The 114,738-nt window shown below is 55.0% G+C and overlaps 2 protein-coding genes across 8 annotated transcripts; both read right to left on the bottom strand.

Annotated features, from left to right (window-relative positions):
- Positions 1 to 16,651: 16,651 nt before the first annotated feature.
- On the bottom strand, positions 16,652 to 25,003 carry LOC140918370 (myeloid-associated differentiation marker). Of its 3 annotated transcripts, none has more exons than XR_012161168.1 (2): positions 18,930 to 25,003; positions 16,652 to 18,048 (listed from the first exon to the last, which is right to left on the bottom strand). XR_012161168.1 is itself a non-coding variant. In XM_073362599.1 (2 exons), exon 1 carries the CDS (start codon positions 20,444 to 20,446, stop codon positions 19,571 to 19,573), a length of 876 nt encoding a protein of 291 aa, XP_073218700.1. In that variant the 5' UTR covers positions 20,447 to 25,003; the 3' UTR covers positions 16,653 to 17,546; positions 19,539 to 19,570. The 3 variants fall into 3 exon arrangements, 1 of the variants encoding a protein (XP_073218700.1); XR_012161169.1 differs by having other exon boundaries at positions 16,652 to 17,546; XM_073362599.1 differs by having other exon boundaries at positions 16,653 to 17,546; positions 19,539 to 25,003.
- Positions 25,004 to 25,094: 91 nt separating this feature from the next.
- SEPTIN12 (septin 12) lies at positions 25,095 to 107,997 on the bottom strand. Of its 5 annotated transcripts, none has more exons than XM_073362595.2 (11): positions 107,967 to 107,997; positions 78,071 to 79,417; positions 48,719 to 48,913; positions 33,158 to 33,286; positions 32,219 to 32,300; positions 31,539 to 31,676; positions 30,837 to 30,954; positions 30,076 to 30,171; positions 29,737 to 29,833; positions 26,933 to 26,984; positions 25,095 to 26,513 (listed from the first exon to the last, which is right to left on the bottom strand). In XM_073362595.2, exons 2-11 carry the CDS (start codon positions 79,395 to 79,397, stop codon positions 26,369 to 26,371), a joined length of 2,379 nt encoding a protein of 792 aa, XP_073218696.2. In that variant the 5' UTR covers positions 79,398 to 79,417; positions 107,967 to 107,997; the 3' UTR covers positions 25,095 to 26,368. The 5 variants fall into 5 exon arrangements, with proteins under 5 accessions (XP_073218696.2, XP_073218695.2, XP_073218699.1 ...); XM_073362594.2 differs by lacking the exon at positions 107,967 to 107,997 and adding an exon at positions 93,285 to 93,554; XM_073362598.2 differs by lacking the exons at positions 78,071 to 79,417; positions 107,967 to 107,997 and adding an exon at positions 63,725 to 63,793.
- Between the last annotated feature and the right edge of the window lie 6,741 nt (positions 107,998 to 114,738).

The following is a 114,738-nucleotide window of genomic DNA, read 5'->3' as shown; positions in this document are numbered from 1 at the left end:
GTAAGGCCTTGCAGGATCTGGGCCTGGCAGCTGGGTTACCAACACTATTATAGATTAACCAATTTATCTGAGCATAAGCTTTCCTGAGCTACAGCTCACTTCATCGGATGCTGTAGCTCACGAAAGCTTATGCTCAAATAAATTGGTTAGTCTCTAAGTTGCCACAAGTACTCCTTTTCTTTTTGCGAATACAGACTAACATGGCTGTTACTCTGAAACCTATTATAGATTAGTCAGTCTGAAATCCTGCCTTATACAGCTCCCCACCGCTGGAGCAAGGCTGCTGCTCCAAGAAGCATGCCCACTAGATAAGACCTAAACATGGCCCTTCTTGACAGAACAAGAAGCAATGGTCTCAAGTTGCAGTGGGGCAGGTCTAGATTGGATATTAGGAAACACTGTTTCACTAGGAGGGTGGTGAAGCACTGGAATGGGTTACCTAGGGAGGTGGTGGAATCTCCATCCTTAGAGGTTTTTAAGGCCCAGCTTGACAAAGCCCTGGCTGGGATGATTTAGTGGGTGTTGGTCCTGCTTTGAGTAGGGGATTGGACTAGATGACATCCTGAGGTCTCTTCCAACCCTAATCTTCCATTATTCTAAAGCACAAATGGACCAGGAAGTTTTACAAATGCAATTTACTTCCCCCTGCTCATGCTCACCTCATTTAAGACCCACTTAAAACTCTGACCCTTTGGAGTGGAATCTCACTAATACCCTAAACAACCCCGTCTCTGTTTGTCCTTGCATGTTTTTCCTTCCAAGTGTCTCTGGCCTATGGGTCCAGTTCTGCAGTCAGACCCAGGTATGCACATTCTAACACCCATGCAAAGTCCCACAGACTTCAGTGAAGCTGCTGGTACGGATCCAGTTACAGCATCAGGGTCTTAGATTGTAATGAACAGGGGCTGTCTTTATGTATGTTTTACACAGATTATCAGCACAAAGCAAGAATAATGATCATTAATAAACAAGTAAGATTTAATGTGCCTGTTTCCCCAATGCACTTTCAGGTCAACCTGGTCATTAAACATAGATCAGTTCCTTTTACTTTTTGTTTCCAGTTAGTTTTTGGTGAGTTTCACTTGAGGGCTTTCATGCACTAACATGCCCTTGAAATATTTAGCTTGCAAACACTTTTGTTCATTTGATTTCTTGTAACATTTATTTTTTTTAATAGAAACATCTGTAATAGTTTTAAGTTTTACACAGCATTAATGAACCCTCACTTTGGGGCCACATTTAACCCAACAGTCCATGCTCCTGCTGACCTCAAAAGGAGTTGAGAGCATTCACAACCTCACAGGATTGGGCCCAAGTTTTCCAAACAGTATAAAGTATAAGCCAGACCTTCCCTGGAGACAGCACATACCACAGTCTGTTTGCAAACACACAAGCGCTGCCTAGTATCACTCTCCCTCACCTGATTCTGACTGATCCCTTTGGAATAGGGTGCGTGCCAGGAGGGTGGAGGGTCTGGAATGGATGAACTCTAATGGAACTCAGCAGGAAAACCTACAAACAACCAGACCCAGGGAACAGTAACTCATGACCAGCTGCACCTGCAAGGGCAAACCTTCTGGCATCACCACGTGAAGCAAGAGCTGTGTTTGTTTTTGGAAACAGATGACTTGACAGTTCCAGGACCCCTCTAATGACACCCATGCTGAGACCAGATGAAAGACCAGGGCCACTAGAATGGCTCAGCATTGTCAATTCAAACCCTGCTTCACACAGGGGTGGACGTGGGGTGGCCTATGGGTTGAATGCCATCCCCCGGGTTCTAGAATGTAGCCTTCAGCTGACCTGGTCTTTAATACACAAAGCATGGCCCTTGAAACTTTACATGCAGTGCTCCATCTTGATGCATAAGAAAGGGTTGCTTAGATCAAAGTAGCACATTGCATGCCAGGATGTGTAGTCTCCAGGGATCACACGATTTTATACAAATTGATCCTTTGGGTTTCTGGAAGTTGCTAATGCGTGGCTCCCAGCTAGGCAAAGTTTGGGCATGTCCAACATGAGATGATGAGCTGGCTTCAGTCTCATGGGACAGAAAGTTTGTTTGTAGGAACCTTTCCAAGCCAGTTGGAAGAGGTGGCTGCTGGGACTTCTGTAAGGTTTCAGGAATGGCCTTTTCCTCTGTTGCTGTCATGACCTGACCCTATCTTGATGCATCCAGGCAGGGAGGAAGAAAGGAGAGTATTTAACCACAGGCCCTGATTTTTCTCTGTTAAAACAAGAAAACATCCATCTACTTTTGCCATGGAGAAAATTCAGCAGCAGACCTACACCACCTAGTGGTGATGGGAGCCGTTGAATGTGACATCCTTGGGAAAGGACTTTGTGCACCGTAGCATTCAGCCTAATATCCCAGATTTCTTTGGAAATCTGGGGCTAACAGCCATCCATTTCTGAACCTGCCACATAGGGAGGGGGGAAGATGGAAGCATCAGGCCTGTTATGGCCATGAGACAGACTGATGTCAATTCAGGGGAGTTCCTGTCAACACTCAGCATGGCATCGTTTATCTGCCTCTGAGGCATTTTTAGTGGGTCCATCACCATTGTGTCTTGGCACAGGCTTCACAAATTTTAAAGCATTAATGAAGTCAGGAAGAGCTGAGAACCCCATGGGCCCGACAGGTTGCGGTGTGAACTAGCCCAAATCCACAGAAGCCAATGAAGTTGTACCAGTTTGCACCAGCAGGGAATTTAGCCCCAGATCTGATTCACTCAAGATGCACTGATCAGAGTGATGAAGGGCATGTGGATCAGGCGGGTATGTGTTTTGTACACGTGGTGGTGTTTGCATCCTGGACTCTGTGTCCCCTAGGTAATAGGGCTGTGTGAGCGTTGGTCTACACTAGGTTAGATCGATCCAGTTACAGCTCTCAGGCGTGTGAAAAATCCATACCCCGAGCGATGTAGTTAAGCCAACCTAAGTCTCCCTGTAGACAATGCTAGGTCAACAGAAGAAATCTTCCCTCCTATTGGCATAGCTAACGTATATACTAGCTGTGCCACTGTAGCATTCAAGTGTAGCTAAGCCCTGAAGCTGGTCTGTGAACTGCCATCTGTGTAAGTGGATTTGGCCCCAGGCTTGTGTTTGTGGATGTTGGACATGCGAGATCCCCTGGACCACCAACGTCAGTGTGTGTGACCGGGCTGGGGTGGGGAGCATTTCTCTCGCCTCGCTTGGCTGATGAGGAGGGGGATAAATTTAGCCTTTGTCTTTCCAGGGAAGCAACACTGATGAATGGACAAGATGGATATCAGCTTTCCTTGCGGCAAACACATGCTGTTAAAAATAGTGCCAAGGACACCGGGAGCAGGCGCTGATGTAGCAAAACAGGCCTAGGAAGGTGAGAGCTCAGCATCACATTGGCCTGTCAGCTAGGGAGGAACTTGAGTAGCCCCTGGGGTGGTAGGGTGCCTGCCAGCGGAGGAAGAAGAGCTCAGCAATATCTTATGCTCAAGTCTGATTCTGCTCAGCAACCCTCCTCACAGCACACACACCTCATGCCAGCAAGCCAGTGCCCCCATCTCTCATGCAAACACTCCTATAATCCCCTCCCTGTGGCTGGAAACCCTTACCCCATTTCCCCACCCCGGTGCACAAACACTCCTATAATGCCCTCCCCTTGGCCCGAATGCCCCACCCCACAACCTGCTGAGCCCCAGTGCTAAATAAACACACCTGCACTTCCCTTTGTAGGAAAGTGGAGATTGAAGAGCAGATCAGACAAGTTATCGGCGCTCCACCCCCATTGATTCCAACTGGAGAAAAAGGACATTTAGTTGGCCACATGCAGAAGTCTCAGGATGACTGGAGAAGGGATGAATACTGACATTTCTCCTAAAATATTCCATGGAGATTTTCAGAGGCCGAAAGCACGTAAGTTCTCTGGCCTGTGCTATGCAGGACATCAGACCAGATGATCAGAACGATCCCTTCTGACCTGAAAAATCTCTGGGTGAAAACCTGGCCCCCTTTGAATCAATGGAAAAACTCCCATTGACTTCAACTGGGCCAGGATTTTACCGTAGGAATCCATGAAATAGCACTGACCCAGATGAACGGCACCAAGCAACATCTGTGTGGGAGTTGGTATTGGAACCAGTATTTAACAAGGAGCATAACATAATCACAGAGGCCAGGCTCTGTACCCCTCTAGCCCACCTTCCCGTTTTGGGGCTTCTCCAGCCCCTGTTCATCTTGATGGACATATTGGAGCACCACTGATGAAGACCCTACAATTGATCTACATTCGATGGAGTGGGGAATCCTCACTAGCCAAAGCCTCTCTGCACCAGGCCAGGGTAAATGGGGTGACTGCTCCTGCCATCCTCCGGGCAGAGCTTCTTCATTAACCCCATTCATTTTGTCCCACATACCGTGTGCCAGAACTTTATGTCCCCATACTGACCTTTACCTGCTACTGGGTCCCGTGTCTGGACTAGAGCCCCGGCCCAGAACCCAGCTGCGACAAGGGAAGCTGACATTTTCAGAGGGAGGTCACCAAACCAGACATGCTGACCCCAAGCTGCCCAGATGCAAGCGTCCCACTCCTCAGGGCAGGGAGTGATCTCTTTTCTCTCTGTACTATTACAGCAGTGTGGGCCAAGGGCAGTGTCAAGGTTCCTCCCCCACTCTGAACTCTAGGGTACAGATGTGGGGACCTGCATGAAAAACCTCCTAAGCTTATCTTTACCAGCTTAGGTCAAAACTTCCCCAAAGTACAAAATATTCCACCCGTTGTCCTTGGATTGGCCGCTACCACCACCAAACTAATACTGGTTACTGGGGAAGAGCTGTTTGGACAAGTCTTTCCCCCCAAAATACTTCCCAAAACCTTGCATCCCACTTCCTGGACAAGGTTTGGTAAAAAGCCTCACCAATTTGCTTAGGTGACTACAGACCCAAACCCTTGGATCTGAGAACAATGAAAAAGCATTCAGTTTTCTTACAAGAAGACTTTTAATAAAAATAGAAGTAAATAGAAATAAAGAAATCCCCCCTGTAAAATCAGGATGGTAGATATCTTACAGGGTAATTAGATTCAAAACCATAAAGAACCCCTCTAGGCAAAACCTTAAGTTACAAAAAAGATACACAGACAGAAATAGTTATTCTATTCAGCACAATTCTTTTCTCAGCCATTTAAAGAAATCATAATCTAACACATACCTAGCTAGATTACTTACTAAAAGTTCTAAGACTCCATTCCTGGTCTATCCCCTGCAGAAACCAGCATATAGACAGACACACAGACCCTTTGTTTCTCTCCCTCCTCCCAGCTTTTGAAAGTATCTTGTCTCTTCATTGGTCATTTTGGTCAGGTGCCAGCGAGGATACCTTTAGCTTCTTAACCCTTTACAGGTGAGAGGAGCTTTCCCCTGGCCAGGAGGGATTTCAAAGGGGTTTACCCTTCCCTTTATATTTATGACAGGCAGACGCGCAAGATTAATTTCAGCAGGGAGGGAAGCACTGTCCCTTAAAGTCATAGACCTGATTCAGCAAGGTACGTGAGCATATGAGCAGTCCCAGTGACTTCAGTAGGGTTACAGTCTGGGTGACAATGGGAGCACTCATGTGCTTAGCCACTTACATGCTTCCTGTGTTTGCACCAGAAGCAGCAAGTGCCTGGTGCAGGAAAGTGTTGAGTTTAAGATGAATATTCTCCAACCTCCCATAGAATGCCATGGACTGGGTTTGGGGAAGGAGCACAGAGGTTAGAAAACCCCAGGTGGGCTGCATGCCCCTTGAACTTAGCACTCAGTCCCCTACCCCAGTGGGTCCGAGCAATCAGGCACCCTCTTGATGCAGCCTCCGGTTCCGCACCAGGGAATAATTAGTCCCTAGGCAAAGGCTGCATGGAATGTGCATCCATACATTGCTATGGAGATGCAATGTGTAAGTCTCTTACGTTTCTGCAACACCTTCCTGAAATGCTCTGAAATCACACGTGTTAGCCCCTGATGCTAGTCGGAACTGACACCCCCTGTGACCATCAATCCATCCCAACGTGTCTCGTCTGCACTATCTGTGACCTTGCCTTTCAGCAGAGTACATGAGGCCGTGGTCTTTTCCCACCTCCCCAGCCACCTCTCCTGTAACACTCTGCACTCATTTCATGCTGGGTATTCCACTTAGGGCCTGATTTTCAGAGGCACTGAGCACCCACACCTGGTTGTCCCAAGCTGGGAACCCAAAAACGGCAGTGCCCAGAATCAGAGGACCTTTGTGAGAATTAGGCCTAAATCTCCCTGAGGCTAACTCCAGCTCCTCTCTCTCCTGCTGAACTCAGACCTGCCCTTGGCCCTCATTGTCTGACCCTGGCATCACACCCTAACCTTGAACCCTCCTTCTCCTCCCAATTCTCCACCTCCCTATCTCTACCACTGTCCCATTGCCCCAAAATGTAGGTTGCATTATTCTCTCCATTCCTTTCCCTCGAGTTAGGATTTAACTCCAGGGTTGGTTGTTGCATGGGAAGAACTAACCCCCGCTTTCCGCCCAAAGGTTGCCCTCTCTTCTCTATCACCACTGGCAATTCCACTACACCCTGTCCAGCAGACTCACAACCTTGGTGTCATTTTTGACTCATCTCCCCACTGCACTGATGTTTATCACTAAACCATGCTGCTGTTTCCTTTGTAACATCTGCCTGTTCCTCTCCATTCCCACTGCCAATAAACCCCCTCCGGCCTTGACTATTTCTCATCTCAACCCCTGCAGCTCCCTTCTCTGAGGTCTCCTGCACTCTCACCTCCATCCCCTCTTCAACCAGTCCAGAATGCTGCTGCAGAAGTTGTCCACTGGGCATGCTGCTCTGACTGTGTCCAGACCTTCTTTAGATCTTTTCATTGGCTTTGCCTTCCTGCCTGCATCAAACTGAATGTAAGGGGACTGTTGCCCCCTTACTAACATTCAGTGAGGGTGTTTTTGGTTGGCTAGCTCCCAGTACGAAAAAGGGGGAAGCGTCAATGGAGAATCAGGACCCTGAGACTGACAGCTCCCAGGTACAATGGGGAGAAGCCAATGCTCCAGGTCAACCTGAATGACAGGGCGGGCAGGCTAATCAGGGAGTCAGGAGGCCAGGGAGGCCCCATCCTCCGTGTGAGCTGGATTTGCCTGGGTCAGACAGAGTGGGGCCGAGCTAAGGAGAAAGCAGGGGCCCAAGCTAAGCTGGGAGCAGAACTGTGCCAGATCCAGAGGCACCAGAAAAGCAGCCCAGAGAGAGCAGACCCTGTCCTGGGAGCAGAGCTGCAGCCCCAAAGCCAGAGGCACAGCCCAGAGAGAGCAGACTTGCCCTGGGAGCAGAGCTGCAGCAACCAGAGCCAGAGGGGCCAGAAAAGCAGCCCACGAAGCAGGTCAGTGCTGGGAGCAGAGTCACAGAAGCAGCCTGCAGAGCAGACCTGTCCTGGGAGCAGAGCTGCAGCAGCCAGAGCCAGAGGGGCCAGAAAAGCAGCCCACGAAGCAGGTCAGTGCTGGGAGCAGAGTCACAGAAGCAGCCTGCAGAGCAGACCTGTCCTGGGAGCAGAGCTGCAGCAGCCAGAGCCAGAGGGGCCAAAGAAGCAGCCCAGGGAGCTGGAGGCAGAACAGCAGAGACAGAGGGATGGAGCTGGAGCAGTCCGGAGCTGGGTGCGGTGAGCAGCTGGGGAGAGCGAGGGGGACCCTGGGCAGTGGGCCCAGCACAGGGAGACGCCTCAGCCAAGAGGCTCTGCAGGCCAGGCTTGGATCCTAACCCCGACAGGGCGGGGGTGACACTGGGAAGAAGGGTCCTACCACCTAGAGCCTGAGAGCGTGAGGCCACCACCAGAGCAAGTGTCCAACCCACAGCATCCCTGCAGCACAGCCAGGGCCTGAGAAGAAGGCCTGGGACTTACAAGGAACAAACTGTGAACTGCCCTGATGTTCGAGAGACACTGTCTGTGATGTTCCCTGCCACAGAGCGGGGTGATGTGTTTCCTTTAACCTTTCCCATTTTTCCTTATTCTTTTTAAAATTAATTGTTGATTAAATAACTTGCATTTGCTTTAACTTGTATGTAATGGTCAGTGGGTCAGAGAAGTGCCCAGTGCAGAGAGAGTACCCTGGAGTGGGGACACCCTAGCCACTGACCTACGTGACCACAGCAGGGTTGGGGGGCGAGCCCCCCAGGAATCCTGGGCCCAGCCTTGTTGGGGTTACGAGGACTTGGCCAGTCCTCAAGGGAAGACAGGCCACTGGGTAAAGGAAGTGGGAGCGAGGACTCGGATCCTTTAGCTAGCCCACTTCACTGAGGTAGTGCAGAAGCCAGGAAAGTTCCCCACAAGAGCAGGACTATTCCCCCGCTTACATGAAGCTTCATGACTTCTAAACCTACCTTTTATCTGCTTTCTTCTTGACTCATCTCACCGACCAATCTATGGTCACCCCCCCACCCCCACACACACATCTTGGTCTGTGAGATGGTGGAAGGTTTCTATACTTGACTTCTGCTATAGCCCCAAGGTGCTAAAGAATCCCACAGAGCATTTCATTGGTGTGCTGCAGCCACTGGGATCTGCTCACTTCCTTGTGTGTGGCTCTCCCAATTCCCTTGGAAAACCTTCTCCACCTTGGCGTTTGCTGAACATCTGTGCCCTGTGGTCTCATTCCTCAGGTACGGTCTGTGCCCACCGATGTCAGTGAGTTGTGCCACCGACTCCCCTAGGAGCAGGGTCAGTTCCATGGAGCGCTGCCCTCCTCTCTGCTGCTTGGGAAGTCACCTCTGACCATTTCTATGCAGTTCTGCGAAGACACCTACAAACGCTATGATGCCATCCACTGAGCTGCCCCTTCCCCCACATAGCTCAGTGGCTGATTCCCACCCACTGAGCCCCCCATCCCTCAGGTCTCTCTATGCCTGAACCTGGCGATTCCTACCCAATGAGCCTCCTCTCTCCCTGCAGATTCGGACACAGAAAGGCAGAGCCTCACCCATGTTGGCATGGCATGGCACACACAGGGGGAGAATCGGACATTGGCCAAGAAACACACACACACACAGATGCCCCCTGGCACTGCGGTGCACTCACAACTCATGCCCAGTGAGCGGGATGGCAGAAGCTCACGGATCCACCTTTGCACTGGGACCCTACCCAAGCAGGGACTCACAGGCGAGACACACACAAAAGCAAAGTCACACGGAGATACAACACAAACTGAAGCAGAAAGTCACGTGCCCACCCACCCCCCTGGCCTCCCCCAGCAAAGCAGATTACACAGGCCGAGTGAGTCATATCACTGATGATTTAACTGGGAATTGGTCCTGCTTTGAGCAGGGGGTTGGACTAGATGACCTTCTGGGGTCCCTTCCAACCCTGATATTCTATGATTCTATGATATCCACACACCATCACACCGTCCCAGCTGAGCGGCACGGACACACTTGTGTGCTGACACACACATCCTGAAGCTCTGCTGGATGAAGAGTCTGTGAGCGTGCGACTTGGTAAACGGAGCCCAGAACAGAGCAAGCTGAAGGATTGCAGGTTGCTTTTTATAGCAACGTATCAATCCTGGGAGACAGAGGTTCTACGGAGCGCGGCTCCTCGTAGACACAATTAGAGCAGCTCACTGGTGCAGTGCTTGCGTCAAGGGCCGGCGTGCGTCCCCTGGAGGCATCCTCACGCCTGCGGCCTCGGCTCCATTCTTGGAGTCCCAGCCCCGCGCCGTCGCAGTGTGAAGGGCAGAGCCGAGCCCTGCATCTTTGAGTGTGCTGGGCTTTTCAGCCAGTCGCTTGGTCACGCCTCTACTTTGGGCTGGCTGGTGAACGAAAGGGCATCCCACCCTGCCAGGCTTGATGCAGGGCCTTGTGCAGGGAGGGGCGGGGGGGGGCATGACGACACCTCTTCATAGGTTTCTTAGCTAAGCATGTGAAATGCCTATAACAGGTGTAAACTGGCTCAGCCACCCCCAATCTACCTACCAGCTCCCTGGCCAGCAGCCAAAGCCTGTGCTGTGCCCATGCTGTGGTGACACTTAGGCGGGTCTCCTGTTAGCGCTGCCGGAGTGGTTCAAGGCGTGGTGCCAGGATCTGAAATCCAGGACGGAGCGATGCTCGGGCATGTCAGAAATAGAGCCCAGCGTGCGAGGCAGGAGTGGGGAGGGGCATGGGGCGGGGCCCACAGCAGTGTCCAAGCATGCCCTGTACGAGTCTCCCTACCCCCCCGTTTCCCCAGCCAAGAAGAGGCCAGGAACAGAGGGGCCTGCGCCAGAGGAGGAGGAGAGTGAGAGCTGCAGGGGCGCTGAGTGGCACCGGGGGTGGCACCTAGGCGGCCCCCAGCTGGACGCAGAGCAGGAGGCTGGTTCCCTGGAGGAGGAAAAGGCGGCAGTGGAGGCCATGATGCAGCAGGCGGGGGAGCCCAGGGGGCAGAGCCCCCACTGAGGTTCACAGCTTGTATCCAGACGGGTGCTGGCCTCCTGCGCTTCGTCCTGGTGGCCTGGCCTCCGAACAGGGCCCCCTCCAGCAGGATGTCTCCCACTTCCTGCAGCGGTGCCTGTCCTGCTGCTTTTTTGGCAGGGGCTGCCTGTGTGCCTGGCGGGAGGGGGAGTGGGGGCTGCCCTGCTGGACATGGGCGTGTTGTCCAGCTACATCCCTGTGCCTCCCAGTTTCCTTCCGCTGGCTGCAGGGGGCAGGATCCCCTTGGGATACAGATATGTCTCCCATCTCCCCACCTGGCCCGGGGCCGTGTACGTCCCTGCATGAAACTGCAGCTTTTGGTCCTCTCTGGTACCCCGCACGCGGGAGTCACTGTGTGCTGGTCCGGTACCAGGGTTCCTTTGGTGCACGCGCCCGACCCCTAGCTGTTAAGGTATTCAGAATCCCCTGCCTACGCCAGGAGATCTGTGGGCACGTGGCTGGCATTGCAGGCTGAGCCCCAGCTCGTGGGGGTGGTTGCTCCCTGTGGCCCATCCCTCCACCCCAGCTTGACTAGGCTACAAATGCAACCCCACTGGGGAACCAGCTCGAAGCAGTTCCAGTCTGGAGCAGGGATGCAGTCTCAGGCCAGATCCAGAACCAGCCTGGAGTCTTGCTCTGAGACACAGATACGTTCTGGATTGTGCTACAGGTGGGGCCAGGTTAGCCCACGGTGAGAGCAGGGTCCCTGCCAGGGCTGCATTTGTAGCGTGGGCACTGGGCGGATCCCTGGCAGAGGCCCTGTCTGTACTGCTGTCCCCACAAACGCTGGTACCTGACTTCCACTCGCCTGTGGCCACACAGGGCTCTAAGAGTGGAGCAGAGGGCGTGGCTGGGGCCTGCCAGAGGTTGTGACACCCAGAACACACCCAGCCAGCGCTCCCCGGGACAAATGTGGCGCTGCTCTGACAGGATTTACTCCTGTCCATTGGCCTGCCTTTGAGCTGATGTTTTCTGTCTGGATATCTGTGTACGTGCCTCTCACACAGTGTAGAAGAGGAACTCACCATGGGCGTGCACCTTCCTGGCTGAGTGTGGCGTAACAGGGTCTTCTCTATGGGTGCCCCCGGCCAATGGCTGCTCCAGCCCTGCAGTCATTCATTGCTTCTTACGACTTGGCCAGCGAGTCCCACCTTTCTGGGCGTAAACTGAGTCCATCTCAACAGCAGCCTCCTGGCTTCTTGCTGGGCCTTCAGCCTCACTTCAAAATTTATTGGCTCTCCAGCCCTTGTCACTGGGGACCTTCATGCTCCCATCCCCTGGGAGCCAACAGGGAACCCAGGACCCTGTAGCAAGCAGCTAAACTCTTGTCTATTCAGCCCCACTGCTGCCTCCCATGGCTACCTCCTAGCTCAGCCTGTCTCTAGGCCTCCCTCCCAGCCCCTTCCAATGCTCACTCCTCCACAGATCCCCAAAGGAGGGTGGATTAGTCACAGGGGACAAAGCCTATGCCAGGAGGCTCTGGCATCCAGCAGTCTCAGGCTTGCCCTGGGCTTTTCCTCTTTGAATTCCTCTCTCCAGACTTGGCACCACTCACAGGTGTAACGGGGCATGGCTGATTGAGCCCGCAAGCTCTCCCAAACCCCTTCCTGGTCAGAGGGGGGCTGCAGACGCCATCACACTGGGGGCTGTCTGGGGTTGGTCGGAGATGCATGATGGCCAGCAGGCAGCTTCCCCTTCATAGGCCTTAAGGGAAGTGCTGGGACGGTTAGAACATAAGAACATAAGAATGGCCATACTGGGTTAGACCAAAGGTCCATCCAGCCCAGTATCCTGTCTGCCAACAGTGGCCAATGCCAGGTGCCCCAGAGGGAGTGAACCTAACAGGTAATGATCAAGTGATCTCTCTCCTGCCATCCATCTTCACCCTCTGACAAACAGAGGCTAGGGATACCATTCCTTACCTGTCCCGGCTAAGAGCCATTCATGGACTTAACCTCCATGAATTTATCCAATGCTCTTTTAAACCCTGTTATAGTCCTAGCCTTCACAACCTCCTCAGGCAAGGAGTCCTGACACCTCTGGCTGGGTTGTCTGCGGAGTCCAAACCCCCATCGGCCCTGCAGGGTGACACGCAGGTGGTAGCAAAGGCTCCTGCTCTCAGAGGGTTGCCTGAGCCCCGTCGAGGGGCAGGGGGCCTGACCCCGGAGGGGTGCATTCCCAGGCTGGAGAGGGGCAGGGGGCCTGATGCAGGAGGAGTGAGTGCCCAAGCTGGAGAGGGGCAGGGGACCTGATGCCCAAGGGATGCTTCCCAGGCCGGTGAGGGGCAAGGGGCCTTACACCTGAGGGGTTCGTTCCCAGCCCGGTGAGGGGCAGGGGGCCTGACCCCCAAGGGCTGCATTTCCAGCCCAGAGAGGGGAAGGGGGCCTGACACTGGAGGGGTGCGTGCTCAGGCTGAAGAGGAGCAGAGGGCCTGATGCCCAAGGGGTGCATTCCCAGCCCAGAAAGGGGCAGGGGGCCTGACGCCTGAGGGGTGCATTCCCAAGCCGGAGAGGGGGAGGGGGCCTGACGCCAGAGGGGTGCGTGCCTAGGCCAGAGAGGGGCAGGGGGCCTGACGCCAGAGGGGTGCGTGCCCAGGCTGGAGAGGGGGAGGGGGCCTGATGCCTGAGGGGTGCGTTTGTGACCCAAACACCTTCAGGGTGTGGTGTTCTGTCCCATCTCGTGGCACCGAGACCACTTAGAGAGAGAGATTAATGAGTCTGCTCTACAGCCTTAGCTAACAGGCTTTTAATTCTTGCGGTAGAGGCTCATGCACCAAGCTCCAAAGACTCCAGGCTCCAGAGACTGCAGGTTCAATCCTGCCCACTGACAACTGGGGTCTGTTGCTGTTACAAACACGTTCCCAGCCCGGAGAGGGGCAGGGGGCCTGAGCCCGGAAAGGGGCCAAAGGGCCCTGTAACTCTGACAGAGCGGGGGCACTTGGGGCACCTGCATTTCTTCCCTATGGGAACCTGTGACCAGGAATACGGTGCTTTCTGCAAACAGCAGATTGTCTAACAGCAGGGACAAAGAGCTAGAGGGAGCAGGATTTTTGAACAACTAGTGTACGTGCACATGTCTGACCTAGAGCCCTACTGTAACTGTCCCCAGCAGGAGCTAGAGAGCCCAGCTTCTCCAGCCAGCCCTCCCCCAGGCTCCTGTGTCTGCATGTCTTTTCCATCTGCTTCCCCCTCCCACTGCGCTGTCCCGAGAGCAGCTTTTAAATCCTGCCCCGTTCTTTGTTAGTCTCAGCAGGCTTTGTCCTGCCTGGTCAAACCAGTTTTGTAGGCTCAGCAAGTGATGGAGCAAGAGTCCCCAGAACTAAGTGCTGGCAGCACTATCCCCATACCACCGCTTGAGCCACCTCCATCCTGCCCCACAGCTCCCCTAGGGAGAGGCACTGAGCTACAGAAAACACCAGGCCAACATATGGTGCAAACAGATTATCATCGAGCAGCTCTCTACTCCTCACGCTGGTCTTCCTTTTCCAGAGAACAGGGCCCAGGCAGGCCCCTCTGCCCAGAGAGGGGTTTCACCCCTTGTGCTGCTGAGAGGCACGGGGCACACAGCCCTGGAGAGCGAATCGCAGTGTTTATACACAGGACAGGCCCAGTGCAGGCAGGGCAGACTTCCCCACATGACCCTAGGGGAGCCCTCTGCAAACCCAACCAGGCCACGGATCAGCTGTGATTGGCCAGTGTGGACACTTCTGCATTAGGGACTGGGCTGACACCTCCCGGTACATAACACAACACACACACACACTTTCTACAGACCAGCTGGCAGGTCACAATGACCCACGTTGGATCTGATCTGGTGTTCACAATGTAAGTGCCCCCCCGTTCCATCTTCCATGCTGTACCACCACAACTCCCAGAACAGGCAGGGCTGGAACAGGCTGGCATTATAAATCAGACACTTGCAGGGTCAAGCCAGGACACATTTTTGGACTGGTCTGTACTGATATCCCCAAGTTTTACCACTAGATGGCAGCTCAAGAGCAATTATTTGTACTGTATTACTAGATGCCACCCATAAATCAGGACCCTGCTGTGCTAGGCGCTGTACGTACAGACTCCCTGCCCCAAAGCTCTTACCATTTAAGTCCAAATGAGGGGCTGGCCAAACTGCAGCTGACAGACTTCTGCAATGTATCCTGCAAGGGTGTGGAGCACATGTAGCATTGCATTCTGGGACTTGTAGTCTTCACAGGCTGCAGCTTCATTGTAAGGCTGATGCTCACACATCCTTAAACAACATCCTCTATTTCATGCGAACTAGGTGGGAACTTGGGAAGCTGCCAACGCACACGGTGACTCAGCATTCCCTTTCTCTCACACTGCAATGGAGAGATCTTCAAGACACTCCAGTCCTGACCCATTCCTGGCTCCTCCTTCCTTTGATCTGTACCTCTTTGCACTTTGCCACCTGCCGCCCTTCCAGTGCATTGGCAGCACTTTGCTTTGCTTCCCACACACTGATAAAGAAACTTCTGGAAAGCCTGCCTGGGGCTTTTATTACTGGTGTTTGTATCTATTGGCTAGAGCAGGGGTTCTCAGACTTCATTGCACCAAGACCTCCTTCTGATAACAATTACTAGAGGAGGGAGAGAGAAGCCTGAGCCACCTACTTAAACCCTGCTGCCCTGGGTGTGGGGGGGAGGGGGGAGCCTAAGCCCCACCACTCCGGGCAGGGGTGCCAAAGCTGAAGCCCAAGGGCTTCAGCCCTAGGCAGGGGGGCTGTAACTTGAATTCTGCCACCCAGGACTGAAGCCCTCGGGCTTGGGCCCCGAGCGGTGCAGCTTGGGCTTCAGCCCTGGGCCCCAGCAAGTCTAAGCCAGCCCTGGTGACCCCATTAAAATTGGGTCCTGACCCACAGTTTGAGAACCGCTGGGCTAAAGCAAGGACTGCTGAACTCTGATCCCAACTTTCCTACTAGCTCCCACCTTCAGCTTGGGCAGGTCATGTCATTCATCTGTGCCTCGGTTTTCCCATCTGATGAATGGGAATTATGCCTCATGAGGGTCTGAAAGTAAAGTGCAAAGCCAGATCGGTTAGTCCACTAAAAGCTGCCTACCATTTCAAGGGAACCATTATGGAGCCCCTGTGCCTTCCAGAGACACCTACCCGACCTACGCCCTGCTGGACTCTCCCAACCAGACCTCTAGGGAGCTCCCATTCCCAGCATACACAGTATCTCTCCATTAGCATGCCATGTGCTCTGGGGACCTGACAGTGTCTGCCGTGATCTGCAATTTGGAGCCTCTTCCTGGCCCATTGCTGCACCTCCCAATCCCAGCTGTCGCTGGAGAAGTCCCACTCCATACTACTCCCAAGGTCTTGCTCCACCCCCAGGACGTTCTGCTTCGCTGCCCCACACACAAGGGTTGGCTGGGGGCAGGTGACTCCTTGGGACTAGACTACCCTGGGCAGGCATTGCCCCACACTGGAGTCCAGGTCACGGGGTAATTCAAGGCAGAGCCCCAGTATCTCTCCTAATGGGAGAGCCAATGGATGAGTGACATCTCCCCTGAAGTGGTGAATGCAGGGTCCTCTCCGATTCTGGCCACTGAATTCCAACTCATAGTCATAAAGCATAAGGCCAGAAGGTACCCCCAGATCATCCCATGAGATCTATCACAGGCCACCAACACCCACCCACTAAACCCAGCAGCCGATGGGAAATGAGGGGAACTTGTGACAGCAGCGGCGGGGACAGGGTCTGCAGTTCGGCAGCAAGACCCGATGTCCCTGTTTCCCTGAATCAGTCTCCTTTGGGAACAAACACAGAAATCCCTGCATGCTGGGACTCATCGCCATAGATAATTTACAGTTCAGACATCACTAAACCCACCACTCTGCTCAGCCAGACTGAAATGGGAGAATGCCTGTTAGTTGTGATGGCATTAGAGAAACAGGAAGTTTCAGTCTTAGAGCCATTGTTCTGGACACACTAAGAAGGCAACAATTATAAATTGGCAGTAGCACCTGGAGGCCTCAGCCAAGAGCAGGATATCTTTGTGCTAAGCACTCTGTGTACTCATAGTGAAAGACAAACGCTGCCCCACAGACCTTACAATGGGAATAAATAGTCAAACAGAGGGTGGGAGAAATCTGGTATTATCCCCATTTTACAGCTGGTGAATTGAGGCACTGAGAGGTTAAATGACTTGCCCAACATCTTCCAGGACGTCTCTAGCAGAGCCAGGAATTGAACTCAGCCCACTTGAGTACCGTAAGCACAATGTCCTCTTTAAAGTGCTGTGGGCCCAGGGATTCCGTAACAGCTTGGGCTGAAACACATGCTCAGATAAAAAACAAAGCAAGACATTAAAACTGTCAGTCCGTGCTAGTAAACTTTATTTACAGTGTGCACCTGACCCCAGAAACAATCACCACACGCCTGTGATGTGCACGGTCTGGGCCGTAACCAGGGCGGGCCAAGTGGGGCAGCTGCCCAGGGTGCAAAGCCGGGGTGGGGGTGGAAAAATGTGTCAGAAAAATGACAAAACAAAACGATACAGGGCACAAATAGGCTTGCTCGTCCCAGGCCTAGTTACAGCTCCATACATGATAAGGATCCCACTGCGACTGAGCACTTCCTGCGTGCTGCCTGGGATTGCTGGCTTAGTCCAAGGTTCGGGACTGTGTTAGCACCTTGACAATGCTGTAGGCAGGGAAGGGTTTTCCATCCATGGGTTTGCAGTCTTCATGATCTCACTCCACTTGGCTTGGACAGAGTTTAATCAGTTTAATCACTAGAGGTGGGATACTCTTTCCTGGGGAAACTTCTGTAACCCTTTCCTCATCATGTTGACTCAGTTTTTCTTGGACGGGCTGATACTAGCCAAAGGAGAAACCATGAACTGAGCCTTCCCCAGCCTCTCTCCAGGTCACAGCCCAAAGGTGACCTGGCAAAGTGTACAATACATTAGCCTTGTGTTCTTTTACTGCTTCTTTATGATGGAGAAAGACGGTCTGAAAGGGTTTGTCATTGAAAAAAAAAATTCTGCTTTTCACAATTCAATTCAAGTCCTGTCTAGCTTGGAAAGATTCGATGGTGACAGGAGAACTTGCGAAATGATGAGATCGCAAAAGCCAAGAGAGCGAAAGCTGAGTACCTGAGTGGGTGAGACAAAGGAATGTCTAATCAGACTGTTTTGGGGGGTTTCGATGGGAGGATGGGGGTGGTTTTCAGGCATATTTAACTCCAATGACAAATTAACATTCTGAAGAAAGGCTGCCTTTGCCGCTAAAGATCAACACACCCAGCCCTTCGCTTCTGCTGTGAGAGCTCACACTATATATCCCTAAGGCCCCCCACACCCGTCAACAAAACCAGGGAGACCAGACATGACCGTCCTGAGATTTCTAAAGTACAAAACAAGCAGGAAAACTCGCTCTCCCTTTTTGCAATCATAAAGCAGCCAAAAAAGAGCAAAAGCTCCATTTAAAAAACTTCCTTTGCGCGTCATCTTTAAACTTCTGTCCTGGGGAACGAGGACAGCTCGCTCAGGTTTCAGGAAGACTATAAAGCTGGAACGTGAAGCTGCCCCTGGAGACAATGCACTGCTTTGGCAGGGGGCACTCACACTGCGTGCATGCTGATGCACTTTTTGCTGACTGAAAAAGAATGGGAAGAAACACGTGGGTGGATTCACAGATAGCTGTGCATAGACGTGCACACACAGAGCTTAAAGCCAGGCCCGGTGCCAGCCCCCCTGGTTTGACGGCAAGCCTTACAATGTTCTGTATACACATGTACGGGTTTGCACAAATTTTGTTTCATTTTTGCCTTCCAGTTTAGCCCTGTTCTAAATGGCGGCCATCTCTCATCACTGTCAGCAGGGCCAAAGCCACAGGCTGCCCTCAGCAAGGTGGCTGCCATGTCCCTTTGACACTGCAGGTGAACAAACACCTTCAGTTCCCCCAGCAGGAATGGCCACCACCTCCCATTGCTCCCAGCGGGGAAGAAGCCAAGCTGCCCGCAGGAGTGGGAGTGGCCATGTGAGGGTCAGGCTGGAGAATGTGGCAACCCGGGAATGGGGCTGCCAAAGGGGACAGGGAGGGAACGGTGCGGTGCCAGACTGAGGTGGGGTGTGGCTCAGGCGAATGTGGGGAAGTAGAGGGGAGCACGAATGCGGAAGCTGCCCATTAGGTAGGGAGGAGGATAGAATGGCAGCTCCCATGCCCCAGGGATCGGGAGGGGAAGTGGAGGCCCGGCTGAGCAGTGAGGGTGTCTTATGGGGTCATGTGTTGCAGGTTGGATTTTAGCCCTAATGGGGCCGGTGAGGGGGGAGCTTTCCCGGAAAGGTGAGACCCTCAGATAGTAGGTCTATGAACACTAGCCTGACTGATCATAAAATAGCTCCACACCCTTGGGGCTGGCCATGCCGGTGTCACCCCTCTGCAGTCAGCCATTCCTACCTGCCACACCCTGCTTGCTGCAGACCCTGACATGCTCCCCTCCCCAGCCCGGTGCCCAGCCCTCTAAGCACACACACCTCTGTTTGCATAGCCACAGCCTTTGAAAGTTCATTTCCTGGAGGGAGGGTGGGAGCCCTGGGCGCTGTTTACCTGCCTTCAGACCAGAGTTTGAGGCACAGGAAAGTTTCTCTGAGTCGCAGCATCATAACACACTAACTAGCCAGGACTCAGTAACCCAGCCTCAGCCCCAGCCCCCGATGCTCCTTGGGCTTCCAGGGCCCAATCCAACACAGGTTGAAATCAATGCAAAGTCTCCCATTCGCTTCAGTGGGCTTTGGATTGGGATCCCCCCATTCCTGACCTCCCCGCCCTTCTGCGGCTCACTCACAGGTTGCTGTACACCCGGGCAACAGGCAGCACCTTCTGTCCCTTCCCCTCCCGACATGTCCTGCAAGGAACGCCCTGATTCCCTGCAGCAGCACCTGGGCCCCAGCGGTAGCCACCTGCAGCTCCTGGAGCAGCAGCCAAATCAAATACACACAGAAGCCCCTGGTGCATGGACATGCCAAGAAGGCTAGGATGTGGGGGAAGAAATGCAAAACAGTTGAGGCCAAAGCAGTTCCCCCTGCGCGACGGGCAGCCCCGGTCCCTTCCCACTACTTCAGTGCTGATGGTTCCCACCGTACCCCCGAAGGTGCGCATGGCTGATAACGCTCTGTTAGGCCGTACTGGTCATGAAGACCATCTTGGAGGAGTACACCAGGTCGACAATGTAGGCGATGAGGTTGAAGAAGGTGAGGAAGGTCACGCCCAGCCGTCTGTTCCAAAAGTGAAGGCTGTCACCTGAACTGGGTCTGGGGTTCCCTCTGAAGTTGAAGACGGGCCAGATGATGGCAGCCGTCAGGTACAGGAGTACAGCCAAGGCGTTGTAACCCACCAGGACTTTCTCCAAAGGGAAGGGAATGTAGGTGAGACACCGGCCGATGGTGAGGATGATGATGAACAGCGTGACAATGAAGCAGATGCTGTAGACAGCTATGCACCATAGCTGGCCGGGTTCGGTTTTATATGTCGTGGGTTTACTCACCAAGGAGAAGATAAGACAAGCCACGTAGGCTTCAAACACCTTCAGGAGGCCAGGGACAGTGGTGAGGAAGCTGCTCCTGTCTCCAGGCCTGGCTCGGGTCAGTCCAACCTCGATGGTGTAGGCAATGAAACAGACGCAGGACATGGCTGTAGTTGCTGCCTGATAAGCACATTTGTTGTCAGAGCAAATGTCGGTGATGAAGGTGGAAGGGTATATGATGGAAGAGGTGAAGATCATGAGCACCGCCAGCATGGCGAAGGCGCTGGTGAAGTCATCCCAGGACAGCGGCAGCTTCTCAGAAAAGCCAAACAGCTCCAGCACCACGATCAGCATGGACACCAAGAAGCAGAAGCACCAGGTGAACATGCACCAGGTCCCATAGGTTCCTTGGAACTGGCCGGAAGCAGCCGCCAGACTGAAGGCCGTGCAGGACAGGAAGATCTCAAAGAACCGGACAATCCCCACAGGGATGATCAAGGAGCGAAAATTCAGCTCGACGACTGGCATGATGCTCTGGGCATGAGAGAACCCCAGCAACCTGTGCCAACTGCAGCAGCCTTTGCCTCTCAAACTGCAGAGCCAGGTGGGAAGGCAAGAAATTCAGGCACCCTCGCCCACAAAGCTTGGCCCAGGCTGGCATGCACTAGGCGTGAAGGGCTGGAGCAGGTCTGGAAGGCTGTATTGTTAGAACAGAGTGTGAAGTGCCAATCTTGGGCACAGCCTACCTGCCCAGCTTGCAGCACCGCCCAAGTGAAGCACCAGGGAGAGTGGATGCAATTGGAGTTTGCTCTTATCTGGGGAAAGGGGGTGGGACCCTGGTCCAGGGAGATGGAGCTAGGGAAGAAACACTTAATAAAATGGCCGATTATCTGACGCTCTGCCTGAGCCCAGCCTGGAGTGAGCAGGAGGGTCCCACTCACAGCACTGCTCCCCGGCTCTCTGCCTTGCACTGTGCTGGCTGGTGAAGGGCTTCTTCGGCATCGCGGGGAATGGCTGCCTGGCTTGCTCCTGGAGCTGAATTCCAGGAGGTGCCCCTGTGCTCCCTCTCGGCTCAGGGCAGGGCAGCAGCAGAGTAGATCATTCACAGGGGAGCTGGTTAAAGAGCAACTCGTGGTGTCGCTGCAGCTGACTGGTTCCTGGGAATTCTGTGTAGCTAGATCGCCTGCCCCCTCCACTCACACGGTCATGCTCCAAAGCTTCTGTCCACACAGACTCACACCTCCCTGAGCCTGCTGCCCCCCCCCAGCCCCATGGGGTCCTTCACACCTGGGCGAGGTGCGCGTGTATGTGTGCGGGGCTCACAGGGCTGATTCAGATTTCACCCACGCTGGTGTAAATGAGGAGGCACTGCAATGAAGTCAACAGGGCTACACCACTGCACAGCTAGGGCCAGGGAGAATCAGGCCCTAGTACCTGGTAGCAAGTGTCAGTGGTACAAGGTGCCATGCGTTCACAATGGCTGCTCACCTCAGTGCTTCCCCCGCAAGCCGGTTCCCCTGAGCTGGGCTAGCAGCTGGCAGCCCACGTGCTTACCTTCTCTCTGTAAAGCAAAGGGGGGGTGCATGCCAGGAGGTTCCCACCTGCGCTGAAGGGAGGTGGAGACAGCGTGAGGCTGCGTTAAAGCCTGTGGCCCTCCAGAGAACGGGAGGTGCCATCCAGGAATGTGAAGATAGCTGGTGTTCTTTGCAGCTGGATGTGCTTGAGGCTAGAGGTGCTATGAAGCCAGGTCCTGAGCCTGCAGCTGGCTCCATGTAGGTGCCAGGGGTTGTGGGTGCAGGAGCGAGGCCCTGGGGTGTGTGTGGCAGGAGGCTGGATGATGCAGTAGCTGTTCCAGGTGAGACTGAGGAGGTTTGGGTGGAGTAGTGGCCCCAGGGGATTCAGCCCTGGAGCGATCCAGGCTGAGTTGGTGCTGACTGGCCCCCCTTTATCACCCTTGGGAGATCTCCTTGGCTCTCTTCCTCCTGCACTTTCATTGTAGGGCTAGGCCTAGGGCTGCTGGGGTATTGCACATCAGGAACTATTAACCCCTTCTCCCCCACAACTTGTAATCCCATGTAGTAAGAACTAGCAGGATGAGGCCTATTGCCTCAGCTACTGGGCAGAGGCTGTGAGTTGGGCGAGGACCTCATTCATCCTTCAGCAACAGCTTTGGCAGGTGACGTGAAAGGAAACCTGGCCCGAGCTGAGCTGGTGGGAACGGCTCTTTGCATAACCTAGTGCTTCACGCTCCTTTGGACGCTGGCCTAAGAACCTGACACGCCAGCCCCTTGTGGGGGAAACAGCCTTTGCTGTAGGAGGCTGCCCTTTGGCACACTCTGTCTGTGGGTTTGGTTTGCTCTGTGCTACTTGATGAATTTTGTTCCTCACAGCAGAGCAGGGTCCTCCTGGCTACTCCCTGTGTCCCAGTGGAGAAGGGACTAGCTCTTGAGATTGAAGCACAAGCCTGGGTGCAGGACTCCTGGGTTCCACCTACCTGCCTGCCTGCCCTCCACCCATCCACATCCTGGGAGTTCCCAGCTGGTGCATTATAACATTGCTGGGCTCTGTCAAACACCTGTTGCATTCTACCCGCAGAGGTGGCGGCATTTCACTGCTGGATGACGGGATTCAGGTGGTGTTTGCACATGCCTTGGTAGGGGCAGGGCTCCAGAATGTGCGAGGTTATTGCATCTGGGTTCCTGAGGGGTGGAGGGTGGTGAAAGGAGGAGAGCAGCATGCTCCTGGCGCAGGCAGTTGCATGTAAAATGGCCCCGATCCTGGGAACTCAGTGCTTGGGTAACCAGCTTGGGCACCTGGGGCCTGATTTCCAGAGGCGGGGCCGTGTGGCTGTGGCTCACCTTGCTATCAAGCTGCAGGTAAGGTACTCAGCCCCACTGAAAACCAGGCACAGGGGGTCACAGGTTGGCCTCCCAAATCAGTGGCTGTAGCATTCCTGGGTGGGAGCTCTCTCTGGCTAGGGGAGATGGAGACACCCAGTGAGCGGAGGGGCCCACTGGCTCATAGAACCTCTCCTTGCCCGCAGAGCTAGGGCAGATGTGATAAGCAGTGCTCGTCCCCGCTGGCACACTGCTGGGAATGAGGAGCAAGCCAGGTGGAGGCGCAGGCTGGGGCAGGGCCAGACTCCTTCTCTGCTGTTTGCGAATAATTAACAGGGCCTGCCAGCGGCACAGTGCAGTGATTGGAGAGAAGAGGCCGGTGCTACCCCCAGAGCTGGGAATGTGGAGGAATGCAGCTCTGTAAAGGGCCGCACTGCTCTGGATGAAGGGAATGGCAGGACTAGGCCTGGCTTGTCCCTGTCCCCGTATTACCTCCCGCTTGCTAGTGGATTCAGCCTCTGGGAAGAGGTAGCCCCATTTTCCAGATAGACAACCTAGGTCCAAGGAGGGGACGAAGCCCCTTGGTAAGGTCGCCAAGCCAGGGACCGTTGCTTGGTGCCAGACCCCTGGGGTTTCCTCTCCGCAGTGAGCAAACAAGCTTTGCAGGGGCAGACTTCGCACTGTCCGCGCATTAACTGACCTACCAGAATTGCAGGCCAACCCCACGTTGGGACCCAGCCTAGAGCAGGGATTCACCCGAGAATAGTGGTGCAGAGTCTTACGCCCTCCTTCCTGGGGATCTCCTCTAGCCTGGAGGCCTAGCCTGTGCCCCAGGGCAGGCAGCGCAGTGGCTGGGGCTGGAGAGCCCCTAGCATGCTCCTGGTAACCCTGTGAAGCCCTTGTACTCCGGGGGAGCGGCAGGGGCTGGGCTGGTGGGAGCTGGTGTTTTTATGCCCTGGCGACCAGTCTGCAGTATTTTATACTCTCTTTAGCAACCAGTGATGGGCAGTGAAATGGGCCTGCAGCACGCTGGCAAAGGAGTGGTGGGACCATTTGGGGAGCTCCCAGCAGCACCATTCAGCCCCAGCTCCTGGCCAGCCCTAAATGGGCAGGGGGGTTGGGGTTGGAGGCAGGCTCTGCAGAGCCCCATGGGAGCGTATTAAGAGCTGCCAGGCAATGCAGGGAGCTGCCCTCCTTCCCACTCCTAGACAAACAGGTCCTGCATGGAGCTCTGCATTGGTGGCTTGCACATATAGCTGGGGCCAGCCGTGCCAGCTGGACAGTACCCACCACAAGGGCTCTGCTCTCAGCTGGGGACTCTAGGGCAATTATCCCAGACCCAATACTTTCGGCCAGCTGCCCTTACAGGTGCATTGGCCCCTGCTGGCAAGAGGTGGGGAGCAGAGCCTTGCAGCCCGAGGGGCCAGCCTGCAAGGGCTGGGTTTGGATTGGGTCTGCTCACTCCTCCTGCCCAGGGGGTCAGGGAGGCAGCAGCCGTGTGTCCCGTTCCTGCCAGCTGCCACCAACTCACTGTGCCGATGCCATGCGGAGTGAGTGTGCTGAGGAGCCCACAGCACCCACAGTGCAGCGGGGGGGTTGGGGCTGGCAGGAATGGGGCATGCAGCAGCCTGCTGTGTTGACCCCACGGGCAAGGCAGCTGGAGACGGTTCATGGGTATGCGGTGTGGGGAGCCCCCTCAGGTCTGAGCCCCAAGGACAAGGGGGCAGGGACAGGGGCAGGGGTGAAAAGGACTCGACTCACTCTTGGGCTGGGTGGGGTCAGCTGTGCCCGAGCAGACCTCTAGGAAGGTGGGGCTAGGGAGCAGGGTGGGGGAATGGCCCAGGGGAGCTGGCTGGAGGGCCCTGTGGAGAAGGCGTCTGGCAGCGTGGGCCGCTCCAGGCTGGCCAGGGCATAGCCCCAGCTGACCACTGCTGATTCCTCTCTTCCTGTGAGGGGCTGGCTGCAGCCTTCCCTGTCGGGCTCGAGGCACTTGGCCTGTTGGGGACCTTAGTCTGGCTGATGCCCCAGGCAGAGCACAGCTGGGTCGGGATGGGGGGAGAGGGGACTCTCTGACTGGAAGGAGTCTCAAGAGCCCCACTGCTCATTCCCTCTCAGTGGCAACGGCTCAGGGCCCCCAGGCCTTTTTAGCCTCTAGCTCCCCTCTGGGGAAAGGCCAAGGGTCCCTGCGGAGAAGGGGGTCCAAACAGAGATGGGTTAGGCATAGACGCACAGGCGGCAGGAAGGGAACCCTGGCTGAAGCACTGTACATGGGGCCGGGGTGGGAACAACTCTGCATGGCTCCCTTCCCTGTGGGGGGATGAACAGGGGGGACACCAGGCCAAGGTTGCAGGGGGATCTTTAATGTGTGACCAGAGACTGCAGCGAGAGAACGAGCCCCAGCCCCAGCCCCAGCTTTTCAGAGGAGAGTAAATGGCCAAGCACCGCCCGCCCTGCGGGCTGGGGGGATTCCCCTGTGATACCCCTCGCTCCTTCTGCTGCCTGGAGCTCAGCCCCAGCCCTGGCCCTCCCACCAGTACCTCTCCCCCTGGCTGGGACAGCCTGCATCCATCTCCCCACCCCCCCGGGCTTTTCCCAGCCCATGTGTGTTTTGAACACACAGTGCTGGTGACTCTGCCCAATGGGCAGTCGGTTGGGCCTCCGTCCCTCTCTGCTATTCCCCAAACCTTAGCACTGCCCACCCCACCTTTTCCCTAACCCTGTGGGGCAGCTACAGGCTCTAGCCCTCTGTAGGATGGGTCATTCCACGAGGATTGAGAATCCGAGAGCGATTCCACGAGGCTGTCCCCTAAGGGCATAGGAGAGGCTGGCTGGCTGGGTACCTCCATCTCCCAGAGCTTTGCTCGCCCCCAGCAGGAAGGGCTGGCTCTGCCTCCCCAGCCCCAGAGCTCCCTCTACCCCACAGCAGGAAGGACTAGCTCTGCCCCTCTCACCCCAGGCCCCCTCTGCCCCACAGCATGCGGGGCAGTGTTCTACTCCAGTCCCCCCTCGTTGGGGGATGCAGGCACAGGGACTCCCAAAGGAGCTGGAGGCTCAGGGCAGCAGCCGACGTGGGGAAGACCAGGAGGGGAGGCTGTTCTCAGCAGCGCAGGCCTGAGGCTGCCCCAGTCCTGGGGACAACGGCATGAGGTGGGAAAGGCCCTGTGCCAACACACCTTCCTGTGGGTGCGTCGCGGGGGGTCAGGCCCACTGGCTCCAGACTGTGCCTCTTTGGTAGGGCAGGGCTCCCTCCAGAACTGGGGCATGCTTGTCGGGGCAGAGGTGCACGGGGTGCATGTGCCAGGAACCTACGAGCTCCATGCAAAGTCGCCAAGGGGGACGGGCGTCGGGGAAGCAGGAGGAACGGATGGGGAGCAGTGGGGCCCTTGAGGCCGCGCCTGGCACGGCCCCCCAGGAGTCACTCCTTGCTTAAGGCTGTTGCATGGCTGGAAGGTGTTGGTGCATCGGCAGAGTCAGTGTCTGGCCCAGCACTAGGGCACTTGGGCAGGGCAGTGAGAACAGAGGAGCTCTGTCCACGGGGTGGGGATCTCAGCTCCTCCCCCCTTCAGCCAGTCTGTGGGCGCTGTCTGGGAGGAGGACGCCCTGCTCTCACTGCTCAGAGGTTGCTCTCCACCTCGTCCTTCCCCAGCAGCCTGTTGACGGGGCTCAGCGCCAGCTGGTTGCTCTCGTTGAGCCGCTGCACGCGGTAGCTCTCATAATGCACATTGTGGGTGATGTCCTTGAGATCCTGCAGGTGGGAACTGGGGCGGGTGGAAAGTGAGAGTTAGGAGGGTAAAGGGGCAGGAAGAACAGCTCCAGCCAGGCCCTAGGCCCTGCAGCCAGAGGCCCCCAAATAGGCTAAGCTTGTGCTTTAAAAGCCATCCCACTATGAGGGGCTCCAGCCCCCTCCCTCTCCCTCCAGTAGCACCACCCCCTCTGCCAGTCCCCCAAGGGCTGCCCTCACTGTCCCATGGCTTCCCCTCCAGGACCCCAGCCCAATCCTGCACTCCCTGCTGAGTGACCCAACCCCAACAGCTTTCCCTGGCAGTGGAGGGTGCTGAGCCCCGCACAGGGATGGGCTCCCAGCTGGGGCCAGGCCCTCCCCAACCCTACCCTGCGTGCCTGGGGCTGTACCCCTCTCCCTGTGCGTTAGGGGGGTGGGCCGAGCCGGGCATCTCACCGGATGAGCAGGTCTCGGAGCAGGGGGAATTCACAGTGCGCTGGGTTCTCCACTGAAAAACAAGACACAGACTAGTTGTAGACCCTACCACCCTGGTGGAGAACGGGAGTGACTCAGATGCCCAAGGAATGCATTCAAAGCCACCCTGGTCAGAGCAGCACCCCATGTCCTGCCACCATCCCATCCCCCGCCTTGTCTTTTAGCTGCATCTTGTCCACTCTGTCCCTTACTGGGAGACTAGATCCTGCCCTCAGAGGAACCTTGGAGCCCTTCACTCCTGCTGGGGAACTGCAAGGAGGCAGGTGGTCACTAGGGGGCAGCAGGCTCCTATGTATGTGCACTGGGTAAATGGCAAGGGGTCGGGGAGGGCGGGAAGGCAGGGGCGACATCCAGGCAGCTGCAATCTCAACAGAACAGCGGCATCCCTGTGTTCAAAAGAGCAGCCCAACTCCAGGGTGCTACGTCTAGGCAGCAGCCAAAGCATGGTGCTCCATGAGGCCTGCCCGGATGGACTGGGCACAGCAACGGGACCCCAACAAGCACTGCAGGGGGACCCAGGAACAGCCCCGGTTTGCACGTCTCTGTTGGGGATCTAGTCATGTCTGAGGGTTGCACGTGTGTTCGTACGTGGAGGCGTGTGTCTGTGGGGCTGCTCCTGGGGGTAGCTATGCGTCCAGTGGTGTTCAGAGACTTTGCATGTGCAGTGAGAGTCTGGGTATGTGAGTGACAGGGAGCACTCACCGTGCGTGCACGTACAGGGGTTGTGAACAGGGGGGGAGGTGGGGAAGCCCTGCGATAATACAAATAAATACACAGTAGCACACGTATGATGGCTACACATGGGTATACCCGCTGACAAACACCTGTCGGGGAGGGTCTAGGTTTCCTTGGTCCTGCCTCAGCGCAGGGGGCTGGACTAATCGGCCGCTCGAGGTCCCTTCCAGCCCATGTCTTTCATATTACGTGTGTCCCCCGGCACAGTTCCACACACACAGCGCGTGCTTAGGGGCTCATGTGTGTCAGCCTGGCTTTGCATGGGTGTGGGAGCGCCAGGCCAGCTCCCCCCTGCAGCCGTGCCAGTCCCCTCCACGCACGGCGAGACGCTGGCGAGCTCTCCCTCTGGCACGGAGCAGCAGCTGGGAGCCTTCAGCCAGCGTTCTGACGGGTTACCTGGCAGCGCCGTGGCCGCACGGTTCCAGCTGTCTTTGATAAATGAAGAGGCCCTTGGTAACGCGCTCCAGAGAAGCTCTTCCCAGGCCCCAGCTGACCCCCAGCACCAGCCAGGCGCAGGTGCAAGGGCTCACAAGGGGAAAGGGCTTGAGGCTACAGCAACTGCTTGGGATGAGGGGGGAGGACGGGTGGTTCCGTTGCTCAGACTGCAGGAGCGCAGGCATGGCAGAGCACCACAGCGTCCCTGCCTGCGGATGAGGCCCATGGAGCCCAGCACACCCTACACACACGGTGCTGGAGGGTGGCGGAAAGCTCAGGGCCGTCTGGCAGATATAACGGGCCACGTTCCCGCTGGCGTCATTGTGACCAGCTCAGCAGGCTGCCCCCAGGGTGACCCGAGGGCAGCGTATGTCCTGTCTGTGCTGGCTGCGAGGGATGGGCTCGGTGCTGCACACGCTTCACCCCAGCTCTGCCAACAGGCTCTCAGCAGAGACTGCGGATCCCTGGCGCCAGGGAGCAGCACAGCTCCAGAGTGGAGTGGGCAGGGCCCAGACAGGCTCCAGCTGCCCCAGCTCCCCACTGGGCCCCTCTGCACCCCATGGGTCTCTTGGGGCGGAGCTCCCCGCTGCATGGGCTGCATCAGTGCTCAGGAGGATACCTGCTTGCTGCACTTCCCTGGGTGCGGGCAGAGGCCCTGCGTGTCAGGTTTATTGCAGCCCAGGTGTGATGCTGGGAGGGGCGCTTGCTGCAGGTGCCAGGTATCACAGCAGCCTGGCAGATCGCTGGGAGCGAGAGGTGAAGGCAGTGGTGTGATCACAGCTGCATCCCACAGATGCTGGGCAGCGTTACAGGAGCGGAAGGGGGCTCAGCACAGGAGAGTTCCTAGAGCAAGCGCGGCGTGTCGGAGCTCTGGGGAGGGTCCCAGCTGCTTGGCAGTCTGCCCACTGCCCCAACACTCACGCACACAGGCCCCAGGACGGGGGCTGAAGGGCCTGACTAGGGATGTACGGGCAGGATGGGCCAGTCCGAAACTTTGCCTCACTCTAAGAAGTTTGGGCCCCTTTCCTTAACCCTCATCCACTCCTTCCGCCCCAATGCCAGCCCCGGGGGTCAGGGCAGGACCAGAAACCCTCAATACCAAGAGCCAGGCTTGTTGCTGCTGAGTGCCCTCTACCTGAGCCCTTGCTCACTGCTGGGTCACAGCCTACTCTCAGGGCCAAAGGAAACCTTCTGGCCTGGAGGAGGAGCTGGCCTGGAAAGGCGGCCCATTCAGTGGGCCCGGGAAGGAGCTGGGAGGACAGCTGGAGCTGGCTTTGGACACAAGGGCACCATTGGGCACAGGGCTCCAGAAGCCTGCCGAAAACAGCAGGGGCTGGGAGTGCAGATGCAAGAGGAGCGATATGCCGGAGAACCCAACTTCACCAGGGTGTAACCAGGCCCCTGGCTGGGTCGCATCTGCGAGGGACAGTGGATCTACCAGCCCAAGGCTCAGGAGCCCTCCAGACCCTCCGTCCACAGACCAGCCACGACAGGGGGACAGAGCCAGTGTTAGCGGGGGTCCACTGGGAGCTGGGGGACCGGATCCATCTCAGTGCTAGGAGCTGTGCCCCACCCACGTTCGAGGGAGCCGTTACCTTCAATGATCCCCCACTTGGTCTTGCGGCCCAGGACCCTCTTCCCGTTCACCTGATGCTCCTTGTCCGCTCCAACCACTGCGAAGGGGATTTTGTCCTGGACAGGAAGAGGGGGCAGAGTCACTGTAGAACTGGGACAGGCCCACCTCTCCGATCCGTGGGCCCTGGCACTGCAACTCAGGGTCAGGCTCCCTCCTCAGCGCTGCTGTCACTGCCCAGCACAGCTGCCCGTCCGCCTGTCCCAGCCAGAGAGGGACACAGAGTACCCCACCACAGCCAATCACCGCCCAGCTCAGCTCTTTGCCCCCCCCTGCCCCCACGCAGCCTCCCAGCACTCACACGAATTTTATTATTCAATATCCTGTCGTCTGGGTTGTCATCAAAATCCTCCTGGGGATAGACGCTGATGCCGTGGGCCTTCAAGTCCTTCTGGATCTGTAGGAGACAGCGCCTGTGAAATTGCTCTGTGCTAGCAATGGAGTTGGCTACCGTTCATCCTAAAGCCCTCATGAGAGCATATAATCTCTCCTACCACTGAAATGTGGCCACCTCTGGGGTGGAGTGGGAACTTGTTAAACAGCACGCAGCAACACTACCTATGTGCTTAGAACCCTGTATCCAGTTGACTCGCATGGGGGGGATTTCAGGTGGGCAGGGTGTCATTGCAGGAGCTGATATTTGGCTGGGACACTCAGGTTAACCCCCTTACTCGGGTGTCAGATGCCGTGACCATGAGCTGCGGCCTCCTCCTGCTTTCCTCTCTGTCCCTGTTGTGCCTCTGCTCAGCTGGGGGGAGAAGAGACACACAGATGCCTCTGTCTTACCGCAAGAGACCCGTGGGTTTTTGGGTTGCCCTGGCCCTATTGGAGACCACCCAGCTGTTTGAGGCAATCTTACCCAGGCCGGCCCTCGGTGCTGTGGTCCTGGCCAGTCCCTTTAACGTCGCTCAGCCCCCAACCCACCCTGAGAGGCACCTCAAGCCATGCTGCCTATGCCCAGCCTTGCCCCAAGGGCTCTGGGGTTCCCGTGCACAGCTGTGCTGGCCTGCCCTCCTCCCAGGTGAGGTAAAAGCTCCACCTCTCTCTTACAAGGCCCCTCACCCTTTGCTTGAACTCGGCCCGTTCCTCCAGGGTCAGGGTATCCGCCTTGGCGATCACTGGCACCATGTTGACGATCTTACTCAGCCGCCTCATGAACTCCAGATCCAAGGGACGCAGCCTGGGAGGGAAAGCCCTGGCTGTTCAGCGTGGCCAGAGGGGGGCGCTGGCGCAACAAGATTGGAGACGCTCCATGCTCAGGCTGCTTTCCCCGCCTCCCCCCAGACATGGGCCCCACCCTGGCAGACTGGGGCAGAGACGACCAGCCACTGTCCTCAGATCAGTGGCACCACCAGGTATCCAGAGCAGAGAGGCCAATGGGAATGGAGAGCCAAGGCCTCCAGCGACTGACAGCAGCAGCAGCGAGGTGAGTTCACCCACACAGCCCTAGCAGTGGGGCTGACCCAGAGGGGCCCGCTGAGATGGGCAGCAGGAGGCCAGCCAGGACGTGGACTCTCCTTTGCTAGGAACTGGCCAAAGACAGAGTCACACGTTGCACACAGGCCCACAGCCAGCTGAGCTGGTTATTGCCCCGGCCGGAGGCAAGCCGGCTTCCTCATCCTACTAGCAGCTCCATGAGCCAGCCAATCCCTTGCAAAGGGCTCAGGCTGCCCCCCCTAGGGAGAGGTAAGCCCAGCAGGGCATTTGGTTAGCCAGGCAGGGCACTGGGCACTCAGGAGCAGGCAGAGACTGATCACGGCTCACCAGTGGCCAGTAGGTGGCACGAAGTACACACAGCTGTGGACCCTGGTGTCTGGGATCTTCTGTTTGCGGCTGATGAGGATCTCCTCTCTCAGGTACTTCTCGTATTGCTCGTTGATGTACTTGATGATGGGGTCCCAGCTGGGCAATGGGAAAGGAGGCAAGAGATTGATCACCCGCAACCCCTAGGCACTGTGTGCACTGCACACACAGGAACTGTCCCACCCACCACTGAAAGGCAGCCACCTCTGGGGCAGAGAGCAGCACCGGCACACAGCAGAAGGTGCTCAGATCTGACAGTGTGGCACAAAGCCTTTGGCGAGGTGGGGCTGGAGGAAGGGGGTGGTGTTTTAACCAAATCCCTATCTCTTACAGAAGTGTCCCAAGAACTTTGGTGTCCCTGCAGAGCAGAGTACAGCTGGATTTTAGGGTCTCCTCTGAAACCCCCCCATAGTAACTGCCTGGAGCTCAATGGATCTAGTTCACACAGCTGAAAGGCAGAGTCCACAGTGCCAGGGTATGACCCTTTGGTGCCAGGGTGTCATGTTATTACCAACCAGCTGCTCAGACTAAGCCTTTCCTGGTGCCCTTCCTTCTATGGCCCACCCCTGGCCAGCAATGCTGGGCTCCCTCCCGCCCAGCTCACATTGCCCTTGGGGTCCCCAGAACCGGGTGGAACTTACCAGTTTTCATTGTTGATCTGGTCGCCGAACCCCGGTGTGTCTGTCACAGTCAGCTTCATCTTCACGCCCTTCTCTTCGATAACTAGCGGGGGCAGAGGGTGCAAGGTCACGGGGTGGCTCTAGGAGTCCCCTGACCCCCCACTGGGTATCCCTTGCACAGAGCCCCTCCCCAGCTCCCGCTGGCTTCCCACTGCTCTCTGGGCACACTCCGCTAGGGCATTTTCCCGGACACATGCAGCAAAGCCATCCAGGCCTGGAACTAGCAGCTGTGGGGGCTGGAGAGGGACCTTGGTGACTGTCTAGCACCTGGGGCACAGTGTGGCGAATCCCATCCACTAGGCTTGACCAGGCCAGGGGGCAGCAGCAACGGCCCTGGGGGCACCCTGGCAGGCCGGGCTGGGAGGACGGGGACTGTGGGGCCAGATCCTGCCCCAGTGAAGTCAATGGGAGCTTTGCCGTGGCCAGGGAAGTGCCCCCATGCCTGCTGAGCTCTCACTCCCCTGCCTGGAGCAGAGAGGCAGGAGCCACGGGCAGGCAGGCCTTCCCCTGGGGGGGGTCGCTCTCAGGACAGGGAGCGGCCAAGCCGGAGACTCGCAAAGGAGCCTATGTTTCCCAGGGCAGCAGGCGCGTCTGAAATTGTCGGGAAGAGACTAGCGAGTGCCAGCCGGCTGGGGATGGCAGGGTGGGCTGGGGCCCATGGGGCAAGGGTGAGGCCTTGCTGGGCCCAAAGAGTCCACTCTGCCACTCATGGGGGGAAGGGTCCAAGGCTATGCCAGAACTGCCAGAGGGATGGGGGAGGGGGTCAGGGTGGGGCATCTGGCAGGAGGGGGGGCTGCATGAGAGACAGATGTCATGGGGGCTCCCAGAGGAAAAGACATGGTGGGAGAGGAAGGGGTCCTTCCCGCGGCTCCTGGAGGGCTGAGGAGCAGGGGACCTTACCGTGGGTGACGGACTGCAGCTGCACTGTCTTTGGGACGTGCTCCTCATAGCCGGGGCCTGTAGGTTTCCGACTCACCTTCGACTTGAAGAGGGTGTTCACCATTGTCGACTTCCCCAGGCCGCTCTGCCCTGCATGGGGAGAGAGAGAGGGCCGTGTGAGCTGCGCTCCCACCATGCCCAGAGGCAGCAGATGGGCATGTGGGATCCAGGACACACTCCCCTGTCTTGCCAAACTGGCCACTCCTTTTTCCCCACCCCATCTCTCTGCTGAGCTCCTGGACACGGCCGGCAGAGCATTGCTGAGCCGCAGAGGAAGCAATGGACAGCAGGCAGGGGAGATGGCGGGGCCTCTGGTCCCCAGACATGGGGGTGCAGGATCGGCAGGGCACAAGCTTGGTTCACTCACGAATGGGAGGACACCACAACCAGCCTGCCCCCATCTCCTCCCCAGGTCCTGGTTTGGAAAGCACGGGCCACTGCTCACTTCCCCTCCTCTCTTCCCCTGCTTGGCTTTCTGCTGCAGCCCTTCAGCTATTAGCTTAGCAGAACCCCTGATAGTCCCATACACCCCAAGATGCCCTGGTGTCTAAGCTAGCCTAGCTCCCACCTCCCTCGACAGCCCCACATGCCCCCAGGTATCCAAAAATCCGGATACCCCACATGTCCCAGCACTCCCACCTGGGCATGGGACTAGGGATTTTACTGCTGTCTCCTTAGACTCCCCATGTGTTAGCAAATGCAGATGGCAGGTGTGCCACTCCCCCTTCCACCATCACTGCGGTCTAGGATCTCTTCCCTGCTGGAGACTCTCATGGGGTGACCGGTGACCCCCGCTGGCCCCTTATGTCACCTCAGGCGGGAAACCTAACCCGGGGAGATGCTAGCGGACAGTCCCTGCTGCACTGGGAGGCTAGGCTGGCACAGCCCCAGTGCCCGGATCTTGCCGCTCTCGGAGTCACGGGTGGTTTAAAGAACATTCTTCCCCGGAGCCTCAGTAACACAGACCAGGAGGGAGCAGACCTGGGGATTCTGCACTGGAGGGAGGAGCTGGCAGCCAGACCCCTGGGAAGGAGAAGTGAAAGTGACCAGCGTACAGAAGGGGAGTCATTGCAAGAGTCCATCTAGCCCCGAACACTGTATCCACCTCCCACTCTTCTGCTTCTGTGGTTGGGGTCTTGAGAATGGCAGGAGCTGGTGTTCCCAGTGCCCTGACTGGCCACCCACCCACCTGCCCTCTCGACTCTTGGGCCCTCTGTATGTTCCTCCCAGGGCTTAGGACAGCCCAGCAGGTGTCCAGTCCCTATCCTAGACCTCCCCATTGCCTCCCCATGCAGGACCCTTCGAGCAGCCCTGCACTCCCCTCTTTCCCGGGCTATAGCTTTCCCCAGAGGCTCCAGGTCTCGTCTTTGTGACCCTTCCAGGGTGTGGGCCAAGGAGGGGGCTGGAGTCAGTCATGTGTCCAGAGAAGGAGGCGGTGCTGGGGCAGCTGTTGGATTGCAGGTGCAGGGGGAATTAGCCTGAAGGGACTGAAGCCCACATGAGCGGTGGGGCTGCTTCTTCCAGGGCTGGTTGTTCACCATAAACAAACGCTAGTGGCACAGGAAATCAGCGTGCCAGCACAAGGTCTCTCTTAGCCCCCGGCACCACCCGAACCCGCGGCCAACCCGGCCGGGCCCCTGTCCCAGCTGGCTCAGCCCTTACGCAGGGGAAACACTGCGGCCAGAGGGCATGGTGGGGAACACTGCGCTGCCATCACATCTCACCCCCAGGATGCAACTGCAGGGGTTCCTCCCCCGCCCCCCCCCCACAGCTGTGTGCAGATGGGAGGGGGATTCCAACACTGATGTGCTTTGCTAGGGGCACTTGACACAAGGAGGAGAGCAGGGATGAGCCTGCACATGGGTGGGGATTGTACAGACAGGGGAGGGCTGTGCACGAGTTGGGACTGGCACACACGGGGGCAGGCATGCACACAAGGTGGGATTTGTATGCATGGGACATGTATGCACGTACAGGGGAGGCTTTGCACAGGATGGGGTTTGCACGCATGGGCCAGCAGATGGTATTCACCCATGGTGGAGTTTGCACACAGGAAGGGGTGGGGCTGTGTACAGGTGGGGTCTGCAGATGGAGGGGGGGTGGGTGTGCATGCAGGGTGGGCATTTGCACAAGGAGGAAGGGGTGGGTTTCGTATACAGTGGGGTCTGCAGATGGAGAGGGCATGGGTATGCATGCAGGGCAGGCATTTGCACAGGGGAGGAAGGGGTGGGGGTGTGTACAGGGTGGCAGATGGAGGAGGGGCGGGTGTGCACACAGAGCGGGCATTTGCACGGGGAGGAAGGGGCGGGAGGGTGTACAGGGTGGGGTCTGCAGATGGAGCAGAGGGTGGCTGTACATGCAGGACACGTGTTTGCACACGGAGGAAGGGTGTGTGTGTGTACAGGGTGGCAGATGGAGGAGGGGTGGGTGTGCACGCAGGGCAGGCGTTTGCACAGGGAGGAAGGGGCGGGAGGGTGTACAGGTGGGGTCTGCAGATGGAGGAGAGGATGGGTGTGCACACAGAGCGGACGTTTGCACAGGGAGGAATGGGGGGAGGGTGTACAGGTGGGGTCTGCAGATGGAGGAGAGGATGGGTGTGCACGCAGGGCGGGCGTTTGCACAGGGAGGAATGGGGGGAGGGTGTACAGGTGGGGTCTGCAGATGGAGGAGAGGATGGGTGTGCACGCAGGGCGGGTGTTTGCACAGGGACGAAGGGGCAGGGGTGTGTACAGGGTGGCAGATGGAGGAGGGGTGGGTGTGCACACAAGGGGGGTGTTTGCACAGGGAGGAAGGGGCGGGAGGGTGTACAGGTGGGGTCTGCAGATGGAGGAGAGGATGGGTGTGCACGCAGGGCGGGCGTTTGCACAGGGACGAAGGGGCAGGGGTGTGTACAGGGTGGCAGATGGAGGAGGGGTGGGTGTGCACGCAGGGCGGGTGTTTGCACAGGGAGGAAGGGGCGGGAGGGTGTACAGGTGGGGTCTGCAGATGGAGGAGGGGTGGGTGTGCACGCAGGGCGGGCGTTTGCACAGGGAGGAATGGCGGGAGGGTGTACAGGTGGGGTCTGCAGATGGAGGAGGGGTGGGTGTGCACGCAGGGCGGGCGTTTGCACAGGGAGGAAGGGGCGGGAGGGTGTACAGGTGGGGTCTGCAGATGGAGGAGGGGTGGGTGTGCACGCAGGGCGGGCGTTTGCACAGGGAGGAATGGCGGGAGGGTGTACAGGTGGGGTCTGCAGATGGAGGAGAGGATGGGTGTGCACGCAGGGCGGGCGTTTGCACAGGGAGGAATGGGGGGAGGGTGTACAGGTGGGGTCTGCAGATGGAGGAGGGGTGGGTGTGCACGCAGGGCGGGTGTTTGCACAGGGAGGAAGGGGCGGGAGGGTGTACAGGTGGGGTCTGCAGATGGAGGAGTGGGCGGGTGTGCACACAGAGCAGACGTTTGCACGGGGAGGAATGGGGGGAGGGTGTACAGGTGGGGTCTGCAGATGGAGGAGAGGATGGGTGTGCACGCAGGGCGGGCGTTTGCACAGGGACGAAGGGGCGGGGGTGTGTACAGGGTGGCAGATGGAGGAGGGGTGGGTGTGCACGCAGGGCGGGTGTTTGGACAGGGAGGAATGGGAGGAGGGTGTACAGGTGGGGTCTGCAGATGGAGGAGAGGATGGGTGTGCACGCAGGGCGGGCGTTTGCACAGGGACGAAGGGGCAGGGGTGTGTACAGGGTGGCAGATGGAGGAGGGGTGGGTGTGCACGCAGGGCGGGTGTTTGGACAGGGAGGAATGGGAGGAGGGTGTACAGGTGGGGTCTGCAGATGGAGGAGAGGATGGGTGTGCACGCAGGGCGGGCGTTTGCACTCAGCTGAGTGGGCGGATTTAAAGCTGCTCTCAGACAGGGCAGAGCGTTTGTTCTAGCTCCAGGCAGCACAATGCGGGTGGGAGGCCGAACGGCGCTCAGAGAGCTGTGATGTGATGGGCCCCCCAGGCCCGGACACACGTGCTACACAGTGGTAGCTAACTAGAGCACCCGCCTCTCTGACTGGTCTCCATTTCGAGCTCTGGAGGGGTGTGGGACGCCAGCCCTTAAAATGCAGGCCCTGCAGGGCTATTGCGCGCTGGCCCAGGACTTGACACAGCCCGACTGACCAGGGTCACTTCCACCCCTGCTTTGTCAAAGGAAACCAGGGCACGGGGGACGAGTTGCAGACTCCCAGGCCAGATGGGCCCATCGTGATCGCCCAGGCCGAGTTCCTGTCTCCCCCAGGCCCATAATAAGCCCCTGGCTCCCTGACACTCCCAGGCCCCTGCCAGGACAGCAGGAACGTTGCCTTTCTAGATTTTCCTGCCTTTCTAGACCTTCCTGGCATGAGGTGGCTTTGCCCTGCACAGCTCCCTTCAGCGAGGAAAGCAGCCTCACACCTGCTGAACGCAACCCCCAGCCTGCTGCACGGAGCTGGGGAGCGCAGAAGTTCCTCAGCATGATTTCCCTTCCCTTGTCAAGACACACTGGCTCCAGCTGAGACAGCCCTGCCGGCAAGGAAGCTGCTAATGGATCCGGATGGTGGTGTCTGAGACAAGGGCTCTGCGTGGAGTGAACAAGCTTCCTCCACATGCCTCTGCCAAAGCCCCTCAAGCCTGATCTGCAGCCCCACCTGCTAGCCCAGCCCTGCGACTCCCCCAGCTTGGCCAATGCACCTCCACCTTGTCCAGCAGCCCCCTGCCATCCCAGCTCTGCGATTCTCCCAGCTTGGCCAAGGAACAGAGACCTGCAACTCCCCCCACTAGTCCAGTATTGAGTCACTCTGTCCTGTACAAAAAGAAAAGGAGTACTTGTGGCACCTTAGAGACTATCTAATTTATTGGAGCATAAGCTTTCGTGAGCTACAGCTCACTTCATCGGATGCATTCAGTGGAAAAATACAGTGGGGAGATTTATATACATAGAGAACATGAAACAATGGGTGTTATCACACACACTGTAATGAAAGTGATAACTTAAGGTGAGCTATTACCAGAAGGAGAGCTGGGGGGGACCTTTTGTAGTGATAATCAAGGTGGGCCATTTCCAGCAGTTGACAAGAACATCTGAGGAACAGCCGGGTGGTGGTGGGGGAATAAACAAGGGGAAATAGTTTTACTTTGTGTAATGACCCATCCACTCCCAGTCTCTATTCAAGCCTAAGTTAATTGTATCCAGTTTGCAAATTAATTCCAATTCAGCAGTCTCTCGTTGGAGTCCATTTTGGAAGTTTTTTTGTTGAAGAATTGCAACTTTTAGGTCTGTAATCGAGTGACCAAAGAGATTGAAGTATTCTCCAACTGGTTTTTGAATGTTATAATTCTTGACGTCTGATTTGTGTCCATTTATTCTTTTATGTAGAGACTGTCCAGTTTGCAGGTGAACGAGCCTCTGATAGTGTGGCTGATGTGATTAGGCCCTATGATGGTGTCCCCCGAATAGATATGTGGACACAGTTGGCTCGTTCACCTGCACATCTACCAATGTGATATATGCCATCATGTGCTAGCAATGCCCCTCTGCCATGTACATTGGTCAAACTGGACAGTCTCTACGTAAAAGAATAAATGGACACAAATCAGACGTCAAGAATTATAACATTCAAAAACCAGTTGGAGAACACTTCAATCTCTCTGGTCACTCAATTACAGACCTAAAAGTTGCAATTCTTCAACAAAAAAAACTTCAAAAACAGACTCCAACGAGAGACTGCTGAATTGGGATTAATTTGCAAACTGGATACAATTAACTTAGGCTTGAATAGAGACTGGGAGTGGATGGGTCATTACACAAAGTAAAACTATTTCCCCTTGTTTATTCCCCACCACCACCCGGCTGTTCCTCAGATGTTCTTGTCAACTGCTGGAAATGGCCCACCTTGATTATCACTACAAAAGGTGTCCCCCCGTACCCCACACTCTCCTGCTGGTAATAGCTCACCTTAAGTGATCGCTTTTGTTACAGTGAGTATGGTAACACCCATTGTTTCATGTTCTCTATGTATATAAATCTCCCCACTGTATTTTCCACTGAATGCATCCGATGAAGTGAGCTGTAGCTCACGAAAGCTTATGCTCAAATAAATTGGTTGGTCTCTAAGGTGCCACAAGTCCTCCTTTTCTTTTTGCGAATACAGACTAACACGGCTGGTACTCTGAAATCTGTCCTGTACAGAGTGCGCTGCTGATTGGTCTCCAAGCCAGGGTCAGGCTGGTACCATATCAAGCTGACCAGGGCTTGACTCGATTAGTTGACAGCTAGTAGCCAAAAGACAAAGCCTAGTAGCCGGCGTGAAACAGTGGCACCCTCCCCTGTGCCCAAACCACACCCATCCCATGCTGAGCTGTGCTGATAGTGGGCTGCAGATAGCTGAAGTGGTAACCCTTCCTCCCCATGCCGGTAACACACCTAGTGTCCGTACACACGTGCTCTCCCAAGGTGCTGGTCAGGCACAGCACGGGCTCGGTTAGATGCGCTTCAAACCAGGCTAACTCCCAGGCCTTCAGCAGTGCCGAGGACCCCCGGAGCGTGGGCAGGAAGCACTGGTGCAATAGCCCCCATGGCGCAAATACTCCTCAGGTCACCACGGACGGGGCCAGCTTAGTCGACTATTGTGCTGCACAAGGGGCAAGGTTGGCAGCTGCCACTGACTGTTCTACATAGCCCCGGGGAGCCCAGGTGGGGGCTGTTTTGCCAAAGTGTGTTCTGAGGCGCTTGGCCTCTTCTCCCACAGCTCCCCATGCTCCCCCCCCCCCCCCCGAAGCTCTGCCAAATCACCTTCGAGCCATCCCTTCGGGGGGCTGGGCTGGGAGCTCTGGGACAGTACCTAGAGAGAGGGCAACTGCAACGGAGCAGTGCAGCACAAATGCAGGGCAAAGCTCCCTGGAGAGCTCGGGCAGCCCTGGGGACACTTACGCCAGGGCCAGCCACCATTCAGTTTGCAGCAGCTCCTGTTGCTAATGCAGATGCACTCTGGTGCCTCTGCTGCTACCTAACCCAGGCCTGCAGGGAGTTTAGCTATTTCACCCTGAGGATCAGACCTCCAGGCCCTCCCCTCTCCTGCCTAAGCTATTGCATTAGCCTGCCTCCATCCCAAGCAGACTCAAGCCAGCATTACGTGGACTTGTGAGTCTCCTGCCAGCAAGCGCTGCTTCTGAGAGCAAAGGAAACGCTCTCCTCGAGAGGAACTGGAGGGGAAGGCAGTATTAACACTCCTGATGGGGTCTGGGCTGGACCCTAGGCATGCCACACACTCCACTGGGATAAAGCTACTGCAGCACAATGCAAGGGGAAAGGTCCACAGGTTCGGTTTGCTCCTATCTGCCACACAGTGCCCCCTATGGGCCATCAGCAAGTAAATCATGTGGGATTCACAACCAGGCTTGGCCAACATCGCAGGACCAGCCTTAACACAGGGGAGTTCTGGAGATTTGAGGGTCCTGATTTGCACTGACATGGAGTTTTTTTTTGCAAAGACACCACCTCTGGCCATGCAGCTGGCCAGTCCCCTGAACTGGCCGTGCCTGGTCTGTGGCGCTCACAGCAGCAGTTCAGATTGGGAACACTGTGGGAACACTTCATTTCCATGTGAATAACTCAAAGCCAGTTGAGCCATGCAGGGAAATGGCGAGATCTTGAAGACGGATATACAGTGCTGGGTCATCTACCTAAGCAAGGAACTCAGACTCCGTGAGGACATTGAACTCCCCACCCAGCCACAAAAGTGGGGCAGTTTTGGAGGAGGGTGAAATAGCCGCCCCATTTTGTAAGGTGCTACATGGCTGGGTTCGACAGCGATCCAAGGTCTCTCAGCACTAAAGTGGCTCCACCGCCGAGTGCAAACAGGGCAAGTTTGCAATGAAACCCCCGTGTCCACGCTGGTATTCTGAGGCACTTCTGGCTTGAGAATGCTTTGAGCTCCGCTTCCCAGCCCCAGATCTGTGCTAGGAGGAGATCACCTTCCTCCGGGCAGGTCACCTCTTGACCTCTGCCCGCAGTGAGATTGTGGCAGCACCACTGGGGGGGGGGGGGGTCGGTGCCGCTCGAGGGTGGGGATCAAAGCTCACAAAGCTGGGGGCGGGGGCCAGTTTTACATCACCACAAGCCACAGGGAATTTCAGCCTCCAGCTCTGAGAGCGAGATGGGTGTCCCCTTCCCTCTGCAGGAGGCAGTGCACTGGTCAGCCCGATGCCGGATTCCCAGATCCAGAACAAAGCAGCCTTTCTTCTCCCACCCCCAGCTTCCACTCAGTGGGCGGCTGGCCTCTCCACTCGCTCCCTCTGGGGGTCGCCAGCAGGCGCGGCCCCTGCAGACGAGCAGCAGACGGCGGCACCGAAGACTGAAGTGTGTGGCCATACCGCGCCCGGGTGCAATGCCACTGGCAAAGGCAGCGCCTGCCCACCAAAGAGGGCCCCACTAGCAATGTGCCTATCACTGGCACCCGAGTCACTAATGCCTACTCCACGGCTGAAAGAGCATGTGCTCGTCTGTCAAGGCTCCTCAGCTCCCTGCCTGAGCTAGCCAGGCATGGGCCGAGGTGCCACGCTAAACCCGGCTCTGGGAGAAAGCGAATGCAGACGGGTGTCACGTGAGGGAGGGGCGAGAGGAATAACCCCACCTAAGTCCAGCCTCGGAGGCATTACAGCCCTGCAGCAAGCACCAGGGACAGTCAATGGGCGTTATTGGGAGTTATTCCCCAGCAGTCTGACTGCGCCCGGGCCCCTCCCAGCAGCGTGGCAGACAAGCAGCAGCACCGGTCGCCCTGCTGCTGCGGCGGGGCCTGCAGTGAAATTGCTTTGGTGCGCGCTGGCAGCACCAGAGCACACGGGCCTCAGCTTCCCCCGCTGTGCTGAGCCTCCCAGCAATGAAAGGGCAGCAGCAGCAGCAGAGCTGGGCAGGGAGAAGGCTAGTGTGGCCCTGACATGGGGAGGGCGGATTGGCAGGCAGGAGGGGCAGCTGCGATATAGGGCTCTCCCCTGGCTTCTGTGGAGAGAGGGAGCCAGAGACGGGAGAGGGATGGCAGAGCTCTTCCAGGTGGAGAGGCAAGCCACTGAGAGGGGCAGGGCCTGGAGCCTGCTCCCCACACAGCTGTTGATTTTATGCCAGGACAGCCACTGGTGTGCATGCAGTGAGAAGAGGAGCCTTATACCTGTAGAGCTTATTCCGTCCCTGGTGGGGAACAGCCACACTGGTGTAAGCACCTTTATCCAATAACTGCACCCACACTGGCAGGTGACACCACTTTAACGAAACCAGTGTAGCCACAGAGCCCAAGGCCAGCAGGGGCGCCCAGATCACCTTGCTTGACCTCCTGGCTACCACAGGCCACCACCAACCTCCAGCACCCACCCGCAAAACCCAACTACTGGAATCAGGCCAAGGCACTCTGACCCTCGGGAGGCTAAACGACTGTGTGTCACAGGCAGAGAACAAGAGGGACTGAGGCGCAGTGCCTGAGGCCCCTGAGGCAATGGCAGGGAATTGATTGAGTGAGCTAGACCCAGATACTCCTGGCAAGTAACCTGTCTCCTGTCTTTTGCAGGGGAAGGCAAAAATCCCCCAAGGTCACTGCCAATCTGACTGCCAAACTCACCACACCACCTGTAGCCATCTCTGATGTTTCAGAGGAAGGAGTTAGAAACAACCAACAAAAAACAGATACAATGAGGAGGAAAGAGTGGAACAGCCCTTTGGGAGCATCCCAGAAAGCTTGGGGCTGACAGGAGGCCCCCAGTCAGATGCAAAGAGACAGAGAGGGGACCCACCCATGCTTTCCGGCTCTGGGCATCATCAAAAGTATTTTAATTAAAGAGTCCAGCACTCTGCAGTGCCCAGGAACTTGGAGGTGCTTGTTTTATTAGAGTAGGTTTGGGGGGGGGGGGGCTGCAGATACTCAGGGCTGGAAGCTGGCCAGCTGCAGTTCACTTGAAAATGCCCCTTCCTTTGAGAGGGGGAGGCAGCAGTCACAGGCAACTGAGCAAGGAGAAGCAGGCATGGAGTCAGCCTTGCTATGCAGTAGCTCTATGGTCATGGGACAGCCATGGGGCCTGGTGATAGAGATCTTCCCCCTCGCCCCCCGGCCGCCTGCTAGTTCAGCACATGCTCTCTCGTGGTAGGGTTTATCTGGCAGGAGGGGGTTTCCTCTCCCTGTCCCAGGCAGCTCCAATCTCCCTCCCTCTCCCTTTTAAATCAAAATGTCAAATTTGTCCATATGAAAAATTCCCTGGGCTGATGAGAAGCAGATGTGCAGAGCCCCAGCACACAGCTGGAAGTCCTTAGCTTGAATGTTCCCATTTGCAATTGGCTGGCTTGGCCTGGCCTCCTGGGTCCCTCTACATGCCCTGCTGGGCCCTGATGCTGCTGCCCTCCTGGGCAAGCCAGGGCATGCTAGCAGATGCACACTGGCTCGCCATTCAGCTGCGGGCCACAGAGCCCTCGTGGTTAGAGGCGGGGGTGGCTCTCTTGCTGGGAGAGAGGGCAGATTGCTCCCTCTTCTGGCACCTCCAATAGCCCTGGGGCCCCTCAGACCGGGGGCAGGGAGCTAAGAGCGGGGGCTGTTTGATGTGGGGGAGAGTGCAAACCTGCCTCTCCTCTGGCAAGGAGCCCCACCCCCTTTCCATTCACTGCTCCGATTTCACTCTCCAGCTCCTTCGGGATCTGCCCTCTGCATCTGCTTCCGCCCTCCCCTCCCCGCTGAGGGGAACATGGCCCAGGCCTACAGAGGGAGGTCTGTGGGATGCATGGGATTCGATGCCGAGGTGGGCTCGGTGGGCCCCCTTCCCCTCCCCCTCCACAGTATCAGATGAAGCCCAGCAATATTATCCCCTCCAGTGACTGGGATGCAGAGATCCTATGGCAGCAGGTCTCTCTCTCACTCTTCCGGCCCAGCCCGGCAGCCTCTCCTCTGCCCGGCCGAGGTCACCGCGTAAGGGCCCAGCTCTTTTGCTAAAAAGTAAATTGCCTGTTAAATTCTCCTGAAGCTATCACTGTCTCCTTCACCTGCCTCTTGGCTCCTCCAGTGCATGGAGGAATCCTTAGTGATTTATCTGACTCCCTTGGGTTTGGTTCTCTTTGCTTTTCTTATCATTGCTTAGCTCTTTTAAAACCATTATCCCGTAATCTTCCCCGTCCTCCTCTCTAGCTGATAGTTTATGCTCCACAGAGCCATCTTTCTTCCTCTGGATTACTTTCTGACATCTCCATGTTGGCTTGTTTCTCTTGATCTGGGAGTATTTATTGCTGGACAGAGCACATACCCAAGGCTTTAGAAAAAGCTCCATAAAGATTTGGTGAGGTACAGTGCCAAGCCGGGGCCAAAGAGAAAAGATTCTAAGTATGTTGGGGGTGGGAATGGAAATGAAGCACTGCAAAAGGTTGGCAGCAAAGTGGGCAAAGCAAGACTCCAGATCCAAATGCCTCAGAGCTTTGGGGAAGTTTGGATCTGGAGGCTGGAGCTCGTCCAAAACTGTGCCATTGGAGGAAAACAATCAGTGAAATATGGTGCAGAGATGAAAGAACCAAGAGGACTGATGGTAAATTTAAAGTTAGATGAATTTGACTAACTGTAGCCCACCAATAGAGGTTGTTTTAAATTAAAAGAACAGATTTTCAAAACTCTAACTCCAAAGAAAATAGATATTTCAGGCCAGCTAAGCAGATGATTTAAGCTAATGTGGCTTCACTAAAGTCAACGGAGCTCTGCTGATTTACACCGGCTGGGGATCTGGTCCTGTTAATTTAAGGGCCACTCAGGTCAACGTTTAGGTTTTGTAAACACAAGGTGATATAAAACTGAACTGCTTCGTGGTTGTTGCATTTTCATTAAACGCTAGGGGTGGATTTAAACATGCCTTATAGAGATACTGCAGCATCCCGTTGCATTCCCCACTGCCTGAGAGTGAAAGGGATTCGTTCAATTGCCAGAGGTGAGTAGAATGCAAGAAGGAAACTACATGAAGAATAAATAGGGGTTTGTCAATTGTTGCCCTTAGAATCATCTAAGGTGTTAATAGTAACAGAGCGAAGAGGTTTAGTTTTTAAAGTATGGTCATGTTAATGTTCTTTCCCCTTTAAATACAGATTCACAAGCTGTCAAACAACTGTTCCATGTGCCGAACTCTAGAAGCTTAAAGCAGTTCCATATCACGAACTGACAGAATGTATCTGAACACAATTCTCTGGCCTCATCTCTGTCCTCCCCATTCTGCTGCTTTAGCTAGTTGGATTTCACCCTGCATTTCCCCACATTCATCCAAAACCAGCTCTGCTGAATCCTAATGATCAGGCCCTTGACTGGTCTCACTCGGGTGCTGAGTACACACATCTGTGGATTACGGTCACTGCCTCTGCCTCCTCCCAGGTCTCAAAAATCAATAGCCATGGCCCTGTGTTTCCAACACACATGATTTTATCACAAGTCTCATTTTTCTTAAAGCTCCAGCTCCTGGAGCCATGGGATCACATGGGAATCCCAGCTGTCATTAAACACTAAGTTCCTAGACCTCAGAGCGGCAGAGAAAAGCTTGCAAAAGTGACCCCTAAAGACTCAAAAGCCAGATGGCAAATACCCTCCCTAAATGTATTATTTTGAAATCTCATGATTTTCGAGGCCTGACTCGTGATTTTGGCACGTAGGGCTGACCTGTTTCTACTCTGCCTCTCCCTGTTACAGGTCATGCAGAGAAAAGCCAGAGTGTCCCTATCCCAAGTCCTCAAATCTAGCGCCAAGCACAACAGGGCCAATCTGGGCCCTCGGAGTGGTAGCACAATACAGATATTATTAATAGTCTATCGTCTGGGCCCGACATTACCACAGCCATGTGCCGGATGCTCTCGCTGATGGTAGGGGAAGGAAGGATGCTCAGCGCCTGGCAGGAGGAAGCCTTTTAGTCCTTCCACCTAAAGTCAGAGTCAACCTTCGGCCAGCTGAGGGGCAAACTGACACCTTGCAGGGAGCGTGAGGGCTGCGCCTCATTCCCATGACAGCATGTTGCAGTCACCTCATCTTTACTCCAGAGGCGTGGCCTGCCCAGACTCCCGATTAGCATACAGTGCGTCTAGGTGGGTTGAGGAAGCAATGCCCGCTCAGACCAGTTCTCTCTATAGACCTCAGCTTTGGATTAAAGACAAGCAGTGTCGGCTGCAGTTAGCCCGTAGCTGGACTTTCTACAGCCATCCTTGATGCAGTGTCCCAGGGCCCATCCTGGGATCTGACTCTCCCATTGCTTGCTCTGTTCCCAGCCCTTCCTTCTCATTTCCAGCCTCACTATCTCTCTAGCCAGATGGTCACACTCCCCCGGTTATTAGGATCCATTGCAGAGCTGTAACACTCCCTCCGCCCCTCTCAGAGAGAGCTGTTCTGGCTCCCAGCCTGCTCATCCAGACGCCTCCTTGGAAAGTGCAGCCCGCTGACCTTGGTTTAAGCCCATGATATGTGAATGCTTCTGGCTTCCCCTCTGGCCCCTGGCAATCTCTCTCCGAGTATGCAGGCACCACAGGAATTCCATACAAGTGCCCTTCTCTCCCGGAGAAGAAATCCGCATGGAATTTCGTAGCTTTGAGAACTCTTTGAACTGTTTTTTGGGTTCCCAGTGGTAGCTCAGGTTCCCAGCCCTTCTCCCCCACCCCGCTGTGGGCACACACTTTTGTTATCTAACCAATCCCAGCCCTTCCCCCGGCTGATTCTTTCTTGACATGTTTTTTCCAGCTGCAGAGCACACCCAGGGTTCTCTTCATAGAGGGCAAGATCCTCAGCCGGAGTAAAGCGACAGTGACTCACTGTCTCCACTGAAATCAATGGAGCTACAGCAAGTTAAGTCAAAGCTAGGCTGAAATCATTGTAGTGCAGAAGCTCTGGGCCAGAAGCTCCCAAAAGCTATTAATTTGTACTGCACTCAGACCCAAAGGTCCCAGGCCAGATCAGGGCCTTCTGGGCTAGGTGTTGCACAACCCCCCAGAGTTCATAATCCAGGAAATGGGACAGATCCAATCAAACCACCCCTCTGCCATCTTCCCCACACTGTGTATGTGCTTCACTCTGCCCACTCTCGCTTCCCTTTTCCATGGCCTGTCATAGACAGAGAGCAAACCCTGAAATACCAGAGCCAGCCAGGCCAAGCCTGGTGCTCACGCTGGGTTTGAATTTAGGCAGCAGGATTTCAGCTACGTCTTTCATTCTGACACCACCACATTACTGGCCCTAAGTTCATTGGCCTCCCTGCACACTGCGCCATTGCCAGCGGGCTGGGCAGTTCCCCGGACCGGTCTGAACAGGCCTCGCCGTGCATGCAAAACGGCCGGTCTCCCTGGAGCTCCACGTGCACATTCGTGACTATCCGAGCTGGGACAGTAACTCGGCAATCCCGGCTTGTTTCCTCTCGGTTCTCTGTCTGCGAGCCGGGCTTTAAGGAAGCAGGGGGCAGGCTGAGTGAAAGCGAGCATTTCACATTGGGGTTTTCCTCTCGAGATAGACATCTTCCCATGGGCACCTTACCCAAGCCCTCCCTCTCTCCCCTCCCCCACTCCTGCCCAGCACCCCCACCTCAGTATTAAGGAAACAAGTTGCAAATACAACTTGCTGTCCTGGGAAGGCTGCTGCAACCTGGTTACCACGACCCCAGGGCCGTGTCTAGGTTCCTCTCCCCTCCCAGCCCCCTGAGCTCCAATTTCTCTGCATCTCTGAAGAAACTGATCATTCCTCTCCTACGCCTTTGCTCCCCTTCCAATATTGATGCAAGCTGAAATAAGACCACATGAACATGGCTCAGCTGACAATGAGACAACAGCTGAGCAGGGCCTGGCACAGTGCTGGGTGTTTTTATCAGCCTAGTGAGTCCAGAAAAGGCTCTGGGAACCCTGAAGTCCTGGACTGGGGTAGGAACTAGTAGGAAGCATCCCTGCTAGGTGGAAAGGGACAGAGGATGTCATGCTGTGATGGATGCAGAGAGAGAGGGTAACTAGCACACAACATCCCAGCAGCTGAAAGAGGGAGAGAGCAGAGAGGAGACCCTTGAGAGAATGACCCCCACAGACAGCGGGCGCGAGGGACATACACATCTCCCAGCAGAGAGAGAAGAATGCATGCCCCACCACACGCAAAGCTGCAGCCTTCACTCCAGGAGGAAGCACCTGAGCTGGGACAGGGCCCTTTATTTACCAAGAAGGTGTTAACACCACATCCCAGGCATCCTCTCTGCCCTTTGCCAGCTTTGCAGGATCATCAGAACTGCTGCCCTAAGCTGGGGGCTGCATGGCACCATGTGACACAGGCCAGGAATGCCTGTCAGCTGCCTGTGCCTCCCTCCCTCTGCCAGGCGCCTGCTGTGACCAAGGTGAGAACAGAGCCATGGTTCATGTTCACAGAGCACAGCAATGGTGTTAGATCCTGGCCAGGTGACAGGACCAGCTGGGACTCCAGCAGTGCGGGTTTCCCCACCACAGCGCCCCCATCAGCATCCCTCTGCAAAGCCCAGAGAGAGGGGGAGCAGTCCACCATGGGAGTTAAACCCAGCGCTCACCTACAACCATGAGGTTGAATTCGAAGCCTGTTTTCATGGTCTTGATCCTCATCTGATCCAGCACCGCCTCGATGCCCACGTAGCCAAAGAGCTCCAGCCCCACGTTGGCCGGGTTAGCATTGCGGGGCGTCTCCTCGGGCACTGGCTGGACGGGCTGCCCCTCCATGCTGATACACCCTGGCTCCAGGCTACTCCCTGGTAGGGGAAGGAGATTCCTGAGTTAGATACTTGGCGGCTTCACCAAGTGATACAAACAAAAACACACAAATGCGTTGAGGTTAGGAATAATCTAAAAATCATTAGAGCCAACCCCTGTGCCCAAAAATAAATTTGTTAATAAGGATTCTAGAGCAGTGCTTCTCACCTAGGGGCACACATATCCCTGGGGTTAGGCAGGTCTTCCGGGGGACTCAACTCATCTAGATCAGTGTTTCTCAACCTGGGGGAGGGTCATAGGATGGGTTTAGGGGGTTGCAAGTGCAGGGCTGGCATTAGGGGGTGGCACCTCTCTTGATGAGCTCATGACCTGGACCACTCTGCAGCTTTGCAGCTAGTTTCCCAGTCTGTCCTCCAGGAGCTGTACAGCTGGCCCCCATCTACCATGCTTCCAAGAGCAAAGGAGAGGATGGCAGAGCAGGGGGCTGTGCTGCACCATCTGGGATTCTAGAGGACAGCAAAGAGGCCTCTGAAGAGAAGGCCAAAACTGCAGAAGGCTTCCAGGAGATACCCACCCTGAAGGGAGCACAGGTCTGACTGCAGCCTGTGTGTTTGCTCTGTCAGTCTCTCGCCTGCTCAGAATCCACCTGAGCTCAGCCCCAGCCAGAGAAACAGGAAGGGCAGCAGTGTCTGGCAGGATCCTCCCCGTTCCACACACCGTGCCCTGCCACTGGCACGCTAGAACCAACAGGACATCACAAAGTGCCCTGTAAGTGCAGAGGCTCAGAGACTGCCGCGGGTCAGGCCTTGCTCCAGCTTGCAGCTCAGGAGTCTGAAAACATTCATTTTGCAAAAATGGCTGAGGAAGTGAAACTCCCCCAGTCCCGTTTACGCTTTCTGCAGGGCCTGGCTGGTTGGAGACAGTCTCTGGAGGCCAGCATGTATTTACATATCTGGAGCTAACAGCAGGGGGTTAGCAGGTAAATCTAGAGATTGGGGGCTGAGGCTTGGAGTGAGAACTGCCTTAAATCACGAGGTTCTGTTTCTGTCACCACCCCCACAAAGGGGCCCAAAATACGCGCTGCCGTAAACCCTTTCTGTTGTGCGCAGCACCTCGACCATCCTCCCCGCTGTGACGTACTAGGGCTGTGCTCAGTCTAGTTCCAACGGTCCCACCACAGGCTGCACCCCAAAGCGCCTGGGCGCATGGTACCCGATTGTTCCAACCCGTGGGCAGGGCTGGGATTTGGTGCGATTACCCTGACAGGCCTCCACAGTACGTGCAAGCAGCCCAGCCCACTGTGTGCAGCAGCAGTTTCTCAAGGGCAGATTCTCCAGGGGGTGCAAAAGCCACAGGAACCCACTTTGCAACTCGGCGATAACGGAGTATCAGCAGTAGAACCCGACTGGCTACTGCGCGGGGAGCAGACTGGGTTAACGGGTGGAAGGGGGCTGAGGATCCCAGCACAGATTGCCCCGACATCAACATGGGAGACTGGTATTCTCACCGGGGCATGGCCGTTGCTACCAGGTAGCAAGCACAACCTGACTCATTTATTACATGCCTTATGATAGCATGTAGGGGCTGCCAACCAAGCTTGGAGCCCTGCTGCGCTTGGTGCTGTACAAACACAAGGAGGTCAGGGTCTGAATGAGTTCGCCCTGCCAGGGCACATGGCCAGCTGGCCACACAACCACAGCTGGGTTCGCAGATTGAGGATTCCAGCCACATGAAGGATAATGGAGAGTCCCATGGAAGTGCCATGGTGACGCACACAAAGCGGGAGGGCGAATATCCCAGACACTACCGTCAAGTCCAAGCAGAAACATAGGCAGCATCTAGTTCCTCTGGTGCCAGACGATGGACTAGAGAGCACACTTCCCCCACCCTGGCTCAATCTCAGACCTCTATGGCTCTGTGACCAGCAGAAGGGCGGTGACGGTTGGTGACAGGACCAATAAAGGTTTCCCATCAATGGCACACAGGAATGTGCCTAGCAAAGCAAATTAACCTTTACAACGTGTCACCATTGGATTGAGGAGGAGCTTATATTACACGTATTACAGTAGTACTGGGAAGCCTCCAATACACTCACATTTTGCTTGGTGCTGTGTCTGACTACCAAAGGCACTAATATGCCCCCCTCACCATAGTATCTGAGCCCCACACAATCGTTAATGTATTACCCTGTGTAGGTAATAGGGCACTGCTATTATCCCCATTCGACAGATGGGGAAACTTTCACAGAGAGGCCAAGGGACTTGACCGAGGTCACACAGGGAGCCTGTGGCAGAACCCAAAATTGAATCCCGTCTGCCAACTGCTGGGCTAGCACCCTAACCCTGGGCCCATTCTTCCCCTCCCCACTTCGCACACTAAAAGAGACAGTCCCTGCTTTTGCTGAATTAGAAGACACCCCCCAGCTTTAATTTATACCCAGGATGCCGGGCCATAGCAAGTGAACATTTTATTCTACAAACACTGCCTGGCAGAGAGAGAGAGCACAACAGGACCCAGATCCCGCCCATACGCCAAGAAACCCTCGTGCTGCAGCCTCTTCCTGTAGGTGGCAGGTGAGGTCACAAGGTACTCTGGGGACAGGATGCCTGAGCACTCAAGTCTCCAGCTCTGGACCTGAGATTTTTACAAGTCACTAGAGACAGGCATGAGGCAAGACTGCTGAATGCCTTCTGGGCCAGCCTCTGCCTGACCAATAACCAGATCGCTTTGGCAGGATATTTCCTTGTTGGTGCACAGCACAGATGACTGACACTCACGCCCAGAGCCACTAGGAGGGTCTCAAGGATAATCACTGGGACACATAATACCTGGGTGCTCTCCTGCCCCCTGGGGCCCTGTGCCTCCTGTTTTGGACTATCTTCTTGGTGGCCCTTAGATGCAGCTTGTGCTTCTCACTCCCTTCTATCTACAATGATGCATGGGTCAGATACAGAATAGTGTGAGAGAGTAGCAGCCATCGCACAAATGTGGCATGATCACTGACCATGCAGCAAAGGGATCATGACACAGGACAGCAGTGGCCCCAGTTACTTTGCACAGTTTTTGCTGTTTGCTGCAGCAGAGGGGGAAAGGCATGGGGCTGACCGAGCGGCGTTTGCAGTTTTACTCCTGAGCCTTTGCACTGTTATCCAGATGTAGCGTGGGATTTGGCTCCCTCCCAGATTATGGGTTGTACACACTGGGAGAAAGAGGGGATGTGGAGAGAGAAGCGCCTCTTTCCAGCTGCCCTGGCAACCTCTCAGACACAGCCAAGGCTGGGACAATGGCTCAGAGTTCATCAACACATGCTTCTTGAGTAGTGACAAGCTCGCAAGATCTGGCTAGGGGCTTGGGGCGCGCCGAGAAGCTTGCAAATTTAGCCCAGGCGCTCTAGTGCAGGAGTCAGGAGAGATTTCATACTGAGGCAGGGTCTGGATTTTTTAAACAGCTCGGTTCAGGCTCAGATGCAAATGCTGCGTGAAAAGCTCTTTGCACTGGATTTCAGAGTCATACTGAAACCAGATGGCTGGCATGTGGGGAAGGGAAACATATGCACAGGAGTCACCAAACTTCTAAGAAGTTGGCATGGAGCATTGGGAGCTCCATGGAACAGGCTAAATTAACAGCTCTGAACCTGTCTATAACCTTCAGAAAAGACATAGCGTGGGCAAAAGCAGTGCACGCTTCCCCCCCACCATCTCATTGATGGGCCTCAACTCTGGGCCAGTCAGGCCCTGTGCCAACAAGAGCACTTAACCCAGCATCATGGATGGCACTTTGTGCTGGGAACACTCACCTGCCAGAGAATTAAGACCTTTGAATCTCAGCCTACATTTCTGGGTGCCTACCACAAGTCAAGCCGCACAGTACAAATGCTGGCCAGACATATGCAGCCATGAAGCCTCTCCAAACCTCAGCCCACGCCCTCCCTAAACAAAGATGGGCTTGCTCTGGCAGATCGAAGGAGCAGATTCCAAACCTGAGGACACCTCTTGGAAAACATACTGTTGGTAGCTCCCTCATTTATACTGGCAGTGTTCAAGCACCACAGCAGATCTCAACTGTGGCAGTACATCATGGCGTGGTTTCCAGGTCCGAGACCATATAGCGCTTCCGAGGTTAAACCCAATGCCTTGAATCCCACCTGGAAGCCGGTACACCTCCCAGAGCACTGATTTAATGAAAGTACGGAGCAGGCTGTGGGATTCTGCACTAACTTCAGGTTCTGGATGGTCTTGGGGTGCAGCCCAATGCAGAGCACATTACAGCAGTCTAGCCTCAAGGTGACAAGGGTGTGGATACTAGTGGCAAGGACCCTGCTTCAGAGACAAGAGGTCGCATTCACTTCGCCAGGTGCAGAGGAAAATACCAGAACTGTTGGCCAAAGACACATCCAGGAGGGGCCCAGGATCTAACACTGCGCGAAACTCAGGCACCTGTTTGACAGACACGGTCCCTCACTCAAGCCAGCCTTCTCTTCTCTGGACTGCGTCACAGCCGGTAAGCCCTCATCAAAGGCCTGGCCTACAGAAGGGTTGCTTTGGTTTAACTACTAGGCACTACTTTCAATGGGTACCTCATTGTGTGTGGACACTCATGTTAGTCTACACCTGGTTTACATTGGGTTAGCTTGCACCTGTACATTTAACTAACTCAGTGTATCATCACAACTTTAGTTTAAGTCAGAACAATTTCTGTATTTAGAAAAGCTCTAAGGAAAGCTCATCTAGCCATTGGCTATTTCATTCTTCTGCTCTGCTCAGGTCAGAGGTGAGAGATGCAGAGCTAGGGGTCAACAGCAATCCAAGGCCTGTTCATTAACTCTCCCAGCAGCCTCATATACACATGGAGCAGAAGCAGTGACAATGTTGGTCACCGGGATCCCTCACAAGACAACGCCTTGGGCAGAGGAATGACTTCCCACTGCTATTCTGAAAGGTAATGATGGATCCTCTCCCCCAGGTCTGCAAGTATGTCAGCAAAAACCTCATTATGAATGGCATCAAAGGCTGACAACAAGTCTGAGAGAACTGGCACAATCAACTTGTTTTCCTCCATCGTTAGGAGGAGATCATCAATGAATTCAGCTGGTGCAGTTCCAATCCCATACCTTGATTAACTGAAGCTAGCAAGTCTGAGATACCAAGAAGCCACCAGAGTTGCCCCAGCGCACACATCTCCTTGTCTAAACATAGGAGACGTGCCATAGGTCAGTAGTCAGCCAGATTGTCAGTGTCAGAAATTGGTTTCTTGAGCATGGCCCTCATCGTCGATTCCTTAAGAGCTACGGGCACTTGTTGACAGCCTTGACCCACAGTGGATCCCGTACTTCCCCGCGAGCCTTCACCGGCAGGAAGGACAAGGCTCCAGCTCATGACTTGTAATGCTGGCACTTTCGCCACCTCAGTGAGCGACACCCGCGGCAGAAGACGATGCACTTTTACTTCCCTCAACACACAGCGCTGTTTCCACGGCGTAGACAGCTGGACTCAAACACATTTCTCTGCAAAATTTTTCTTGGTGGGAAAAGTCGGTCGGATAACCCAGTGGACGCAGCGAGGATTCGCCAAGCTATCTGCCACTCGGGACAGTTGTGTGGCTGCTATGATGGAAGTGAAGAAGCCATTGCTTCCTGTACAGCCATAGGGCACATGTTCCATTGGACTTAGCACAGGACCGCTGCCACCAGCATGCTAGCTGTCTCCCCTCTTACAGGTCATCAGTAAACCATGGTGACTGTGAGGGCAAGGCCAGCACAGAGGATATTTCAGGGCCACTGGAGCAATGAGGGGAGGGATGAAAGACAGATGATGAAATCCTCAACCATCAACAGAGTGGCCTGATTGAACAGCCTTATCTGTGGCGTCAATGGTGTCCTCAACCTCTCAAGGTGGGCCACCAAAACAGGCCATTGGCTTTGTAAGGAGTGGTGTGCCCCAACCTCAAAACTAAGAGACCACGCCGGAGGTCCATGCCGGAGGGTAGCATCAATGCCTCCTCCAACATGCGCTCCCAATTCAAAACCAGACCCAACACAGACAGTCTTTCAAGGGAGCTGACAGCCACTCAAAGCAGTCCAATTGCTGTTCTGGCAGTCACGGAAATCTGAACCATGCCCGGATTGTCATCTACCTGGACATTACAATTATCTAGCACTGCTAGCCCTTGGCTATTTAATCACTACCGTCCCAACGAGGCGTCTGCAGGGTCATCTTGATTATGCACACAAAGACGGGGCCTCATCCTTTATCAAATCCAGGATGGCATTAACTGTGCTAGCCAGCAACTCAGCATTCAACAGCCCGAACAGCGAACCAGAGCCTTGCTCGCTAGCACCTTGCACTCCTGGGAATTGATACCCCAAAGGAATTGAGTCCAAACGTCTTGCCTTTGATTTACACCTCTTGCACTGACAAGTGTGATGGTTTCTTCCTGTCTCCCCTCCCCTGCACGCCACAGCAGTGAGGGGCACAAGCCATCACACCAACTATTCCCTTGGGTCCTCCATATGCCAGTGCACAGCAGCCTTGTTCAGCCTTCTCCGCTGCCCAAAGGTGCTCACTGGGGGGTGGCAGCTAGGGGCCTGAATAAGAACCCCCAGGGCAGGTAACAATGTCCATCATAAGCAACCACCAGTCCCACAACTGTCCTGCCCAACCCTCTCCATGTAGACCAGCGCCCAGCACGGCCCCTCACTCACCATCATGGATAAGAAGCAGAAATAACGAAATAATCCATCCATCCCAACCCGCACCCAGGCAACCTGCTGGTCTCTCACCCCCATGAGTGCCCAGCTCCCTTTCTGGGGGTCTCACACCAGCCCCAGCCACCACTCACCCAATACTCTGATCTCAGCCAAACAGTGCTGCTAGAGGGGCTACCTAAAGGGTTGCTGAGTTTTGGGTTAAGGACAATAAGGACCAGGCCAGCCCACAATGCCTGGTGGCTCCATAGTACCAGTATGGCAGACCAGCACAGGTCATCAGTCCAGGTGGGAATTCCAGCCCAGGGTCTGGCTAAACATGTTGCCCCTGTCCTCATCTTAAGACCCATACACCAAAATTCAAAGCACCCATCTCAATGCATAGTCTCCAGGGGCAGGCTAGATTACTAGGATGCCAGGTGGCTGTAGGGAGGCTACAGGATGCTCCTGCTCACCTGCTCACACCTGCAGATCAGGCGGGACTTGTTCTGCCTCCCCCCCCCCCCCACCCCATGGATCTTCAGGCAGTAGGACAGATGGGCATTCAGAGCAATAAGGACCAAGGTGTGGAGCCATCTTAAATGAGCATCTCCAAAGGGAGAGAGGCGAGTGTCCCAGGTCCTGGGGGAGGCTGGGAACCATGCTGCAGCAGGAGTGAGCAGACACGTTCCCTGTACCCTGACACCAACCACGGGATTCAGAGACCTGACAGCCCCGAGAGGACACTGGGGACACCAGATGGCAGGCAGCATGGGGCAAAGAAGAGCAGTGCCCCTGCTAGGCTGCTCTACGGTTCCAAGGCCTGCCAGGGGAGCATCCCCAGCCTGTAATCAGCCACCTGTGCACAATGCACACCCCGCATAGGCACCTGGCACGCACACAGATTTCCACAAGGTAATCCCCTCTACAAGCTGAGCTTCAGGACCCCCTCCCACCCCCCCGCCACCAGACCCATCTCCCAGCTGTGACTCCAAGGGTAGCAGCATGTGGGAGATCACGGCTCCAGAGCTATTCAAGGGCTGCCCATTAAAGCCCATCCCCCCTCTAGCAGGGCTGCCCCTCATCCCCAGCAGGGATGGGCCCAGGACTCCTGCCTGCTTGGAGGCAGAGACAAAGGGGCTGGTGAGCAGCGCGGAGAGAAGATTCAGCATCTTTCCTCCTCCCTGAGCTCTTTGTCTACCACCTCCATAGTTCCTCCCCCAACATTTCCACTGTCTGAGTCCTACCTGTCTGTGAGGTGCCGAGATCCCCAGCCCAGGGCTACAAGGCAGCCAGTGCAGGGTGCTCTCCGCTCCCCAGCTCCATGGGCAGTGCGCGGAGCATGGACAGTCCCTTTCCTGCGGGTTTGGGAGTGCAGCGAGGCTCCCAAGCTGGTCTGTCAGTACACAGAACAGTCCCCTCCCCTCTGCCAGCTCCCCCACAGGGATCAAGGCTGTCACACATGACCCGCATGGTAATAATCCTCCCCTCCTCCCCCCCCACCCGGGATTCCCTCCTTCAGCAACAAACCCATTCAAGAAGTTTGCCCAACTGCCCAGGCATGCTCAGTGTCGCGAGCCAGCCTGGCTGGGAGCAGCAGCGCGGCTGGGCTTAGAGAAGAGCTGACCAGTATTGTTGGTCACAGCCACTCCAGCGAGGGCCTGCTCCTGGCATGACTGCTCACAGGGAGGCAAGCCTGGTCTGTCCATGCAGAGCACAAGTTTCCAGCCACCTCCTTCCTCCCAAGGGGAAATGCAGTCTCCGTGGCCTCCAATGCTCTCTGATACAGGATGTCGACAGGTGAGCTTTGGACTAGAAAACAGCCCCTGTGCTGCCTTGTAGTTTTGGTGCCACAACAAAGAAGCCCGTGGACCACGTCGGTCTCCTACTGCGGAGCTCAGGCTGCAGGGCACTTCGACGGCTGACTAGCTGAGGCTCAGCTCCTCACCTGCTTCAAATGCTTTGGCTCCAGGGTCCCGCGTGGGGCCGCTGGGGAAAGTCAGAGTCCTGCTCTGCCCCTTCCCTGCTGCAGCAGCTCCCCCTGCACCAGCCCAAGTTCTCTGATCCCTTTTAATAAGGGTGCACGACTCTGGTGGCTCACTGTTAGCATCCCCGCAGCAGCCGGCAGCCGGCAGCACTTCTCCCACCCCCAAACACCCAGCAAGCTGCCTTTATCCCAGCCTCCCCCAGTGCTGGTAGGGCTGGTGGTGGCAGGGGGAGGGGAGCATGTGCCCAGCACCTGATGTTAAGGACCTCTATTTGCTGTTGGTTCCAACAGCATGAACCTTCTGTGCAACCAACCACTCCCCAATCCCAGCTACATCCCAGAAATACAGGGCATGAGCAGGACATGCGACTGACGAGGACACACCAGAGAAGTGACACTGTGAAAGAGGTAAGAACAAGGAAATCACACCTGAGAGTCCCCCAGCCCCGCCAGAGAACAGCACACAGCTGGGCTGGCCCGGCTGCGGGAACTTGGAGAATCAAAGGCTGAGCTGCTCTCTAGTGACTTGAGGAAACAGGAAACCCCAACAAGTGCCACCTTCACCCCAAAGCGGCACTTCTTTAACCCATCACCGCTGGTCCTCCACCACCCCAACTACCTCCAGACAGTTCTAGAATGCCACTTGCCCTGTTGCTCTGCCAATGGCTGCCACGTTTCACTGGAGTGAATGCAATGTTAGGACACACCTGCTTCATCCAGGAGCACATTGCACCTGGGTGTGTGGAGTATGGTAGGACAGACCAAGTGATGGGTGTGCCGCATCTCTATGCACCTGGCAGTGCAGCAGGCAAACTGCACCTGGGTACACCGTCTCCCCCAGCTGCGTGGCAGGCTCATTGCACCTGGACATTGCATGTGCCAAGAAGTACCACGCCAGGTAAGATGCACTGCACCTGTGCAGACCCAGTAAGGCATAACTGGCTGCACGACCACAGTGGAGAGCAGATGGAGCTGGTAACTACCCAGACCCCAGAGGAGAACGAAGGGCACGGGTTCACCGCTAGGTAACAACAGGCCTGAATTACCTATACAGTCCTACAGGGATCTCAGACCACACTGAAATCACACTGTACACGTCAGCCAGGGCTGCAGGCAGCGAGCAGCAACCTGCAGTCAATGGGTCTCTTCGCTGACTGGCTTCATGCCTCAGAGCCTTCTTGGCTGGGGTAACCTAGACCACATTTTCAGCTTGCCACCGCACGAGGGAGAAATGCCACAAACAGAGATGGGCCAAACCCCCAGAGCCCCGCAGAGGCCTCAGGGGGGAACCCAATGCACTTATTCGTAAGCCCAGTTTCACGTGGTCCACAACTGCCTCCACCCCGACCCCCCCCCCCCCCGAGGCAGCAGGGTTAAAAAGAGGGAGAGGACAGTTACCTCCTAGGCAGAGCAGGGCTGTCTCTCCAGCCCCCTATGCACGCGTGGGCTGCTCCAGGGGCAGAGCCGTCCGCTTCTCGTGCGTGTGACGCTCAGGCCAGAGCGGGTGGTGGCAAAACCGATGCTGCGCTTCCTGCTTGGTGGTTTCGGCTTCCTATCAAGAGTGCTGAGCTGTACTGAGCTCGTTGTCATGGGAACGAGAGCCGAGGGTGGAGGGGAACGTCACTGGCACCAGGAGGGGTTCCAACGTGGGCTGGAGAACGGTGGAAGCAGCAGGGCAGCAAGGGGTGCAAGGATAGGGCTAGGCAGGGCAGGGCGAGAGACCAGCACCAAGCCTGCATCCAACCGAGGTGCTTCCGAGATCATCCCACCAGGAGCCTCTTCTCCAGCCCAAAGAGCCTGACTTGGAGCTTGGCACGCCAACATGGCATGGCAGCTGCGTTTGAAAACAGGCTGCTGAGCTCTTCAGGATCAGCTCCCGGGGGAAGATGGCACACTCTGCAGATGGAAAGTCCTCTCCTAGGCGGACACTAGGCCTCTCCCAGCTGCTCTGTCAGACTTCTGAGGCCCTTTCCTTCCCACCACAACAGCAGGGAGAGCCTGGGTTTGGTCTCTGCACAGGAAGCTTTCTGCAGAATGTGTTTATAGCTTGACATTTGCCTGGCTGGGCTCGGGCGCAGTGACTTTTTCAGCCAACGATAAGCCATTAACCCTCCCGCCCTCAGAAACCCTGCAGCTGCAACCCACACCATCCTGCCTCTGAACCTCTAAACCTCAGCTCACCCCACATTGTCCCTGCCACACATCTTCGTGAGCAGCGGCAAAGGGAGGGAGCGTGCAGAAGGGCCTTATGGGAGAGGCAAGGAAAGAAAAGAGCAAGGAAAAGGTTTAAAGAAAGAGAGGCAGCGCTGGGGATGGGGAGCTGGCGAACAAGTGGCAGGCAAGTTCAGCCACCCTCTGGCGTCTCCTGGCATGGAAGGCGCAACAGAGGAACGGACTACATTCCTGCCATTGTGCCATGGGTGCTGAGAGACCCGGCCATGAGGAGGGGAATTCCACTCCGCCAAGGGCCTGTTTGCTCAGGGCTTCCAGTTCTCTACTTTCTCACAGCTCCAAGCAAACATTACAGCCCTGGGACACAAAGTAGGTGAAGCTCATTGCAGAGCACTTCAGACAGGCATCATGCTGATGGGTATTTACCCTGGGTTGCAGGTGCCCCAATCTCCCAGTCCTCACCCACCCCCCTCCTGTAGATTCAGGCGCTTTTCCCCTCATTAGACTTGGAAAAGCAGTAGGAGCAGACGTACAGTGCAAGACACTGGTCTCTGACTGGCTACAGGGACAGCCATGTATGCAGTATGATAGCAAACAAGCCAAAGGTAGCAGGCTGTAGAGCACGGCCAGTGGGTAGCCTCAGCGTGTGTGCACGGAGTAGTGTTGTGCGAGAAGTTCCATCTCTGCACTGCCAGAGGCTGTGTCACTGTTCACATAATGACCACGAACAGGAGGGAGGGAAGGGGATTTTGCGCCAACACGTGCAAAGACACCGTATTTTGATGCAGATGACAATCTTTGGGCAAGTGTGATTTCTAATGCTGACATTCAAAGATGAAGCCAAGGCAATGGTTGAGTGGGGGAAACTTTTTCCACTGTCACTCAGAGAAAGAGGGATTTCCCTCAAAATTGGACTGGGTTACTGATCATCTGGCCATTTTCACAAACTGGAAGCCAAATGGAATGCTGTTGTGAATATTTCACACACATCCATGTGCATGCAGGATACATCCAGCAAGCCTGTGCCCTCTGTCTTCTTGATAGGGTAAGGTGGCCTTTCCAGGAAGGAAGTTTCAACACCAGTGCCTTCAGGCAGTAACTGCTACCAGCTGTGACAACACTGAAGGAGACCGGGACTGTCTAAACCGCACTCCCCTACCCACTCCTGCTCCATCAACACAGCAGCCAGAGTCAACCACCCCAGGAGCCAGATGGGGAAGGAATGAGGGCAGAGGAGTAGTGACCCTGTTGGTACAAGGACGGTGGAACCTGGAAGGAACACCAAGGGGAGTCTTTATACTAGGGCTATCGATTAATAGCAGTTAACTCACACGATTAACTAAAAAAAATTAATCGCAATTAAAAAAATTAATCACGATTAATTTCAGTTTTAATTGCATTGTTAAACAAGACTACCAGTTGAAATTTATTAAATATTTTGGATTTTTTCTACATTTTCATATATATCTTGTATGCTGTGTTGTAATTGAAATAAAAAATGTATATTTTGATTACAAATATTTGCCCTGTAAAAACGATACACAGAAGAAATAGTATTTTTCAATTCATCTCATACAAGTATTGTAGTGCAATCTCTTTGTCCTGAAAGTGCAACTTAGAAATGTAGATTTTTTTTGTTATATAACTGCACTCAAAAACACAACAAAGTAAAACTTCAGAGGCTACAAGTCCACTCAGTCCTACTTCTTGTTCAGCCAATCGCCAAAACAAACAAGTTTGTTTACATTTACAGGAGATAATTCTGCCCTCTTCTTATTTACAATGTCACCAGAAAGTGAGAATAGGCGTTCACATGGCACTGTTGTAGCCGGCATTGCAAGGTATTTACGTGTCAGATATGCTAAACATTGGTATGCCTCTTTATGCTTTGGCCACCATTCCAGAGGACATGCTTCCATGGTGACGTTACAAAAATAATGTGTTAATTAAATTTGTGACTGAACTCCTTGGCGGAGAATTGTATGTCCCTTGCTCTGTTTTCCTGCATTTTGCCATATATTTCATGTTATAGCACTCTCGGATGATGATCCAGCACATGTTGTTCATTTTAAGAACACTTTCACTGCAGATTTCACAAAACGCAAAGAAGGTACCAGTGTGAGATTTCTAAAGAGAGCTACAGCACTCTACCCAAGATTTAAGAATCTGAAGTGCCTTTCAAAATCTGAGAGGGACAAGGTAGGGAGCATGCTTTCTGAAGTCTTAAAAGAGCAACACTCAGATGTGGAAATTACAGAACCCAAGTCACCAACAGATACCTCTGTTGGTGGCATCTGACTCAGATAATGAAAACAAACGTGCATCAGTCCTCACTGCTTTGGATGGTTTTTGAGCAGAACCAGTCATCAACATGGACGCATGTCCCCTGGAATGGTGGCTGAAGCATGCACATCTGGCACATAAATATCTTGCAAGGCCGGCTACAACAGTGCCATGAGAACACCTGTTCTCACTTTCTGGTGACATTGTAAACAAGAAGCAGGCAGCAGTATCTCCCATAAATGTAAACAAACTTGTTTGTCTGAGTGATTGGCTGAACAAGAAGTAGGACTGAGTGGACTGGCAAGCTCTAAAATTTTACATTGTTTTATTTTTGAATGCAGTATTTTTGTACCTAATCCTATATTTGGAAGTTCAACTTTCATGATAAAGAGATTGTATTAGGTGAATTGAAAAATACTATTTGTCTTTTTACAGTGCAAACACTTGTAATCAAAAATAAATATAAAGTGAGCACTGTACACTTTGTATTCTGTGTTGTAATTGAAATCAATATATTTGAAAATGTAGAAAACATAAAAAATATTTAAATAAATGGTATTCTATTATTGTTTAACAGTGCGATTAATCGGAATTACTTTTTTTAATCGCTTGACAGCCCTACTTTATACCCTGGGTGGTTCTCCTAGCCTTCCCACCTATTCCACTGCCCAGCACCACCGCACATATTTCCGAGTCCTGGGATGGACTAAACGGTCACAAGGAGAGAAAGTCTGGGAGGGGGGTGACAAGAGAAGGGCAGAGAAATCAGAGGTGGGGAAAAGACTGGGAGAGGGCAAAGGATGGGGGGGGATGATGAAGGGGGAAAGACACTGAGCCCAACTGCTCCCACTCGCTCATGCCCATGGAGCAGCTTACCCAAGGAGCTCGCAGATTGCAGCTCCTATGCATGCCACAACACCCTTTGCCCCCAACAGCTGATCACTGCCGGCAACAAAACAACCCAGCCCCAAACTCTTACAGGTGTCAGCAATAAGGGAGGGAGGGGGAGAATCCAGGCAAAGAGCAGCTCCCAGTCTCGCCTAGAGCATGGGGAGGAAGGGATGGCAGAGCTAAAGGTCACGGATCCTTTCTGAATGCACCACCCCTGTAAGGGGCTTAATTAGCCCCTTCGGTCTGCTGGGGTCCCGGGTGCGGGACACAACTCCTCCGCTGCAGTGAGTCAGTAGGGAGACACCTGAGCCCATCAGCAGGGGAGAGCAGCACACTCCTCTGGGCTGTGACCTTAGAGGAGGCGGACGTGGGGATGGGAAAACCCCCACCCTTTGCTCAGTCCCAAAGGTGGTTAATCACTGTTCAAATGGAGTATTGGGGCGAGGCCGGCTCCAAACACCAGCAGCTGAATGGGAACCCCTGCAGGGCCCCATGGGGAGGGGACAGGTAGTCTCCGGGGTCCCCTCGTCCCAGCCTGGGGAGGGGCAACTCGTCTCTAATCCCCTGAGAACCCCTCAATCACACCAGGGCAGATTATCCTTCAGAGCACCCCTCTATCCTACCTGGGGGAATTGTCTCCCTGCCTGTCTGTCCCCCCGAGCCCCTCTCTCCCCCTGAGCCCCTCTGCCCCCAGCTGGGAGGGGTGCCCATGCCCCCTCTCACTCCCCTCTCCCCCACAGGGATGTGTGTCCCTGCCCCTGTCTCCCCCAAGCCCGCCTTCCCCACACTCGCTCCCAGGACCAGACGGCTGCTCCCCACCCCCCGCTCTCTTACGTTATGTCACAAGCCAAGCGTGGCACTCTTTCCTTGCCCAAACAGCCATGGAACCTCGGGCCCAGCTGGTACTAACTGAACTCAGGGAGACTGGAGATGGTGCCGGGGCGGGACCGGAGCACAGGTGATGCAACGGTTGCTAAGAAGCAGTGAAGTCACATTGGCCTCTCTTAAAGGGATACTGCCAAGTCCCAAGAAGCTGCAAGCACAACAGTCCCACCCAGGGCCCACGTGCAACGCTTTGTACGGCAAGTGCCACAGGGGACTCCTCTCTCTCCCTCTCCAGTACCTCTGCTGCATCCAAGCACCTGCCACCACCAATGTGACAAAACAACCACGCACAGGGGAAGGGAGACACCACCTTGCAAACGTGTAAGGGTGTTCAAAAACTTGCGGGACTGACTGAGAAGTAAAAATGCAGGAGTCCTGCAGCTGCAGCAATGGGATCATTAAAAGCACGCACGCATGTGTGGGTGTGGGTGCGAGAAAGGAATAGCCACCTTCCTTTTTCTGCCATTGTACTGATGCCTCTTTTAGTTGCCATTTCAGTTTCCAAATGCCTTGACCGGGACCACTGGCTGCAAGGGGGCTGCGATCAGGGTTAAAGTCAGGTACATGCCAGTGTAACTGACACTGCCCAGAACTGTGTGACTGTTAGAGGTTCTTGCTTCTTGGGTCTGGTGCAAAGGCAGGATTTGGTGGGCACGGGGTACCATGTTGGCATCAGGAATTTGGTGCCCCACTTGCTGTTTGGTCCTCATCGGCTAAGTGTTGATTGCAGGTAGTGGAGGGTTGCTCTGCATGCAGGACGTGCTCTGGCAAGCCTCTTTATCTGAGCCAGGGCTGAGTAAACAGCAATTCTCACTCTCAAGCTGGTTAGTCTCTTTCTATTCCAATCTGTTTAGAAAGGGGAAACACTGGCTACCTGCCCCGCCCTCTCCCTGACAAAAGCAGTGGCTATGCCTACTCGGGGTAGCATGACTCTGTGGTTAATAATACACGAACACAGGGGTGGGAAGTACGAGATGTGGGTTCTCAGCGCAGCCGCTTGCTTTGTGACCATAGGCAAGTCAGATGTGGCTGTTAATTTTGGGTGCCCAACTTGAGACAACCGTAAATCTTTACATACGCCTCTTTGCTTATCTTCTAGACCAGAGGTGGGCAAACTATGGCCCGCAGGACCGTCCTGCCTGGCCCTTGAGCTCCCGGCCGGGAGGCTAGACCCTGGCCCCTCCCCCGCTGTCCCCCCTCTCCCACAGCCTCACCTCGCCATGTTGCCAGCGCTCTGGACGGTGGGGTTGCGAGCTCCTGCCGGGTGGCGCGGCTGCCAGTCCTGCTACTCTGAGCGGCATGGTAAGGGGGTGAGGAGCAGGGGGGTTGGATAAGGGGCAGGGGATCCTGGGGGGCAGTCAGGGGACAAGGAGTAGGGGGCGGTTGGATAGGTGTGGGACTCCCGGGGGGGCTGTCAAGGGGCTGGGGTGTGGATAGGGGTTGGGGCAGTCAGGGGACAGGGAGCAGGGGGGTTGGATAGGAGGTGGGGTCCTGGGGGGGCAGTTAGGGGTGGAGGGTCATGGGAGAGGGTGGTCAGGGGACAAGGAGCAGAGGGGGTTGGATGGGTTGGAGGTTCTGAGGGGTGCAGTCAGGGGGTGGGAAGTGGGCAGATAGGGGGTGGGGAGGCTGTTTGGGGAGGCACAGCCATCCCTACCCAGCCCTCCATACAGTTTCAGAACCCTGATGTGGCCCTCAGGCCAAAAAGTTTGCTCACCCCTGCTCTAGACCAATGGTTCTCAACCCTTCTGGGCTCCGGACCCATTTGTAAATTGTTATGGCCTGTCGTGACCCCATAAATAGTCAGGGGGGTGGGGCGGTTTTGGTCGGGTCCTGCCCAGCACTCACCCCACAGTGGCAGCTCCTATGCTGTGGGGCTGGCTGGACTTGGCTCTCCACTCTGTATAGTGCAACTCTGGGGTTGCAGCACTGCTCAGGTTTGGCCCAGCCCCCCCGACTGGACCAAATTTGTGAGAGTGGAGTTGTGTCCTGGCTCTCAGGGTTGCAGTGCCATTCACTCCGATTTGGCCTACTTGGACTCCTGTTGTCATGACGACTGGGCCAAACCTGCGTGGTGCTGGGAACCCGGAGGTTGCAGTTCCTGGAGCAGGGAGGCGAGCCCAGTCAGCCCTGTGGGACAGGAGCCTCAGGAGCTGGCATGCGACCCTTTGAAGCATTCTGGGGATCCAATTTTGGATCCCGGCCCATGGGTTGGGGCCGTATGTGGGAATATAGCAATTACCATTTCAGCTCAGCCCAGCTACCTAGTGCTGTAACCTGTCTTCAGCAATGGTCAATGGCAGAAACCTGAGAGGAAGCAGTTTCTGAGCTTCTAGAGATTGACCCATTGTGAGTATCCAGCACATGGCAGACACAGGCAGCTCCACTGTGCAGGGAAGCTCGGTCTGAAGGGTGAGGTGAGAAATGGGAGCAAAGGCAGGAAGGTTATTATATGTAACAAAATCTTCTGGTCAGCCCCGTAAGTGTCACCCGGTCCTGCGAGACCTGCGTGGAAAATCCCGCTTTCATTCACTATGTTCCACAAAGAAAGTACCCTGCTTCGGTCAGTTTTGTGTAGAGGAGACAGGATCTGGGCATGCTCTGAACACAGACAGATGATAGTGACCCTTCACATCTAATGGCACTTCACATCTAAGCACTCTGCAGACATGGCTCAGGGGAAAGTCCGAAAGTGCCCAATTTGGCCAGGAAATGAGGTGTGTGCCGCGTGTGTGTGTTGTGTGCGTAACTGTGTGCATCTGTGGAACTGTGTGTATGTTGGGTGCGTTTGTGCAGCTTTGTGTGCTTGTTGTGTGTGTGTCTGTAGCTGTGTGTGTGTAGCTCTGTGTGTGTTGGGGGATCTTCAAACTGGTGCAATTCAGGAGTGACTCCACTGCAGACCATGGAATGAGACAGGTGTAAAAGTGGTGTGAGAAGCTGGCATTTCGCGCAGTCCTCTCACATTACCCCTCTACGGAGAGCACCCCTGGGGTGGATCTTCTCTGCCTCACCTTGCTCCCCTAGTGGGAAGGGTGCCCATTCGGGACCACTGGAAATTGGGCGCTGGGCTCTGAAGCTGGCATAGGGAGGTGTTTTAGGGCAGGGTCTCAGGCAATGGAAGGAGCCAGACAGGGCCTGCGTAGGTCTGTGCTCTGCACAAGTGTGCCCAGGTCTACATTCCAGGCCTCGGACTCACTCGCCCCGCCTCACTGGGCTGTGCTGAATTCTCATTCGATGCTACTCATAGCTCTAAATTCTCCAACCAAACTTCCCCTGGTCAGGTAAATCCCAGCACAGAAACAGCCTCCTCCTGCTGACAAGTCAGAGGTGACGAGAACTAGCCAGAGGGGCTGGTGGAGCAGGGAGTTCCCTGCTGCACTGGTGAATTCCATCATGACCTTCTTCCACTTCTCAGAGCGTGGGAGGGGAATTTGAGGCCCTTTCCATCCACTCTGCCCTGGGTTTCCCCATATTGCCCAACAGCCTTCGAGCCTGGCCCATAGGGACCACTTTGTGTTGGGGTGAGAGGGGGAGTCAGTGTTCATAGCCCACTAACCCGATCGTCATTGGCCATCCAGACCACCACATCCCCTACAGGCCAAGGTCAGCTTTTTTTACACCCCCCCGCCCCCCCGCGTGTCATTCGAACACAACAGTGCAGTCTGCTGGGGGCTGTAATACTCCGGTCTATGTCTGGTTGCTGGGCTTGCGTGTGGGGTTCAGAGGGCTGTGATGGACAGACGGTCAGACTAGATGACGGCCTTAAACTCTGTGCCTATAACTTTACCAAGCAGGGGTATCCAGACAGCCTTTTGGCATCCTCCCCTGAAGACTGGCCCTTGCCAAAAGGCTGTCTGGATCCCCCTGAAACCAGGTCACTTGGGAAAAGAACTCCCAGGACTGGCCAGGTGGCAACCTGGGCCAATCACACGGGAGTCTGGAAAATGAGAAGAGCATCCCCTTTGTTGGTGTGCCAGGTGGGAAGCCACAGCCGCACGAGCTGGCACCATAGGGGGCTTCGCCCCTTACTGCAGGCGGGGCCTGTCGGGAAGGCTGAGCCATGGCAAAAAAGGAACGTTAGTTCGTATAACGGTGCATGTCTGAGACCAGATGGACCATGGGGTGACCCTTCAGGAGCAGCGGCGCTCCGGCGATGCCGTCTTAAAGGCAGTGGAGCTCAGAACGAAGGGAGCCATGGGGCTAAGGAGGGTGCTGCATGTTCTCCTTTGTCCCCCGCCCCACTAGGCTGGAGAGTGGCTGTTTTAAGCAAGCTGATGCGCAAGCTGCCGGGTTGGGGCAAGGAGCAGCCGCGGCTCAGAGGGGAACCTGGGATGCCAGAGCTGATCACAGCGTCAGCCCCCTGTCACCCTGCTGCTGGGGGGTGAATTAGCTCTCCACGGGTGTTGTAAATCAGCGGAAGAACTCCTGCTGACTAATAGGGGAGCAAAATTGAGGCCATCACTGGTGACTCTCTTTCCCTGGTTGCAGCTAGTGCCACGTACTGCTTCTGCGCAGCCCACCCCGGCTCTAAACACATGGCTAGTTATTCCACCACAGCCGACCTCTCCACTCGCTCTCCCAGCTCGCCATGAGAGTCGCTGCTCAGAAAACCAAGCCCCAATGGATTAGTGCAAGCACCGCGACTAAGGAGTAACAGCTGTGGAACCCACATAAATCCATCCAAAAGCTGCTCATTAAGAGCTAATGTCGCAAAATAATGGTTCCCTATGGACAGACCCGTTCAGGGACTAATTCGAGCTGTTTTATTTTCCAGGCAGGAGGTGAGTAATCCCAGGGCCACATTCTATTACAATGATTTAATCACTGATGAAGGTTTAATCAGCGTGTGATCTACAGAAGTCCTAAGATTATAGGAACACAAATGGGTGTTTAGCCCAGCCATCCTTATCACTGTTCCATATCCAGTGTCCTAGCACTGTCTAGTGGTCAGAGCACAGGACAGGGAGCCAGGAGATTTGGCTCACCTTGGGTGACCTTCCCCAAGGGCCTGCTCCTCAGAAGTGCTAAGCATCCATGGCACCAATTAAAGTCAATATGTGCTGCAGAAACTCAGCTCCTCTGCCAGTCAGCCCCTCAGCACTGGGACATCAGTTTCATTCTCTGTAAAACGAGAAGACGACTCCTTCCCCAGCAGCGTCACAGGGCCTGACTGCTCCACAAGTGTGTCCAAAGCACCTCAAGGAGCTCCCCGTAAGCCTCCACAGAGCTCCCTCGTTTGGCCTCCTGCAAATCCCTCCTTAAAACTCTCCTTTGCCATGATGCTAACACAAAACTGGCCAGTGCTTAGGTGCCAATACCCCTGCCTGTCATGCTGACCTGTGTTGTCTCATTGTTTCCTTGTGCTCCCCTAACTGTATCCATCAGTTGTCGCTGTGAGGTCTTTGGGGCAAGGAACTGTTTGTACAGCACCTAGCACAACGGTGTCCAGGACGGGCTAGGTGGTACTGCAATACTACTAATTAATAACAATGGCTGAGATGATCACAGCAATCAAGCTGCTTTCCAGTTAGCTGAAGTCTCTTTTCTTCTCATTGTATTAACTTTTATCACGTGCTGTTTGTAAAGCACTTTGAGAAGGTGAGATGCTTTGTACGTTATTTATATAGGATCAATAAGTCAGAAACCAGCCACCCTGCACGGCCTGGCACAGATGCCAGTCGTCCAATGTGGCCTGGCACAGAATCCAGCCATCCCACATGGCCTGGTTCAGAATCCAGGAGGCAGAGGCCAGCATTTTCAGAAGGGCTCACCCAGCTCCATAAGTGAGGCCAGTGGAAGGTTAGAGGTAGAAAGGCAGAGCAGAGAGGCAAGGAAGAGAAAGAAGAAACACCAAAATAGCTAAGTACACTTCTCCTCTGAGGGTCCACTTCCTCTCGGTGCCTCTAAGGAGCAGAAAGCATTCCTAAACCGTTTCAGTCAAGCCTAAGTAAATCGAGAGGAGGGGTCCCCTTTACACACCCCACCGGGCGTGATCTGTGCCAACAGCCACCTCCCTTCTATCATCCCACTCGCACTGGGGCAGGGCCTGCTCCATGCCTGCTGGTCACTTCTAGTCTGTTCTCACTCTGATGGCGGTGTCAGTTTATGCCTATGAGGAGCTGGACAAAGCAGCCCACATCAGCCCAGGAATATTTGGGCCTTTCCTGGTTTTGTAACCTGAGCCAGAGGAAAGCGGCTGACAACTCCCATATGTTTAGAAGGAAAATGGTGACCAGCTCAGCAGTTTGGCAAGAGAGGAAGATTTTTTGGTAGTGCAGGGACAATGCAGGGTAATAGATGCTCCAAGCACTGGTATACACAGAGCTATTAGACCCATGGCTCTCTGCATGCAGCGGGAGAAATGGAGAACTCTTGGGAGGTTTGATAAAGTTTTTAGCTCACACTCCCTCGCTTTCCCACCACCCATTTTCACAGCTGAGCAACTCTGCTCTTTGCAGGACTGGATGGGAGCAGAAGCAGAAGTGAAAACTGCCAAGAAAACTGCCACACTTGAAGCAGTGCTGGCCTGGCAGGAACATGAGAAAACTCACGGAAGTCAAGTACCAGGCTCCTGTACCGTCCCCTTTCTTGCCCGGAGATTTCCCGCCTTTCAATGGGATAGCTACCTCAGACGGCCAGGAGAGACTTCAGCTTAATGAGATGCAAGCCATTAGCAATCCAATTCCAGACCCTGCTATAGGTGGGGGGTAGACTGAAGATCTGAGGTTGGAATCGGTACTGGAGAACCGAGGAACGACATACAAATAACCCTTTGGTCCCATCATCATTTTATCGCCCCCTTCCAAGAACACAGACCCGCCCCCACTGCTCAGCATAGTCCCACCTCACTGCAGAAGCAGGCATCGTCCTCTACCTCAGACAGCCCATGAGCTCCCATCTCAGCAGTTAGGGCTTTCATGTCAACTGGGTAAAATGGGGGCTTTGGCCAACAAGATGTTTTGCCAAGAGGGGAGCGGAAATTCCAGCCCTGAGCCGCTTGTCCTCTTCCCCCGCTATCGCGGGAGCCCCAGGATCTTTGTGGGCGACCCTGACACAAGAAGTGGAAGCGAAACATGGCCTGCTGCCCCATTGCTCGGTGTGCTAGCTTCCCGGGGAGATGAGCAGGCCCAAGCCTGCATCCTGAGCAGCTTTCTCGTGCCTAGAACTTGGCTACTGGAAAACGAAATTCCTTTGTCTGTCTCAGGGGAACTGAAAGGCCCAGGAAACCTGAGTGGCCTGGAGGATCAGAATGGACTGGAGAGTCTCTCTCCTCTAGGACGCTAGCTTGGCCTGGATGGGATCCAGATGGGAGAGTCACTGATAGTTGCTTTCATGTGGTGGCTGTCTGGTGGCCTGGATGACATAAGCTTGTTTGCTTCCTTCCAATTCTCAGCAGACATGTGTCCATATGACAAAAACCATCCTCATTGTCACTAATTGGGGGGAGGCTAAGGGTGGAATGGGCCATGGAGACTGCACTATTCTCTCTCTCGTAGAGGAGGGCCCTCTGGGGTAGGTCTGAGGCACCTTGGAAAGGAAGTGTGAGGAGCTTGCAATGCTGGCTTCCCCTGCTTGGAGGACCAAGAGGGGACAGAAGATAATTGTTATTCATCAACAACTGATCAAAGAAACCCAGGAGCAACCCTGAGATGTGTTAGCAGCAATGGATGTGTCAATCAGCCATCACAAAGGTCAATGGGCAGCACCAAGGCAGGAAACCCCAAACCTGGCCCAAACGGAGTGGACACACTTCCAGCCCCACACACTCCCAGACAGCTGGGCGAAAGGACAAATCTTTTTTGGCAAAAAAATAAAAAATTGCAGATTCAGTGACACCAAAACATCTTGCCAAATTCATGGACGTTTTACCAATACCTAAGCTGGACAGCTAGAGGCTCCCCGTGCATGCAAAGAAGGGCTAAGGTTCCTGCTGAAGCTCAAAGCTGGCTTGTTCCAGTCCCAGAGGAATCGGGAGGAGGCAGTCCCAATGTATGCACTGAGCCATGCCTGGAGGCTCTCCCTCTGGAAAGTCCTGTGGGGAGCCCTGTGTTTGGGAGAGGGCAGGAACAGGTATGCTCAGGGACCAGGAGGGCTGGCGAGGGAGGAACAAGCTTATTCCTAATTTGAATTGGACCCAGGCATGCGTCTAAGGAATCTGCTATAGAGCCAATGTGGCCCACCTGTCATTGTGCGGGTTTGTTTATCTCCAGGGTTCAGGCAGCTGGGATTTGCCTTTCTTCAAAATCAGGGGTTGTCCCTTATCAGAAATTTGTTTAAAGAGTTTCACAGCCTCCAGAGTAGCGCAGGGACCAGAGGTGAAAGTAAGCCGATACGCCCCGGTACGGCATACCGGTAAGAGCCAGTGTGCCGTACCAGGACTGGCTTTCCCAGAGGGCAATTTAAAGCCCTGGGGTAGCAGCGGTGGGGCTCTGGCGGGGATTTAAAGAGCTCCAGAGCTCGCGGGGCCCTTTAAATCACGGCCTGAGCCCTGCTGCCCAAGCCCTGGGGTAGCGGCGGTCGGGCTCCGGAGGGGATTTAAAGGGCCGGGGCGGTAGCGGCAGCTGGAGCCCCAAACCCTTTAAATCCCTGCCTGAGCCCTGCTGCCCGAGTCCTGGGGTAGGTGTGGGGGGCTCTGGTGGGGATTTAAAGAGCCCCGGAGCTCCAGCCACCGCTACCGCCCCGGCCCTTTAAATCCCCTCTGGAGCCCCGCTGCCAAAGCCCTGGGGTAGCAGCAGCGGGGCTCTGGTGGGCATTTAAAGGGCCTGGGCGGTAGCGGCGGCTGGAGCCCTGGGGCCCTTTAAATCCCCGATGGAGGCCACCCACCGCTACCCCAGGACTCGGGCAGCAGGGCTCAAGCTGGGATTTAAAGGGCTCGGGGCTCCGGCAGCTGCTACCACAGCGGAGCCCCAGGCCCTTTAAAGCTCTGCCAGAGCCCAGAGCCCCGGGGTACCGGTGGCAGCCGAGAACCCCCAGGGCTCCTCAGTGATTTAAAGGGCCTGGGGCTCGGCTGCGGTAGCGGCAGCTGGAGCCCTGGGCCATTTAAATTGCCCCCGAGCCCCGGGGCTTCCAGCTGCCTCTGCAGCTGGGAGCTAAGGGGTTATTTAAAGGGCCCTGGGCTCCCAGCTTCCGCTACTGCAGCTGGAGCCCTGGCCCTTTAAATCAAGATTTAAAGGGTCCGGGGATTTAAGGCCCTGCCTCTTCCAGTTGAGGCCACGCCTCTTCTGGTTGAGGCCACGCCCCCTGCTCAAGACTTGGGGTACCAGTAAGTCCTCTAACTTACTTTCACCCCTGCCAGGGACCTGCTGCCTTTGAAATCAGCTGTTCGAAGAACCAGCTTTAATGGAATCTTCAGTACAATAAAGACAGGACAATGGCTACAGGCCCCACTTCAGCAAGCCCTTACACAAATCACCAGAGTGGTTCTGCTGAACTCAGCAAGGGATCGTGGTGCAGGCAGTGGGGCTGCTCGTGACTTAAGCACCTTGCTGAATCGGGATCTTTTCCCAGGGGCCAAAAAACTGTCCAGAAGGAAATAAACAGAACGGAGAGAACTGGGGTCTGGTATCAAATCTTCCCTTGCCAAAGTGTGGGGTAAAGAACTGGTTTAATATAAAGGCAGTAAGCCAGGACTGCTCATCAGCCTCAGCCAGTTCCCCCATAAACTCCGGCTTTGCTTATACTCAGCACATAGTCCTACTGCCTTCAGTAAGCGACCTGGTGAGTAAGGTCTATGAGTGAGTGAGTGCGGGCTGTGGGATTGTGCCCCAGACACATCTACTGGGCTCAGACTTACAGCGGGACTCTCTGCAAGATAGTCTGTTATGCTGAAAGCCAGCAGAAGGGATGAGTGGAACACCCTGCAAACCTGCTCATTCTGCCCCCTTCTGTGTCCGCTCCTGGGAGATGGAACCCTTCAGCCACATACCCCGGGGGTCTGATCCCCAATGCTAGCCAGGCCCTTGGCAGTGTGAGCTTCCCAGAGGACTGCCCTGTCAGTGCCAGCTCGGACGCCAGCCACGGGAGCTCTGGGATACCCACAGCGATCTTCCTCCGCCCCACGGCCAGTCCACCGGAGTTCACACTCAGCGCTGTGCAGCGCCTGTCGCTCCAAACAGCGAGCACGCAGCCTGTGCACGTTCCCCACGCCCCCTGTTCCCAGAGGGAGCTTTCTCAGGGCATGCAGGCTTAGAGATGAGCTCAAACCGCACAGTGTTATCAGCCACTGTCAGGCCTAGTCCGTTCCTTACCTGAGCAAACACTGCGCTCTGCAGACCAAGATCTGGTTACTGCCACAGGGAGGGGAGAGGGCAGGCTCCATCTCCAGTGGGGATGCAGAAGTCCTAGGAACCACTCTGCTTTGCTGGGTCGATTTGCTCAGGATTTGTCCCAGCAGAGCCAAGCTCTCCAGTGGGAACCACAAACCTTCCCAGTCTCTGGCTGATAAGAGTAAGTGGCAGGTTTATGAACAGTGATAAGCAAAGGGGGTGGAAGGCTCCAGGTAATGGAGAACTCTGACCTTGCTGGTGACAAGGGTGTGGGCTGAGATTTGCCAGCTCTTTTAAACCCAGATATGGTGCCCATCACTGGTCTTGCTTGGAACATGTCATGGGGGGCGTGGCTAGAAAGCCACCGTGGATGTAGGGTTGGCACATTTAAAAGCTTTCCCTGCGGGGGGGATCCTTGTGTTATGCTCTTACTGCTCAGGCCCCATGTCAGGAGGAGACAACAGCCAAGATGAAGAGAGCCTTTGCAGTGAAGGAGCCAGATTCAGGAGACGTAGGTTCAATTCCTGGCTCCACCACACACTCCCTGCATGCCGTTAGGCAAGTCACTTAGGCGCAAATCCTCAGAGGTATTTAGGTGCCTAACTTCCACTGAAATCCAGAGGAGTTAGGCGCCTAAATGCCTTTGAGGATCTGGGCCTCAGTTTCCCATCTGTAAAATGGGGATATTATCACTGCCCTCTCTTGCAGGCGTGTTGGATACCTTATATGATTGTCAGGCTCTTTGACCCGAGGGGTAATGGTAGCCAGATATTCCCCTAGATGGATAGATAGGACACTACAGGATGGAAAGACAGGATAGATACTTAGTGTCACACAGGGCCCCAAAATGCTTTTCCAGCAAACTCACTAGCTTGTAAGTGTACAGTGCAGTATAAAGCGGGGGCAAGTGGGATCAGCAGAAGCGGTGAACAGGTCTACAGAGCCAATGGCACTGCAGAGTAGGGAGTGCCTAGGGATGGCGGGCCTCTGCAGGACGTAGTCTTCACCGAGGGTCCCACTTCAGGGATCTGTTTGAAAGAGACCACTGCCAAGAGAACTGTTCGGCCCCAGCTCCCCGCAACGCTGCCAGCTGCGCCCTGCTTGCTCGGGGAGGTGAAACATGGCAAGGCACTTGGCCAACTGCCACCTTCTCCAGCCCCAGGAAAATGAGGCAACGATGCTGGAGTTCAGCACCTGTCCTTGTGTCAAGGAAAGGAGGGGGGCTTCTGTGCGAGTTCCCTGTGTTAAATTACAAATATGGCCCTGGCGTGGGTTCTGCCATGTGTCTTGACCTGCCTTCTCAGCAGAAATGGCCCTAGGAGGCCTGCCCATCACCAGGGGCAGAGAGAAGGGAAATGGGGGCCAGCTGGGATATCTGTGACCAGGTCAGCGCAGACCAGACCAACATGGCCCAAACAGAGCTCTCTATCTTCCCCCACCCCTTTCCCCAACACTTATTTGAATCTCAATGGTCTCGTGGTCGCCTTGTGCTCCCTGTCTGTCTGTTGTACCCACCGGTTGTCTCTTGTTATATACCCAGGCTGTAAGGTTCTTGGGGCCAGGGCTGTCTTTCGTTTGGGGTGCAGACCACGCCCAGCGAGGTGGGACCCTGATTGGGTTCTCCACGATATGCACCAAGATCTGGGGTGAGCTCCTCAGAACGTTGGAGGATGTGGATCAGAGGGGCTAGTTTGGCTCATCCTGGAGACGGGGCCCAGCTCAGCTCTGACTCCAGATCCAGTTCAGGGATGCCTGTCTAGATTAAGTCTGCTCTGGTTCCCAGGACAGAGTTACTGACAAGAGGCTGGCTATAGTTCAACAGAGCCTGTAGTGTGAAACCTAGGGTCTAATTCCCCCCAGCGTGTGGGATCAGGGGTATATGCAGCAGACACATTCTCCTCTCAGGCCCCCATCACCTCCAGCCCACTGCAGTTTTCTAACCTGTTAGACTTTCACGGGGCCCTCTTCCCAGTCCCAGCAATAAGAGCCATTGGACAATCACCCCTCACAACACCACTTACAGACGCCCTTGGGCTTGCATCCCCTTACTGAGACACAACAGAACCAATGCCTCCTTTAGCCTCCCAACCGGGCCCCCTGAGTCTGGGTGAGGCAGAGCCCAGGAGCAGGAGCCCCGAGGCCTGAGATCTTGGAGGCTGAAGGGACTAACCAGGAGGCCAGCATCAGGGTAAAGTGCCCCAGTCACTCTCCCCAGCCTCACGTTCACCAGCTCTTGGTGGCCCAGCAGCCATTTGAACTGATTTTGTGACTCATGATGAGGACCCAGCAGGCAGTGCTGGGAGCTGTCACATCAGAAAAGCCCGATCGGCCAATCAAAACATGGCTGCGAGCCATCACTGTGTGCAGCCGTACTCTCGGCCACACCTCCTCCTAGTTCTGCGGTGTGTAAGTGCAATGGAACACACCCCTGTATTCACACCCCGCACACTAGTGGAATAATATTTGTGCAAAATATGCCTTGTGAGGCTTCATTGGAAAACGAGTAACTCACTGGCCAGCAATGTCATAGTAAAATGTACGCAGCAACATTTACATGGAAAGTTATGAACAGAAGCTAAAATAATGACTGAAGTGTGTTTACTAGACAAGTCTGGGGCAGGGTACCTGTTTCTCAAAGACAAAGGACAAATTGACGCCTGGCCAGGGGTGGAAGCTGATGGGCAATCACCTATCAAGTGACCATTCTTTGGCCAGGAAGGAACAGATCTGCAGCTTAGCAAACAATTTAGCAAACCTCTCCCCCCACAAGACTACATGTCTCCTTGCTTGCTCTCCGCTGGAAAAAACTTTACCGAGGGGTCACTCTCAGGGAAATGCATTTCAAAGGGCGACTGAACTAAACACCCCAAGTTCTCTCTCCCTGGCCATTTCTCTCTTTTCCACCAAAGAAGACGGCCTGTGGACTCTGACTGCAGATCCTGACCTGAAACTTGGTCAGCAATGATACTGGCAACCTGCGGTAAGACCTTCACCTTCAACCAAGTCTAGTTTGTTAAGTTTAGAAAGTGTTGCATCGTTATTTTCCTTGTAACCATTTCTAACGTTAATGCCCTACGATTTATTCTCACTTTAAACCTCTCTCTTTGTAGTAAATAAACATTTTTTGTTCTATAATCAAAATTAATCCAGTGTTGTGAACTGTGTGGGTAACTCTATTTAAGGTCTCAAGTTACTGTATATTGTTCCCTTACAGAGACAATGGACCTTTGTTATCTGAACTGTCCAGGAAAGGGCTGGACAGTGCAGTACAGAACATACATTTTTGGGGGAGAATCCAGGACTGGGAGTATGTTGGGGTCACCCTGCATGTGGTAATCGAGGCTGGTGAAAGCCACAGTGTGGCTGGCAGGTTTCAGCTACACACAGATGCTCAGGGCATGACTTGAATGCTGGCAGGCTGCTTATAAGCGGCCCCCAGGGGAGCTACCGCAGCAAGGCATTGGGAGGCACCCCAGGATATGGGAGGGGTGACACAGCCTCTTACTGGTCTGGATTGCACTCCAGAATGTGATAGTAAGTTACACCCACTCAGACTCCCACTCATCCATGTGTAACCCCTTCTGAGCTCCTTCATCTGGCCCCACATCTAGCTCTCCCCCGGGACTGGCCCCCAAAGCCAGAGGAACAGCTGATCCAGGGACGCGAGGGCTGGCTCAAAGAGTACGTCAGCCCCAGCATGGCAAATGCCTCGGCAACGTCTCTGGCTGAGGTCCTTCTCATGCCTGCTACCTCCGAACACAGAGGTTCCCATCAACTGGAGAAAGCGGGGAAAGAGAGAGAGCGACTGTTCGGGACTGGCAAGCCTGGCAGTGCTTCCCAGCTGCAGATCCCAGCTCATGCGGTGTCAGTTTCTTTCACCAACACCAGCAGAGTTAGGAGAAGAGACATCTGACAGGGCAGCCTTGAACACACAGGACAATGCTGTGCCCTGGATGCTCATGCTCAGCTCTCATTGACCTCAAGCAGCGTTGGGCAGAATACAACAGAGAGATAAGAAAGAGAAAAGTCCTACCTTCCTTTGTCTTCTCTCGGCTGTGCATCTCCTCGCTCATAGAAAAGACCCTGGGAGAACCTGTCGGGCCCATGTAAGGGGCTTCCCTTGGGCAGGAACTGGAGAAGGAGTTGACTCTTTCAGCCACGGATCTGACATGTTCCCTTGGGTTGGGTGCTGCTGGGCCCCCAAGAAAGGAGGGTTGAGAAGTCACTTGCATTATCTGAGGCCGAGACGTGAGCCTGAAAGGAGCAGCTTGAGCAGGAGACAGAGACGGTGGCCAAGGGCTCTCATTGACCTGGGCACCTGGGCACTTCCCTGGAGAGGGCACTGCAGAGACACCACTCACAGCGGCTGCGACTGCATCCTCCTTGGCCCTACCGGGGGGCTGCCGAGACAGGCTGGGGCTGGTGCGGAGGCTGAGCTGGAGCTGCGTCCTTGGCACCAGTCTGGATGCAGAGTCAGCACTCGGCGCTGGATCAGAGCCATCCAGAGGCTTCCCCATCAAACCATCCAGGCTGATGGGGAATTTCTGCAGCTTCGGTGGCCGCCTGGAGGGTGGAGGAGCGGGGCTCAGACTGGGCCGCTGGGCTGCATCGGAGAGTGGGGAGGAGGAAGAAGAGGAGGAAGAGGAAGAGAAGGAAGGCTCCCTACTAATGGGTGTGCTGCTCTTCTCTCGGAGCAAGGCACAGTTCTGGCTATTACTGCTCCAGGCTCCAGCAGAGTGAAAAGCCAGGGCAGGAGTGAGTGGGATGGGGGAGCCCTGATCTTCGGCAATGTGCAGGTCCAGAGAGGGCAGCGAGCCATGGTTCACTCCGGCCTTGGACACCAGCTGGACAGGCTGTTCCGCCTCGGAATGGAAGACATTACTGTGGGAAGAGAATTTCTTCAGTACCGGGCTGGTGACTGGGGCGGCCTTGAGCCCCCGAGGCTCTGGCTGCCGGGCAGCGCTCTGGGGTGTGCTGGGGGGTGGCGGGCACTCCAAGCTGGAGGAGGAGCTGTGGAGGCTTTCGCTGCCCGGGCCCAAGGAGGAGGAGAAGCCGTTGGGATCGAGCCTGGCTTGGAAAGAGGCAACACGGGTCAGGCTGGAGCTCATGGCGCCGTTGGCCCTGGCCAGCTGGATGGTTCCTCTGTTGAAGGAGAAGCTGGTGCTAATCCTGGTCTTCAGCACAGGGCTTTGGGCTGGGCTGGGGCTCGAGCTGAGGCTGATGCGGGATTGATAGGTGGGAGGTGGGAGGCTGGCCAGCTGCCCGCTCTCCCTATTGCCCGCAGCTAGGCTGTCTGCAGGCATGCTGGGGCTGAACGGGCAGGAAGGAGGAACAGCTGGAGCCTCTTCAGCATCCTCCATATCGAACGACCTCTTCAGCGCTGCAGGGAGAGAGGAGAAGGGTGGGAGAGTTAGAGCAGGACCCCCCAGCCCATACACACCAGGGCGCACACCGCACCATGCAAACCCAGCACGTGGCTCCCACGGGAACCTTCCTCACAGGCCGACTCCTGCCCCCAACGGTGGCCATGCAGCCTCCTCCCGTTCAGTCCCACCTGCCCTTCTAGCAGGGTCTAGAGTTGTGCAAAGAAATCAAAGCAAAAGGCCCACACGACTCCCCTTGGGCTCAAACCCTTGGGGATCAGGTCTGGGACTATCTCTGCGTCCCAACAAGAGCTGGAAGCACAGGAAACTCGCCCGCTGTACAAGCTGGGGCTGCATTCACACAAACGGCCACTGGGTTTTGGAGAAGCCTTGGATCAGCTTTGGGCAGAGCCAGACCCAAGTTTATGGTCTGGCCCCCATCTGGTTCTGAGCTGGCACCAGGGGAAATATGGTAGATTTGAAGCCCAGATCCAAAGTGGAACTCCGAGGGTATGAAACCCACCTGGACCCAAATGGGGGAAAGATTGGCACGACCTCCGGTCTGAGAAATCAACCCAGCACTGCTCCCCACAGCATCCATGCTAGCTACATGGTTCATTCCGCTGCGTTGCCTTTCAAATCCTCCGCCCAGCAAGCCCCCCCCATGAGGCAGAGCACAGCCAAAGCTCTCCCCAGCTCTGAACTTAGTGGGGTGGAGGGGCTAGGCCTGGGCTAGGGAGGCAGACGATCGGCCGGGCTCCCTCTTTGCAGCCTGCATGGAACAGAGGGTTTTGTTAGCAGTTCCCCAATGGAAAACTGGAGCTGTGCTCTTGGCTCCCCTCCTGAGGCCTATAATCTCTCACATCTCTCTCTTTGCTGGATTGTACCAGTGTCATGAGCTCCAAACATGCCCCTCGGGAGCAGCACGCTAACTGCTTCTTCGCCTCCAACCAGCACATGTAAACGATCCTGCCTGGGGCATCCTGGGTAATCAGATCTGCTCCCTGCGCTGCCCCTGCACCCCCCCTTTGCTTCAACAGGCTATGTCTGGGCTACGGCATGGAGAATGCAGGGCATTGCCCACCCTAACAGAGTCACCCGGCTCAAATCAAATATTGCAAAGGGAGTTCAGGGCTGAATTCGCCACGAGTTCCATTGCTGCTGGCACATTCCCTACAGCAACCCTGCTGGCAGAGCCTGGGACTGGAGTAGAGGGGAGCTCCCCTACAGCCAGCACTCCTACCCCATTCCTTACAGCACCCCCTGCTGGCAGAGCCTGGGACTGGGGTAGAGGGGAGCTCCCCCAAAGCCAGCGCTCCTACCCCATTCCTTACAGCACCCCCTGCTGGCAGAGCCTGGGACTGGAGTAGAGGGGAGCTCTCCTACAGCCAGCGCTCCTACCCCATTCCTTACAGCACCCCCTGCTGGCAGAGCCTGGGACTGGGGTAGAGGGGAGCTCTCCTACAGCCAGCGCTCCTACCCCATTCCTTACAGCATCCCCTGCTGGCAGAGCCTGGGACTGGAGTAGAGGGGAGCTCTCCTACAGCCAGCGCTCCTACCCCATTCCTTACAGCACCCCCTTCTGGCAGAGCCTGGGACTGGGGTAGAGGGGAGCTCTCCTACAGCCAGCGCTCCTACCCCATTCCTTACAGCACCCCCTGCTGGCAGAGCCTGGGACTGGAGTAGAGGGGAGCTCCCCTACAGCCAGCGCTCCTACCCCATTCCTTACAGCACCCCCTGCTGGCAGAGCCTGGGACTGGAGCCCCAGACAAGCTGATCCAAGAGTCCTGTAGTGAGCCAGCCATCAGTCACCACCACTGACAGCTTGTGAAATGAGATGGCCTCACTGCTGGGCTGTGTGAAGTCCTAGCAAAAGGAGGAGGTGGGGGGGGTGGGCTGCAGCTGTTTGAGGCAGGAGGCAGCAATCGCTCTGCCTAACTAATGGCTGAAGAGGACAAAGCTATCCACAGAGCAAAATTAGCCCCTCAGAGTGTGGCAGGGCATCTTCCACAGGGGCTGGGGGGAATGCAGCTCGAACTCTCTCCGCTGGCAGGTACTTCCAACAGATGTAAAAATGTGAAGGAGATGGCTTGGAGTGAGAAAGCCACAATGTTCCGAAGTGCGCATGTTTTGGGGGGAGGGGGGGTTGGTCTGGCTCCCTCTCGAAGAAGAGCACACATAAGTCAACAAATACACGGACCACACAGTCACAATGGGCCAGATTCTCTCCTTTCTTTGGCCAGCCCCAGTGAATTCCCACCCGGCAGGAATATAGTCCATTGCACATGCTTTATTCCAGTTCAGTTATGGGGAATGTTTTCAGAAGAAGCATTTGACAAGAAGGGGGAGAGCATGGCTTGTTTGAACACTGCTGTGTAGAATACTGTTCATAGCTCTATTACAGAAACATGCAGCTGCCCCAATCAGAATCCGCTCCCATTGGTCCAGGTGCTGTTACAATCACACAGAAAGACCCAGATAAGCAAGACCCTCTGTATTCTCCAACTCCACAGCAGCACAGACCTCTTCCCTTCCCCCACATCTAAACTTTCATTTAAAAAAATGTTTCCAACCCTCATGGATATGAAGACAAACTTGAAAAGATGACCCGAATGTAACTAATGCAGGGATGTCTGCTTGAGTCTGCAGAGAGCCTGAAACAATAGCTTCGAGAGATGTTGACTGCCCCATTTGTATTACTGGGTTGTTAACTCTGAAACCTAAAGATGACAGTGCAGGGTCAACCTCTTAAACGACTTTGCAGATCATTCTAGCAGAAATCTTATTGTTTGTATTACAATGTCACTGCAGTGGGGACCCATTTGTGCTAGGCACCCTACAAATACATAGTAAGAGACAATCCTTGCCCCAAAGAGCTTGCCATTAATTTAAGAGGAGATACAACAAGCAGGTGTAACAAACAGCTAGATACGAAGATGGCTTCTCAGCAAAGTCCAGGAAAGAGGTGTGGGTGGCATATGTACACAACTGACCTCAGCTCTATGCCCAGCTACCACAGAGGAGAACCACAACTACCACTTCCTTAGCGATGGCCCGGAGCATTTTCTCATGATTTGCACTGCCCATGGGAAGCGACACCCTGCTTGGTTTCCTACTCTGCTTGATGCCCAGGAAGGTGAGCTGTTCTGACCTAATGGACAGAGATCTATATCCACACGGGGACTGTGCTTGCTCACGTCCCTAAAAGCAGCGTGGTCTGGGAACAACTCAGCAGATGTGGCTAAGATGACCTGCTCCACCCAGGAGCTATTGGACTGTAACTGACATGAGGGCCACTAAAGGCAGGGGCTTACTATTTCCTCTTGGAGTAGAGTGGAAGTAGGGCATTGAGGGTGCATCATGGCAGAGGACACTGGCTAGGACAGCTGATGGAGGAGATGCTGGAGGCTGTTATGTGAAGAGCAAAGTCAGGAGACATTGCAACCAGAACTGGGCGAAATATTTCCAGAGACAGCGAATTTTGACAAAAAGGGGCATTTCAAAGAATGCAGACTGTTTTGTGAAAACATTAAATTTCTTTGCAATTCTCCTTTTCCGCAACAGCAAGAAAAATAGAAACCCCCCACTTGCTCTCACGCCCTTGAAAAATGTAGTTTGTTTTGATTTTTAAAATGTCGACATTTTCCTGTCAACAGGATTAGATCGGAAACACTCAAATTGTTATTGCATGGACAGTGTCCAACTCTTGCCCTTTCATTCTGGTTTGGAATGAAACCAATCGCAAAGATTTCTTTTTTGTGAAATTAACATTCTGCTCTCCAGCCAATTCCAATTGTAACTTACAACTTTTGTATTCTGAAAAAAAACACTATTTGATGTCTATATCTGGTCATCTGTGTTGTTTTTAGACAGTAACTTTTTTGAGGCAGGGACCGTCTTCTGCTGTGTGTTTGGACAGTGCCTAGCACAAAGGCGGTGTGATCCTAGCTGAGCGCATTAGGTGCTCGTGAATAGAAAGTAATAATAAGAATAATGGACACATGCTTATATTGAGCCTCCGGAGGCTGCTCTGCTATTGAGAGAGACAGTTATTATCCTAAAGTTAGCTCATTCTTTCACAGGCAAGACATGGATTTACATCCTCTCCGACTGCCCCAGCAAACCTGCTGTTCATTTTTAATTCTTTGAGTGTTGTGAAAATTGGAGAATCGGTTGGCAGGTAAATCCCTTCCCTCCCCAAAGGACATTCTCCCTCGCTGCCAGAGGGCTAGAGAAAACATCCTGATTGTTTAACAGCTGAAGGCACTGAGATGCTGGAGATTTGGGAGGGCTGGAAGATGTCTGCTAGCCTTAAACTTCTTGTTAGAATAGCTGCGAGGGGGAGGTTATTTGCAGTCATTGCACGTCATCAGAAAAACAGGGCAGGGGGCTGAATTCCAATCTCTCGCAGAAGAGGGCGATTCCCTTCAGATCAGAATCAAGGCCCTTCGGGACACTTGCATGGTAAAGAGTGTGATGATCAGCCCAAGGCGCTGGTCACAGGGTTGTCTCCGTCTTGGCAGACAAACTGCTGTGGGCACGCACAGCTGGAACCCCTTCGTAAACACATCTGGTCAGGAAACACATTAGCCAAGCCTCAGCCTCCCACGACGCCAAATGGAGCTGCTCCGAGGGGGCCTCCCCGAGATACAGGCTCATCAGCTCTCCCCCCATCCTCCAAAACACACACATGCTCTGCTGAGCACAGATCCATTTGGTGCCCTGATCTCAGCACTCCACAGCATATTGCTTGCCATTTGCTATTCCCCATTCCCCTCTCCCGCGCCCCACTTCACACACCTCTGGGGTGTTGAGCTGTTTCTGTGATTAGACCAAAGGGCTCTTTGGCTCTCATTTCTCCCTTCCCACAGATCTGCCAATAGCCCCATTCTCAGCCTTGCAGGGGTGAGGGAGCACAGGCAGTGACTGACCCTCGGAAGGGCCCAGATGGCTCTGCTTGCTGGTATTGGTCACTATCCGCATTACTGTGTCAAACCACGTGCTGGATTTAGCGCTATCTGTGCCCACATGGCAAAGCTCCCACTGACTTAAAAGGTTTCAAAGCGCTGGGGCCTGGGCCTCCTTCCTGTGAAGGGCCAAGCTGCAGGAGGCCTGTGTTCAAGCCCAGCAAGGGAAGACTGGGTGGTGGGTGAGCATGGGGCAGTGCTCCTGGCTCCACACTCTGAACTAGTGTCATTGATCTGGAGCAGCACTTTAGAGGATTCACTAGAACTGGGTCTTGCGCTCCTCCCAGGCTCTCCCCCGATGCTCAGCACAAGGCCCAGGCACTGGTATAAGCTGGGCAAGCGTGACCTCCTCCAGTCCTGTAATGGATAATGCAAAGCAGGGAATCATGGGACAAAAGCATGGTGCCATGGGTTACAAAGGAGATCCAACCTCTTCCCCAGCTGGACAGTCTGTGAAGATCTTGGCAAACCATGGACCCATGGGGCTTGGTGAGGTTGTGCCCCAGGATTCCCAGCTGTGCATAGGGTGACCAGACAGCAAGTGTGAAAGATGAGGGTGGGGGGGGAGGAGGGAAGGAGCCTATATAAGAAAAAGACCCAAAAATTGGGACCGTCCTTATAAAATCAGGACATTTGGTCACCCTAGCTGGGCAAGAGGGGCAGGTGCACTGCCAGCCCCCATCCTGGCGTCATGCTGTGTACCCACTCGGAGCAAGGGGACAGAGTGCCCTCCCTGAGAACCCTCCAGGTTCAATGCTGTGTGATGGTTCATGCTAGCTGCCAAATAAGGCATAATAATGCCCAGAGATGCAGACAGGTGTGGGAAAGGGGGTTCACCCTTCACCTCCCCAGCCCCTGACTCTCAGAGGGTCCTAGGAAACCAGAGGAGACTAAACTCAGAAGGATGGAAGCGAGAGGGGTTTCCCCTTGAAACCACCCACGCATGAGAAGCTGCCTGACCAAGGCCCCTGCCCTCCCATTCCAGCTAGGGCAGCTGCAGAACTTGTAAGACAGGGGAAGGAAGGCTCTTCACACGGGGTGAAATCCTGGCCCCGAGGAAGTCAAGGGGAGTTTTGCTGTTGATTTCAGTGGGGCAGGATTTCACCCATGGTACATGGAGCAAGCAGTAGCAGGAAGTCTGTGCTCCTGAAACCGACAGCCCAGTTCTGCAGACTCACACAGCTCAGAGAATCATTTCAATCGGCTTCCAAACCTTCGGTTGTTTCACCTTTCACCATTCACCCATGCTCAGGCAACTGCTGCTTTATTAGAGGGGCTAGTCCCCCTGCATGAGATTTTACACTGAAGTCTCTTCTGCCTACTCTAGTAGGTCTCCAGATGCCAAAACTTGGAGTGACATAGGGCAGTCTCCTTCCCCTGACAGTGCCATGCCAATGAGTCTCAAGTCTGATCTGCTGGCAACACTTGCAGGCACAGAGAATGCCCACAAGGGTGCCAGGGTGGTTATCATGATGTGGCCACCTTTGGACAAGGAACCAGCCTGAACCACCAGTTCATTTCACACAGGCCCCTGAAATGTAATTCCCCTTACTGCTAACCTGTGCACAGCTGATCAGTGACTTAGGAGATGACCGGTGCCAGCTCATATTAATGCTTATCAGAGTCAGCCAGCCTCCAATAACACATCTTCTCCCGTCCAATGCTGCATGCCAGCATGTGCTGAACACAGCGGAGCTGCGACGACTGCCTACATGGCTTCGCCCTCAGCCCCGCTCCCAGGCACGGTGCTCGAGAAACCCCAACAGATGGGATATCTGGAAGGCAAGCGGTGCTAGAGAAACCCAACAGTATTCTGATCAGCTGTTCCCCAGAAGGGGCTGGGAACACAGTGTTGGTTCATTGAGCACCTCAGTGCTTGGACACAGACCATAACCCTGGCTTGAAGGACTATGATCTCCTGGGGGAAGACAGAAATTAGACTCATCTCCTCCCCCTCCTGAGTTCCGCTCTGAACCACTAGGACAGCTGTTCCGCCACCAGAGGTCCTCCAAGACCCGGGTGCTGCTCCCTGAAATGGCTGGAGGCTTGGAAATAATGATTATTGGCGGTATAGAAGGGAGATCTGCCTGGGGGTGATCATGGCTCTGAAGCGCAGAGGCTCTTGCAGCTGTGTGCTCCGTACATGAACCCTGGTTAGAATACTTGCTCTTTCTGCGGAAGAGGAGGGGAGAGGGACTTTTGGGATCCTAACAGAAGGACCAAACTAAAGCCACCATCACGGTAGAAGGAGCATCTATGACCGATGTTGCTGAGTCAGAAGCGAACAGCATTTCCAGCAGGAAGCCATGCAGAGCCCGGGGAGGGCTATAGTAGAGCAGAGGTGATGCAGATTAGGTCCCAGCACAGCAGATGCCGTCCTGCGATAGAGGGCAGGTGAAGCAGGCAGATCTCTGGGTGCAGAGGGTTCCTGAGTGCTAGGGCGGAGACGATGCAGTCATGCCTTGGGGATGGGCTATAGGGAAGGTGATACACTGGTATTGCAAGGTGGCCGGCCCTGAATGCATTCAGTATGTCCGAGGGGACGCTGTTGTAGCTTAAGGCTAGAATTGCTCTAAGAGGAGACAATGCAGTTGTGCCTCAGGGTTGGAGGTCCCCACACACGGTGCTGTAGCATAGCAAAGCTCACGCAGCTGGCAGAGGTTCCTGGTTGCTGTGCTGTCAGAATGAGGTGATCCACCCCTCATTGCAGACCCCAGTTCTCCTCCGCTTTCCACCCAGCCACACCTGCTACTGGCTGCCCCTTTACAGGCCCAAATTCCCACCTCTCCGCGCCTTATCTGTTATTTCACAGCCTCTGAGGTGCGCTGTGTTAACAGGGATGTCAGTGAACTCCCCTGGGCGCTGCTTGGAGGCTGGCCTGGTGTTCCGCTGCACAGTACTACCAAGCTGCGTCCGAGCTCCCCACCTCGGCCTTTTCCTCTATGGCCCGGCTGGGTGCTGCCCTGCTGGCCAGCTGTGGTAAGAACAAGGACAGCAGAGACACCCTGCATACCTGCTACGAAGAGGCCCCTCTCTGAGCAGCAGCACTGGGGGAGGGAGAACGTGCTAAACCCCTATGGTTAACTCGTGGGTCCACCTCTACTTAGGTCATGTCCAATCCTGGCCAGCCCTAAAGAGCCAAGCTGGTGCGGGGTGTACACCAGGAGGAAGTCTTCCAGCAGTGGAGTAGAGATGGGGCAGGAGGCCTCCCCCTGCAGGAGATATGCTCCCCAGCCAGCCCAGAGGTGGGCACCTGACATTAATTCCCTTGTCGTGGTCACTCTTTGCTCTCAGCCCTGGAGAACCTGGTCTGTCAACTTCCGTTAGCTCCACCCAGTGCACAACTGAGGTCAGGGGCCCGCGGATCCAGCTCATTTATTACACGCTCTCTAGCAGGGCAGGGATTTATCAGGGTCAGCAGGTGGATGGCTTGCCCCCTTTTCCAGGCATCCTATGGGATTCTACAGCTTCACAGACCCAGGACATGGGGCACTCACATATCTCCTTCAATTCACTGGGGGCATGCAGCACCCTCAGGGCTGGCTTTACGCATGTCCTCTGCACCCACAGATCCACCAGAGCTAGGACTGGGTTGTACATAACCAGAAACTCCCCAGGCAACGAATGACATGAAGTATTAATGTTTTGCTCTTGTGGACACCTTTCAGTGGAGGATTGCAAAGCCCTGCATTAAAGGTGAGCAACCTTCATTATTCACATATAACAAACGATGTAACAGATACAGTGAGGGGTAAAGGGACTCAGCCAAAGTCACATAGCTGGAAAGTGGCAGGGTGAGAAATAGAACTCAGTTCTCCCAGCTCCACCCCTTGATCGACAGACTAGGCCATGCTGCTGCCTTCTTCAAAAAGGCCTGAGTGCACGGAAAGCTTTTGGTACCGTGGCATACGGGGATCGGGTCAGTACTTGATGAGGCTGCATCATGTGAGGAATCAAATGCGGAGGGGATGGGGTGGGGTTGGGACACCTTCCAATAGAACTTCAGGGAGCAGGGTGAGCCCACAGGCTAAAACCAGTCCCAAGTACACACACACACGAGGGATATAGCACATATGGAGCCCACGGGCACAGTCTGTACCCAGGCCACTGACCCACAGCATGGTCCAGTGGTGATCACCATGGATCGGCAGGCATGGGGAGCTCTCCTCTCTTCCTGGCTCAGACTTGTGGTGTCATCTTTGGCCTCTCTGTGCCTCACTTTCCCCAGGGGTGAAGTAAGGACACACTACTTTCCCCTCCCAGAGGGATAGCAGGAGACCTAGCCAGTGTGTACACAGCGCTCGGAGAGCTTCCGACTTCCGACAGAGGAGCAAAATGTTACGTTGCTCTAAGCGATGCCCGCGCGGATAGTTCTCCAGGAGGCAGAGGCGAGCCTGCGCACTCAGCAGACTAGCGGGCAGCATTGCACACGCAAGGACAGAAGAGATCAGAGTCCCGCAGCAATTAATGAGCGGGCTGGGGAAGGAGCCGCCATGGCACCTTGGCAGGGGCAGCAGGGCCAGCAAAGAGCAAGGGTCAAAGGTTAGGGCTGTGGGCAGGGGAGCATGAGGTCAATGGCATGAATCGGAAGGCTGGAGAGGAAAGGGGTGAGGAATGGGGATGAAGACACATGGTGAGGAAGGGGGAAGAGAGGAGGAGGTGGAGGGTGGCAGGAGATGAAGGTATGGGGGACAGGAGAGAGCTTGTAACCTGGGCTCTACCTCTGGGTACTGCTTACTTTGCATTATTAGCAGAGATTGGACCAATCCTGCCACGCTGAGCTGGGCCCAGACGGCAATCTGTACCCATTACCAGATGCCCATGGCAGGACCATGTCCCTCTGGGCTAGGGGCTCCCTGGGAGCAGAAGGGTTAATACAGGCCATCTTAGGTATGCACATTCTTTTCCAGGCAATAACAGGCTGCGGCCTTCCAGGAGCCTGGCATCAGGTTACTTTCTGATCCTACCTGCCCTGCCTCACTCCCAAGCCACCTCCAGGATCCCAGAGGCCACTGGCTCCAGGAAAGAGCGAAGGATAATTAGAGGGGGGAAATCCTCCACCTCCCACCCACTGGCTGCCTGCAGGGGCCAAGCAGATACAACCCCTCCAGCCTGATGCTCCATTTCCACCCTCAGCAAGGCCAGGTCATGTGATCCCCACCAGGGGAGGGACTTTGGGGACCCAAGGAGGAGAGGCACTGGACACCACCTGAACTGCCAGGGACCTCACTGTCAGCCCCATAGGTGCCAGCCTCCAACCCCTCTTTGGACACCTATCCCAAAGAGATTAGGTACTACAGTGCTCACCCCATGGAGCACTGTACAGACTGCACTAGCTGCTCCTCGCTTTTCTCTCTAACCAGAAGGGTCAGAAACTGTCTTCAAAGAAACAGAAGTCGAGAGTCTCACATATTAACAAAAAAAGAAAAGGAGGACTTGTGGCACCTTAGAGACTAACCAATTTATTTGAGCATGAGCTTTCGTGAGCTACAGCTCACTTCATCGGATGCATTCATGGAAGCTTATGCTCAAATAAATTGGTTAGTCTCTAAGGTGCCACAAGTCCTCCTTTTCTTTTTGTGAATACAGACTAACACGGCTGCTACTCTGAAACCTCCCATATTAACCTGACCCCAGGAGCTGGAGCCTTAAGATCATCCCCAAATATCACAGGACTCATGCTGGAAATTGTGCACTGGCAACCCTGCTGTGAATTGTCTCCTAGAATGTTCCCAGCATCTGCAAACACAGCAACAACCCTCTGCAAGAAAGCGAGACCGTGGGGGAAAGCGTGGCACTGCTTTTGCGCCTCCTACGTACGAATCTCAAAGCACATTACAAACACCAGTGGATTAAGCCGGTACCCCCATGAGGTAGGTAAATCAGCATCAGCATCCCCATTTTACAGAGACACCAAGCGCTTGTCCACAGGGGGAAGTTGCTCAGGCCAGCTCTCCTGGAATAGCTGCCCATGGGGTCCCTCTGTTCCAGAATAAAAATGATTTTGTTTCAGAGTAATTACTCAGCTTCCAAAGAGCACTAATTATTCCAGAGGGCAGTGACCTTTATTTAGGAACAGTGTCCCCACGGGGAGCTATTCTGGAATAGTCACTCCAGACAATTGCCCCATGGAAAGAAGCCCTAAGTCACTTGCCTAGGGTCAGGGACAGAGCCAGAAATCAAACCAAGGGCTCCTGATTCTCAGGTTCCCTCACCACTCTTAGGAGCAGATTGGTGGCCAGGGACTGTCAGATCTTAGAGACCAGCCCCCCACATCCCCCCAAACAAAGCAGAGCTGAAGGGAAGGAAGAAGCTTTGCTTTCAGCTCAGTGGCTTCTCCTGTGGACTAGCAATGCTGCTCTGTGAACGAAGTTCCCTGGCTCATCCCTCAGCAGCACAGCCTTGGATCCTCTCCAAGAGCACAGAGGGAACCTGTAGGATGCTGCAGATCCCCGTCCAGAGGGGGCAGTGGTGTGAAACTCCCACACCCCTGACTCAGGATGGATCCCGCTTTCTCTTCCACCTCCTGCATCCTCAGAATTTCCATGAGAGCCAGAGGGAGCAACAGAGAACTGATAAGAAGGGGGCAGTTTCCGTTTCTTGTAGGGGAAGGGCACCAGTGGGAGTCCTAGGCCCTGTTTTCTCTCCTCCCCGGGGTATTCTCTGCAGGAGTGGCATTCCCCTGCCCCCGCTATCCGTGCCTTCTGCATCTGCCACTGCCCCAGTCCCTGCCCCTAGGAGGCGGCAGCAAAAGGAAAGTGCAAAGGCTGGTCCTGACCTAGTGAGGAGGTGCTGAGATGCTGCAGTCCAGCGATTTGCACCGATTCTGCTTAGAGCTTGTCTACACGGGAGACTTTTCCGGTTACACCATTATCACTGAACCACTCTAGTTCTCCCGGAATAAACCCCCCGGGGCCACTCTTGTTCCAGACTAAGAATGGCTTCTTCCAGCACGGTTTAAACCACTTCCCAAGGGACACAAGCTCCACCAAACAAGGCCCTCCTGGACCAGGAGGAGCCAGGTCTCCCCTAGGAGGGCTGGGCCAGTGTAACTACACCACTGCACTGGCCCAGCGATCCTGGCATGGACCCAGCTGAAAGGGGGGCAGGTCACAGGGCACTGGCAGTGGTGTCAGGACACTACACTCGGGGCTTTTGCTGGGACAGCTCTGTCACCTCTTCACCCCCCTGACTACACAGTTGTGCCCGCAGAGGTTTGTAGCACAGCTTGTACACATGGGACAGGGGCTACACTGATATCACACTGGTTGAAATTCACACCCTACCTTATGCCAGTATAACTTTCCCATGTAGACGAGCCCTTAGGAGCTAACTGGCTCCCATTTACTGGCAGCTCCCAGCTCTGCCCCAGTCTCCCTGGGTGACTTTGGGATTAGTCTTGGTGCCTCAGTTTCCCCAAAGCAGGGGATAACAGTCCTTCCTTTCTCCCATAATTTTTCTCTCAAGATTGCAGGCTCTTTGGGCCACATTTTTGTGTTGCACCTAGTGCAACAGGGCCCCTGAGTACTACCCTAATACAGATAATAAAGACAAGCAAGCTCATATTTCACCCTTTTTACCTCTTTTCTCCCCCCGAGAGCTCTGCCAGCTACAAGATTGCTTTTAGGATTGGAGCTGCTGTTTGCTGCAGCATGCAGAATCCCCCCCCCTCCCCCACCCCATGAACCCCTTACAAGCTGCTCCCGGAGCACTGAGCGAGCCCCACATCACCCCAAGAGTTACAAAAGCACTTGGCCACTGGGCTCAAAAGCTTGGGGCAAGTTTTTCCAATCCCACAATGCACTGGCCCCTTCTCCGCCCCCTCGAACAGAAACTACAGACAGCTCGGTGATGGCCTGGGCCCCAATCCCAGCCCCTGGGTGTGCTCTCAAAGGGGAGATTGTTCTTGGGCTTGCTGGGCTGCACATTTGCCTTGTAATCTAAACAAGAAGAGCCCTGCCTCGCAGGCACTCTGCAGGCTGGCGAGAGCCCTTCCTTAATTACAATCTGTGAAATGCTGAAGCGGAATCAATGCCACAGCAACAGCTGGTAACTGGAAGCTTTTTCCCTGCTCCCCTTCCTGTCTCGACAGACACAAGCTGGTTATAGGAGCCTCCCCCTCCAACCCCGCCTCCCCGGCTTTCCCCCCAGACCCAGAGCTTTTCCAAACTCAAGTTGTATCTGACTCCTACTGCGGGTTGGGTTTAATTACCTGCATTCAGTCTAATGCCTGAGCCAGCCCGGCCCCTGAGCACTGCTTAGTGCTTTCAGGCCTCCAGACAGCCTCAAATCCCAGACCAAACCCCCTGCCATCCCCCCCACCCCCATCTCCACACAGCTGTGCTGCATACACCACACCTACGCACGCTCCCTGACACAAGTGCATTGCTCTACACGCACACTATATTCTGCACACACAAGGCCCAGGCACCGTTCCGGCCCGGCCCAGGCGTGCGATCAATGCCATTTACACGTGTTATCATATTTCCTCTTCGTGTAGGTTGGGTCCAAGTCCCAAAGGAAGCTTGAGCCAGGGCTCCCAAAACTAGAGAGAGCAGCCTGGCTTGGGGCAGTCCTTTCCCCCCCTCCTCTGGCTATTGTTTTATGTCACACGCCAGGAGTCACTTCTCCTGGGCATTGTTTCCTGGTTTCCATAGGCCCTTGGGCAAGGACCTAGGATGGAGCCCCCCACTGGCAGGAGGGGGTGAAGCTCAGCGGCTGTGCCTGCTGTTGCCAGCGGGGAGGCAGCTGGCCTCACGGCTCGTGTGTGCTGCACAGCATGTATGCTCCGGGCGGGTAAATGGGACGTAAGAGAGCAAAGCCGGGTAGGTAGCTCATGCTGCGTGGGACAAGGTGCCCAGCCTGGACAAAGCAGGAGCCGGCCGTCGAAAGCCCAGGCACCCCATCCCAGCCCTACCTTCGAAGTCCGAGAGGATCCCCTCCAGGTGATCGTTGACGGACAGCTGGGACATCCTGGCTCACTTCACCCTGACAGCAGGGTGGGTGGGTGCTGCTCTGCTCCTGGGATGCCCCTCCACGTCTTCTAGCTTGGGCAGAACCTCGCCATGCCAGAGGGAGAGGAGAGACTCTAGGGAAGGGAAAAGGGGGGAGTCTGACCCAACTGCCTTCCACCCCCAAGCCAGCCAGCCCCCTCCAGAACCCAGAGGGCTTCTGCTCTCTGGGACGAGTGGCAGCGGAGGAGAGCAAAGGGGAAGAGAGAAGATCCCCTCCCCCTTGCCCAGAGAAAGAATGACAGACCCCCCCCCCCATCCCCGCACCATACAGCCCACCCCCAGCTAAGCCCTTGCTGGGATCACATTGGCTGCACTGGATTGCCTGTCCCTGCCCTGTGCAAGGAGAGGAGGGGAAAGCAAAGAGGAGGAGAAAGCCAGAGAAAGGAGGGGTGGGGGGCCCAGAGTCAGAGCAGCTCTTGGCACACAGAAAAGTCAGAGAGAGGGAGAAGGGGCGGGGGAGGCTCTGCAGAGCGCTCCAGCAGTGGGGGCTGGGGGGGTGAGTTCTGCTCCAGCTCAACCCATGGCTGCCCCCAGCCCAGTCTGGCTATAGGGGCTGGTGGTGCCCCACCCACTTCCCGGCGCGGTCTGCCCATGTTCCCGGCCGTCCCAGGGGGTCAGCTCCTGGAGCCCTTCCTGGGGAGGCTGCCAACAATGCACCGATTGCGGGCCGCACACCCACCTGAACCGATAGCGGAGGACACAGGCCGCCCTGTCTCCGAGGTTGAATCGGCCCCCACGGTGCACTGTCCCAGAGGGGCTTAGGGGGAGCAGAGATCGGGTGCAATAGGGAGAGAGAAGACAGGCTCGGCTGGACTCGACAAGGCAGGTATTTTCCAGCTCCAGAGCCCACAGGTCAAAGATCACCTAGCGTTTCTTGACCTCCTCCACCCCCATCAGGGAGGGACCCGTTCTCAGCTCGGGCCCATCCTCTGCAGCCAGACTGGAGTAGGACTGGCCTTACTGCCCCAGAGCCAGAATCAGTTACAGGGCCTGACCTGGGGGCAGCCATGGGAAGAGAGATGTTAATCAGGGATTCCCAACATCCCCCTCTCTGGAATCCCGGAGGGGGATTTTTGGGGTAACCAGCAGTTTGGGAATCCTCCTCCCAGCATAGCTGCTGCAGGAGCTGACAGCAAACCAGAAATGAGGGATGTCGGGGTGACAAGCTTTTGCCACTCCCTGGGGATTTACAACACCCCACTAGCCTCTCACTGCACAGAGCATGGGGTGCAGTGGGGTGGGGAACAGCAGGGGCATTCTTCCATGCTCCCCCCACGAACAAAGCTCCCCCCACAGTAGATTGTGAAGGTGCTCAAAATAGGATTGATTGTGCTCTACCAGGCTCCTTGGGCACAGCTACACTGTGGCCGGGGGGGGCTCCGCAGCATCACTCCACTCCACTAGGCTCCTTGGGCGTAGCTCTTCTTCACTGGGTCTCGGCCGCCCTTCCAGGATCTGCTGGGCTCCTGGGGCTTGGCTTTGCCTGGGTGGGCCTCAGCAGCGCACTTCCCAGCGGAGCACCTAGCAGACAGGTTGGATTCTTCTGCCCGACAGCCCCCACATCTGCGGCGTGGGGCAGTTCTGGAGAGTTGCTGGCTCAAGGAGGTGGTGCTAACTCAGGCCTACCGGCGGGCACATCATTCTCCTTCTCTCTCTGTGCCGGTGGACCGGTCTCTCTCAGAGCCCCGGAAGGGCTCCCTCTCCCTTCGATTAGCCAAAGGAATATTGCCCTCGACCACAAAAAGCTGAAGCCTAGCCAGGTCCGCCAGGGACCCTAGCACGCGACTCCACACCGGGCTCAAGTGAGATGGCCCACGCTGGGCTAACTAGGGCTGCTACTGCAAGCAGGAATCAGTGCCGGCCTCCCGCTGCTCCCCAGAGCTACAGCAAAGGCACAGTGAGCGTGTGGCCGGCAGGGAAAGGGTTAGCTCTCCTGCCGGCTTGTGGCTTGTGCAGCGTCTGTTGGTGAGGGGGTTCACAGCCAATGTGGGAGGGGCAGCGAAATCCCTTCTCCAAACACAAGATCCCCCTGCAGAGGCTTTCCCCAAACTACCCAGCTTGACACCTTTTAATCTAGCGGCTCAGCTGAAAGTAAACAGCCAGGGGCTTAAATGGATTCTGGGGCCCCTCCCGCACTGGGGCGGGGAGGTGAGGCCCCATTCCATGGGGAGTGGAGCTGTGGGACCGGGGGCTTTTTGTAGGGAGGGAAAAAGCTTCAAACTTGTCAAAACTGACCCTTTTGTACACAAAAAAGTCTGGGTTTCCTATCTGAAATGACCTTTCATCTTGCAATTTAAAAGGGTCTTGCCCCCAGAATACAAGGAAAGCTCTGTCTGGAGAGCAATGCCCCGCTCTGCCTCCGAGTGGAGGCTGTGAGCCCTCCTACGGCCTGCCCCCCCCCGAACGGATCTGCTGGCTGGGCCACCTTCTCCCTGAGCACATCCCAGCTCAGCAAACACACTGATTCCAGGCTCACACTGTAGTCATGAATCCAGCCTGCTCCTGTGATAGGGTGAAGTCCCAGATACCCAGAACCTTTTGTTAACTCCAGAGGTGTCTAAGCCCTTGAAGGTCTTCAGGACACTCATCTCATGAGCTGCCAGTTCTCAGCAGTGCGCTCTGTTGGGGGGCTTCCTGGTTTTCCCTCCATCCTCATCTCCTCTAATCCAATAGATAATTAACTTGATTTTTTCTTGCCTGAAAAGACTGGAGAATGTGACTGTGAGAACACAGCTAATGCCCCAGGAAAGGGCGAGGGGGCAGGTAGGGAAGGCCCCAGCCAGCTGTGCATTGATGAAGTAACAAGGACTCAAAGGACCCCCAGAGCAGTACAACGGCGCTCACAGAAACATGGCCTCTGGCCAGATGCAGCATTCCCTTTTGCTGTGGCTGACTACGGTTCTAATTTGTTAAGCACCAGCAGTGTGCTCGGCCCTGTACGTATGATACAGACAGTCTCCGCCCCAAGGAGCTTACATGGGAACGTGAGATCTTGGTAGGACCTAGGAGGTGGATGTAGAGGAACCAGGAAGCACAAGGAGGACGAATGACTTGCTGCTTGTTTGGATTTGTTCAAGCACAGGAGACTTGCTCCTTGCAGCTGATACAGAGATCATTGGAGGGATCTGAGTGAGTGAGGAGGATGGCTTGGTGGGTAAGGTGAGCAGACTCTGCAACTGTGGTCTCAGCATGAAACACTGGGGGACAGAGGTGGGTCCATGAGAAGTCTTCTGTTACCAAGCTAAAGGGTCAGCGAACCCTGGCTGTAGGTTTTGCTGGGCACCGATGTGCACCACAGTCCCTCTCTCAATAAGTGGGGTCTGTCCGACAAGGTGCTGTTTACATCTGGTCGAGTTGTATATTTCACCTCATTACAACTCACTGCAATGCTGCGCTGCTCTCTGGTGGTCTCTGCAAAGGACACTTACAGCGTTTAAAGAGCCCACAATCAACAGGAAAGTATAGATCAGGATTTAAGTCTCCTTCGTTAGCATAGGGCCTGCCCAGCCCTGGATGGCCAGGAGCACTGGTTGCTATGGGACTGCAGCCTTCAGCCCTATTCCTGTCTGGTCACCGTGGCTTTTGTTGGCAGGAACAAAGCAGCCCATTCTCTCAGCGCAGACGCTGCTTCCCCACCTGAGCCGGGGTAAGGTAGCAGAGCAGATGTCCTCCGAGGGCGTGTAGGAGAGGCCCAGGGACACCTGCCATGGAGCAGCAGACAACCCCCCAAGTCACTCTCTGAAGTAGCTCTGCCTGGTAACCTGGCCTCTGCCACCCGCTCAGCAAGAACTGCAGCTTGTGAGGCGAATTCCACTCTAGCCCTGGCAGCAAGCCATGGTAATGCAATCAAGAGCAGGATTTGGACCTGTATGTTTAGGCTGAGACAAGGGACAGCAGGGGGGAGTTTTGATTTGAGTTCCTAGAAGATGGGGCCTCTCTTCACGTCATGATGGAAGAGCAGTCTGGGGAAACCCACACTAGGCAGTGTTCCCTCTAAGGCAGATTTTGGGTGGTTGGTAGAACGGCAGAGGGAAGGTCAGTCACAAGGGACAGAAGATCTTGTATCAGGGATCAGAACAACATACCCTTTTCTTCTAAGGGGTGCCAGGACTTTCTGTCTTTAACCATTTCCCAGGATATTCATTCGAATCCAAAGAAATGCCCATTGGCTTTGGCTGGCTGCACAGCCACATTTGCATTTACGTCCTGCCAGCTTTCTAGCAAACCAGCGTTCTGGCAGAAACATCAGTAAACAGTCCCAGACAGATGATTTCGGACTCCAGCATGAGTATCAGCACCAGAGAACAGGGTGTAAACAACACACCACATGACCCACGAGCCCAGCCAGAACAGCTCACGTATCGGCTGCTCACATGCCACTTCTAGATAGACGCTCAGTCTCTGGTCACTGATCTTGTTCGGCAGCTAATTCTCAATGATAAACAGGTTAGAGGCAGTCCTGCACCGATGGGAGACTGTTTGGAAAGAGGGTGCAACAAAGGAACATAGACTCAGAGAGGAGGGGCAATTCAGCTCAGCTATCGCACAGATAGGAGCAGGACCATTAATGGGGCAAGGTCTGAAGACCAGGAAGAGTAAATTTCCTCAATCCCACCCTCGCTTTTTCCACCAGCATTACAGCCCCAACAGATGCCCACTGCCTTCCGCTGGGAGGGCAACTGTGGTTTGGACTTTACTCTTCCCTGGTTATTTTCAAGGCCCATCTGCTTCTTTCCTAACTAAACCATGGCTCCTCCTGCTAGCCTTACCAAGCCAGCAGGAAGCTGGATCCTTACTCAGCCTTGGGCATCTTCCCCCAAAAATTCTTTGCAGACAGTTTGCTACTGGCCATGATGCAAGAGCCAGAAACACAGCCAGATTTTTCCATCCCAGGTGGAGTTGGCAGCGTCTTTCGCCTCATAAGCTGCAGCCCATTGTCTGGGCCTCACTGAGGGAAGGGAGAATCCTGCAAAGTCTTTTTAATGAGCCACTTTCCCCGACTGCTTTGATTTTCAGCCCTGTTTTGTCCTTCCATGGCCCGTCACCAAATACCTTTCAGACTGGGAAGATTTGTCCTCTTTACCAACAGTGCTTCATTCCCAATTCCTTTGCTTCATGCTCCCACGTGATCGCCTGTTCAAAGGAGGAAGGCTCTGCATCAAGGCCAGGAAGGATTGTCTTGGGCAACACAACCCCAGCATAGCCATCTGTCTGCCTGCAGGGAGCATTTCCAATGGCCAGACAAGCCAGCCTCAGAACGAGGTGTCTCTCCTCCAGCTGCCGGCACAGGCCAGCCAGGAATTTCCTATATAGCTCCTGCCACTCAAAGAGCAGGGCCAGCTAGACATGCCCCTCTCACACAGAAGAGAAAATAGGGGCTCATTGGCTAAAGATCTCCTTCCCCTTCTGCCCCATCAATAGCAGAGGATTTCTCTGCAGGAAACCAGTTACCAATCAATAGCAAAACCATCCCTGATGTTAACGCACGAGGGGTAGGCTGAAAAGTCTAGATAAAGCTAGAGATGTGAGATGCCCCAGGGCAGGGCTCAAATGAAGTGGGAGAGGTGATGGACCAGCCGTTTGTCTGGGTTCATTCTATTTGCATTTTGCTTTGACTTGCAGACTCCGCACCTCGGAGGGACAACTCCACTGAAGCTACCAGCGTCAGCAATGGCTTCCACCCCAGACCATACGTGCACAGGCCCAGGTTCTCAAATCAATGGGAGTTAGGCACCGAGCTATCTTTGAAGATCTAGACCTTTATCCCATCGGTAGGTCTCCATGATGGGCACGTATCATTGCCCTCACTTTACAGACGCAGGAACAGAGGCACAGGGAGGGGAAGTGATTTGGCCAACGTGGGACTAGAAGCCAGGTCTCCTGGTTCCCAGCCCATTGGATCATATTGCCAATCTAGTCATCGCAGCTTCAGAACCAGCTCCAGAGCCAGGCGACACCTGCCCGGGTCCAGGTGTGCTAGTAGGTTCCACACAGCTCAACCCAAACGCTTCCCCCTTTGCAGGTCCTGGGGCTGAAATACACCCCTACCCTCAGGGCAGAAGAAAACTACCAGCACACCTACACTCCAAGCTGAATGGCGGAGCGTCAGTGGCCCTATTCCCACAGCTAGGAGAGAACAGACCAGCCCATCTGCAAGCATTTAATGCCATCCCCGCCTTCCTCTTGTCTTGTTCCCTCAGCAACAGAGACCAGGAGCAGAGGGAAACATCGAGCACTGAGAGAGGAGGGGAAGGAGCGGCTCAGGGCCCAGCATCAGAGGGACCAGAGGCTGCACACTCCCGTTTGGATAGGAAGAGTCTGTTGAGCTCATCATCCCGTTCGCAGGAGAGTCTCAGACTAGTGGCAGGCTGGCTCAGGGCTGAGGAGAAGGAAGGCTCCGTCACTGTGAGCAAGGAGGTAGAGCAGCAGTGTGAAGGTCGGTATGGACAGAACCATACCTGGGCCCCAAATGCTAACTGAGCAGGTTCCCCGAAGCCCCAACTTGGACTGGAAAAGCCCGGAAGGCCTCTCTGAGATGATCTCTGGTGATTCCCCCTCCCCATCAACTTTAAGGGGAAAACACGCTGGTGTTGACTCCATACAGTTGAAAGAGCCTGCGTGACAGCCCTGAAGCACGCCGGCCGGAAGCCAGCACAGCCCACTGACTTGTTGACCGAGTACCCCACCAGGCTTCTGCACTGTGGCTCTGGAGCCAGGGACTCTTATCATCCTGGGGAACTCCTGGCCACTCCGCACGCCAGCCCCACCATTAACCATGGCTGGTGAAGCCCTATTCCATGGGCTCCAAAGGCCACCAGGCTCTAAGTCACTGAGACTGCGTTCCCCTCCTCCCCCGTCCCCCTGGGAAGGGTCGGAGGGTGAAGGAATTAAGCCAGGTTTCTCCCTTGGTATCTGTTAACACGCCCAGCTCCAGGGGATGGGAGCTGCACCAGCCGCAGGAAGCCAAAGGACAGCAGGGGGAACTGCTACTTAGATCACATTGCCTCCTGTTGGCAGAAGTGAGAACTTTCCAACAGGAAGAACTTTCAGGAGATTCAGCCAGGGCCCCGTTTGCAGTGGGGGTGAACGGCCTGGTAGCTGCCCAGCAGCGCACTTTGCGAGGGATGTCTTGCTCCGGTGCATTCCTCAGGAGAGGCAGCAGCTGCCCACCCCGCTCGCTGACAGGAATACCCAGGCCGTGTTCATGCAGAGGGGGAGAGCTCACGAAAGTGGCACCAGCCAAGTGCCCTGCTCATTACGAGCCAATGCCTGGGTCGGCTTTGTCCTGCACTCCTGAAGCGCTACCATGCAGAGAGAAGTTGGGAAGCAGCATGGAAAGATGGCTTGGGATCCCCCTCATCCCAGGGGAGCTTTGAACTGGAAAGTCCTCTCACTCGGCCCTCCTTCTCCCTTTGGTGTGGAGCAGGAGGTGTGTAGCGATCTCACCGGGGAGTAGAGCTCAGGCCCACAAGGCACATGGGGAAGGGCAGTAGAGATACCCTGGTCGATTGATCCCAGATCCCACCCTCTGCTGGTGTAAGCACATTAAATACAGGGTGACTCCCCACCCTCCCTTGTCAACTCCCCTGACATCAGAGCCCAGGCTGTTGCCTTATCCTAAGGCCAGCAGCGACCTCCTAGAGGATGGCAAGACCAGAGTGCGGAAATGGAGCTGCACCCAAGGTTACAGGCTGCTGCCGACCAGGACAGAGCCACACCACCCACAGACGCCTTCAGCAAGTCAAGGGAGCTGTACTAGCATGGGCCAGCTGAACATCTGGATGGTTTGCGGGATTGCTCTCTGGACAGAGAACAGTTCCCATTTAGAGCATCAGTTTGGCCAGCTCAGGCCATCTGTGCCAGAAAGCTGCTACCATCTGCAGGCCCCATAAAGCACCCCTAGCCCAGTGGGGTTGGTGGGAGGAGTCTGGCAGTCACAGAGGGAGCTCAGTCCAGTTACAGAGGAGAAGTCTTCATGTTCCTATTCTCCACTTCCCAGAGGCCAAGGACCAAGTGGGCCACAAGGCCTGAACAACCCTGTCCCAAGAGGTGGGTCCTTACAGCTGGCCTCTGCAGCAGGGGCTGGTAGCAGTTTGGTGGGGAGCTAGGCAGCTCTGGGCTCCAGGCTGGCACCTTTGCCAGCACCGCATGGGCCTCTTCTACTGAATCGCTGCAGGAGGCAGGATGCTTTTCCGCAGCCTGGCAGTGTGCATGACACCCCTCCTGGGACTGGGCCTTTGGGGAGTTAGGGAGCTCTGAGGTCTCCTGGGGCGACACTCCTGGAGGCCCTCTGCCCTGCTCCCCAGCGGCTAGTGCAGCGTCCCACGCCCTAGTGCCAGGTGGCTGCTGTGCTCCTGCCAATGCCGTGTCTGATGCAGAGAGCCACACTCAGCAGCCTCTGCCTCCAAAGCCAGGGGCTGTCTCCAGGGAGTGCCTTGGGCCACCGCAGAACCTCTGGACACCTCCCCCAGCCCACGCACAGCCGCCAGCTCCCCACAATTTGACACCACATGTCTGCACCGAGGCCACCCTGCCCCTGCTGGGTTATGGACACAGCCATGAACAGGGGCACAGGGACAGCTGGTAACAACCCTCTATAGCCAATCTGTCAACCACGCCACCAGCGTGGGGCTCTTTCCTGGGCACACGTCACTGGGGCACAGAGGGGCGGATTGCGACACAGAGAGGGACCCTGCCACGGGGGAGTTTCCAAGGCAAGGCGAAGAGACTTGCTCCATCCATAGATCCTGGAGACCGAGAGCCGCCCCCCCATACACATGAAAATAAGCCCTGTTATTTCCCATAAAACTGCAGCTCATCAGATACACCGGTGGGGCTCTCTCACCACGGCATTCGCCCTGTAGTTCCCAGGGAAGCCAGGAAGTGGCACTGCAAGACAGCTGACTGGCTGGGGAGGCACCGGAACTACTTTCCTCCACTGGGGCCCCCAGTGATTAGTGTTGTGTGAGGTCAGGCCCCCCGGACTCCCCACTGCTCCATGGCAGGTTTGGGAAGCCCAGCTGAGGCCAAACTCCAGCAGCATTAATGGGATATGGAAACCACTGCCCCAGCGAAGGCTACCGATGGGGCTCAGCAGGGTGATGGAGGGGCTCGGCCCTGGGCTGGTCTCCCGCTCCCTCTCTCTGACTCAGGGGAGGTGGAGATGCAGCCTCTGGAGGGCATGGAAGCCTGCCCTCCCCTCACACCTCTGCAGGGCCCTCCCAGTCCCCACTGGGAGCAGGCAAGGAGCCCCGGGGGGGCCGTGCATGACCAGGGTGCTCACTCTCACCCTTCAATAACAAATGGCCCACTGTGGGGCGTCTCTGGAGGGCACAGGGCATGCCCTACTCAGAGGGCCATGAGGGAAGAATTAGAAGTTGGCCCAATAAAACCCTCAGTGTTTAATTTGTAATAAAGAGGTGCCGGGGCTCAAGGAATTTTTTTTATATTCATAACTGATGCAGCAAGCCTAGAGGTGCCAGGGCTACGAACTGCCAGTCCCAGAGGTGCCGGGGCTACAAACTGGCACAACTTAAGCACTGAAAACCCTCCTGGTGCAACACGTGCCATGGAGCAGGGGCAGCTGCAGGAGAAGAGGAAGGTGCATTGGCTGGGCTCGGGGAGGACTGGAATGGCAGGGGGTGCTGCGGTCAGGATTGAGGGGCACTGGCAGCACAGCTGGGGGAAGGGGCAGGACGGGGGTAGTGGGAGTCTCTAGATACGGACCCAGATGCATTAACCACACGGGGCTGGGAAGCAGGACAGCAGAAGCAGGGGCTGTTGTGGTTCACAAGGACAGGGCTGGATGGAGTGTTCGTATGGGGGTTGGGGAGGGAGGGGCAGAGAAAGCACAAGTTCGACCAGGCAAGTACTGCCTTGCATTGGCATATTTGCTACTCAAAGGCTTGGCTCCTCCTTTGCTCCCTAGAGTTCTCTCCTGGGCACACGTCCCTGAGGGGCACAGCGAGGGGCGGATTGTGACACAGAGAGGGACCCTGCCACCCTCCAAAGCAAACCAATTCCAGCACTTGTGCAGCGCTTCGGGAACCGATGGTGCTGAGTGCGTGAAGGCTAGAGATTACGCTTCCTTCTCCCCAGTTCTTTGGCATGTTCTCTTGGGGAACAGACTTTGGCTAAGCTCTCCACTCCATCTGAGCTCTGCTCAGCCCAGCGGGATGGGCAGGATGGCAACAGGGAGCCAGCTGCTGCTCTGTGATCCTGGGGGCCCATCTGGGCCGGGCTCAGCTCAGGCACAAGTTACAGCAGCCTATGGGCTGCTCTAATTTATGTCACTGGTTTAAGGTTCCTAAAAGATCCTACAGCAGTGGAGGATCAGCATAGCAAAGCTCGGACACACTCTCTGCACTAGTGGGCGTGCGGGTATGGGGCAGATGGCATAGGTGGTAGCTCTATGAGCTTGATGGAGAAAGTTCCCCTCCACCAGAAGGGGGCCACCCTCTTTGCACCCCCTGAGTAGTGCAGAGGGGCCAGATCACAATGAAAAACTGGACTTCTGGTTAGAGGCAAAAAGAAAAAGCAGCTACAGGCAGAGGGTTAAACAAATGCCTAGAAACCGATACATCTCAAGGGATATGTCCTTGTAGGTGATGCTGAAGGGCTCTCAGCTTTCTGACTGCTGCAGGGAGTGAACACTGCTTCTCCTTCCGAGGGTTTCCAGGCTCCACGGAGCGCTGAGAAAGGAGCCTTGACCCTCAAGGCTGCTGGGTGGCTAAAATAAGCTACTTTGAAGATCTCTACAAGACGCTCATAATGCTGAATGCACTAGCGGCACACGGCAGGGATATAATGAACAATGAAAAGAGGTGCAAGAGGCTACAAACTATCTCACAGCATGGCCAAGATATCCTGGGGAGAATCCAGGCTGGGACTTTGGAGCAACTGAGCCATGCCTCTACCAATAAAAAGTCTGACACAAGCTCAGCTGTGCTGTGTGCAGAGATAAGCCGAGTGTTTGCTGCAGGCAGGTTGCTGCCAGCAATGTGAATTTCACTCCTGCAGCAGACAGACAAGCACTTGACAGTTTGTATCAGTTACCGGAAAATAAAATTATAGGACTAGACCCTGGTGTAAAGCAGCACTGCTCCACTGAAGTCCAGTCAGGTAGATTATTAGGTCAAACGTACATCCCAGCGAATGTGTGGTTTTTCTGCAATCCCTCCAAGCCAGCTAACAGAGACAGGCCAGGAGCCAGCGTGGAGGTTCAGGTCAGTGACTATTTAGCAATGAGTAGCAAGCCCTTAGCCTTAGTTAGATAAACAGCTGAGGGAGAAGTTCCAGCTTGGTGAGCATCACCGTTCACGGTACGCAAGTGAGCCCAGGTAGGCTCCACTCCAACCCATGGGGCAGCCGCTGCGTCCATCCCACTCGCTACCCAGCCAGGGCTTCGGCTGTTCGAGGATGCCTAGGATTCTGCCAAGCTGCCCGTTTCGGGCCAGCGGGGATAAAGCGAGCTCCGCTGCATGCTGGGGGATCGGGGAGGAGTTGCCCTGTCTGAGACCCGAGACTGTCTAGGGCAGGAAAGTGGGCCTCGCTGCCAGCCCCCAGAAGTAATGATGTGAGCCATTGAAGGATGGGTGGACTCTCCCCCCTGGTGGGACAGGAGGATCGTGGGTAGGGGGTGCTGAAGGAGAGGGCTCCTCAACAACTGGAGACACTGACGCCCTCTACCAAGCATGAGATACCAAGGCTCCCACATAGACAGATTCCCCCAGAATTAGAGCCAGCCAAGCCCGTTTCTCCTGCTTTGAGATACCTGCCTCCATGCGCTTCCTGTATTAACCTCCCATATTAACGATGAAAACAAATTACAATTGCCCCAATGGGCACTGCACACACACACCCTCCAAGATAGGGGTCCTGCCCCGGACAGCTTACATCCTACCCAACCAAGGCCAAATTCCCACCCCCACTACCCACCTGGGGCAATGAGAGACCAAAAGTGACTTGGCCAAGGTCACACAGGGAGTCTGTGGCAGAGCCAGGAACTGAACCCAGAACTCCTGACCTTCATCTTAGCTCCCTGGCACTTTGTGGAGAACCAGTGTGCTCTCCTTGGTGCCCCCGGTTGTGGAAAGGCTGGGCCCACTGCTGAAACAGATTATTTCAAATTAAAGTAAGGCAGCGGCCCTCCCCGATATTTTAAAAGCAAGATTCAGAGCATGTTTCCAGCAAAGATAGGCGGGGTCAGACTCCCCGGCTTTCATTTTAGGCCTTTTTACCTCGAGGGCCACTTTGCTTCAACTGGTGGCAATGGGCCATGAATCAGATGGAAAGGAGCGTTCATTATAAATAGCTGTGTAGCAGCCATAAACCTGCCTCTTGCCATTCCAAACCTGAGCCAATAAAGACTAAAACCTGCTGGCACCTGCCCCCCAGGACAGCGGTCTGACCAGCAGGGAGGGATGGCTTTTATCCCCATGTCCCAGCCCTGGGACCAGCTCGGACCTTCATGTGCATTGCCAGCTGCTCTCAGCGTTCCTCCTTGTTCCCGTGATTCCAGCAGATTGCACCATTCCTGGCCCCACAGTATGACAGAGGGAATCAGTGAGCCCTTGTGCCCCCAGCAAAGTAACCATATTGCATGCACAATGACGGGGAGATAATTTTAACAAGCTGAAATGACCAGCAAGTCCCCATTAGCGAGGCTGCATAAGGCAGTTAGCTGATGACCACAGCTCTGCCACAGCCAGAACTGGAGTGGCTTTGAGAACTCATTTGTCTCCCTCAGTAATGAGATCAGAGAGCAGGGGAGGGGGGGTGTTAAAAGTTTTTTCCTCCCCTCACACAGTGATAGAGATCTGCAGTTCGGGCTGGAGTGACACAATCTTCATTAGCCCTTATGGGGATGCTCCAGTCTTCCTCCCCGACCGAAAGACTGTGTTGGGGAAACTGGATTGGTCCTTGGAAGGGGGAGCCTTTCCTACCGTTCCCACCTGGGGTTGGAGAGGCTGTTGGGAGTGGAGAGAAGGGATGGCATTGCAATTAAGGTATTGGCCAGAGATTTGGGGTCAATTCCGGCTCTGCCACAGACTCCCTGGGTGACCTTGGCCAAGTCACTTGTGGGCCAGATTCACAATAGACATGGACCAGGGGTCGGCAACCTATGGCACACGTGCCAAAGGCAGCACGCGAGCTGATTTACAGTGGCACTCTGCTGCCAGCCTGGGGTCCCAGCCGCCAGCCCCGCTCAGCCTGCTGCCAGCAGATGGATGGAACCCCGGGCTAGCAGCGGGCTGAGCAGGGCTGGTGGCCAGGACTGCAGCTGGCAGGGGCCAAGTGGCTCAGCCCACTGCTGGTCTGGGCTTCCGTCCGCCACCCCCCACTGCCTGTCTAGGGTCCCGGCCGCTGGACCCGCTCAGCCCACTGCCCGTCTGGGGTTCCGTCCGCTGGCCCATGTAAATAAAAATGTATTACTGGCACTCAAAACCTTAAATTACAGTGAATAAATGAAGCCTTGGCACACCACTTCTGAAAGGCTGCCGACCCCTGACATAGACATGGCAACAACTGACCCCGGGCACCCAGGGGAAGTCTCAATGCCAAGTTAAGTGCCCCAAACAATGACTGGGCAGAGTTTGGTACCTAAGAATGGGATCCTCAGAAGCCGGTAAGCTGAGCAGGGCACTCCATTGCCCCTCCATCTCTCTGCAACCCGCATCAGGCCTCCTGCCATAGGTGTGCTCAGAACATGTCTGCAGGATTGGGCCCTGCTGATGAGACAGGCTAGGGCCATGGAGTTTGGGCTGCAGCTTCTGCTGGGGCACTGAGCAGCTCATTAGTGGTAGCAGCAGGATTTAGGCAGCATTGTGCATGCCCACTAGCAGAAACTTGGACCCCATGGGGCCTAGGGTGTCTCTGGGGTCAGGCAGTGGCGGGGCAGTGGTGTTTGAGAATTTCAGTAGCGCCAAAATGTTAGACTTTAGGTGCCAAAGTATCTTTGTGAATCTGGCCCTTGGTAGCTCTGTGCCTCAGTTTCCCCTCCGTTTGTCTATTGTAAGCTCTTTGGGGTAGTCCTAGCTCTTACTATGTGTATGTACAACACCTAGCACCATGTAGGCCAAGTGTAGAATTACTGACCTAACTCCCCGAAGAGCTTGGATCCTCCCAGCTGGTACAAACCCAGAGGACTACCACCCCTTGAATCAGGCCTGCCACCCCAGAGGATCCAGATCTTGCATTTCCATGCACGTGGGCATAGAGCTTTCCTCTCTGCCTTTGAGGACCGCACACAACAGCTCAGCTGCAGCGCTGCTGTTCTGGAGAAGGGGGGATTAGCTGCGGTCCCAGGAGACATTTTTGCAGACAATCTTCCACAGCTACATGCAGCCACCCGAAGAGCTCTTGGCAGGCAGCTAACAGATAACCAACCTGTTTATCAGGGCTTGGATTGGCCAGGTGCCTCCCTCCAACCACTGGTGAATGTGGGAGCGGCCCCCTGGCAGCCTTCCTTCCCCAGCCTGGCCGGTACCCACAGCCTTCCAGGACCCCCTCCGCCCAAACCCAGAGGAGAGAAAGCAGGACAGGGGACGGTAAGAAAAGCTTCTAGATCTAAGGCTTTAACTCACAGTGTCCTGCAGCCAGCTGGGCTCCACAGCTCTCCCTCCAGCCCAGTACAACAAGCCCCACCTGAAAGACTGGCCCTCCCCAATTTCTCCAGGTCAGGTGCTCTCCCTTGTTGTGCAGCTGTTAACCCCTTCCTTGCCTGGCTCCCACCACCCTTCCCCTAGGGCCTGGGCTACACTACAAAGTCTTGCCAGCAAAACTTGCCTTGCCAGACAGCCTTGCCTGCATCCACTCTCAATTACAAGTCCTGCCAATAAAACCCTGCCCGTCTGCTGGTGAATTTAGACCAGTTCCCAAGCAACACAAGCCCTCTGCCACTACCGTTCTACCAGTATGATGCCTGCGTGGATACCGAAGAACAGGTACTACCACAAGCAGTCCTCCAGCAACAATCCCACTGCTGTCCCCATGGCAGGGACCACTGGTCAAATGTTTGAATTCGGCTGCCCGGGAGTCACAGTGCCTGGAAGTCCCCCCGCCCCCCAGTGTGTTTTGGAAACACCTCTTTTCCTGCTAGTGCTAGCCCACCTTTGTTACTGCACACATACGGTTCCAGGCAAAACTCCAGCTCAACCTCATTCTGCAGCCCTGGATGTTTTCATCCTGTGGGGGGGAAGGAGCAGTGCAGACCCAGCTGCGGGATTCTCACAGGAATAAAGATGTCTATTGCAATATTGCAAGGGAGATGCAGACGCAGGGGTACGACAGGATGAGTCCTGCTGCTTGGCAAAGGAGAAGGAGCTACATCAGGCTTATCAAAGGGCAAAGAACAGTGACAAAAAGTCTGGTACCATTTCCCAGACCTGCTGCTATCATGTGGAGCTAAATGCCACATGGAGGGAGGATCCCACTACCAAGTGTTGTGCAAAACACAACATGCGGCGGTAACAACAGGACCATTTGGCTCACTGAAATCCAGGCTACTCATGAGGCATCTCCACCGGCCCTACAGTCTGCCAAAGGCACTCTCCACGGTCACCCTGCCCCTGTTCAGGTGGTAGTTACATCTTTCCTCGCTGCTGTCCAGGTGCCTGGTGGATGGCTTCATGAGCCAGGGAAGCAAAGGGGAGGCTGGCTCCCTGGGAATCACAGTAGGCATTGAAAGAAATCCCACAGATAGGAATGTGCTGGTCCAGGAAGAATGTCCCTGCATGCGGCTTGTCAGAAAGTCCTGTGTTCCTAAATACATCAGCGTCCCGGACCTTTCCTGACCACCTAATGCTAAGAGTAGTGAAATGGCCCCCCATGAGCTTCCAACACTTACATAAAAAGGGAGAGGTCTCCCCTTCTGTTTATGTGCTCAGAGGCAAGGTGGGGAGGGGGGTTTCCCATCTGTTGTCCCATCCGAGTTCAGGAAGCCCAGTTCAGTGACTCCACCTATTATCTCCTGCACACTGTCCAGTCACAGTGCTGTGCAGCAGGAGGTGTTCGGTGCCCTTGTACACCTGGATGATGACTGCCCCCACTGCAGACTTTCCAATGCCAAACTGGTTGCCCACTGACCAATAGCAATCTGGGGTTGCCAACTTCCAGAGCGTGATGGCCACCTATTTCTCCAGTCAGAGCAGCTTTTATGTTGGTGTCCTTGTGCTGCACCCAACGCCAGAAACGTGGCCTCCGTAGACAGAACTTCTGCTCATCAACCCAGATTTGCTTAATGATCCGGTGCCAACATTTGTTGCTCATTTCATGGGCCTGAACCATCACTCCATTGTCAGGAGTGCCAGAAGCTCCCAAGAAGGAGGGGGCCACCAGCACATGGACCATGGCCCAGCCCCCACTCAGCCTCTTCCCTGAGGCCCCGCCCTAACTCAGCCTCTTCCTGCCTCCATTCTGCCTCTTCCCCTTAGGCCCTGGCCTCACTCTGCCTCTTCCCACCCCTACTCCGCCTCTTCCCCCTGAGGCCCGGCCCACTGCTCGCTCCTCTCCGCCCCTTGTCCCCCCCGCATCACTCACCCTCAAGGCCCCCTGTCCATTGCATGCATCTGGTCAGTGAATGCCTACAGTGCCTGGCCACTGTCATTCATGTCTGTAACATTCACACCTCCTCAGCATTTGCCATTTCCCTGCTGCCTGGGTAGCCAGGATGGTGGTTCCGCAAATACAAAAGCAGGAGTTGCCCTGTCTCTAAAACAGACAAGAGAGCTCCACCGAGCCATTCAACATCCCTGTTTCCAATGGCAAGATGGTGGAGAGGTTGCAAAACGGTGTGGAAACAAGCAGATTATGGGACTGACCAGAGGGAATGGTGGGAATTTGATCCCAAACCAAGAACGGCGCTGGTCTCCCACAATGCATGGCAAAAAAATCTCCCCCAAGGCAATGCACTGGAGCATGGTGTGGGGGATGCTGGGATGCCTAGCCACCATGCCACACAGTCTTTTGCCGTAACAACCTGACACTGCAAGATGGCAGCCAGACGTGAAAGCACTCAGCCAAAAGAGCTGTCAGTAGCAGTCCGCTGGCAGGACTTTTGCCAGTGAGACGTTCTAGCATAGATAAGCCTTATGTGAGCAAAGAGTTAAGAACTCCCCTGCAGCCATGGTACAAGAGTCCCCATTGGAGTGGATGAATGGATTTGTGGTGACGGTCTTTTAGCTGTCCTGGATTTCAAATCTGACATGGATACTGGGAGGACACAGGTCCTGACCCTCAGTAACTGCACTGGGGGCAGGAACTAGGGGGCAAACTTTAAGTCACCTTTGTGCTCCTGGTATTCTGGGGCCAAACAGAGCCCGCCCCTGGCTCCAGCTGCTCTGATTCACACCCTGCTTCTCCTTGTCCCCTGTAGGCTGTGGGGAGCAGAGAATAAGAACATAAGAATGGCCCTACTGGGTCAGACCAAAGGTCCATCTAGCCCAGTATCCTGTCTACTGACAGAGGCCAATGCCAGGTGCCCCAGAGGGAATGAATAGAACAGGGAATCATCAAGTGATCCATCCCCTGTCACTCATTCCCAGCTTCTGGCAAACAGAGGCTAGGGACACCATTCCTGCCCATCCTGTCCAATAGCTATTGATGGACCTATCCTCCATGAATTTATCTAGTTCTTTTTTGAACCCTGTTATGGTCTTGGTCTTCACAACATCCTCTGGCAAGGAGTTCCACAGGTTGACTATGCGTTGTGTGAAGAAATACTTCCTTTTATTTGTTTTAAACCTGCTGCCTCTTAAAAGGGTTAGCTGTAGTGCAGTACTGTGAGAGCAGATGGGCCATGGTAAACTCCTTAGGCCAGTTTTACATTGGCCTGAGAGGCCTTCTGCATATGGTATTCTCAGGGTCCCATTTCCCCCTCAATCTGAGGCCCCTTTATGCTGCCAGGGTGGGGTAAAGGGGCTTTGACATAACTGAGAAGCAGGCTCTGGAAGCTTAGGGGTAGGGGAAGAGAGAGTAACCAGTTGGGAAAACAATCCCTCCAGTGCCCTGTTTGTGACACAGAGATCATTCGTGGCTGACAGAGAAAGTGGGCTCCATCTGGGCCCAACAGTAATTCTGCCTGGATAGAAAAATACAGAAGCAGCCCTGAGCTCTTTCACTGGCGTGTGGGTTTTGTGTCATTTATGATCATATTGTACTGTGGGAACAGCAGACCGAGGAGATGCACATTAGCACTGGCCTCGTTCCACCAAACAGGAGTGTAGTAAATCTAACCAGCTTGTCGGATAACACAGGACACTGGAGCTGTGTGCTCTGCAAGGTATCTTCCATCAGCCCCATGCTACACAAGACACTGGTTGCACAGGAGGCAGAAATGCAGCCAGGGAAATATACCAGCATTTGTGTGCAGTGGATGTCTCTGACTTTATGACATGGAGGTGCCAATACAGTAAATGCCATGGGTCTGATTCTCCTTTCACTTACCTGGGTGTAACTCAGGAGCGGCTCCACCAAACCCAACAGAGTTACAGGGGGAGAATCAGGCCCATAGAGTTCAGTGGAGTCATTCCTGATTTATGCCAGTGTAAACAAAGGGACAGTCAGTTCTAAAAGCTTCCCTGTGTTGTGTGGTCTCGGCTTGTGCCTGATATAAAGATGCCCAAATCACACCCCACTGGCACCCCGAGCACAGAGGACGAAGACTGGGGTAAAGCCCAGCCCCCTAACTCCTGTGCGCTTGTGCCACGGGCAGTCGGAAGGTTTCTTCACGTGCCCTTTAAGTGCAAGATGCACAGAGACCACAGCACTGCCTGGGGCACTACACACCCCCAGGGGAACCCGGCAATCCCCCTACCTGCTCACTGGCCCTGGGACAACCGCTGCAAAGAGCAGTTCCAGGCCTGCACGGGCACCGTGACTCCAGTCACGACTAGTGGAGCTGCACACCGCCACCGTGCACAGCAGCCAAAGCCATCATGGAGCCCTGGGCTAGCAGGTTTTGTTCTGAGCTCTTTGGCAGCACAAACTGCTGCCTGGCTTGCAAGGGGAAAGGAGTCCGATGTCTTAGGCACAGGCAGATTTCCCTGTTAAATGGCGACTATTAAAACATAGCCAGAAAATATCACTGCCGGGAGAACTTCCTAGTACCGTCCCCCACCTGAGCAGTGCCAGACGGGCAGTCGGACGAGGGAGCAGGGCACTGGCACAGACTGAATGGCGAGAGGAGAATATGACCCCAATGAACCATGTCGTTCGGTCCAGTGGGAGGTGGACCTGGTGCATTAACACATTCCCAACGTGCGCCGTACTGAGCATGTTAACACGTGTGACCTTTCTGCCGTGTGTTTCAACGGTAGGCGGGGCCAGCTGCCGCAGGAACACCCCTTCACTCATCCTTCCCACGGAATGAAACACTTGGCTCAAGCTCCCACCAGACAGACATTTGCATCCAAAATCTGGGACCTAGGACATACAATGAAAAACCCTGGCTTCCCAAGCTGGGGTATCCCACCTCCAGGAGTGCTGTGTCAAAAGCCAACCTCTTCGATTTATATGGCTCCCGTGCTACAGCATCTGAGCGCCCCACATCTCTAGTGTATTTATCCTCACAACACCACTGTGAATTAGAAGGGTTATTTTCTCTATTTTAGAGAGAAGGCATTGAGGCCCAGATCCTCAAAGGACTGGAGGCCCTTAAATCCCTTTGTGGATCAGGGTCTATGCAACAAAGTCCAGGGTAGAGCTGGAATTGGACCCAGGTCTGGACCATCATGTAGGCAGAAAGGTAGCCGGCTGCTACGTTCCCCACAAAAGCGGCTATAGTATTCAGGAGTCTCGGGCGGGAAGTGAGAATGAGCAGTATCCCACTGAAACTGCAAGGGGGACGTAGGTATGGAGAATGAAATCACTTAGGTGGAATTTGGCCAGTAAAATGGTGTTAATGACACTCCTGACTTCGAAAAAAACATTGTCCCATCAGAAAACAGGAGCAATGACTTCAGGTCCTGCAGCATCACGATAGTGAGATGCGGTGTTCTGGAGCATTGCCGTAGAACCCGGTAGGGTTTCGTTTGTTCAGTAATGACTGAGTTGTATCGGCTTTTCTTGGTGCTCATGACCCTACTATGTGAGCAGCACACAGTCGTGCAGTTAGCCTCACAACATGCCCAGGAGTAGGGAAGTATTAGTCCCATCACAAATGGGAAACTAGCACAGAGAGATTAAAGACCCAATGCTACTTTCAGTGGAATCATTAGACAATTAGCCATTGACTTCAATAAGACCAAAGTTGTATTCCCACAGACTGCCTGCAGCCGGGAATAGACCCAAGCCCTCCTGACTGTCCGTCCAATGCCTTAACCAGAAGGCCGTCCTTCTCTCTGACTCAGCCAGCTACTGAACACACCTGACATTGGTTTGCCATGAAACATGAAAGCGGACCTCACAACACCGGAGGGTACAGTGTGGCTAGTGGCAAAGCTTGAAACTGTGCTTAAAAATAACAGCATTGATCCTATTCCTCTGCATAGCATTTTGCAAGTCAGTCTTGGGTTTGTTTCTCCCACTCTCCCCCAAACACACAGTTTTGGATTTAGACGTTGGAGGTCACACTGGTTTTAAAAAAATTATTTTGGTGCTTTCAAAGTCGCAGCAACCTGCTTTACCCTAATTACCAACTTCTGTGGATGGAGAGACAACATCAGCCAAGGGTGTGCTGAGTTAATACGCAGTGAGAACCTGAGAAAGCCATTCCAGAGGGCATGTTCCATGGGAAATACATCATTCAACAGGAGGTTAGAAGGACTCTCAGCCCTCGCACTTGTGTATGGAGAGTGCAAATAACAAGTTTTCTGGGAATTAAAGTAAGAATAAATAGGACCTTAGTCTGGGCAGGTTCCTTCAGAAATTAAACAGAGCAAGCTTTATGTCAGTTTAACTTAAAAAGGAATCTCTCCCCAAACAATAAACCACATCAGGGCGGAATTGCTGCTGCAAAGAGGGTACCAAAGACACGGCAGTTTCTCACAAGTGGGTTTGCATTTTGGAAATGGGGAATTTCCTTTTGATTTGTATTGGGGACGGTGGGTGTAAACCCTCAGCTTGTGTAAATTGGCAGAGGTCCCTTGACCTCCATATAGCTCTGCTGACTTCAACAGAGCTACGCCAGCTGGAATCTGCCTGATGTTCACAGCACAACTACTGAGGACTTCCTTGGCTCTGCTGCCTTGTCAAAGGTTAAGAAGAAGGTCCCTGGGTGAAATTCACTCCTGCATAGAGGATCAACACAAGCCCCTTAATCACTGAAGCCAATGCACACAATGGAATAACAGCAGGCTGCTACTTCTCTCAGATGGATCTGTGGGTGTTTATCTCCCAACTCACCTCTGGTCACCTTCC

Source organism: Lepidochelys kempii, chromosome 10 (genome assembly GCF_965140285.1).
Source record: "Lepidochelys kempii isolate rLepKem1 chromosome 10, rLepKem1.hap1, whole genome shotgun sequence".
Taxonomy (NCBI): domain Eukaryota; kingdom Metazoa; phylum Chordata; order Testudines; family Cheloniidae; genus Lepidochelys; species Lepidochelys kempii.
The sequence above is the reverse complement of the archived record's forward strand: the minus strand, read 5'-3'. Positions and strand labels throughout refer to the sequence as shown.

What these genes read in the sequence shown, in the direction of transcription:
- LOC140918370 (XM_073362599.1), bottom strand. Translation starts at nt 20,446, where the DNA reads ATGCCAGTCGTCGAGCTGAATTTTCGCTCCTTGATCATCCCTGTGGGG.
- SEPTIN12 (XM_073362594.2), bottom strand. Translation starts at nt 93,339, where the DNA reads ATGTCCCAGCTGTCCGTCAACGATCACCTGGAGGGGATCCTCTCGGAC. An exon ending in CAAGTGGGGGATCATTGAAG is followed by an intron (nt 26,985 to 29,736) that starts GTAACGGCTCCC and finishes CTTGTTTTTCAG; the next exon opens with TGGAGAACCCAGCGCACTGT. An exon ending in CTCCGAGACCTGCTCATCCG is followed by an intron (nt 26,514 to 26,932) that starts GTGAGATGCCCG and finishes CACCCGCCCCAG; the next exon opens with TTCCCACCTGCAGGATCTCA.